The 144,179-nt window shown below is 44.3% G+C and overlaps 3 protein-coding genes across 3 annotated transcripts; 2 read left to right on the top strand and 1 right to left on the bottom strand.

The window, feature by feature from the left end:
* Positions 1-33,081: 33,081 nt before the first annotated feature.
* LOC141072651 (granzyme A-like) lies at positions 33,082-57,618 on the top strand. Its single transcript, XM_073559949.1, has 5 exons — positions 33,082-33,180; positions 42,412-42,565; positions 53,389-53,533; positions 55,024-55,284; positions 56,040-57,618. The coding sequence occupies exons 1-5, from the start codon at positions 33,126-33,128 to the stop codon at positions 56,196-56,198; spliced, it is 774 nt and encodes a 257-aa protein (XP_073416050.1). The 5' UTR covers positions 33,082-33,125; the 3' UTR covers positions 56,199-57,618.
* A 5,485-nt stretch (positions 57,619-63,103) lies between these two features.
* CDC20B (cell division cycle 20B) lies at positions 63,104-138,846 on the bottom strand. The gene is made up of 13 exons (XM_073559948.1): positions 138,784-138,846; positions 138,649-138,705; positions 133,956-133,970; positions 119,368-119,587; positions 110,929-111,059; positions 103,802-103,898; positions 99,314-99,418; positions 76,611-76,807; positions 66,342-66,436; positions 65,691-65,916; positions 64,916-65,041; positions 64,470-64,587; positions 63,104-63,413 (listed from the first exon to the last, which is right to left on the bottom strand). Exons 1-13 carry the CDS (start codon positions 138,844-138,846, stop codon positions 63,310-63,312), a joined length of 1,554 nt encoding a protein of 517 aa, XP_073416049.1. The 3' UTR covers positions 63,104-63,309.
* On the top strand, positions 123,108-130,682 carry GPX8 (glutathione peroxidase 8 (putative)). Its single transcript, XM_073559947.1, has 3 exons — positions 123,108-123,389; positions 123,679-123,940; positions 129,653-130,682. Exons 1-3 carry the CDS (start codon positions 123,183-123,185, stop codon positions 129,814-129,816), a joined length of 633 nt encoding a protein of 210 aa, XP_073416048.1. The 5' UTR covers positions 123,108-123,182; the 3' UTR covers positions 129,817-130,682.
* Positions 138,847-144,179: the final 5,333 nt, after the last annotated feature.

The following is a 144,179-nucleotide window of genomic DNA, read 5'->3' as shown; positions in this document are numbered from 1 at the left end:
TCGGCTGGTCTCCAAGTATTTTGGCATGCTCGGAGATTTAGTTTTCATTTGCTTCAGCTACATGATTTGCGACTGCTAGACAGCTTGAATACATGTGTGGAATGCCTGTTTGTTATGGAATCCCCTCATGTATTCAGGCTGTCTACAAGTCGCAAATCATACAGCTGAGACGAGGAAAACTAAATCTCCGAACACGCCAAAATACTCGGAGATCACCCAAGCATGTTCGGGGAGACCTGAGTAACGATGCTACTCGCCCATTACTATTGCTCACCCATAGACTATTCTGTGTTCTCGAGTACATTTCCTTAGCATATAACCAAACATGTATAGCCTTTATGAGTCTAGGAGTACCAATACATGACAACTTGAACAGAATGTTTATGAGGCCCTCCTTTATGTCTAATACAGGGTGTATCTGAGTCCCTTATTTTTGGCAGTTCTTGCTAAATTCAACTGAAACATATATATATATATATAGATATTTAAAATTCTTTTTAAATGTTGCCTTTATATACAAGTCATTATACAGGAAAAATGAATTTTTTTTCCTGTAAAATGCAGTTTCTCATCGGTTTGTAATGTGTTATTGTCAGTCCTTAAAGTGGAGTAAAAGTGTGGCAGCATTGTTCTCAGCAGCGTTCTGGGAGACGCTTCCAGTGGTCTTCTTCATGCTGTTCTCCTTCCATTCAGCACTTTTCTCATGCATCTCATAGAATCATAGAATCATAGAATCATAGAATCGTAGAGTTGGAAGGGACCTCCTGGGCCATCTGGTCCAACCCCCTGCTCAAAGCAGGATTCGCTAAATCATCCCAGTCAGATGTCTGTCCAGCCTCTGTTTGAAGACTTCCATTGCAGGAGAACTCACCACTTCTCGTGGCAGCCTGTTCCACTCATTGATCACTCTAACTGTCAAAAAGTTTTTTCTAATATCTAATCTGTGTCTCCTCCCATTCAGTTTCATCCCATTGCTTCTAGTCTTTCCTTGTGCAAATGAGAATAAAGTTGATCCTTCTACAATGTGACAGCCCTTTAGATATTTGTAGACAGCTATTAAGTCTCCTCTCAGTCTTCTCTTTTGCAAACTAAACATTCCCAAATCCTGCAACCTTTCCTCATAAGACAGGGTTTGCAGACCGGTCACCATTCTGGTCGCTCTTTTCTGAACTTGCTCCAGTTTGTTGATGTCTTTTTTAAAATGTGGTACCCAAAATCTGAACATTTTCACTGCCCCCCCAGACTTCTTTGTAGGGTCTGCCAGAAAATAACTTGGATTTCCATTAACTTCCATTTTCCTCCTTACTGGAAGCAAGCATGCGAGTATTAGGAATTGTTCAGTCCGAGCAATGAGCACATGAGCATTTTAGTACTCGCTCATAACTAGTCTGTATGATTGAAGTATATTGACCAATACCTCATATTTATTATTTATATATTTTGCACGCAATTTTTTATTTAGGGTGCAGCCAAACCTATTGATGTTGGCCTTGTAATCTAAGGTGTCTGTCCTCATGGAATTTCACTTAGATAGTGCTGGGCAGCCCACCAAATCTAATAGTGTGGATGTCACTAATAAGCTGTAATCCAGATACTGTGCATTACCTGTGTGTAATCAGCACCCTATGCAAGCCATTTTTGTGTGAAATTTTAATGCTAAGCAATTACCCCCTTCATGAATTGGTAGGTTGTGAGTGGTTGTCTAACCAGTATTTTACAACTGTGTTGCCACCATCTTTAGTACCGTATATGGGTTTGCTAGATTAGTTCTGAAATCTGGGCAGGTGAATACTGTTGCCCTCTTTACCATGTAAGTTTATGATTAGTGATAAGCGAGCACTAAAGTGCTCGGGTGCTCGTTGCTCGGGTCGAGCAAATTGGAATGCTCGGGTGCTTGACCCGACCATCGAGCCCAATGCAAGTCTATGGGAAAACCGAGTCTTTTTACAGCGATCCACCCCCGGGGGGTCCTTTTAGGGTCTAAAAACGTCTGAAAATGATGGAAACAGTGCTCAAATGACATGGGAACAGCATGGAAAAGACCCCTGGAAGAATTTTGTACTCCCAGGTCACAGCTGTGAACAATGTTGTTAGAGTCTTACGCCATTTTTACTGGCGCACAATAAAACATACAAAAACTAAACAAAAATGGATTTTCATGAGAAATATGTTAAGGAATGTCCTTTCTAGGGTAATGACTTTTATATAAGGCAAAATAAATAACATAAAACAAAAATATTCCTCCACCACTTGGGCTATGTTCACACATAGCGTTTTTGATACGTTTTTCAACTTTACCATTGCTTTCAACCAAGACAAATGCATTCACTGGAAAATGTAATTTTAACAGTTTACAACTTTATTTCGCCATGTGGTGTGCGACACATCATCAGGCACATCCTGTTTCATTTATGAAGGAGGGACTCTGAAAGTTACAAAGTCTATTTTTATAGGGCCAGCAGTCGGCCCTCACTATTCTTAGAGAGCCACTCATATTGCGCATGCAGTGAGTGGCAGGGCTGACCAAAATTTGGACGCACCCCAATAAGGCTACTTTCACACATCAGTTTTTTGCCGTCAGGCATGATCCGGCTTTTTTTAGAAAAAACGGATCCGGCATAAATTTTGGAGAACTGTAGAAACGGATCCGTTTTTTTGCTGGATCCGTCTCTGTTCCTGGCGGCTGGCCAATTGGATCTGAGCATGCGCAGACTTAAAAAAACCGGATCCGGTTGCTGGATCCGTCTTTTTCTGGATCCGGCGCATTCCGGCGCCCATAGACTTTCATTGTAGCAAAAAGCTGGAAGCGCCGGATCCGGCGCTTCCGGCTTTTTCGCCGGAGACAAAAAACGTTACAGTAGACGTTTTTTCAAGACGCCGGAATGAGACAAGTTGCCGGATCCGGCAAAAAACGGATGAAACGCAATGCCATCCGGCACGATCCGGCGCTAATGCAAGTCAATGGGGAAAAACCGGATCCGGCATTGCATTTTGCCGGATCCGTTTTATCCAAAAAAAGCCGGATCGTGCCTGAAGGCAAAAAACTGATGTGTGAAAGAGGCCTAACCCATTCATCAGGCGTCATGGATGACCACATGCAACCAACATCTTTATCAACGATTTAGATGAAGGAATTGAGGGTAAACTGATTAAATTTGCTGATGACACAAAGCTAGGAGGGATAGCTAATACTAGAGAAGAGAGAGAGAGGATTCAAAAAGATTTAAATAAACTGGAGAAGTGGGCAGTAACTAACAGAATGGTTTTTAACAGGGAGAAATGCAAAGTACTACATCTGGGCAATAAAAATGAAAAAAGCATATACAGAATGGGAGGAATAGGGCTAAGTGACAGCACATGTGAAAAAGACTTGGGTATACTAATAGATCACAGACTGAATATGAGTCAACAGTGTGATGCAGCAGCAAAAAAGGCAAATGCAGTTCTAGGATGTATTAACAGAAGCATACAGTCTAGATCACGTGAAGTCATTATTTCCCTCTACTCCTCTTTGGTCAGACCTCATCTGGAATATTGTGTCCAGTTTTGGGCCCCACATTTTAAAAAAGACATCAGCAAACTGGAGCAAGTTCAGAAAAGAGCGACCAGAATGGTGACCGGTCTGCAAACCCTGTCTTATGAGGAAAGGTTGCAGGATTTGGGAATGTTTAGTTTGCAAAAGAGAAGACTGAAAGGAGACTTAATAGCTGTCTACAAATATCTAAAGGGCTGTCACATTGTAGAAGGATCAACTTTATTCTCATTTGCACAAGGAAAGACTAGAAGCAATGGGATGAAACTGAATGGGAGGAGACACAGATTAGATATTAGAAAAAACTTTTTGACAGTGTGATCAATGAGTGGAACAGGCTGCCACGAGAAGTGGTGAGTTCTCCATCAATGGAAGTCTTCAAACAGAGGCTGGACAGACATCTGACTGGGATGATTTAGCGAATCCTGCTTTGAGCAGGGGGTTGGACCAGATGGCCCAGGAGGTCCCTTCCAACTCTACGATTCTATGATTCTATGATTCTATGATTCTATACCAGGAAAGATCTTTGAACAAATTATTAAACAACATGTATGTCAGTACCTGGACAAGAATGAAGTGATTAAACAGAGTCAGCATGGATTTGTAACTAATAAGTCATGTCAGACTAACTTAATTTCCTTCTATGACGGAATCACTGATTGGGTGGATCAAGGAAATGCTGTAGATATAGTATATCTTGACTTCAGCAATGCATTTGACAAAGTCTCTCATATAATCCTTATTGAAAAAATGACTAAGTATGGAATGGACAAGGCAACTGTTAGGTGGATTCATAACTGGCTTAGTGATCGGACCCAGAGTGGTCGTAAATGGCTGCCCATCCAGTTGGAAGAATGTCTCAAGTGGGGTACCACAGGGCTCTGTCCTGGGCACTGTATTGTTCAACATCTTTATCAACGATTTAGATGAAGGAATTGAGGGTAAACTGATTAAATTTGCTGATGACACAAAGCTAGGAGGGATAGCTAATACTAGAGAAGAGAGAGAGAGGATTCAAAAAGATATAAATAAACTGGAGAAGTGGGCAGCAACTAACAGAATGGTTTTTCACAGGGAGAAATGCAAAGTACTACATCTGGGCAATAAAAATAAAAAAAGCATATACAGAATGGGAGGAATAGGGCTAAGTGACAGCACATGTGAAAAAGACTTGGGTATACTAATAGATCACAGACTGAATATGAGTCAACAGTGTGATGCAGCAGCAAAAAAGGCAAATGCAATTCTAGGATGTATTAACAGAAGCATACAGTCTAGATCACGTGAAGTCATTATTTCCCTCTACTCCTCTTTGGTCAGACCTCATCTGGAATATTGTGTCCAGTTTTGGGCACCACATTTTAAAAAAGACATCAACAAACTGGAGCAAGTTCAGAAAAGAGCGACCAGAATGGTGACCAGTCTGCAAACCCTGTCTTATGAGGAAAGGTTGCAGGATTTGGGAATGTTTAGTTTGCAAAAGAGAAGACTGAGAGGAGACTTAATAGCTGTCTACAAATATCTAAAGGGCTGTCACATTGTAGAAGGATCAACTTTATTCTCATTTGCACAAGGAAAGACTAGATGCAATGGGATGAAACTGAATGGAAGGAGACACAGATTAGATATTAGAAAAAACTTTTTGACAGTTAGAGTGATCAATGAGTGGAACAGGCTGCCATGAGAAGTGGTGAGTTCTCCTTCAATGGAAGTCTTCAAACAGAGGCTGGACAGACATCTGACTGGGATGATTTAGCAAATCCTGCTTTGAGCAGGGGGTTGGACCAGATGGCCCAGGAGGTCCCTTCCAACTCTACGATTCTATGATTCTAAAACACTTCTTGTCTGCTTCAAAACAAATATATGTGGAGTGCGGCTCTGCAGGTGGAGGTAGGTGCCGGAAGGCTCCAATGTTCTCTACATGGAGTGCGGGTGGAGGTCGGTGCCAGACGCTCCAATGTTCCCTATGTGGAGTGTGGGTGGAGGTAGATGCCGGAGGCTCCATTATTCTCTATGTGGAGTGTGGGTGGAGGTAGGTGCCAGAGGCTCCATTATTCTCTATGTGGAGTGTGGGTGGAGTTAGGTGCCGGAGGCTCCAATGTTCTCTATGTGGAATGCGGGTGGAGGTCGGTTCCGGAGGCTCCAGTGTTCTCTATGTGGAGTGTGGGTGGAGGTAGGTGCCGGAGGCTCCATTATTCTCTATGTGGAGTGTGGGTGGAGGTCGGTGCTGGAGGCTCCATTATTCTCTATGTGGAGTGCGGGTGGAGGTCGGTGCTGGAGGCTCCATTATTCTCTTTGTGGAGTGTGGCTCTGCGGGTGGAGTTCAGTGCTGGAGGCTCCATTATTCTCTTTGTGGAGTGTGGCTCTGCGGGTGGAATTCGGTGCTGGAGGCACCATTATTCTCTATGTGGAGTGTGGGTGGAATTCGGTGCTGGAGGCCCCATTATTCTCTATGTGGAGTGGGGCTCTGCGGGTGGAATTCGGTGCTGGAGGCTCTATTATTCTCTATGTGGAGTGCGGGCGGAGGTCAGTGCTGGAGGCTCCATTATTCTCTATGTGGAGTGTGGCTCTGTGGGTGGAATTCGGTGCTGGAGGCCCCATTATTCTCTATGTGGAGCGAGGGTGGAGGTAGGTGCCGGAGGCCCCATTATTCTCTATGTGGAGCGCGGGTGGAGGTAGGTGCTGGAGGCTCCATTATTCTCTAAGTGGAGTGCGGCTCTGCAGGTGGAGGTAGGTGATGGAGGCTCCATTATTCTCTATGTGGAGTGCGGCTCTGCGGGTGGAGGTCGGTGCCGGAGGCTCCATTATTCTCTATGTGGAGTGCGGCTCTGCGGGTGGAGGTCCATGCTGGAAGCCTCATTATTCTCTATGTGGAGTGTGGCTCTGCGGGTGGAGGTCGGAGCTGGAGGCTCCATTATTCTCTTTGTGGAGTGTGGCTCTATGGGTGGAATTCAGTGCTGGAGGCCCCATTATTCTCTATGTGGAGTGGGGCTCTGCGGGTGGAATTCGGTGCTGGAGGCTTCATTATTCTCTATGTGGAGTGCGGGTGGAGGTCGGTGCTGGAGGCTCCATTATTCTCTATGTGGAGTGTGGCTCTGTGGGTGGAATTCGGTGCTGGAGGCCCCATCATTCTCTATGTGGAGCACGGGTGGAGGTAGGTGCTGGAGGCCCCATTATTCTCTATGTGGAGCGCGGGTGGAGGTAGGTGCTGGAGGCTCCATTATTCTCTAAGTGGAGTGCGGCTCTGCAGGTGGAGGAAGGTGATGGAGGCTCCATTATTCTCTATGTGGAGTGCGGCTCTGCGGGTGGAGGTCGGTGCCGGAGGCTCCATTATTCTCTATGTGGAGTGCGGCTCTGTGGGTGGAGGTCGGTGTTGGAGGCTCCATTATTCTCAATGTGGAGTGCGGCTCTGCGGGTGGAGGTCGGTGCTGGAGGCCCCATTATTCTCTATGTGGAGTGTGGCTCTGCGGGTGGAGGTCGGAGCTGGAGCCTCCATTATTCTCTTTGTGGAGTGTGGCTCTGCGGGTGGAGTTCGGTGCTGGAGGCTCCATTATTCTCTATGTGGAGTGTGGCTCTGCGGGTGGAATTCGGTGTTGGAGGCCCCATTATTCTCTATGTGGAGTGCGGGTGGAGGTCGGTGCTGGAGGCTCCATTATTCTCTATGTGGAGTGTGGCTCTGTGGGTGGAATTCGGTGCTGGAGGCCCCATTATTCTCTATGTGGAGCGCAGGTGGAGGTAGGTGCTGGAGGCTCCATTATTCTGTATGTGGAGTGCGGCTCTGCGGGTGGAGGTAGGTGCTGGAGGCTCCATTATTCTCTATGTGGAGTGCGCTCTGCGGGTGGAGGTCGGTGCCGGAGGCTCCATTATTATCTATGTGGAGTGCGGCTCTGTGGGTGGAGGTCTGTGCCGGAGGCTCCATTATTCTCTTTGTGGAGTGCGGCTCTTCGGGTGGAGGTCGGTGCTGGAGGCACCATTATTCTCTGTGTGGAGTGCGGGTGGAGGTCGGTGCTGGAGGCCCCATTATTCTCTTTGTGGAGTGCGGCTCTGCGGGTGGAGGTCGGTGCTGGAGGCTCCATTATTCTCTTTGTGGTGTGCGGCTCTGCGGGTGGAGGCCAGTGCTGGAGGCCCCATTATTCTCTATGTGGAGTGCGGCTCTGCGGGTGGAGGTCGGTGCTGGAGGCTCCATTTTTCTCTATGTGGAGTGCGGCTCTGCGGGTGGAGGTCGGTGCTGGAGGCTCCATTTTTCTCTATGTGGAGTGCGGCTCTGCGGGTGGAGGTCGGTGCTGGAGGCTCCATTATTCTCTATGTGGAGTGCGGGTGGAGGTCGGTGCTGGAGGCTCCATTATTCTCTATGTGGAGTGCGGCTCTGCAGGTGGAATTCGGTGCTGGAGGCCCCATTATTCTCTATGTGGAGTGCGGGTGGAGGTAGGTGCTGGAGGCCCCATTATTCTCTATGTGGAGCACGGGTGGAGGTAGGTGCTGGAGGCTCCATTATTCTCTATGTGGAGTGCGCTCTGCGGGTGGAGGTCGGTGCCGGAGGCTCCATTATTATCTATGTGGAGTGCGGCTCTGTGAGTGGAGGTCTGTGCCGGAGGCTCCATTATTCTCTTTGTGGAGTGCGGCTCTTCGGGTGGAGGTCGGTGCTGGAGGCACCATTATTCTCTGTGTGGAGTGCGGGTGGAGGTCGGTGCTGGAGGCCCCATTATTCTCTTTGTGGAGTGCGGCTCTGCGGGTGGAGGTCGGTGCTGGAGGCTCCATTATTCTCTTTGTGGTGTGCGGCTCTGCGGGTGGAGGCCAGTGCTGGAGGCCCCATTATTCTCTATGTGGAGTGCGGCTCTGCGGGTGGAGGTCGGTGCTGGAGGCTCCATTTTTCTCTATGTGGAGTGCGGCTCTGCGGGTGGAGGTCGGTGCTGGAGGCTCCATTTTTCTCTATGTGGAGTGCGGCTCTGCGGGTGGAGGTCGGTGCTGGAGGCTCCATTATTCTCTATGTGGAGTGCGGGTGGAGGTCGGTGCTGGAGGCTCCATTATTCTCTATGTGGAGTGCGGCTCTGCAGGTGGAATTCGGTGCTGGAGGCCCCATTATTCTCTATGTGGAGTGCGGGTGGAGGTAGGTGCTGGAGGCCCCATTATTCTCTATGTGGAGCACGGGTGGAGGTAGGTGCTGGGGGCTCCATTATTCTCTATATGGAGTGCGGCTCCGCTGGTGGAGGTAGGTGCTGGAGGCTCCATTATTCTCTAAGTGGAGTGCGGCTCAGCGGGTGGAGGTCAGTGCTGGAGGCCCCATTATTCTCTATGTGGAGTGCGGCTCTGCGGGTGGAGGTCAATGCCGGAGGCTCCATTATTCTCTATGTGGAGTGCGGCTCTGTGGGTGGAGGTCGGTGCTAGAGAATAATGGGGCCTCCAGCACCGACCTCCACCTGCAGAGCCCCGCTCCTCATAGAGAAAATGGAGCCTCCGACACGTAACTCCACCCGCAGAGCCCCACTCCACATAGAGAATAATGGAGCCTCCGGCACCGACCTCCACCCGCAGAACCGCACTCCACATAGAGAATAATGGGGCCTCCGACACGTACCTCCACCCGCAGAGCCGCACTCCACATAGAGAATAATGGGGCCTCCATGTGGAGTGTGGCTCTGCGGGTGGAGGTAGGTGCTGGAGATTCCCCATTACTGGGCACAGGGGGCAGTAACCTTTTCAGAGCTGAGACTATCTTGGTGCTTTTTTGTTGTCACTTTCTAAGAATCATAGCATTTTGTTCCTTTTCCTCTGAAAGATGCATATGACCCAAGTATGGAAAACAGGAAGTAACGAAACACATATTACAATGCCCCTTTCCTGTCCCCACACACAGTATAATGTTCCCACAGTATCACCATCCCCCACACGCAGTATAATGTTCCCCCAGTACCGCCTTCCCCCACACGCAGTATAATGTTCCCCACTACCGTCACCCCCCACACAGTATAATATTCCCACAGTACTGCCATCGCCCTCACAGTATAATGTTCCCCCAGTACCGCCATCCCCCATACACAGTATAATGTTCCCCCAGTACCGCCATCCCCCACACAGAGTATAATGTTTCCCCAGTACCGCCATCCCCCACACGTAGTATAATGCTCCCCACTACCGTCACCCCCCACACACAGTATAATGTTCCCCCAGTACCCAGTATCAGCCCTTGGTTTATGCTGTCTGTGTTGGTTCTCATCGTCCTGGATGAGGTGAAGTTTGTGTGTGGGGTCAGGGAGGGTTTACAGTGTGGATGCAGCAGAGCCGTGTGTGCGAGGTGTACAGAGCAGAGCCGTGTGTGTGTACGAGGTGTACGGAGCAGAGCCGCAAGTGTGTTAGTTGTACGGAGCAGAGCCGCAAGTGTAAGAGGTGTACGGAGCAGAGTCGCACGTGTGTATGGCGCGGCGCCACGTGTGTGTGAGGTGTATGGAGCGGAACCGCATGTGTACAAGGTTTACGGAGTGCAGCCATTTGTGTACAAGGTTTACAGAGCGTGGCCACGTGCCTATAAGGTGTATGGAGCAGAGCCGCATGTGTGTGAGGTTTACTGAGTGGAGTCATGTGTGTACTGAGTGGAGCCGTGTGTGTGCGAGGTGTACAGAATGGAGCCGTGTGTATGAGGCATAAAAAGCAGAACCGTGTGTGTATGATGTATGCGGAGCCATACATGTACAAGGTGTATGGTGGGGAGCATTCATACCTCCCAGCGGGACAGTCCCGATTTTGAGAGAAATACTGCCCCGGCTGGGAGCTTACTTTTCCCGCGGACACAGGAGTACACGGCGGAGCCCCGAGGAGTACTTTAAAATTCACAAGTGACGTTCCACCGGAAGTGACGTGCTAGAAGCTGACCAGAAATGAAGTAATTTCGGGAGGAGATTGTGACGGAACCATGGAGGCACTTCAGGGAATGCTTCAGATCCATCAACGTGTCCTCCTCCAACAGCGTGGATAGCAGGATCGCCTTGAACTCGGGGATGCCGGCCATGTGAGCGGATCATGATATGTCCTGCATCGGTAGGCTCAGGTGGGCACAACAGTGGGAGCCGGGCTGCTATAGTATCTTTATAGAATCTTTCTTTCTCTCTCTGTTTCTTTATCTCTCTAATCTTTCTTTTTTTCTTTCTCTCTCTCTGTTATTTCTTTCTTCTTTCTTTCTTTTTCTGTTCTTTCTTTTCTTTCTTTCTCTGTTCTTTCTTTCCCTGTTCTTTCTTTCTTTCTTTCTTTCCCCTCTTTCTTTCTCTCGCTCTCTGTTCTTTCTTTCTTTTCCTCAGTACCAGTCAGCGTGCCCACAGTACCAGGAGAATAAGGGGGGTAGGAAACTAGGTGGCACTGGTCACTTTGAGCCTCTCATACTTTTTATTGGTGTATAATCATATGCCCTGAGCACCCCCATAAAGAGGGCCAGCCACAGACAACAGGGTACAAACAAATCACTATTACTATCAGTCCAATTGGACAATTATATACGTAAAGGTAATGATGTCCCTGTGCCAAGCAGTGCAGAGGATCAGAATACACTGAGGAGACCAGAGCAGCGGGGTTTGGGGAGAAGAATTATATGGGGCCCATTATACTGTATGGAGCATTATATGGGGCCCATTACACTGTATGAAGTAATATATCGTGCCTAGAGTTGAGCGAAACGGGTCGAAAAAATTCAAAAGTCGCCGACTTTTGGCAAAGTCGGGTTTCATGAAACGAAACCCGACCCTAGGATGAGGTCGGCCACGAGGTCGGCGACTTACGCGCCAAAGTCCGCGTTTCAAAAGTTTGTTTTGCGCTCTTTTTCAGCCAATCAGGATCCACGGACACTGTGGGCAACGTGATGACATAGGCACGGGTCACCACCATCTTTCAGAAGGGCATGCAAGTGATTGGCTTGCTTTGGTGGGCGTCACAGGGGGTATAAAAGGGCGTGCACGCCGACCGCCATCTTACTTCTGCCGATCTTAGTATAGGGAGAGGTTGCTGCTGATTCTGTAGGGAGAGCGTTAGGCAGGGAAGAAGACAAAAAAACTGCTTCTGCTGCTAGTGATTTGGCCTGCACAACACACAAGTCACTGTGTGTGCAGTGCAAGGGGAGGCTATATTGTGGTGTATCAGTGGTGTTGGTTGTTGGGCTGCCTTCTAAGGCTTCCTGACACGCTGGCATTGCTGTTTACCCACTGCTCTGCAAACTGCTTTTTTAAAAGCAATCCAATCTCCATTATCCACTCGTCACTTTGGTCACAGGCAGCTGTGCCATCGAGCGTGTCACATAGCGCTCAGATATCAGTGGGCCACACACAATCCACAAGTGTCCAGTGTCCAAAAGTGTACGCAGAGATTCAAAATCTCCATTATCCTCTCGTCACTTTGGTCACAGGCAGCTGTGCCATCGAGCGTGTCACATAGCGCTCAGATATCAGTGGGCCGCACACAATCCACAAGTGTCCAGTGTCCAAAAGTGTACGCAGAGATTCAAAATCTCCATTATCCTCTCGTCACTTTGGTCACAGGCAGCTGTGCCATCGAGCGTGTCACATAGCGCTCAGATATCAGTGGGCCGCACACAATCCACAAGTGTCCAGTATCCAAAAGTGTACGCAGAGATTCAAAATCTCCATTATCCTCTCGTCACTTTGGTCACAGGCAGCTGTGCCATCGAGCATGTCACATAGCGCTCAGATATCAGTGGGCCGCACACAATCCACAAGTGTCCAGTGTCCAAAAGTGTACGCAGAGATTCAAAATCTCCATTATCCTCTCGTCACTTTGGTCACAGGCAGCTGTGCCATCGAGCGTGTCACATAGCGCTCAGATATCAGTGGGCCGCACACAATCCACAAGTGTCCACTGTCCAATAGTGTACGCAGAGATTCAAAATCTCCATTATCCTCTCGTCACTTTGGTCACAGGCAGCTGTGCCATCGAGCGTGTCACATAGCGCTCAGATATCAGTGGGCCGCACACAATCCACAAGTGTCCACTGTCCAATAGTGTACGCAGAGATTCAAAATCTCCATTATCCTCTCTCACTTTGGTCACAAGCAGCTGTGCCATCGAGCGTGTCACATAGCGCTCAGATATCAGTGGGCCGCACACAATCCACAAGTGTCCAGTGTCCAAAAGTGTACGCAGAGATTCAAAATCTCCATTATCCTCTCGTCACTTTGGTCACAGGCAGCTGTGCCATCGAGCGTGTCACATAGCGCTCAGATATCAGTGGGCCGCACACAATCCACAAGTGTCCAAAAGTGTACGCAGAGATTCAAAATCTCCATTATCCTCTCGTCACTTTGGTCACAGGCAGCTGTGCCATCGAGCGTGTCACATAGCGCTCAGATATCAGTGGGCCGCACACAATCCACAAGTGTCCACTGTCCAATAGTGTACGCAGAGATTCAAAATCTCCATTATCCTCTCGTCACTTTGGTCACAGGCAGCTGTGCCATCGAGCGTGTCACATAGCGCTCAGATATCAGTGGGCCGCACACAATCCACAAGTGTCCACTGTCCAATAGTGTACGCAGAGATTCAAAATCTCCATTATCCTCTCGTCACTTTGGTCACAAGCAGCTGTGCCATCGAGCGTGTCACATAGCGCTCAGATATCAGTGGGCCGCACACAATCCACAAGTGTCCAGTGTCCAAAAGTGTACGCAGAGATTCAAAATCTCCATTATCCTCTCGTCACTTTGGTCACAGGCAGCTGTGCCATCGAGCGTGTCACATAGCGCTCAGATATCAATGGGCCGCACACAATCCACAAGTGTCCACTGTCCAATAGTGTACGCAGAGATTCAAAATCTCCATTATCCTCTCGTCACTTTGGTCACAGGCAGCTGTGCCATCGAGCGTGTCACATAGCGCTCAGATATCAGTGGGCCGCACACAATCCACAAGTGTCAACTGTCCAATAGTGTACGCAGAGATTCAAAATCTCCATTATCCTCTCGTCACTTTGGTCACAGGCAGCTGTGCCATCGAGCGTGTCACATAGCGCTCAGATATCAGTGGGCCGTACACAATCCACAAGTGTCCACTGTCCAATAGTGTACGCAGAGATTCAAAATCTCCATTATCCTCTCGTCACTTTGGTCACAGGCAGCTGTGCCATCGAGCGTGTCACATAGCGCTCAGATATCAATGGGCCGCACACAATCCACAAGTGTCCACTGTCCAATAGTGTACGCAGAGATTCAAAATCTCCATTATCCTCTCGTCACTTTGGTCACAGGCAGCTGTGCCATCGAGCGTGTCACATAGCGCTCAGATATCAGTGGGCCGCACACAATCCACAAGTGTCAACTGTCCAATAGTGTACGCAGAGATTCAAAATCTCCATTATCCTCTCGTCACTTTGGTCACAGGCAGCTGTGCCATCGAGCGTGTCACATAGCGCTCAGATATCAGTGGGCCGTACACAATCCACAAGTGTCCACTGTCCAATAGTGTACGCAGAGATTCAAAATCTCCATTATCCTCTCGTCACTTTGGTCACAGGCAGCTGTGCCATCGAGCGTGTCACATAGCGCTCAGATATCAGTGGGCCGCACACAATCCACAAGTGTCCACTGTCCAATAGTGTACGCAGAGATTCAAAATCTCCATTATCCTCTCGTCACTTTGGTCACAGGCAGCTGTGCCATCGAGCGTGTCACATAGCGCTCAGATATCAGTGGGCCGCACACAATCCACAAGTGTCCACTGTCCACAAGTGTGTGCAGAAATTCTAAAACTCCCCTGTCCTATAGACACCTTGTACCTTGTTTTACATTACTACTATATAGTTTGTTGGATTTTGTCTACATTTCTACCAAAAATGAGGAAGGCTGGTGGAAGAGGCCGTGGAATTGGGCGGGGGTTGGCAGCTGGTAATGATGGTGTTGGTGGTGGATCTGATGGTAGTGGCAAGAGCAAAATAGGACCGAATGCAGGAGGTGTTGAGCCTGCGTCATCGTCTGGCTACATAAGGCCTCGAACGCTTAGTTTTCTAGGAGTTGGCAAACCGCTTTTAAAGCCAGAGCATCAGGAAAAAGTTTTGTCTTACATTGCTGACTCAGCCTCCAGCTCTATCGCCTCCTCTTCTTCAGTTGTAAAAAGTAAAAGCACTGAGTCGTCATTGGAGGCTCATGTTCATGAACCACACCTTTCCTTGTGTCCTTCACCCCAACCAAGATTGAAGGATGACGCAGGCCATACTACTGATTACTCCATGGAGCTGTTTTCACATACCATGCCTGGATTATCAAGTCAAATGGTGAATTACCCAGGCCAAGATGAATCTGACATGGAGTGCACTGATGCACAGCCGCTGATGGATGATTCTGCTGGTACATTCACTCAGAGCACTACATTGTCCTCGCAGTGTACAGAGCCAGATTTTGACCCTGATGAGACTCAGGTGCCCCTTCCCGCACACTATACCACCATACACGGTGACACAGAGAAAGGTGCACATGACATAGAAGAGGAGGTGATGGATGACCCAGTTGTTGACCCAGATTGGCATCCATTGGGGGAAGAGGGTGCTGCTTCCAATAGCTTAGATGAGGAGCATCCACAGCAGACATCGACATCGCAACAGCTGTTATCTGGCAGGCCCGGAGCACTCCAAAGACAGGTTCCAAACATCAAAAGAGTTGCTGGATAGCTTGTCCAGAGGGTCAAAAGATCACAGCGTGCTAGGCCGCAAAATGTCTGCCAAAGTAGGAAGAGTGCAGTGTGGCAGTTTTTTGACCAAAATCCTCATGATCAGGCCAAGGTTATCTGTAAGAAGTGCGCAAAGACCTTTAGCCGAGGGAAAAATCTGAAAAATTTGAATACCAGTTGCATGCTTAGACATTTAACCAGCATGCACTTGCAAGCGTGGACACAACACCAAACCTCAAGTGCCACATGTGCAACTGATCACAACGAAGGTAGTCAGCAACGCTACATTGTTTCCCCCACTGTAAGCCCACCGGTTAGCACAGCAGCAAATGTTGAGGTGTCGTTGCAAGGCCACAGCAGTCAGGGAATCCCACTGTTATATCAACGAAAGACTGATTCTAGGCCATCAGAAAGAACACCAACTCCATCACCATCATCAACCCTCTCTCAGTCCGCCCTGTCCACCGCTACTTCCACCATATGCAGCTCTCAAGTCCAGCTCACCCTCCCAGACACTATGAGTAGGTCAAGAAAGTACTCAGTCTCTCATCCGCGTACACTGGGTTTGAACGCCCACATTGCCAAACTAATCTCGTTTGAGATGATGCCCTTTCAGTTGGTGGAAAGCACAGCTTTCCGCGAACTCATGGCCTATGCAGTACCACGCTATGACCTACCCAGTCGCCACTTCTTCTCTCGCAAAGCCATCCCAGCCCTCCACCATCATGTGAAAGACCGCATTGTCCATGCACTCAAGCAGTCAGTGAGCGGAAAGGTGCACCTCACAACTGATGCATGGTCCAGTCGGCATGGCCAGGGCCGTTACGTGTCCATCACTGCGCACTGGGTTAATGTGGTGGATGCAGGGTCCACAGGGGACAGCGGTGGTGGGACAGTGCTGCCTAGCCCACGGTCTAGGAAACAGTTGGCTGTAGGCGTTCGACCCTCCTCCTCCTCCTCCTCCTCCAGAAGCGACAGCTCGTCCACAGAGCGCAGTCGTACGAGCACTCCATCTGCAGCTGCCACTGTTGCACACGATGTGTCCCCCTATTGAGCAGCTAGTGGAAAGCGTCAGCAGGCTGTGTTGCAGATGATGTGTTTGGGCGACAGACACACCGCCGAGGTGCTGGCCGAGTACTTGAAGCGACAAACTGAGTCATGGCTGGGCAGTGTACATCTTGAGGCAGGCAAGGTAGTTAGTGATAACGGCCGTAATTTTGTGGCAGCCATAGCCCTTTCAAAACTCAGCCACATACCTTGCTTGGCTCACACCTTGAACCTGGTGGTGCAGTGCTTCCTCAAAAATTATCCGGAGTTAACAGCCCTGCTCCAGAAGGTGCGAAGACTGTGCGCGCACATCCGCCGGTCGCCTGTACACTCCGTTCGTATGCAGAAGCTGCAGCGATTGCTCCACCTTCCCAACCACCGCCTCATTATCGACATTGCAACAAGGTGGAACTCCACCCTGCACATGGTGGAGCGGCTGTGCGAGCAGAGGCAGGCCATAATGCATTTGTGGGAGGATACACGGCCAGGCACTTTGAGAGCAGACATGGAGTTGACAGGCGTGCAGTGGTCGAAGCTGAAAGACCTTTGTAAAGTCCTTCAGTGTTTTGAGGAATGCACACGGCTGGTAAGCGCAGACGACGCCATCCTAAGCATGAGCATCCCACTTATGCGTCTGCTCATGCAAACTTTGACGCACCTTAAGGAGCAGGCGTCTGCAGCCAATGTTGATGAGGAGGAAGAGGAGGAGGGAATCCTTGATGACATTCAGCCATTGTCTGCTCAGGGACCTCTCCTGGACGAGGTGGAGGAAGAAGAGGAGGAGGAGGATGATGGGGATGATTACTTAGGGGAGGAGGATGCATCTCGTGGGGCAAGTGAAAATGTTGGCGTGGCAAGGTCTGGTACAGGGTTTGTGCGTGACTGGAGGGATGTGGATTTGCCAGAAAGTGCTCCTCCACCCAGCACTCGCAGTGCATCATTGACACCGGGAACATTGGCCCACATGTCAGATTATGCCTTGCGGATCCTAAAAAGGGACCCCCGCATTGCCAAAATGATGAATGATGACGACTACTGGTTGGCCAGCATCCTGGATCCACGCTATAAAGGCAAATTACAAAACATCATGCCACAGGAGAACCTTGACCTAATATTGGCTAATAAACAAGCACCTCTGGTAAATCGGTTGCTTGAGGCATTCCCAGCACACAGCAGCGGTGATGGTTCTCACACGAGCCGTACGGGCCGGGGGCAGCTTGGCAGAGGTGTTCGTGGTGCACACAGCAGAAGTGGCGTTGGAGACAGGGGTTTCATGACAATGTTGTGGACTGATTTTTCAAATACCGCTCACACAACTGGTAATACTGCATCGATGGAAAGTGACAGGAGACAGCAGTTGTCAACTATGGTTACAAACTACTTTTCCTCCCATATCGATGTTCTCCCACACAGGTCATTCCCCTTTGACTATTGGGCCGCTAAACTGGACACCTGGCCTGAATTGGCCCAATATGCCTTACAGGAGCTCGCTTGCCCAGCTGCAAGTGTGCTATCGGAAAGAGTCTTCAGTGCAGCTGGATCAATCCTGACAGAAAAAAGGACCCGTCTGTCAACCCAAAATGTGGATGATCTAACCTTCATTAAAATGAACCACGCATGGGTTTCCAAGGATTTTGTCCCACCTTCCCCTGATGACACATAGGGTGACAGAAAAATGGCTTGCTTTGGTCCACCTCTTCCTGGTACTTCACCTATTTCGCCTTTTGCATCAGTTGAATGTCCAACATCAACATATGCCACTTTCTAAAACTCCCTAACTGTGCTGCCTCCCCCCCCATGGCCGGGGTCACCACCTAGCGCACGACACCGTGCGAGTGCCGTTGCCCTGGACAGGTGGGTAGGCCGACTCTTGGGCGCGGGCACTGGCACAGGGTCCCTCATAGTGCAATCAAGTGTCTCTGACGGTGGTGGTGCACACCCGCCGTCAGACACACCGCTGTACTATGAGGGGCCCAGTGCCAGTACCGACGCCCACGAGTGGGCCCCTCTTGCTTGGCCAGGGCCCCAGCATTTGCAATCTTTACCTCTCCCTGCTCCTCCGCTGTGTAATCTGGGCCGTCAAATCCATACTGTGCCTGACACCGTCTGAGCCTGCCTCCTGATGTATAGACATATATTTTGAATGTGTACGCTATCCATACATGTTATCCGTGGATACGGTACCCCTTCTAACCTTTGTGCAATGACGTGCAATCCATACTGGGCCTAACACCGTCTGAGCCTGCCTCATGCTGTATAGACATATATTTTGAATGTGTACGCTATCCATACATGTTATCCGGGGATACGGTACCCCTTCTAACCTTTGTGCAATGACGTGCAATCCATACTGGGCCTAACACCGTCTGAGCCTGCCTCATGCTGTATAGACATATATTTTGAATGTGTACGCTATCCATACATGTTATCCGTGGATACGGTACCCCTTCTAACCTTTGTGCAATGACGTGCAATCCATACTGGGCCTAACACCGTCTGAGCCTGCCTCATGCTGTATAGACATATATTTTGAATGTGTACGCTATCCATACATGTTATCCAGGGATACGGTACCCTTTCTAACCTTTGTGCAATGACGTGCAATCCATACTGGGCCTAACACCGTCTGAGCCTGCCTCATGCTGTATAGACATATATTTTGAATGTGTATGCTATCCATACATGTTATCCGGGGATACGGTACCCCTTCTAACCTTTGTGCAATGACGTGCAATCCATACTGGGCCTAACACCGTCTGAGCCTGCCTCATGCTGTATAGACATATATTTTGAATGTGTACGCTATCCATACATGTTATCCGTGGATATGGTACCCCTTCTAACCTTTGTGCAATGACGTGCAATCCATACTGGGCCTAACACTGTCTGAGCCTGCCTCATGCTGTATAGACATATATTTTGAATGTGTACGCTATCCATACATGTTATCCGTGGATACGGTACCCCTTCTAACCTTTGTGCAATGACGTGCAATCCATACTGGGCCTAACACCGTCTGAGCCTGCCTCATGCTGTATAGACATATATTTTGAATGTGTACGCTATCCATACATGTTATCCGGGGATACGGTACCCCTTCTAACCTTTGTGCAATGACGTGCAATCCATACTGGGCCTAACACCGTCTGAGCCTGCCTCATGCTGTATAGACATATATTTTGAATGTGTACGCTATCCATACATGTTATCCAGGGATACGGTACCCTTTCTAACCTTTGTGCAATGACGTGCAATCCATACTGGGCCTAACACCGTCTGAGCCTGCCTCATGCTGTATAGACATATATTTTGAATGTGTACGCTATCCATACATGTTATCCGGGGATACGGTACCCCTTCTAACCTTTGTGCAATGACGTGCAATCCATACTGGGCCTAACACCGTCTGAGCCTGCCTCATGCTGTATAGACATATATTTTGAATGTGTACGCTATCCATACATGTTATCCGGGGATACGGTACCCCTTCTAACCTTTGTGCAATGACGTGCAATCCATACTGGGCCTAACACCGTCTGAGCCTGCCTCATGCTGTATAGACATATATTTTGAATGTGTGCGCTATCCATACATGTTATCCAGGGATACGGTACCCTTTCTAACCTTTGTGCAATGACGTGCAATCCATACTGGGCCTAACACCGTCTGAGCCTGCCTCATGCTGTATAGACATATATTTTGAATGTGTACGCTATCCATACATGTTATCCAGGGATACGGTACCCTTTCTAACCTTTGTGCAATGACGTGCAATCCATACTGGGCCTAACACCGTCTGAGCCTGCCTCATGCTGTATAGACATATATTTTGAATGTGTACGCTATCCATACATGTTATCCGGGGATACGGTACCCCTTCTAACCTTTGTGCAATGACGTGCAATCCATACTGGGCCTAACACCGTCTGAGCCTGCCTCATGCTGTATAGACATATATTTTGAATGTGTACGCTATCCATACATGTTATCCGTGGATACGGTACCCCTTCTAACCTTTGTGCAATGACGTGCAATCCATACTGGGCCTAACACCGTCTGAGCCTGCCTCATGCTGTATAGACATATATTTTGAATGTGTACGCTATCCATACATGTTATCCGGGGATACGGTACCCCTTCTAACCTTTGTGCAATGACGTGCAATCCATACTGGGCCTAACACCGTCTGAGCCTGCCTCATGCTGTATAGACATATATTTTGAATGTGTACGCTATCCATACATGTTATCCGGGGATACGGTACCCCTTCTAACCTTTGTGCAATGACGTGCAATCCATACTGGGCCTAACACCGTCTGAGCCTGCCTCATGCTGTATAGACATATATTTTGAATGTGTACGCTATCCATACATGTTATCCGGGGATACGGTACCCCTTCTAACCTTTGTGCAATGACGTGCAATCCATACTGGGCCTAACACCGTCTGAGCCTGCCTCATGCTGTATAGACATATATTTTGAATGTGTACGCTATCCATACATGTTATCCGGGGATACGGTACCCCTTCTAACCTTTGTGCAATGACGTGCAATCCATACTGGGCCTAACACCGTCTGAGCCTGCCTCATGCTGTATAGACATATATTTTGAATGTGTACGCTATCCATACATGTTATCCAGGGATACGGTACCCTTTCTAACCTTTGTGCAATGACGTGCAATCCATACTGGGCCTAACACCGTCTGAGCCTGCCTCATGCTGTATAGACATATATTATGAATGTGTACGCTATCCATACATGTTATCCGGGGATACGGTACCCCTTCTAACCTTTGTGCAATGACGTGCAATCCATACTGGGCCTAACACCGTCTGAGCCTGCCTCATGCTGTATAGACATATATTTTGAATGTGTACGCTATCCATACATGTTATCCAGGGATACGGTACCCTTTCTAACCTTTGTGCAATCACGTGCAATCCATACTGGGCGTGAGAACGGCTGGTGAGCTGTTAAGCAAGCTACAGCACCTGTCCAGACAAGTACAGGGATTCCCTAGCGAGGAGACTTATTTGATTGTTTTCTATGTTGGGACAGCAATTTTTGGGGAGCACTATACTCTGGAGAATGATAGATGGGGCCCACCATACACTGGAACATTCCAAAGGTGGACATCAGACACTGGAGCAGCATTTACAGGGCCCATTATACACTAGAGCATTAGAAATGGGGCCCATTATGTTTGGAGCATTATTTGGGCCCATAAGACAGTGGAGCTTCATCCATGGGGACCAACATATACTGTAGCATTATGTGGAGCTCATCATATACTGTTTCAAACATTATATGGGACCACTGATTTTGTATGGAGAAATAGATGGGCCTCGTCATGAGATGTAAAAAGTGTGGTATTTTTCATTGTACTATACCGCTATTTCTCTGCCGTATCGGAGCATGATGAGTTGTGGTATGTGTTAAAGGGGCGCTCTTTCGCCCAGGGCACATGAAAACCTGCAGCCAGCCCTCCCCCCCCCACAACTTTAGCCAAATAACCCCCATTTTTCAGTGCGTAACTTGTATTATGAAGTTAATTAAGGTTGACAAGCTTAAGTAAGAAGAATTGATGCTTTTGGCATTCAAATGGGCACTGTAGGTGTGTTTCCTGTCCTCCTCTCACTGCCGACTTTTATTCCCCATTGACTTACATTGGGTTTCGTGTTTCGGGACGACCCCGACTTTTCCCTATAATCGGACGATCTTGCTCGACCCGACTTTTGGAAAAGTCGGGTTTCACAAAACGAAACGCGACCCTAAAAAAGCAAAAGTCGCTCAACTCTAATCGTGCCCATTATGCTGTATGAAGTAGTATATGGTGCCCATTATACTGTATGCAGTAATATATGGGGCCCATAATACTGTATGGAGCATTATGTGGGGATAAGGGATGACTTTCTGTATGTTGTGGATCTGACCGCTGGGACCCCCATGATCCTAGGAAACGTAACTTTGAAGAGCACCATGTAAATGGAGCTGTGGTCAATCATACACTGTGGTGCCATTCACATGTAGCTCTTCAAATAACTCCTTAAAGAGAGTGATATGGGGACGACAAAGTATAGTAAAAATTCACTGATCGGGGTGAGGAGTGTTATAGTTTGTGGGCTGTGGGATTTGTGTGGCAGGGCTGCATTTTTGTCCCAGTCCGGCCCAGTGCCAGGCCTACCATTGCCATTAATGGCCCTTGTTCTGGATACTTCTGTGTTGTTCTTCTATGTGCGTGTGATGCTGCTGACATCCTTGTGTTTGGACACCTTTTTTTCTATTTATCTAAATCAAAATGTCCACTATTGAACTCAGTTTTACAGGGTAGATATGAAAATTTACTTTGTGTGTGAGGGGGGGGGCGTCATTTTGCTGTTCGCCTCAGGCAGCAGAGAGGCTAGGTTCACCCCTGCAAAACACCCTTAATACGCCGGAGAAGTGCTTCTTCTCGGCGGCAACGCAGGAGCCACAAGACGCTGCGGTTCTCTGGCTCTGTTCTGTCATGGTAACCCCGTGACAGTACCCCCCTTCTACGAGGGACCTCCAGAACCTCAGGGCCTGGTTTATCCAGATGTGCCACATGGAAGGCCCGAACCAGTCTGGCCGCATGGACGTCAGAAGCTGGAACCCACATCCTCTCCTCGGGATCATGCCCCCTCCAAAGTACCAGTATTGCAGAGACCGCCGAACAAAACGAGAGTCCAAGATCTTAGCTATCTGGAACTCCAGATTACCATCGACCATAACTGGAGAAGGTGGCAGGGGTGAAGGTCCAGCCGATGTCACGTATTTCTTGAGAAGTGAACGGTGAAAAAGATTATGAATTTTAGAAGTCGGTGGCAGAGCAAGGCGGAATGCTACCGGATTGATGACGGCTAAGATTTTATAGGGACCAATAAACCTGGGGCCCAATTTCCAAGATGGAACCTTCAACTTAATGTTCTTTGTGGACAACCACACCCATTCATCAACACACAGGTCCGGACACACCATACGTCTCCGATCGGCCACACTCTTATACTTGGAACCCATCTTTCGCAAATTATTCATCACCCCCTGCCATATGGTAGATATGGAAGAAGAAAACCGTTCTTCCTCCGGTAAACCAGAGGGATGATCACCATTAAATGAACTAAACTGTGGATGGAACCCATATGCCCCGAAAAACGGGGACTTACCGGTTGATTCTTGACAGCGATTATTAACTGCAAATTCAGTCAAGGGTAGGTAGGCCACCCAGTCCTCCTGATTCTCAGACACAAAACATCTAAGATATGTTTCCAAATTTTGATTAATCCGTTCAGTCTGCCCGTTGGACTGCGGGTGAAAAGCCGACGAGAGTGACAAATGGATCCCAAGACGGTTGCAAAACGCCCTCCAGAATTTGGAGACAAACTGCACCCCCCGATCTGAGACAATATCGGTAGGAACCCCATGCAGTCTGATTATCTCCCTGATGAAGATTTGCGCCAAAGTCTTGGCGTTAGGCAAGGCTGGTAACGCAATAAAATAAGACATTTTACTGAACCTATCCACCACCACCAAGATTACAGGTAAGTAATTAATAAAATCAACTGACAAGTGAGTCCAAGGTCTGTTGGGAATCTCCAATAGTTGGAGAGTCCCAGATGGTCGCGAATGCGAAGTCTTAGAACGCGCATAGACATTGCAGGCGGCCACATACTCCCGAACATCCTTATGAGCACCTGGCCACCAAAAACGCCTAGTAAGTAGATCTGCGGTGGCCTTATTCCCCGGATGTCCAGCCAGCACTGTATCATGGTGTTCACTGAGGACTCTTAAACGGAGATTGAGCGGCACAAATAGTTTACCCAGAGGACAGGTAGCAGGAGCGTCCCCCTGAGCATCAGCAACCTCTCTTTCCAGATCAGAGCATATTGATGCCATCACTACCCCTTTTTGTAGAATAGGTACCGGTTTGCACTTATCGCCTCCCCCCCGGAAAGCAACGGGACAAAGCATCTGCTTTAACATTCTTGCTTCCTGGCCTAAAAGTAACAAAAAAGTTAAACCTGGCAAAGAATAATGCCCATCTTTCCTGACGCGGTGTAAGACGTTTTGCCGACTCCAAGTAAACCAGATTCTTATGATCAGTGATCACCATCACAGGGTGAACCGCTCCCTCCAAAAAATGACGCCACTCCTCAAATGCCCATTTGATAGCCAAGAGTTCCCTATTACCAATATCATAGTTTCTCTCAGCTGGCGAAAGTTTCTTTGAGAAGTATGCACATGGTTGCCATTTACCAGGAGACGCACCCTGCGACAATACAGCCCCCACTCCCACCTCGGATGCATCCACCTCTACGATAAAAGACCGAGTGACATCAGGCTGAATAAGAATCGGCGCAGAAGCAAAACACCTCTTCAGTGTGTCAAACGCCTCCCTGGCAGGACTGGGCCACTTGGAGAAGTCTGTCCCCTTTTTAGTCATATCAGTGAGTGGTTTGGCTACTACCAAAAAGTTTTTTATAAATTTTCGGTAGTAGTTGGTGAAACCTAAAAACCTTTGTAAGGCCTTCAAATACTCAGGACGATCCCATTCTAATACCTTCGCTGGATCCATGCGAAAACCGGTGGAGGATAATACATATCCAAGAAAAGGGATCTCCTCAACCGAGAACATACACTTCTCCGGTTTGACATAAAACTTATTGTCACGTAGAATGTGGAGAACTTGCCTGACATGTTGCTGGTGTGATTCAAGGTCAGGTGACTATACAAGGATATCATCCAGGTAAATAACCACAAACCTGCCTATTAGGTGACTGAAGATGTCATTAATAAAGTGCTGAAATACGGCGGGCGCAGTTGTCAATCCAAAAGGCATCACTAGACACTTGTAGTGCCCCTCTGGCGTATTGAACGCAGTCTTCCACTCATCCCCCTCCTTAATGCGGATGAGGTTGTATGACCCCCTGAGGTCCATTTTAGCAAACCATTTTGCTCCCACAATTTGATTAAAGAGGTCAGGGATCAGAGGTAGCGAATATGGATCACGGATAGTGATAGCATTCAGTTCCCGGAAATCCAGGCAAGGATGTAACCCCCCATCCTTCTTCTTGACAAAAAAAAACCCTGCGGCAAGGGGAGAAGAGGATGGTCTGATATGACCCTTAGCCAGGCTTTCCCTAATATAGTCCTTCATGGCCTGCCTCTCTGAACCTGAGATGTTATAAAGTCTGCTCTTGGGCAGCTTGGCACCAGGGACCAGATTAATGGCACAGTCATAAGGACGATGAGGAGGAAGCTCTTGGCTCCCCTGCTCTGAAAACACATCCTCAAAATCTGACAGGTAATGGGGCATGGAATGAGTATACACCCTTGCCAACCGGATACCCAAGCAGTGTCCTTGACAGTAAGTACTCCATTTTATCACCTCCCGTGTCTGCCAATCAATTACCGGATTGTGCTCGGCGAGCCAAGGAAGTCCCAGTACTACAGGTGAGGGCAGGCCCTCAAGCACATAACAGCTTAACACCTCAGAATGTATGGCTCCCACCTGTAGTCGCAAGTCATGGACCACCTGTGTGAAATGCCCCTGCCTTAGAGGGCCGGAATCGATGGCTATAATGGGTATCGGTCTGGACAAGGTATGTGGGACAAGACCTTGGTCCCGGACGAACTTGGCGTCTATCAAATTAAACCCTGCCCTACTGTCCAAGAAGGCAGATACGTCCACCTTTTTTTTCCCCATATACAAAATGGCAGGAAGGAGAAACTGAGTCTTTCCCACCAAGGTTACGATTACACCCGAGTTGCCAACCTCCCCGCAACCCGGGCCCTCTAGTCTTCCGGCGGTTGTTTAAACAAATGATGGGTAGGAAATGTGTTAACAAAATGACCTCTTTTGCCACAACAGAAACACACTCCTCCCTTGCGCCGAACTACTGTACATTTGCTAGGTTGGGAAGCCGCACCCACCTGCATTGGTTCCACAGTGGGATCTGTACAGACCACGCTCAAACTTGGACCTCCTATCCCCAGAAGTGACTCCTTTTTTCTCTGGCGAAGACAGCGATCAACCCGAATCACCAGAGACATGGCCGCCTCTAGGGAGTCAGGAGTCTCATAGAGAGCTAAGGCATCTCTTACCCTCTCAGAGAGACACTCACAGAACTGGCTACGGAGGGCCGGGTCATTCCACCTAGTGTTGGTGGCCCACCGCTGGAACTCGGAGCAGTACTCCTCAGCTAAACGGTCTCTTTGCTGAAGTTGGCACAGAGATGACTCAGCCAAGGAGACGTGATCAGGGTCGTCATACACCAAGCCCAAAGCCTGAAAGAAACCCTCTACTGTCTGGAGTGAGTGTGAGTCAGATGGGAGAGAGAATACCCATGCTTGTGGGTCCCCCTGGAAGAGCGAGATAACAATCCCCACCCGTTGCTCCTCCGTACCGGAGGATACCGGACGCAGCCGGAAATAAAGTTTACAGGCCTCATGGAACACAACAAACTTGTCCCGCCCATCAGAGAACCTGTCTGGCAGCGCGACCTTGGGTTCAACAATGATTTGTCTGGATGACACAATCCCCACACCAGATGTAACAGGGGGCTGGGAAACCACCGTGCGTAAATCCGCCACCTCCAAACTGAGCTGCTGCAACTTCCCTGTCAGCGCTGTGATGGGATCCATCATGGATCAGAAAAAGGTTCTTGGTCTGAGATAATGTCACGAATGGGCTGGCGAGTAACCTGGGACCAGGGGCACCTTTCCTGGCCCTGACACTAGGGGGCACCCTAACTCGCACTTCTCCCCGGGATACCTCAAATGGCGAGGATGCCGGGGCCTCCGCCCTAGCCCTGTCTCCTAGCTTTAGCCCTGCGTCTGTCCCCCTCCCCCCTCCCAGGGAAGAGAGGCGCTACCGTGTACCAAAGTACACCAACCCGACAGACAGGGGAATGAGACAAGAGTGAAAGAAAATTCCACTCACAAATAATACTCTCACAAGCAACAGAGGTATACACCAGGGTGTGAAGGATGGGGGAAGAAAACAAAGCTGGAATGGATGAGGAATCTCCAAGCATACAAACCACACAGTAGTCGCACAATAAACTCCTCCAGCACTCCTAACACCAGCTCCTCTCTCTCTCTCCAGATCCTTGAAGCAAATGCTAACTCAGACAAAAGATCTGGCCAGTGGACCTAGTTTTTATAGGAGAGAGGAGTGGTTAACCGAAAGCAGGGATTTCCACAAGACCTATTAACCCCTGTCCTGCTGAAAGAAACACCCTTAATACGCCGGAGAAGTGCTTCTTCTTGGCGGCAACACAGGAGCCACAAGACGCTGCGGTTCTCTGGCTCTGTTCTGTCGCAGTAACCCCGTGACACCAATATAACAGGGGACAAAACAAACTGGCACAAGCAGTAACATATGGGCAGTGATTCAGCACAGCCCCAGCCGGAGCTGGCTGAACCACACAAAGCAGAGATAGACAAAACCACTTAACTGAACCATGCAGGGACAGAGCAGGAGACATCAGACCTCAGAAGGCACAGGAAGAAAATCACCAGCAGGGATAGAGGTAGTCAGCTGTCTTAAATCCCAATCTGAAACCCCAGATCTCCAATCGTCATTCACATTATCAGGTGGCCAGCCTCTGTCAATCAGATCAGCTCCACTACCTCCAGTAACCACCAGAGGGAGCCCCGAAAGAGAACTCGCAACCCCTCTGTCAATCTGACCAGCTCCAATACCTTCAGTAATAACCAGAGGGAGACCAGAAAGAGAATTCACAACCGCTGACTTTCTAAAATGGGCACACAGGTGGCGTAATTTGACAAGCAGATCCGGCAGCTCCGGGTCACTTTTGAGAAACCGTTGAACAATGAGGTTAAGCACATGGGCCAAGCATGGTAAGTGTGTGAACTCACCTCACCTCAGAGCTGCCACCAAGTTCCGGCCATTGTCACACACGACCATGCATGACTGTAGGTTCAGCATTGTCAGCCACACATCTGCCTGCTCTTTCAGAGCTGTCCACAACTCTTCAGCATTGTGCGGTTTGTCAGCTAAGCATATTAGCTTCAATACAGCCTGTTGACGCTTGGCTGAGGCAGTGCTGCAGTGCTTCCAGCTTGTGACTGATGTGGTCATTTCCGAGATGGAGGCTGAAGAGGAGGAAGATGAGGTGAAGGAGGTGTAGACTGTGGGGGCAACTCTGATTGACATAGGGCCCACAATCCTCAGATCGGGAGGACGTGTTCCATCCCAAGGTAACCTAATGTGCAGTCAGCAAGATGTAGCATCCCTACCCACAAGCACTTGTCCACGTGTCCGTGGTTAGGTGGACTTTCCCAGTAACAGCATTGTTCAGGGCACAGGTAATGTTGTGGGACATCAGCTTGTGTAATGCCGGGATGGCACACCGGGAGAAATAGTGGTGGCTGGGGACCAAGTACCTTGGGACGGCTGTCGCCATCAGGTTGTGGAGTGGGCAATGACAGGTGCAGTGCAGGAGGCATCTTCACATGCAATGTGGACAGGGGATTGGCTTGCATGCACAACAGTGGAAGAAGTAGTGTTTTCACCCACAGACACTGTTCCTGGAGCCTGGTGTTCAGCCAACAAAGTCGGGTGCTTTGCTGCCATGTGCCTGATCATGCTGGTGGTGGTCGAGCTGTTAGTTTTGCTACCCCTGCTGATGTGGGCATGGCAGGTGGTGCAAATGACCTGTTTGGGGTTATCGGCAGAGTCTTTAAAAAACAACCAGACTCAGGGAAGACCTAACAGTTGTACTGCCATCTTCCGTCGTGTTGGTGTTACGAGGAACGGTTGCCTGCCTTCTGTCTGCGGACACCACACTGCTTCTTCCTGCCTGTTGGGGTGATACACATCCCTCCCCCTGTGTGCTGCTAACCTTGCCCTCCATGTCCTCCTGCCAGATTGGGTCAGTTACTATATCATCCACCACCTCAGCTTCCACTTCCGCACCCTGGTCCTCCTCCTGATTTTCTGGCAATTGCGACAAGGTGATTATCTGGATTTGTTTTCTCATTTTGACTCTCATAGTTGTGTTCTACCAATGATGTCAATTACAGGCCTCTCTCATCTTTTTAAGTGGGAGAACTTGCACAATTGGTGGCTGACTAAATACTTTTTTTCCTCTCTGTAGAGCAGGCGTCTGATGGAGATACCACACTGTTCAATATGTGGACTGTATTTTTTTATTTTTTACCCCAAAATAGTGTATAGATTTAGGGTAACAGACAGCAAATACAGGGGATTGGAGGCCTGAAATGCCACAATTTGTAGCCCACGGATAGATGAGGTGTCTGACGGAGATACCACACTGTTCAATATGTGGACTGTATTTTTTTATTTTTTACCCCAAACTAGTGTACAGAACTAGGGTAACAGACAGTAAATACAGTGGAATGGAGGCCTGAAATGCAACATTTTGTAGCTCACAGATAGATGAGGTGTCTGACGGAGATACCACATTGTTCAATATGTGGACTGTATTTTTTTATTTTTTACCCCAAACTAGTGTACAGAACTAGGGTAACAGACAGTAAATACAGTGGAATGGAGGCCTGAAATGCCACAATTTGTAGCCCACGGATAGATGAGGTGTCTGACGGAGATACCACATTGTTCAATATGTGGTCTGTATTTTTTTATTTTTTACCCCAAAATAGTGTTTAGATTTAGGGTAAGAGACAACAAATACAGTGGATTGGAGGCCTGAAATGCAACAATTTGTAGCCCACAGATGATCAGGTGTCTGACAGAGATACCACACTATTCAATATGTGGCCTGTATTTTTTATTTTTTACCTCAAAATAGTGTATATAGCTAGGGTAGCAGACAGCAAATACAGTGGAATGGAGGCCTGAAATGCCACAATTTGTAGGCCACAGATAGATCAGGTGTCTGACGTAGATAACACACTGTTAAATATGTGGTCTGTATTTTTTTATTTTTTACCTCAAAATAGTGTATATAGCTAGGGTAGCAGACAGCAAATACAGTGGAATGGAGGCCTGAAATGCCACAATTTGTAGCCCACAGATAGATCAGGCGTCTGACGTAGATAACACACTGTTCAATATGTGGACTGTATTTTTTTATTATTTACCCCAAAATAGTGTATAGAACTAGGGTAACAGACAGCAAATACAGTGGAATGGAGGTCTGAAATGCAACAATTTGTGAAAGGGAGGGACAGGATTGTATTTGTGACCTGAATAACTGCAATATCTATGTTCAGTCCTTCCCCTACAGAAAACTGTACTCTTCTCTTCTGCATACCTGCATCTCCAGATTCAGCTTCCTCTGGGCACTTCCCAGGCGACGACGGTCCCTCTTCCAGGCAACCCCCAGCAATGAAGACACAGTCCAAGTTAACTTTAACACTTTCTTTTCTGAGTACTTTGCACGTTACATCCACAGTTGGTGCATCAAGACATTTACTGGTTTCCTCATCTTTCCCTTCTTGGCTGTCGATTCTGTGCAGTATACGCCCGGACCGAACTGTCCTAGACCGGTCCCCAGTTCCTTCCTGGCCTCAACTCGCCATGATGACAATTCCTTCTGCCTGTTACACCCCAGACTCAAAATCAACAGTCATCAAGTTTGGTGGCCTCTGGTAAAGCATCCGGCCCATCTGCACCAATCTCGTCGAAGCTCCAACTTCCTTCATCTCAGCTGTCCAACCGATTCCTGATCTAAAAGCATCTGCCCATACTTCCTTTCCTGCACTGGCCCACTGCTCTGACACACACAGTGGCCGTGGGTAACGTGGGTTGCAGCACTTAAACGTTACGGGACTGCCAAGTTGTCTGGGCCTATAGCCCATGTGGACACTAGGGCACCCTGGCCCCATCTGACCTAACTTCCTAACTTTCCTCTTACTACCCAGCAGCCCCTCCTACAATTAACCCTCTATAAACATCCTATCAGCTATACCTATCAGGCCCACTATTATGCCCCCATCTAGTGGCCCTCAACAGAAATACAGTTACCTGTAACTATAGGAACTATATACTAAAGTGCCCTCCTCTAATGAACCCAAAAGGATGCACTAACTTACCCTAACTGTACATGTACAACAGACACATTATATTATGCAATAATATAATACAATAATACAGTAACACAAGACAATATATCACAGCTTTCTACAAAATGGTAACACATACATGTGGCAATACCATTAAAGATGAGCGATAGTACATATTTCTAGTAGCAGTACCGCAGACATTTATCATAGTCATATATGTAAACATCAACAACCGAAAAGGAATCAGAGGAAGGGAAGCAAGAAAGACATTATATCTCATCCCCTTACATTTGAAGCCCACAGATAGATCAGGCGTCTGACAGAGATACCACACTGTTCAATATGTGGCCTGTATTTTTTTATTTTCTACCCCAAAATAGTTTATAGAACTAGTGTAACAGACAGTAAATACAGTGGAATGGAGGCCTGAGATGCAACAATTTGTAGCCCACAGATAGATGAGACGTCTGACGGAGATAGCCCACTTTCAAATATCTGGCCTGTATTTTTTATTTTTTTTTGCCCAGCTAAATTGTGTCAACAAGTAGGCTAAACTCAATAAAAAAAGTTCTATGGAGGTCTGAAATGGCACAATTTTGAGGACAATCATATGCGATCCGTGTGGCGGACAAAACCCAGTGTAAAATATCTGCACAATAGCTGAATATTCTTTTGGCAGCTAAGTATTTTTTGGCCAGCAAAATGATGTCAAGAAATTATATATCACGCCAAAAAAATTTAACAGTACCACAAAAATGTCAGAAATTTCAGCGCACTCAGATGTGATGGCTGGGATGGGCAAACCTGTTTAACATATCTGGATTTGCACGCTGTACTATGAAAAGGATCTGGCTGTATTCTGCAGTGTCAACAAGCAAATGGAGAAAAAAAGGGGGCTCCGGATTGCTTTGCAGCTTTGGAATAAAATAATCAGGATAGAAAAAATAATTTCTATCCATTGAGACCTGGGTCTACGTACTGTATATACGGTCAATATTTGTAATAGGCAGCAGCAGACAGTAATGGAATGGACTCTCTTGATGTATGCAATGAAGTATGCCACATACAATGCCTGCCTGCTACTGATATCTATATACCCACATACAGTGCCTGCATGCCTTGCACTGATATGTATATAAACACATACACTCCCTGCCTACCTAGCACTGCAATCTATATACTCTGTAATTAGTCCTTAGAAGGACTGTTGATTTAGCTGGATTTGTGTATTCTATTATGGTATACTGACACTAACTTATAAACCCCCAAATCTGAACCTATCTCGATAGCAGCTCTCCCTACACTGTCTGTGATGGACGTGACTGTGATGAGCACGCCAGCGCCAGGTCTCCTATACACCTGATGATGCTGTGCAGCCAGCCAATCACTGTAGTGCCACAACCAAGATGTCTGCGGCATTACAGTGCATGGCAGACAATCCCTGCATGTTGACTGGTGCTCTAAAGAGCGCCAAACATTAATGGCGGGGACCTGAGCTCCCGCCGAATAATCCCGGAAATGCTCGGTGCTCGCCGAGTACAGCGATGCTCGGGCGAGTACCGAGCATTACCGAGTATGCTCACTCATCACTATTTATGATTGAAGTATACTTTTAATATTTCAATCCATGAGAATTTTCACTGATCATAATGCAACATCCTCCTAATTGTGAAATGGCACAGACATCAACCATCAGATATATGCAATGTTTCCCGTTGAGTAACACTGATGATAATCATGATGGTAGCGATGGATCATACGTAAGGATAGGAAATGATACATTAAGAAGATAAGGTTAAACTGTAGCTATCACATGTGTTATATAAAGACCAACGGAACAAAATATTGAGTTCATCAACCATGAAGCATTTCCTCATCCTACTTCTCTCTTCAGCAAGTCTGCTGGTCTCTGAAGGTAGGGGGCAATAACTTTACTCAATTCCTCTAGTTCTTCAATTTCAATACTTCTTCACTGTTATTGAGGTGACTTGATGGAGTATGTGCCCGGGGACTGCGTGCTACAAGCAAAGGGTAGACACAGTTCAAAATGACTTGCAGGACCATGGGTCCATCATTATTCCGTGGCCACCAGACGGGCGTCCTTCAAATCTCCTCCGACCTGACAGCATCACTGGTTCTTTTGATTAGCTGGCCTTGTTCCATTTAATAATATGGGTGTGACACATATATGACGTCATGCCAAACCAGCTAATGAAAAGAAGGTCCACATATGCTGGTGAGGAAGAGGTGGGCTCCAATCCGGCAGCCACAGAATAGTAACATGGACACTGGACCGGGTCCTGCAAATCCATCTGAATTGCTCTCTAGTAGCAGGTGTTAAAAATCCACTTTGGATTTTTAAATGCAGTACAAGGGTACAAACAAAATTCTTTAGTCCAGGAGAAAGAAAGACTTCGGTCTCTTAAAGGAAACCTGTCACCATGAAAATGCAATCCAGTCCAGTCTGCAGGCACCGTGTTATAGAGCAGGAGGAGCTGAGCAGATTAATATATACCATACATACTCAAGTATATGCCGACCCGAGTATAAGCCAAGATACCTAATTTTATCTAAAAAAAAGTGGGAAACCTTATTGACTCGAGTATAAGCCTGGTATGCATTGTCCCCTCATCCCCATCCGGGTATGCACGGCCTCCTCATCCCCATACTGGCATGCACGGGCTCCGCATCCCTATCCTTGTATGCATGGCTCCTCATCCCTATCCTTGTATACAAGGCTCCTCATCCCTATTCTTGTATGCATGCCCCATCCCTATCCTTGTATGCATGGCTCCATCCCTATCATTGTATGCATGGTCCCAAATCTATCCTTGTATGCATGGCCCCATACCTATCCTTGTATGCATGGCTCCATCCCTATCCTTGTATGCATGGCTCCTCATCCCTATCCTTGTATGCATGGCTCCATCCCTATCATTGTATGCTTGTTTCCATCCCTATCCTTCTATGCATGGCCCCATCCCTAATCTTGTATGCATGGTTCCATCCCTATCCTTGTGGCTCCATCTCTATCCTTTTATGCATGGCTCCTCATCCCTATCCTTGTATGCATGGCTCCATCGATATCATTGTATGCTCGTTTCCATCCCTATCCTTGTATGCATGGCTTCATACCTATCCTTGTATACATGGCCCCATCCCTATCCTTGAATGCATGGCCCTATCCCTATCATTGTATGATTGGTTCCATTCCTATCCTTGTATGCATGGCCCCATACCTATCCTTGAATACATGGCCCCATCCCTATCCTTGTATGCTTGGCCCCATCCCTATCCCAGTATACATGGCTCTACCCTATCTGTGTGTGCATGACCCCATTCTTATCTCCCATCAAAAAATATAAAAAAATAAACCATTATACTTACCTTTCTTCGCTCCCTCACAGTGTCCTGTTCTGGTTCCAGCAGCCGATTTATGCTTGTAAGCAGCGAATGGCAGGGACACCATGCGCTGCTTACAAGCAGAGCACAGCTGCCGGAATACTCACCGCTTCCCACACCAGAACTATGTGTGTGGAGGGCAGTGAGTATTAAGTAGAGCGCACAGTGTCAGCCGCCGGGCAGTCACATGTGCTGCTACTTAAGAGAAATAAATATTCACCTCTCTTAACCCCTTCATCCCCAAGGGTGGTTTGCACGTTCATGACCGGGCCAATTTTTACAATTCTGACCACTGTCCCTTTATGAGGTCATAACTCTGAAACGCTTCCATGGATCCCGGTGATTCTGACATTGTTTTCTCGTGACATATTGTACTTCATGATAGTGGTAAAAATTCATTCAAATAACTTGCGTTTATTTGTGAGAAAAATGGAAATTTGGCAAAAATTTTGAAAATTTCACAATTTTCCAACTTTGAATTTTTATGCCCTTAAATCACAGAGATGTGGCACCCAAAAAACTTGATAACTAACATTTCCCACATGTTTACTTTACATCAGCACAATTTTGGAACCAAAATTTTTTTTTGTTAGGAAGTTATAAGGGTTAAAAGTTGACCAGCGATTTCTCATTTTTACAACACCATTTTATTTTTACGGACCACATCACATTTGAAGCCACTTTGAGGGGTCTATATGATAGAAAATACCCAAAAGTGACACCATTCTAAAAACTGCACCCCTTAAGCTGCTCAAAACCACATTCAAGAAGTTTATTAACCCTTTAGGTGCGTCACAGGAAATTTTTTGAATATTTAAAAAAAAATGAACATCTAACTTTTTTTCACAAAAAAAATACTTCAGGTTCAATTTTTTTTATTTTACCAAGGGTAACAGGAGAAATTGGACTGCAAAAGTTATTGTGCAATTTGTCCTGAGTACGCTGATACCTGATATGTGGGGGGGAACGACTGTTTCGGCGCATGGCAGAGCTCAGAATGGAAGGAGCGCCGTTTGACTTTTTCAATGCAAAATTGTCTGGAATTCAGATCGGACGCCATGTCACGTTTGGAGAGTCCCTGATGTACCTAAACAGTGGAAACCCCCTACAAGTGACCCCATTTTGGAAACTAGACCCCCCAAGGAACTTATCTAGATATGTGGTGAGAACTTTGAACCCACAAGGGCTTTACAGAAGTTTATAACGTACAGCGGTACAATTAAAAAATCATATTTTTTCCACAAAAATGATCTTTTCACCCCAATTTTTATTTTCCCAAGGGTAACAGGACCCTAAAAGTTATTGTGCAATTTGTCCTGAGTACGCTGATACCACACATGTTGGGGTAAACCCACTATTTGGGCGCATGGCAGAGCTCGGAAGGGAAGCAGCGCCATTTGACGTTTTTGGCTGGAATTGAGATCGGACATCATGTCGCGATTGGAAAACCCCTGATGTACCAAAACAGTGGAAACCCCCCACAAATGACACCATTTTGGAAACTAGACCCCCTAAGGAACTTATCTAGATGTGTGGTGAGAACTTTGAACCCCCAAGGGCTTCACAGAAGTTTATAACATAAAGCCGTACAATTAAAAAATCATATTTTTTCCACAAAAATGATCTTTTCACCCTCAATTTTTATTTTTTCAAGGGTAACAGGTCCCTAAAAGTTATTGTGCAATTTGTCCTGAGTACGCTGATACCCCACATGTGGGGGTAAACCACTATTTGGGTGCATGGCAGAGCTCGGAAGGGAAGCAGCGCCATTTGACGTTTTTGGCTGGAATTGAGATCGGACACCATGTCGCGATTGGAAAACCCCTGATGTACCTAAACAGTGGAAACCCCCCACAAATGACACCATTTTGTAAACTAGACCCCCCAAGGAACTTATCTAGATGTGTGGTGAGCACTTTGAACCCCCCAGTGCTTCACAGAAGTTTATAATGCCCAGGCGTGAAAATAAAAAATTCGTATTTTTTCCACAAACATGATCTTTTAGTGACCATTTTTTTATTTTCCCAAGGGTACCAGGAGAAATTGGACCGCAAAAGTTGTTGTCCAATTTGTCCTGAGTATGCTGATACCCATATGTGGGAGAAAACTACTGTATGGGCACACGTCGGGGCTCGGAAGGGAAGTAGTGACGTTTTGGAATGCAGACTTTGATGGAATGGTCTGCGGGTGTCATGTTGCCTTTGGAGAGCCACTAATGTACCTAAACAGTGGAAACCCCCCACAAATGACCCCATTTTGAAAACTAGACCCCCTAAGGAACTTATCTAGATGTGAGATGAGCACTTTGAACCCCCAAGTGCCTCACAGAAGTTTATAATGCCCGGGCATGAAAATAAAAAAATCGTATTTTCTCCACAAACATGATCAATTAGTCCCCAATTTTTTATTTTCCCAAGGGTAACAGGAGATATTTAACCGCAAAAGTTGTTGTCCAATTTGTCCTGAGTACGCTGACGCCCCATATGTGGGAGAAAACTACTGTATGGACACACATCAGGGCTCGGAAGGGAAGTAGTGACGTTTTGGAATGCAGACTTTGATGGAATGGTCTGCGGGTGTCATGTTGCCTTTGGAGAGCCCCTAATGTACCTAAACAGTGGAAACCCCCCACAAATGACCCCATTTTGAAGACTAGACCCCCTAAGGAACTTATCTAGATGTGACGTGAGCACTTTCAACCCCCAAGGGCTTCACAGAAGTTTATAATGCCCGGGCATGAAAATAAAAAAATCGTATTTTTTCCACAAACATGATCAATTAGTCCCCAATTTTTTTATTTTCCCAAGGGTAACAGGAGAAATTGAACCCCAAAAGTTGTTGTCCAATTTGTCCTGAGTACGCTGACGCCCCATATGTGGGAGAAAACTACTGTATGGACACACGTCAGGGTTCGGAAGGGAAGTAGTGACGTTTTGGAATGCAGACTTTGAAGGAATGTTCTGCGGGTGTCATGTTGCCTTTGGAGAGCCCCTAATGTACCTAAACAGTGGAAACCCCCCATAAATGACCCCATTTTGGAAACGAGACCCCCTAAGGAACTTATCTAGATGTGTGGTGAGCACTTTGAACCCCCAAGGGCTTCACAGAAGTTTATAATGCCCGGGCATGAAAATAGAAAAATCGTATTTTCTCCACAAACATAATCAATTAGTCCCCAATTTTTTCATTTTCCCAAGGGTAACAGGAGAAATTGGACCCCAAAAGTTGTTGTCCAATTTGTCATGAGTACGCTGACACCCCATATGTGGGAGAAAACTACTGTATGGACACACGACGGGGCTCGGAATGGAAGCAGTGACGTTTTGGAATACAGACTTTGATGGAATGGTCTGCAGGTGTCATGTGCGTTTGGAGAGCCCCTGATGTACCTAAACTATTCAAACTCCCCACAAGTGACCCCATTTTGGACACTAGACCCCCCACAGAACTTATCTAGATGTGTGGTGAGCACTTTGAACCCCCAAGTGCTTCACAGAAGTTTATAACGCTCGGACGTGAAAATAAAAAAATCATTTTTTTCCACAAAAATGATATTTTTGCCCCCAATTTTTTATTTTCCTAAGGGTAACAGGAGAAATTGGACCCCAAAAATTGTTTTGCAATTTGTCCTGATTAGGCTGATACCCTACATGTGGGGGTAAAACACTGTTTGGGCGCATGTCAGAGCTTGGAAGGGAAGGAACACCATTTGACTTTTTCAACTCAGAATTGGCCGGAATTGAAATCAGACGCCATGTTGCATTTGGAGAGCCCCTGATGTGCCCAAACAGTGGAAACCCCCAATTCTAACTCCAACCCGAACCCCAACACACCCCTAACCCTAATCTCAGCCCTAGCCCTAACCCTAGCCCTAACCCTAGCCCTAACCCTAGCCCTAGCCCTAACCCTAACCCTACCCTAACCCTAACCGTAATGGAAAAATGGAAATAAATACATTTTTTTTATTTTATTATTTTTCCCTAACTAAGGGGGTGATAATGGGGGGTTTGATTTACTATTTATGGCGGTTTTTATGTTTGGCGGCTGTCGCACGCTAAAAGACGCTTTTTATTGTAAAAATAGTTTTTGCATCACCACATATTGAGAGCTATAATTTTTCCGTATTTTGACCCACTGAGTCACGTGAGGTCTTATTTTTTGCGGGACGAGTTGACATTTTTTTTGGTACCATTTTCAGGCACGTGACATTTTTTGATCGCTTTTTATTCCGATTTTATGGGACAAAGAATGAACAAAAACCAGCGTTTCATGAATTTCTTTTGGGTGGGTGCCGTTCCGCGTGCGGTAAAATTGATAAAGCGGTTTTATTCTTCGGGTCAGTACGGTTACAGCGATACCTCATTTAGGTCGTTTTTTTATGTTTTCTCGGTTTTATGCAATGAAAACTATTTTATATAAAAAATAATTATTTTTGCATCGCTTTATTCTATAAATCGCTTTAACTTTATTATTTTTTCGCTGATGATGCTGTGTGGCGGCTCGTTTTTTGCAGGACAAGATGACGTTTTCAGCGGTACCATGGATATTTATATGCGTCTTTTTGATCGCGCGTTATTACACTTTTTGTTTGGCGGTATGATAATAAATCATTATTTTTTGCTTCGTTTTTTATTTTTATTTTTTAAGGGGTTCGCTAAAGGGGTTAACTAATGGGACAGTTTTATAGGGCGGGTCGTTACGGACGCGGCGATACCTAATATGTGTACTTTTATTGTTTTGGGGTTTTTTTATTTTCAAAAAATGGATTTATTTGGGGGAATATTTTTTTTTTTTTGTAATTTATTTGGCGATTTTTTTAAAATTATTTTTACACTTTTTTTTTATTTTTTTTTTACTTTATTAAATAGTCCCAGGTGGGACATCACTGTTCTGTGACAGATCGCTGATCTTTCACATCACAGATCACTGTGACAGATCAGCGATCTGTCACAGGCAGTGCACAAGGCTTCCTCATGCCTGCGCTTTGCAGGCACTGAGGAAGCCAGCTTCCTGCAGGCCCCTGAAGGCCCCCGTCGCCATCTTGGATTCGGGGGCCTGTGGGAAAGGAGCCCCCGGCAGCAGCTCTGCACATTGCGCTGCCGTGGGGGGCTCAGGGAAGCACGGAGGGAGCCCCCTCCCTGCCGATGCTTCCCTTTAACCCCCGGTACACCGCGATCATGTTTGATCGCGGTGTGCAAGGGGTTAACGTGTCGGGGGCAGTCTGTGACCGCCCCTGACACATTGTGCCGGGTGTCAGCTGTGATAATCAGCTGACACCCGGCCGCGATCAGCGGCGCTCACCACGTGGGCGCCGCTGATTGCGGTAGACGTACTATCCCGTCCATGGGCATAGGGGCCCGGGTCCCATGGACGGGATAGTACGTCTGATGTCAGGAAGGGGTTAAGTAGCGGCACAAGTGACCACCCGGCAGCTGCAGGAGCCAGCTGCTGTGGCTGACACTGTGCGTGCAATTACAGAGAAAGGAATATTCATTGCCAGTGCAGTGAATATTTATTTCTTTTTAGCAACAAACACAGATACTGCCGCAGCCGCCTGCTCCTGCCTCCTGTGACCCGGGAATTTGGGGACAAAATAACTTTTTGTGGGGAAAATGTTTTTGTTTATTTTCACTGCTCAAAAAATGTGCTGAAAAACTTGGCTTATACTCAAGTATATATGGTAGTTTTGTGAAAAAAAATTCAGTATAACCTGTGTTTTAACCCTTTCACCCACAGGATATTTTTCGTTTTAATTTTTTGCAAATCTTCTACTTCCCAAAGCCTTAACTTTTTATTTTTCAATATGGCCATGTGACGGCTTGTGTTTTGCTGGATGAGTTGCACTTTTGAACAACACCATTGCTTTTACTATATAATATAATATAAAACGGGAAAAAAAATCCAACTGTGGTGAAATTGCAAAAAAAAGTGCAATTCTGTAATTGTTTTTTGTTTGTTTTTTTACCATGTTCATTAAATACTAAAATTGACCTGAGAATATGATTCTCCAGGTCATTACGAGTTCGCAGATACCAAACATGTATATGTTCTTTTTTTATTTGTGCCTGAAAAATATTTCCCAATTACAAGTAGGGCATTGATGCACTGAGGAAAAAATGGACCTGTTTGTTGTAAAAAAATATTTCGCCCTTTGAAAAATTAAAAACTTAAGGCTAATACAACATTTTAGTGGTAAAAATGTAATTTATTCTTTCTTCATAGCTCATTGGTATAAAATTCTGTGAGGCACATGTGGTATCAATATGATCACTGCACCCCTAGATGAATTCATTGGGGAGTGTAGTTTGTAAAATGAGTTCACATGTTTCTGTTGTTCTGGCACCTCAGGGGCTCTGCCAATGTGACATGGCACCCTCAAACCATTCCAGCAAAATCTGAATTCCAATATGGCGCCTCTTCCCTTCTGAGCTTTGCACTGTGCCTCAAAAGTAGTATTCCCCTACATATGGGGTATCGGTGTTCTCAGAAGAAATTGCACAACAAATTGTATGATGCAATTTCTCCTGTTACCCTTATGAAAATGCAAAATTTGGGGCCAAAATAACTTTTTGTGGGGAAAATTATTTTTTTTATTTTCACTGTTCAACATTATAAACTTCTGTGAAGCACCTGGGGGTTCAAAGTGTTGACCACACATCTAAATACATTCCTTGAGGGGTCTAGTTTCCAAAATGGAGTCACTTTTGGGAGGTTTTCACTGTTTAGGCTCTTCAAACCAGACATGACATCTGCTAATGATTCCAGGAAATTTTACATTCAAAAATGCCAAATGACTTCCGAGCCCTGCTGTGCGCCCAAACAGTAGTTTTCTCCCTCATATGGGGTATCGGCCTACTTAGGAGAAATTGTACTACAAATTTTATAGTGCAATTTCTCCTGTTACCCTTATGAAAATGCAACATTTGCGGGTAAAAAGACATTTGTGGGGAAAATGTGATTTTTTTTTTTTTATTTTCACTGCTCAACGTTATAAACTTCTGTGAAGCGCCTGGAGGTTCAATGTGCTCACCACACATCTAGATCAGTTCCCTGAGGGGTCTAGCTTCCAAATGGTGTCACTTTTGGGGGGTTTCCACTGTTTAGGCACATCAGACCCTCTCCAAACGTGATATGGCGTCCGCCAATTGTTCCAGAAAATTTTGCGTTCAAAAAGTCAAATGGCGTTCCTTCCCTTCTGAGTCCTGCTGTGCACCCAAACAGTGGTTTGCCCCCACATATGGGGTATCACATATGGGGTATCGGCATGCACAGGAGAAATTACTCGACAAATTTTCAGGTCCATTTTCATCTGTTACCCTTGTCAAAAATAAAAAAAATTGGATATGAAATAATTTTTTTGTGACAAAAGTTAAATGTTCATTTTTTTTCCACATTCCAAAAATTCCCGTGAAGCACTGAAGGGTTCATAAACGTCTCGAATGTGGTTTTGAGCATCTTGAGGTGCAGTTTTTAGAATGGTGTCATTTTTGGGTATTTTTCTCACATATAGACCCCTCAAAGTGACTTCAAATGTGATGTGGTCCCTAAAAAAAGGTTTTGTAAATTTTGTTGGAAAAATTAAAAATCACTGGTCAACTTTTAACCCTTATAACTTCCTAGCAAACAAAATTTTGGGGTTCCAAATGGGTTAAAGATATGTGGCACAAAATAAACTTACCTTTTCTATAGCTGTAATGAATATTTCTATTTTTGTGACTTAATATTATTTTTCCATAATTCTTAGGTAAAAAAGTGAAAATCATCAATGGAAATGAAGCTATTCCTCACTCTCGACCTTACATGGCTCTGATATATTTTGAGACAGAGACAGAAGAAATGATTTGTGGAGGAAGTTTAATAAGACCAAACTGGGTATTGACTGCAGGGCATTGCCACAAGTAAGTACGGGTATATGCAAAGTCTCCCATTATATACACTGCATAGAGTCATGCCATGTTCAAAGTACAATTACCCTCACAGAACTTCTCCAGATGACTATTGTATTTCACGGTTATATCCTTTCTATTTTGTATGCAATAAAGGTGGTGTGAACAATGGAGGTCGAGCTCTTTAGACCCTCAACAATCACAAAAATGAGGGGCGCCTGATCTCAAGAAATGGCAAGAAGTAACCATTTAAGAGAAACTGTCCAGACTGTTTTGCAAATAAAACTAATTATATGGCTGTGTAGGTCCTAGTACAAGACTAAAAATGACACTTGTCTTTCGTAATCTGATTTGCCAGTTCTGAGAAATCAAGCTTTAAAACCACATGCAAATTACCCTAGAAGTGCTTTGGTGATTGGGCAATGGGAATCAACACGCCCCCAAGGAAAATTTATAAAGCTTGATTTCTCTGCCACAAAGCCCAATTTTTGCAGATTTTACTGCAGATTACCCATGTTTTGATTCATCAGTCCAGAATAAAGAGAAAAAAAACAGTAAAGCGAAAAAAATATAAAATGCTTCCTTTCTTCCCATTTGATCTCAACAACAGCCAATCAGAGGCTGCAGTGGTCACATTGGATGAAATGTGACCACAGGTGGTCGGGGTGCACTAAGACCGGCACTAAAACACTGCAAGTGAAGAAGATTCAGAAGAGGTGAGGATTTCTTGGGGGTTTGCTTGTAATTTACTTCTGGAAAATCAGCATCAAGATTGATGTGAATTTGCCACTGCAGATTTCCCAGCATATTCTTGCAGAATTGCTGAGAATATTTTCTGCAGCAAACCCAGTACCTTAGTCTTTTTGGAAACTGAGAATATGGAGAACCCTACAGAACTTCTAGAAAATTAGGAAGGGGAAAGGGAAATTTGTGCTCACCAAAATAGTCCTGTAAGCCAGTCGTGCCTAGGGATCAAATGGCTGACCACCATGTGTTGCAAACACGAAGAGAGAAGGAAGATCCGGCACTGGAGACTTGATAAAATCCACGATAAGTTTTATTCACATAATTTCATGATAAAACCATAAAGGGGAAAACAGACCCCCCACGCCTGACGCGTTTCGAACCTTACACCAGGTTCTTCCTCAGAGACATGAAACAGAACAGTTCACAAAATGATTATAAACATTCCTAATCAGCAGAGGGACTCCACACATGTGTATAATCAAAGAGGCAGACAACTAAGCCCTCAAATCACTGGTGGAGTCACTCCCTTGCAAGAAGAAAGAAAAAAAAAAAGGAAAAGACCTATACAACAATGGACAAGACATAGAATAAATAAAAACATGTGCAATACACACGTATAAATGCATAAATACATAGCAACTATCAAATGACAAGCAACAAAAAAAAAAAAAAACCCAAAAAAAAAAAAAAAAAAAACACCAAAAATCTCAGCACTCAATAGAAATACATAAGATCATTTCTATAATTTAGACCTTGCGGATATCGTGCATCAAGCGCAAGTATCCAGAAGGCTTCCCGACAGTGTAGTAAATGTTCCCAGTCACCCCCTCTGGGGGGTTTCAATACCCGTTCTATTCCCTTAACTTTAAGACTGCATAAATTACCCTTGTGTATTTCAAGGAAATGTTTGGACAAGCCAGACACATTCCTACGACTGGACATAGACTCTGGATTAGAAGCGGTGATGTGCTCACTTAGTCTCCTCTTCAGGCTGCGTGTAGTACAGCCAATGTAATATAAACTGCACAATGTGCACTCTGCCATATACACTAAGTGTGTGGTGTTACAATTCATGTAGGTTTTAATTTTGTAGGTTTGTTGTGTACTAAAATTAACAAATTTATCTGTAATATCCATATAGCGGCACAAACCACACAATTTTTCACCACACTTATAATTGCCCAAGTAATTTAACCACGTAGGTTTAGTGCAATCAGACAAATACAATGAGGGGGACAAAAAATGACTCAAATTTTTAGCTCTCTTTGGAACACACCTATGTCCACCAGCCAATATCTGCGATAAGACTGGATCTTGATGCAGTAAGGGAAGATGTTTATTTATGATTTTAATAACACCCTTGTAATCTGAACTGAAAGCGGTAGAAAAAGTGGGAATATTTTTATTTTGATTAGTGTGTACCATGTCATTCTGCAATAAACTACTCCTAGTTTTGTTATCCACTTTCTTAATAGCCCTATTTAACATCCAGTTCTTATAACCCCTTTTTGATAGCCTGGTGCAAATTTTACGACGCTCGGATTCATAAAGAGCGTCATTAGAGCATGATCTTTTGGCACGGATTAATTCACCCAACGGTAAATTTCGTATCACATGTGGCGGGTGACAACTATCCGCATGCAATATGGCATTACCACTGGTATCTTTTCTATATAGGGAAGTATATATATTCCCCGTTTTGACATCTCCCATAATTTTAACATCCAGATATGTGGCACAAATGCCATGTATTTCGTGGGTGAATTTAATATTCAAAGAATTAGTCCCAATATACTCAAGAAACTTAAGCATCCCAGGAGAGGGAGATACATCACAACGATCAAACCACAATAGGATCACGTCATCAATGTATCTCCCCCACCACAATACATTGTCTAAATAGGGATTATCCATAGTATATATATATTTGTTCTCCCAAAAGGACATATATAAGTTGGCCAGAGTAGGAGAGAATTTTAACCCCATCGGGCAGCCACACACCTGAAGATAGTACTTAGTGTCAAATTTGAAAAAATTGGTGTTCAAAAGATGTTGTAACGCCATAATGATAAATTTTTTAAGATCAGAACTGAAATTACTTTCTTCAGTCAAAATGGTGGAAACAGCAGATAATGCCAAATCATGAGGTATACATGAATATAGAGCAACAACATCACATGTTATCCATGTGTGGTGAGGCCCCATGCAACCTCCTGAAGTGCCTGCAGAAGCTGTTTGGTGTCTCTAATGTGACCTGGTGTTTTCAAAACCAAAGGTTGTAATTTTCTGTCTATCCACTCGGAGAGTTTTTCATTAACCCCTCCAATACCGGCCACTATGGGCCTGAAAGGTGGAGGAAACACGCCTTTATGAATTTTGGGTAAGGCGTGAAATACAGGACACACTGGTTTATCCACATATAAAAAATCAGCCATGCGCTTGTCCAATACTCCCAAAGCAAGACCCTCCTGCAAAATCACAGATAAACCCTGCTGAATACAGCTTGTAGGATCATTGTTGAGAGGATGATATGTATTAATATCAGATAACATGGATAAAATTTCATTGCGATATAGTAGTGAGTCTAGAATCACCACTGACCCCCCCTTGTCTGATTGGCGGACTACTATATGTTGGTTCTTACTTAGTAAATGAAGCGCATGCTGCTCAATTGCAGATAAATTCATACAAGACTGCACATCTGAATCCAACAGAGATTTAACATCACGTTCTATTGCCCTCTGGAAAGTATCCATAATGGGCACTCTAGATATCAGGGGATAAAAAGTGGGGTTAGATATCTGTACATTTGTGTCACATTGTACTGCTGTATGTTGATTTGTGTTCTCCAAACTAGACAACATGTCAAACAAAATTTGATCTCTAACAGGAGCAACAAGTGGCAACAAATCAACATTGTTTGAACTCAAGGATGATATATCAGAAAATTGATTACCAATACCAGAATCAGGAGTAAAGAAATGTCTCTTAACTGTTAATAATCGCACGAATCGATTGACATCACATAATGTTTGAAACAAATCCCCTCTACATGTAGGAACAAAGGAAAGTCCTCTCTTCAAAACGCTCAGCTGAGCTTCACTCAGTATGGTAGCTGAAATGTTAATAACTGTAAACTCATCAGACGCAGCAATGTTACCGTTTATTTCCTCCAATGATTCACATTCCGCAGACCATATTGATGCTTTCTTCTTACGTCGGCGTCCACCTCGCCTTGTTTTCTTTGATCGTTTTTTGCATGTGATGTTAAAGGTAACACCCGATTAGAGTCCATTGAACCCTCAGAAGTAGTAGGTGAATTAAAAGACTGTTCACATGAGGAAAAACTGATGTTGTTACTACGGAATGATTGATTCCTCTTGAGAATAGATCTAGGCTTATACGGAGTGAATTGTTTCCAAGCATAAACCATATTAGAGTCATAGTCCCAGCGATCACGCAGGAACTTATTTTTCTTGGACTTGGTAATGCCGCTTTCCAAATTATCAATATTAGCATGTAATCGTTCATAGCTCTTAGAAAATGTCATATGATCAGAAAATACATCCAACTTAGACTCCAAATCTTTGATGGAAGCTTCAATGTTGGTCAATTTGACAGATTCTTCCTCCACAATAAGAGACATTAGTTTCAAAGAGCATTCACTCAAAATATCATTCCACTTCTGTAGAAAGGTATCATTATAAATCACAGTCGGTACCTTTTTTAATCTCAAACCTCGCGGTATCATCTTATGACTAACGTATTTCTCAAGAGTCACTGAGTCCCACCAGGTTTTAAGGTGAGAAGTCATCTTTCTCTCCAACTCAGAGAAAAGTGAATGCATGTCCATACTAATCTTATCCTCATTATCAGAGGAAATGCCAAATAATTCATCAGCTTTTTTTCTTCTTAACAAGCAAGTTGCTGTAATATTTTTAGTCCCGGCTTGCATGTTAACAAATGTGCGGCTTGATGGGAGCACAGTTAGTCAGTATATTTAGAAAATTAGGAAGGGGAAAGGGAAATTTGTGCTCACCAAAATAGTCCTGTAAGCCGGTCGTGCCTAGGGATCAAATGGCTGACCACCATGTGTTGCAAACATGAAGAGAGAAGGAAGATCCGGCACTGGAGACTTGATAAAATCCACGATAAGTTTTATTCACATAATTTCATGATAAAACCATAAAGGGGAAAACAGTTTGTGCCGCTATATGGATATTACAGATAAATTTGTTAATTTTAGTACACAACAAACCTACAAAATTAAAACCTACATGAATTGTAACACCACACACTTAGTGTATATGGCAGAGTGCACATTGTGCAGTTTATATTACATTGGCTGTACTACACGCAGCCTGAAGAGGAGACTAAGTGAGCACATCACCGCTTCTAATCCAGAGTCTATGTCCAGTCGTAGGAATGTGTCTGGCTTGTCCAAACATTTCCTTGAAATACACAAGGGTAATTTATGCAGTCTTAAAGTTAAGGGAATAGAACGGGTATTGAAACCCCCCAGAGGGGGTGACTGGGAACATTTACTACACTGTCGGGAAGCCTTCTGGATACTTGCGCTTGATGCACGATATCCGCAAGGTCTAAATTATAGAAATGATCTTATGTATTTCTAAAAAATATTCAGGATTGAGAGTCCTCAGTAGTTGATACCTTTTAATGGCTAACTGAAAAGATGGTAATACATTGCAAGCTTTCGAGACTACTCAGGTCTCTTCATCAGGCTAGACTAATACAAAATCTGAAGAGTCACATATTTATGCACAATACAGCCTAGAAAAAATGCAATAGATAAGACAAGTGACGTGAAGCAGAACTATCAATATGGGAGAGGGAGAAACATAAATATAAACATTGGACCAGTTCATAGATAAGGAGTCTGGATGTTTTATGGTCCTCTGATTGGGGTCTAGTTCTGTGTTGCCCTGCAAGGTTTTAAAAGGAAATTCCTTAATTGATGTAAAAAGACATAAATCCATGCGACACATTCATTCCAGCACTGAGAGTGTCAAAGTTCGTCATAAATTTGTACTCCCAAACTCGTCTCTCTATCTGAGATGTGAAGTTACCTTTCAATACCAGTAATTTCATATCCATGCTGCTGTGATCAGGGATACAGAAATGTTTTGCCACAGGTAGATCCATTCTTTTTTCTCTTATTGTGTGACGATGAGCATTCATCCTTGTTCTAAGCTTTTGCCCTGTCTCCCCCACATACAGACCCCCAGTTGGACATTTAGTACAAATAATTAAGTACACCACATTAGATGTAATGCAGGTGAAAGTACCTGGGATCTTGTAGTCCTGATGTGAGTTGGGGATCTTTATCTTGTCCGTGGTCATTATAAATGGACAGGTTTTACATTTTTTCTGGTTGCAAGGAAAGGTTCCTGCAGCTGTTGGAGAGGACAGGGAGCTTCTGACAATGATGCTTCTTAAATTTGGGGGCTGCCTAAAACACAGCAGTGGGGGGTCTGGAAAAATTGATTTTAATCGGGCATCTTTTTGTAGTAAAGGTTGTAATTTCCGTGCAGCTCCCCTTAGCACCTCCAGATTTGGGTTGTAGGTGACTACTAGAGTATACTAGACTATGTATTTCTATTGAGTGCTGAGATTTTTGGTGTTTTTTATTTATTTTTTTTTTGGGGGGGTGGTTTTTTTTTTTTTTTTTTGCTTGTCATTTGATAGTTGCTATGTATTTATGCATTTATACGTGTGTATTGCACATGTTTTTATTTATTCTATGTCTTGTCCATTGTTGTATTGGTCTTTTCCTTTTTTTTTTTTTTTTCTTTCTTCTTGCAAGGGAGTGACTCCACCAGTGATTTGAGGGCTTAGTTGTCTGCCTCTTTGATTATACACATGTGTGGAGTCCCTCTGCTGATTAGGAATGTTTATAATCATTTTGTGAACTGTTCTACTACAGAACTTCTAGCCATCATTTGTAATGTAACATTAAAGGGGGTCTGTAACCCCAAATTTACAGATTAAACTAAGCGTATTGCTTTGTCAGAGTTATAGCCTCTATATAAACTGTAATTTTACACTTGTAATTTCCTTTTCCAATTAAATTTATTCTATAAGTTATTTATGGTGCTTGGTGCACAGATAACGTGGCCGAGTAAGTGCACCGATCCTCCGGCTGTAATTTACGTGAGGCTGGCACCTTCAGGGTGTGTGCACACGTTGCGGATTCTACTGCGGATCCACCACGGATTTAGCCCTCCAGGTCCGCAGCAGATTCTCCTGCATTGTACAGTACCATTGAAGTCAATGTAATTTGAAAAACGCTGTGCACATGCTGCAGAAAAATCCGCGCGGAAACGTTGCGGGTTCATTTCCGCAGCATGTCACTTCTTTGTGCGAATCTGCAGCGTTTCTGCACCCATTGACTTGCATTGATCTGCAGCAAAACCTCAGGTCTAAAAAGATCTGCGGTTTTGCTGCGAATGAAACGCTGCAGATCGGGAGGAGGAAGAGTGTGGGTGGAGTGTGGGCGGTGACTGTGTGCGTGTATGGTGTGTGGGCGGTGACTGTGTGCGTGTATGGGCCTATGTGTGTGTGGTGGGGGTTTCTGCGGGACTGTGCGGGGGTCATCGGGCTGTGCAGGGGGGTCTGCCCGGACTGTGCGGGGGTCTCCCGGGGCTGCGCGGTGGTCATCGAGCTGTGCGCAGGGCTGTGCAGGGGTCATCTGGTTGTGCAGGGGGTCTCCCGGGGCTGTGCAGGGGTCTCCCGGGGCTGTTCGGGGGCATCGTGCTGTGCGGGGGGGTCCGCCCGGGCTATGCGGGGGGGTCCACCCGGGCTGTGCGGTGGTCTCCCGGGGCTGTGCGGGGGGAGGAGGGGTCTGCGGGGCTGTGTGTGTGTGTGTATGTGTATGTAGGCATCGTCCGGTGGGACTACATGCCTGCAACCCTGACAGTGAGTGACACATTAGCCAATGATGGGACAGTAGTAGTCCCATCATCCGGCTAATGTGTTGAATGTAAAAAAAAACAAAACATATAACATACAGAACATACATATAACATACAGTTGTGGCCAAAAGTATTGACACCCCTGCAATTCTGTCAGATAATACTCAGTTTTTTTCCAGAAAATGATTGCAAACACAAATTCTTTGGTATGATTATCTTCATTTAATTTGTCTTAAATGAAAAAACACAAACGAGAATGAAGCAAAAAGCAAAACATTGATCATTTCACACAAAACTCCAAAAATGGGCCAGACAAAAGTATTGGCACCCTCAGCCTAATACTTGGTTGCACAACCTTTAGCCAAAATAACTGCGACCGGTAACCATCAATGAGTTTCTTACAATGCTCTGCTGGAATTTTAGACCATTCTTCTTTGGCAAACTGCTCCAGGTCCCTGATATTTGAAGGGTGCCTTCTCCAAACTGCCATTTTTAGATCTCTCCACAGGTGTTCTATGGGATTCAGGTCTGGACTCATTGCTGGCCACCTTAGAAGTCTCCAGTGCTTTCTCTCAAACCATTTTCTAGTGCTTTTTGAAGTGTGTTTTGGGTCATTGTCCTGCTGGAAGACCCATGACCTCTGAGGGAGACCCAGCTTTCTCACACTGGGTCCTACATTATGCTGCAAAATTTGATGGTAGTCTTCAGACTTCATAATGCCATGCACACGGTCAAGCAGTCCAGTGCCAGAGGCAGCAAAGCAACCCCAAAACATCAGGGAACCTCCGCCATGTTTGACTGTAGGGACCGTGTTCTTTTCTTTGAAAGCCTCTTTTTTTCTCCTGTAAACTCTATGTTGATGCCTTTGCCCAGAAAGCTCTACTTTTGTCTCATCTGACCAGAGAATATTCTTCCAAAACGTTTTAGGCTTTTTCAGGTAAGTTTTGGCAAACTCCAGCCTGGCTTTTCTTATGTCTCAGGGTAAGAAGTGGGGTCTTCCTGGGTCTCCTACCATACAGTCCCTTTTCATTCAGACGCCGACAGATAGTACGGGTTGACACTGTTGTACCCTCGGACTGCAGGGCAGCTTGAACTTGTTTGGATGTTAGTCGAGGTTCTTTATCCAACATCCGCACAATCTTGCGTTGAAATCTCTTGTCAATTTTTCTTTTCCAGCCACATCTAGGGAGGTTAGCCACAGTGCCATGGGCTTTAAACTTCTTGATGACACTGCGCACGGTAGACACAGAAACATTCAGGTCTTTGGAGATGGACTTGTAGCCTTGAGATTGCTCATGCTTCCTCACAATTTGATTTCTCAAGTCCTCAGACAGTTCTTTGGTCTTCTTTCTTTTTTCCATGCTCAATGTGGTAGACACAAGGACACAGGACAGAGGTTGAGTCAACTTTAATCCATGTCAACTGGCTGCAAGTGTGATTTAGTTATTGCCAACACCTGTTAGGTGCCACAGGTAAGTTACAGGTGCTGTTAATTACACAAATTAGAGAAGCATCACATGATTTTTCGAACAGTGCCAATACTTTTGTCCACCCTCTTTTTTATGTTTGGTGTGGAATTATATCCAATTTGGCTTTAGGACAATTCTTTTTGTGTTTTTTCATTTAAGACAAATTAAATGAAGATAATAATACCAAAGAATTTGTGTTTGCAATCATTTTCAGTATTATCTGACAGAATTGCTGGGGTGTCAATACTTTTGGCCACAACTGTACAACACATAACAGAGTACATACTCACCAATCACCTAATTCCCCGAAGCCCTCGATCACCTGTAATAAAAATAAAATAATAACCTATACTCACCTTTCCACCATAGTCCAATTAATAGCAAGTGTCCCACGACGATCTCCCGTGGAGAGCTGCCACATCAGCTGATGTGACCGCTCTCCAGGGGCTCCAGCAATGAAATGACAGGTGGAGGTAATACTCCGCTGTGTATCCCTCCACTGAAAGAGGTCCCGTAACCCTAACCCTAATTCTCACGCAGCATTGCTGTAAAATGAGACTCTGAACTCAGGTATCCTCAGTGATGGACTGCAGGAGCCATTGTCTCCTGTCACTTCATCACTGGGAGGCCCTATAGAGCAGTGACATCACCTGATGTCACTCTTCTATAGGGGAGATCGTCGTGGGACACTCGTTATTAATTGGACTGCGTCAGACAGGGAGTATACAGTTGGTTTATTATTTTACTTTTTATAATAGGAGACCGAGGGCGTCGCTTGGATCTGGGAGTACAATAAAAATATGAAAACCGTGTTGTGTTTTATTTCATTAAACTACTTTTTTCTTATGTGTGTGGTTTAACTGGTGTGAGTGCCTGTTCAAAGCAGTCAAAACTGGTTTGAATCACTGACTGGTAACCAACTTACGATTTTACTTAAAAAATGCTTTGTACCAATTAATTTGCACAGCACTGTAGCTTACAAAAGCGCATACAAATCCGCAGGCAAAACCAGACTGAAAAACCTCATCAAATCAACGGCAAAAACGCATCAAATCCACGGCAAAAAAACGCATCAAAAGGCATCTGCGTTTCCTGCCAAGAGCTGCGGTTTTTGTGCGGAAAAATCTGCGGCAGAATCCACAACGTGTGCACATACCCTACAAGACCACAGTTTCCCATGTTAAAGGGGTTGACTGGGTCTTTAACATTAATGGCCTACCCTTAGGATAGGTCATCAATGCCTGGATGGTGGTGGTGTGACACCTGGCATGCTGTTTGCTGTTCCCGGTGGGAGCGGCGATTGGAACTGCTTATTTGCGGAGCTACACAGTACATTTCCATCGGCTGAATAGAGACCATGGCCAGGTACAGCATATTCCTCCCCTATTGATTTGGATAAGGGGAGGACATGCAGTACCGGGCCGCAGCCACTACATAGATCAGTGTTGTGCAGCTCCATAACTGAACAGTTCCAGTAGCCACGGACACCGGGAACAGCTGGGCTGCAGGGTTGTCGCACCCCCACCAATCAGACATTGATGACCTATCCTGATGGACATTGAAAAGAGGAAAAAATTGCAACAGCAGGAACTGCTCCATATTCCTGAGAGGAAGAGACTGGAGGAGACACTATACCAATAACACTATATTTTATACTATAATAATGAGTAATCTTATCTATTTCTAGGTGGTGGAGTCAAACAACTGTTCGTCTTGGGGCTCATTCATTGGAAGGAAATGAAGCTGGAGTTCAAAAGTTTAGCGTTAAAAAATCTGTGCCACATCCAAAATATAACAGAAAAAATTTGAAAAATGACATTCGACTTATGAAAGTAAGAATTATTCAGCCTTGTATGTAATGTAATAGGCATGTGAGCAACATATATTGCATTTCACCATATATGATCAAATCAAAAGGACCTTTTACACGTTTGAGCATATTAATGGCTATAGAGCTGAGTAAAATTCAGTTTTCATATTTTAATTTCTCCACTCCATTGCATAGATATTAAATTTCAAAGATCTGTGTTTGTAATAATACATAGCTAAGCTCTGCTGTATCTCTATGCAATAGCTGTAGAGTTATGTATTATTACAAACACTTGCAGATCTCATTTCACAGGGAAGTTTGCTCTCACCCTCCCCAACACACTGACTGCCCTGAGATGAGATCTGGAAGTGTTATTATTGATACATAACTCTACAGCTACTGAATAGAGATAAAGTAGACACATGTGCTGACATACCATTTCAGTGTCTTGAACTTTTACATCTACAATCACAGCTGTCAGGTGACCAAAAACAGGAACTTTTTGCTTCTTTGCCGGCCAGACACCAACACAGTGGACTGTGCTGGAACCACTGGGTTATAAGGAATAAGTATTCATCTTTTTATTAATTTTGTACCCATCATTTCATTCTGAATTTTTTTTTTTAAGCCTGATAATACCTTTAAGAGAAACTACACTAGATAAAGTCCCAAAATTGTTTTCTTACACTTTGCTAAGATATCATACAGGGAGTTGTCTCCAAATCTTTAGAAGCTAGGGTTATGTTGAGAGCAGGAGGCTGAAGATGCGATGAGTCGGTGGCACAGGAAAAGGCGCCGAAGAGAGAGGCTGAAGTCATTGCACTGTGTGGTAGCATGCAACGTGTCACAGGTAGTGTACATACTACAGCCTACTAAAAAGAGGGATAGAGATAGATTGTTTGACTATAACCTTTTACAAGAATCAAACTGAAGAAAATTTAGTGAAAAACACAGACATAAGCAAATAGATTTGTTGTCTACTGCATTCTTGGATTGTTGCTATGTACCAGTGTACCAGCCAAGACTTGATGTTTGATTATTCAGGAACTTACAAGAGACCGCAAATACCTTCCTCATCACAGGTCACAATTGGCTTGAGAAGATGGTGTTTTCACCAGACTATTCAACAATGTCAAAAAGTGATGTGGGTGTGTTACCAAAGCACAACACACACCTTTTTTCATACCCACACCCTTATATGAGACATACCCCTTCTATTTTCATCGTATTTTCCACCCTCTGATTGCGTGTTTTAACATTGAGGCTCTTTCAAATGATGAAGCCTCTTAATGGCACGCACTGGAAACTTTCAGGAAGGTTCCTGAAGGCTTTTATGGTGCTCGGGAGATTCACCAACTCCTGGGAGTCCATGAAGTTGCCCAGTTTACTTGGCGGTACACAGAATCCTGGAGAGTTGAAAAATACGGTTTTCACTTGGAGTCATGCAATCCTCCAAAAAATATACTTGATATGTTCCATAGAATGTGTTATGTTATGTAATTTCTTTTCCAGTTACATGATTCAGCAAAACTTGGAAAAACTATTCAGCTGCTCCATTTGCCGAAAACATTTGAGGACACAGAAGCAGGAACAGTATGTGAAACAGCAGGATGGGGATGGACTGAAAAAAGAGATAATGCTGAGTTTCTGAGGGAAGTGAATATCAGTGTTCTGGACAGAAAGACATGTCAGAGACATTGGGGAAAAAAAACTGATATAACCAACAATTTAATATGCACCATTGTGGGACCAAAGGGACAAGACACCTGTACAGTAAGTGTCAGCTCTGTCTATATTACTCTTTGTTCTGTATTTCTTCATAGTATTGTTGTTATCATTTCTGCATGCTCAGATTAGACTCACGTCCCCCCACACATGTGACCTTGGTGCAAAATCTGACCATACAGATCAGACAGCGGTCACCAGCTATAACGCTCAATTCTCCAAATATATGAATACCCAGCATGGCTAATTATGCATGTGTTGTTTTTTAGGGTGCAGTGATGTTAACCAGCCATTTATTAATCTTCTGTGATTAGCTCTGAGTCCTCGTCTTGTATCTTACGATTAGCGCTCATGCACACAGCAATGTCATGTAAATAGACCCTGCATGCAGCAAAAGGAGCGCCAATAGGATCTATATCACTGAACTCCAGTTTACTCCACAAATTCTTCGGGCAATGCTTCTATGAAAAAATACTTCCATAACATGGGAAATAAATTTGTGTACCTCTATGCTAAAAGCACTTTAAGGCAGTATATGGGCACATAGCCATGCAGTCTGAATCTGAGTTATGACCATGACCACAAGGCATAACACTGGTTACTGTAGAGCTTTTAGCCCTAGAGATCCTGAGAATGTGACCACAAACGTGCCGTGAGCCACTGAATGTCTTTTCCACCTACTCCTTCAACTGTCCTTGTGTCCCAGACATCCTATTATCAAGATATTTTACACGTTAAGACATAAAATATTCCAGTGAATTTGCTACACAAAATGTAATTATTTCTACTCCTTTTTTGTACAGGGAGACTCAGGTGGTCCTTTAATTTGCAAAGGTATTTTTAGAGGAGTCATTTCTTTTGGGGAAAATGTGTGTGGACAACAAAACGATGCATCCATCTTCACCCGCCTGACTGAGGAATACGTTCATTGGATAAACAGCACAATCCTTAAGTACTCCTAGAGCTTCATGAAGATAAAGATAATGATTGACATAGATTATATTTTACTCTGATCCTTAATCTTCATTCACAAAAAAGTTTGATTTTCTAAAACAGAATACAGCGCAGTGATTAGGAGCAAACCATCCCATCCTAAAAGCAATCATATGTATTTTATATCCTGTACTATTTTCTATATTGTAACTTTTGCATGGGAAGACTTCGCATCTTCTTCATTTTTATTTCTCGAGCAATAAAAAGTGATTACAAAAAAAGTCACATGGCTGGAGAAAAGTAGTGCTTAGCAAAATGATTTAGAGGTCCACCGCACTAGTCTAGAACCCTGCAAATTTCCTCCTACCTTTGGCATCCCCAACACCCCTTCTAATTAGTTGATATTGAACTGGAACACCTTCTTCTCCTACCTTCAGAGGTCCAGGGCACTAGTCTAGAACCCTGCAAATTTCATCCTACCTTTGGCATCCCCGACACCCCTTCTAATTAGTTGATGTTGAACTGAACCACCACCACCTCCTATCTGTGGCATCCCCGACGCCCCTTCTAATTAGTTGATATTGAACTGGACCACCTCCTCCTCCCACCTGTGGCATCCCCGATGCCCCCTTCTGATTAGTTGATGTTGAACTTGACCTACTAATCAGAAGAGTTGCCAGGAATGCCGCAGGTAGGAGAAATTTCACAAGAAGCCATGGACTATTGAGGTGGATGGTGGACCACTGTCCTGCAATTCCTTTTTTATTCAAATCTAGACAAAAAAAATTCTGTAAGATTTATTTTTTTCATACTTTTACAATATCTAAAGGGGGCTAAATGTCATATTGTTATGTCTATTGACCATGGATGAGTCAGTCATAAATTGAAAACTATATTGTGTTGGTCTTCTTTGTGCCACCAAAACAGCTGCGACCCACCAAGGTAAGAACGCCACAGGACCTCTGAAAGTTTGTTGTGATATCTGGCACCAAGATGTTAAAAGCAGCTGTTCTTTTAAGTCCTGTAAAATGCAAGGTACGGTCTCCATGGATCTGACTTATTTTCCAGCATGTCACACCAAAATGAGCCCCGGTTGGTTGCCTTCCCTCTATTTTATTGAGAGCACAGCATATGAATCCAGGATACACAATATTATCAAACTAGAGCACAGATAATCAACCTAAGAACTGTGGGAGTAAAAAAAGCACCAAATCTTTCTGCCCCAAATGATTTGAGGTGTGGTGATGTTAACCAGCCATATTTTAATCTTCGGACTACCACAAATCAGCCTTTTTTTTTACATTATCTGCAAAAAGTAAAATGATGGGAATTGTTCAGCTGAGTCAGCTCACCTCATATACATTTACAGACTCTCAAGATATTCACAGATATCGGATCCTGGTTAGCGATGATGAAGATTATATATGTAGAAAAACAATAATTTCTGTATAGCACTAACTCTCTAAATAAAATTATATTAACCTTATTCCATTAAAAGGATTATATATCAAAAAACACAAGTTTAATACCAGGACATTCTAAAAAAACCTATGCGCTTAGAACCTGAAAAGATAACCGGTTCTTAATCAGGTTCCATGATTACAAACAAGTTATCATTTCAGGTTCAAACTTGTATGTTTTTTGATACATTATCCTTTTAATGGAATAATAAAGTTAATATATTTTTAGTTGGAGATTTAGTGCAGGACATGAACTATTGTTTTTCTACAGATATTACAATATTTAAAACATTTTGTGGGCACAATCATCATTCAGACATAATTCAAAACATCAGTTTTTAAAAAGAAATAAAAATAATCATGGGCCTTAATACAGTTTTTAAGCAAATTACAAAATCAAGTCAAAAACGGAAATAAATAATAGACACTAATAAAAAACATAAAATAAATTACGGTATCAATCATTTTTCAGTAAACTTTATGCATCAAAGCCTTGCAATAGCTATCAGTAATTCTTACTGCCCAAGGTTGGCTAGATATGTGAACCCAGGATAAGTGCATATATTATAGTTTAATCTTACAAATTTCCCTTTTTTTCTTACTGTTTTGTTTAGTTATACCAGTTTTTTGGGGGAAGAGGGAATTCTGGAAAACATTAAAACTGTTATATTAGTCTGTCCATCATTCCTCAGTACCAGCTTTTTCTAAGGTAGGTGTACGATTACACCTCTACCTGTCATGTTGCTAAACATGAGCATAATTTTAAAGAGTCTGGCAAAATGGGGTGAGTGAACAAGCAGAAGACAACAACTGTGATGATGATTTTGCTCTATCTTGTCACTCTTGCACCTCTGATACTGATACCTATCCATATTAATATATGTATAAGTGTCTCATCTTTACAAGCACTCAAGTTTAAGCCCTATCTCCTCAGGATGTTCAAACCATCGAGGAATTCACACTATTGCATGGGGTTAAGTGAAACCCTGTCCCTTTCTGCTCCTGGAAAATTGGGTGTGTTGGTAAGCATGGTGGTTGAGAAACCACCAGATACAGAGTTATATACAGGGTTGGACTTGTCCACCATGGTCATGGTCTAGGGTCTTCTCAGGTGAGCCCAGACTATGACAAAATATTGGGCCCAAAGTTCCACCAGAAGACAACTTCAGTTGAAGCTAATCACTTGTCACTGGAGTCTGATTTTTTTTTTTGGGGGGGGGGTGATTCAGAAGTAATTTATAAGAGAATCTTCATGATATCTTGATTCTCTTGATTCTAGCAATGTACAACAGCTTGCAAAATTATTCACACCCTTGACATTTTTAATGTTTTGCTACCTTTCAACATGGAATTTTGCTGTTTTTTTTTAAGGTTTGCATCAGTTCATTTAAAGAGCATGCCCACAACTGTGAACATTTGGTTTTATTTTTATTGAGAAGCAAACAACAAATTGGACAGAGTAACTGAAAACATCAGTGTGCATAACTTTTCACCCCCTAAAGTTGGTACTTTGTAGAGCCTCCTTTTGTGACAATTACATCTGCCAGTCTCTTTGGATAAGATAAGCTTTCCACATATTGCCACTGGGATTTTTACCCATTCTTCAAGGCAAAACTGTTCCACCTCCTTCAACTTAGATGATTTCCTCTTGCAAACAACAATCTTCAAGTCTGACCACAGATTCTCAATTTGATTAAGGTCTGGGCTTTGACTAGACCTCTCCAGAACATTCACATGTTTCCCCTTAAACCACTCAAGTATTGCTTTAGCAGTATGCTGTGGGTCATTGTCCTGTTGGAAGGTTAACTTCCGTCCCAGTTTCAAATCACTGACAGATTGAAACAGGTTTTGCTCAAGAATATCCCTATATTTCGCACCATCCATCTTCCCCTTGACTCACACCATTTTCTATGTCCTTGCTGCCGAAAAACATCCCCATAGCATGATGCTGCCACCACCATGTTTAACTGTGCAAGGTGGTGTTCTTGGGGTGATGAGTTGTGTTGGTTTGGCACTAGATATTGCGTTTACCTTGATGCAAAAAGTTCAATTTTGGTCTCATCTCACCACAGCACCTTCCTTCATACATTTTGGGAGTCTCCCATATATCTATTTGGTAGGCGGGCCTCTATTGGCAGGTTTGTTGTGGTACCATGTTCTTTCTATTTGTTGATAATGGATTTGATGGTGCTCTGGGGGATCATGACAGATTGGCTTATTTTTTTAACCCAAACCTGACTTGTGCTTCTCAATACCTTTGTCCCTGACTTGTCCCTGAGTTGTTTGAAGATCTCCTTGGTCTTCATGGTGGTGTTTGGTTAGTGGTGCCTCTTGCTTAATGGTGTTGCAGCCTCTGTGGCCTTTTAGGAAAACAGTGTGTTATATTGCACACAGGTGGACTTCCTTTCACTAAGCAGAAATGTGGAAATTTTTGCAAATTTATTAAAAAAGAAAAACTTAAATATCACATGGTCATAAGTATTCAGACCCTTTGCTCAGTATTGAGTAGAAGCATCCTTTTGAGCTAGTACACCCATGATTCTTCTTGGGAATGATGCAACAAGTTTTTCACACCTGGATTTGGGGATCCTCTGCCATTCTTCCTGGCAGATCCTCTCCAGTTCCGTCAGGTTGGATGATGAACGTTTGTAGACAGTCATTTTCAGGTCTCTCCAGAGATGTTCAATTGGGTTTAGGTCATGGTTCTGGCTGGGCCAGTCAAGAACAGTCATAGAGTTGTTCTGAAGCTAATCCTTTGTTTTTTTAGCTGGGTACTTAGGGTCATTGTCTTGTTGTAAGGTGAACCTAAAGACAAGTCTGAGGTCCAGAGCACTCTGGAAGAGGTTTTCATCCAGGATATCTCTGTACTTGGTCGTATTCATGTTTCCTTCAATTGCAACCAGTTGCCCTGTCCCTGCAGCTGAAAAACACCCCCATAGCATGTTGCTGCCTCCTCCATGTTTCACTGTTGGGATTGTATTGGGCAGGTGATGACCAATGCCTGGTTTTCTCCACACATACTGCTTAGAATTATCACCAAAAAGTTCTATCTTCGTCTCATCAGACCAAAGAATCTTATTTCTCATAGTCTGGGAGTCCTTCATGTGTTTTTTAGCAAACTCTATGCGGGCCTTCATATGTTTTGCACTGAGGAGAGGCTTCTGGATCACCCGCCAGGGCAGTGGGGATGCTCGGTACCGGGCCGGTATTTAAAGGGGATGTGTCGCTGCAGCGGTGACTCGGTCCATGGCCCTGAGCATCTAATTTAAGGGATAAAGTTTATAATAAAGTGTTCGTGAGGCCACCTGTGGTATTCGGTCAATAGGAGCGACGCTGCTATGCAGATCCTCTGGGATGATGATAGGGCAGCAGAGATGGTTTAGCTCTCCACAGGTAGAGCTGTATCCCAGGGCAGTTTGGGTGTAGATGTTAAAGGTGATGTTGGTAGATACAGTGCAGGGCAGGTGATGCAGGAATGATTAGAGGACACATGTGAGGTGCAGTTCCAAAGCTTTACTCACTGCTCTGGTGCAAAGATGCCCGCTTGGCGCTGTGTCCTCCAGGGGAGGGGTCCAACAAACTCCCAGGTAGATCAGGATACACCTTTCCAGGACTCCTTTCACTATATCCCTCTCCTGGCCATCTCACTGTGCTGGCTTTCCGCCTCTCCTACCCAACACCTCACAGTCAGTGTCCCAAGCCAGCAGCCGTGGACCTTGTCGGGTGATGTCCTCTCTGCGTCCCCTTGCTCCCTTATGGCTGCCTTTTCGGCGAAGAGATAACTGTGGCTTGCGGCTGAAGCACCTACAGGTGCCCCTGCCTCCAGCTTGCTTCCTGAGTCAGGTGATTTCTCCACTTGTCTTGGTGGCCAGTACCCCCTTGCAACCTGGTCCCTCCACTTGATGACGATCAGAGTGGATACAGGCCTCATGGGTGAACCTCTCACTACCTGTGCCCCAAGGACACCTTCTCTCTTCTGAGAGCTTCCTTCTGTCTCCCCCTTTCAGCTTTCTCTCTGCAGCTCCTCCTGACAGGGAGCTGCCTCACAGCATGTCTGCTTACTTTCACTTTCTCCTGACATCGCTCTCTCTGCACTGTTCTTTCCCGCTCTGTTAGCTCCTCCTCTCTCTTCGTACCTTCTCCACCCACTCCCCCAACACTCTTTACTAACCAGCCAGGGATGAGATCATCCTCCCCTAGGGTACGTCCAGGGTTCCCTGCTGCTATAGTCTGTGTTGGGTGCAGGTGTTAGAGTCCTGGATGGTGCTCCCTCCTTACCTGAGAGTGGGGTACCACACCTCTGGATGAAGTGCAGTACCTCTGTGGCGACTGTATCCTCAGGGGTGCCACACTTCCGTTGGGCCACTCTGCCATAAAGGCCAAAATGGAAGAGGACGGCAGTTGACTTTGTGGAACTTTCTCCCATCTCCCTACTGCATCTGTGGAGCTCAGCCACAGTGATCTTGGGGTTCTTCTTTACCTCTCTCATCAAGGCTCTTCTCCCATGGCTGTTCAGTTTGGCTGGAAGGCCAGGTCTAGGAAGACTTCTGGTCCCAAGCGTCTTCCATTTAAGAATTATGGAGGCTACTGTGCTCTTAGGAACCTTGGGTACTGCAGAAATTCTTTTGGTAACCTTGGTCAAATCTATGCCTTGCCACAATTCCGTCTCTGAGGTCTTTGGCCAGTTCCTTTGACCTCATGATTCTCATTTTGTCCTACATGCACTGTGAGCTGTGAGGTCTTATATAGACAGGTGTGTGCCTTTACATATCAAGCCCTGTTTAACTAAACACAGCTTGACTTCAATGAAGGAGTAGAACCATCTCAAGGAGGATCACAAGGAAATGGACAGCATGTGACAAATATGAGTGTCTGCGCAAAGGGTCTGAATGCTTATAACTATGTGATATTTCTGGTTTTTTTAAATACATTTTTGTCAGTCAAGATGGGTTGCAGGAAAAACATTAATGAGAAAAAAATGAACTTTTTTGAATTTACCAAATGGCTGCAATGAAACAAAGAGTGAAAAATTTAAAGGGGTCTGAATACTTTCCACACCCACTGTATTTTCTCTATGGAGCATTTCAGAGAACATATACCTGCAATTGTTTCACCAGTATCTGATTTATACTGCCCATAGTTTGGGCAGAAGGAATTAAGTGACAGGTTCCATTTGAAGTGAATGCGCATGGAGGGGTCATACAAATTTGTGCCTTTTTTTCAGGACAACATATCCAAAAGTCAGACGTGAAAATAAACAATGAGTAATAAACATTGTAAGTAATATAAATATGTCTATAGTTGGGGATTCTAATAAAAAACTGTAAAATTAGTGAAATGTAAATATTAAGCTAATTACAATTACAAGGATCTACAAAATGTTCTGTCAGCTTAAAGTAAAAGTCACTCACATATCAAATTTTTATATGCACTCTTCGTTAAGTAACAGACCTTTGGAAATCCACATTGGACCCTCAAAATCATTTCTTATGGTATGTAAGGAGTTGACATTGGTTAACGATGCATTCTGATGACAGGCCATTCTTGGTGTTTTGGTTATGAGACCTACAATAAGTTCCTTGACACCTCACATACAGTATATTGTTGCATTATGTAGAGTATGAGCTAAAAATAAAGATTGCTCTAGTAAAGTTATTATGTTATTTTTTTAGTAGAGTCTTTACTTGTTGTATTTCCATATAAAAGATGTTTCATTTGCTGATGCTGAAAAGATTCTCTTTTGATCTCGACTTAGAGCAAGATGCAGGACTCTTCCTCCATGCCCTGCAAATATACAACTATCATTAAATCATGTCAGAACCATAAATACACCCAATTCCATTTACACCCCATATGGTATATTATTTTCAGGTAGACATTTGAAGAAAGTATTTTATTTTAACATGTTTCTTAAAGCTTTACTGTCTTATTACATGAATGTGGGAATCAGAAAAACATCTAAAGAAATAAGCCGCAGACCATCTGGCTACTAACAAAACAGAATTATCTTCTCTTGCCTGCCATCCCAAAGTATATTTCTTCATATCAGAATTCAACTTCCACACGCTGGCATTGCCTATCGTAACCAGGCTGGAAGATCTATGTGAATAAACCTATACTTGCAATCTCTACTGCAATGTCTGGGAGGTTCCTGGAAATAGTGTAGACTTTAAGGACTTGTGGAAGAGTTGACAAGTCTTTCGGAAAAAAAAAAAGGGATTTCGTAAGGCTTCTTGCACATTATGCTGTTGGTGAGGGAGACATAGAGGGATCATGATTTGGAAAAATCAGGGGAGACTAGTCGCAAGGAAAGATTTCAAGGAGCACAACCAGTGATTTAGTGAATGTCAATCCTTGAAATTTGGCAAGTATGAATAAGTGATACCTCATTAGAGCAGCTGTTTGATCTGGCTTATTAGGTTGTCCGAGTACACCCTTCTCTTCACCACTCAGAAAACCAGGCTATATCATGAGTTTTAAAGTCAACCAAATTTAGAGTATATTTTAGGTAGTCATAAACTAGAGATGAAAATCATACAAACCTACCAATTGTTCAGGCTGGGCTGATGATCTTATATGTTATTGAGGGCTCCCAACTGTCCATTATGGCAAATATTGATGTGAATAGAGGGATTAGTCATGTTGGATTTCAACTGCCCTCCCACTTATAGTGGGTCTGGCAGCAGCCTATTGTCCTATCCCCATCAAAATCTACATGTCTGCTTGGCAAAATATGTATGTTTATTATGTAGTTAGCAGAAACTGATGTTAGCTGACAGTTACCGCTAGTGAATGGCTTGGCCTATGTTTATTAACGTGCTTAACATATGTTTTACTCACCATAAACATCAGTAACTTTCAGTAAAGATGGGTATTGCCAAACAGTCATTTGGTTTCTCGAAGATCCATGACCAGTGATAAGTTCTCTTGATTCTGGAAGCCAAAGGATTGAACAGATCTGATCCTGAAAAATATTGAACAATGCAAAAAGAATAGAACTTAATATAATAAAGAATCCTTAAACTTTAAGAATGGAACAGGCTCTTCACATACAGTACCTATATTAATACTAGACATACACTGCAAGTTCAGTGGCCGTCACTTATTAATTTTCAATAAAAATAAGTTAGATGGGTGCTGATGAAACATTTTTTTTTGGCTGGACAAGAACTTCTTTGCTTTTTGCATCATCCACCACATAATAGATTAAGGTATTCTATAAAGTAAGAACTTATGGATCTTCTTTTCAGGTAAAGGCGTACAACTCTTACGTGTGACTTATTTACCTGTGGGTTTGTGTTTGTGGAGTTTCTAATTTTTCCATTAGTCGTATCCCAAATACGTATGTGACCATCGCTCATTCCACCTCCTACAGCAAGAGTGTCTGAAAGCCATGGACACCAGTTCATTGCCTGAAGAAGATAAACCAGAACAAGGTGTAACAAAATTCTATACTAAATCTTACATATTTATTACTACTAGAGGTGAGCGGATCGAGATCAATACATTTGAGTCAAATTTCCTAAAATAAGAAGGTCCTTGTGAATGTGAACCCTTTGGGATACAATTTTTGTGGATTGCGCCACGAAAAAAAAACACCCGCCGACATTTCACACAATGGCTGAAGACTCGGAGAGTGAGCTAATGACGTCAGGCTTGGCCATTTGGAATTACCCATTACCCATTATGACCTACAGCTACCACATCACATGGTCTAGCACAGCCAATCGAGGGGTATCACAGCCAGTATAAAAGATGGAGGCCGGTCAAGGAATGCCATTTTATGCTTGCACAGTGTAAGGATAGGAGCGTACTACTTCAGTGCTGAAGCAGATTGAAAATGGGAGGACTAGCCTGTGAATACTAATTCAAAGATTCAAGTGATATATAGTGAACTAGCGGAGAGTAGGGTAGCGAAGAGTATCGGAGCATCAGCAGTTCGATAGGTAACACCTCTTTTTTTTCTTTTCTCTTTTCGATGGCCAGTTTTGAAAATGGAGTGCAGAACCGTTTGTAAAACAGAACAGAATCCTAATATTATTTCATACTGAAATGTCTCACCTTGACAGCTGTGGGGTGAATCATGCTCTGTAGCGGTGTGCTAATCTTGGAGGATCCTGGATCATATGGCCATATATTAAGCAGCCCATCACTTGATCCACTAGCCAAGTGCTTTTCTGATGGTGACCACTTGAGACTACAAATTCCTTGCTTGTGACATAAAGTCCCAGTGTGGTGTTCTTCCACGCGGACATCATGATGGTGTATATGACCAAGCCTGGACCCACTGGACGATATGAAAATTATCATTAGGATTTTATTGCAGCATGTACAGTTTGCTATTAATTCTGGCTTATGGGGAATCTTTAGGCTCATTTGGTCTTGAAATTAGTTGAATATGCAACAGCCCTTGATCCTCAAGGTCAGAAATATAGAGTCAACAGCAGAACTTCCATGGAAGCATGTCATCCTAATGGCATAGAAGTAGATATGAAGAGAGTGGAAATTTGGCACCAAGAGGGGACCATATTTTATCAAATATCTACAGCACACCAGAGGTCCTTCTGTGCTTTGTCATGCACATGCTCATTGATTATATTACACTCCTTTTCTATGGAATATTTATAAAAAGTTACCCAAGAAAAGCAGAAGTTGTCATGGAAAAACCTAAAAGACCCTTTTTTCTACAGTGAATTGTGTTCCTCTTCTTACCTGCTCACAATGTGTTGATTCCAACTTATAGCTCCCACCACAGACATGTGTCCCAGCATGTTCCTGAGTCTCTTCTGTGTTTCAATGTCCCAGAGCTAAAAAGATAAGAAATCTGTTATTTCATTATTCGATCAGATTATTTTTAATATTTACCCATAAATTTGGTCTAGTTATTTCACAATTAAAAAGGACCTTCCACCAGGTAGAAAGAGGCCAGTCTTTGCTCTTTTTTTTATTACTGCTGCTCTCCTGTGTATTACAATTTTTTTTATTGTTATCTTTTTATTGATTTTCTTATTGTATTTCTTTTTTTTAAATACACCATACAGTTCCAGAGGCATTTGTCTTTTTAGTTAATGCTAATTATTATGAGCAACACCCCCTTGGTAAACAATAAAAAGTAGCAATAAATAAAAGGGTAAAAAGGCCCATACCTTTGGAAAAGTAAGGCAAAAATAAAAAAATATGTAATACTCAAGTGAGCATAAAATGACCAATTCTGAAATGGTGACAGGTCATCTTTAATAGAAGAATTTACATAGCCATGTTCACAAGCAAATCTATATACATATGATCAAAGATTTCACAGTTTCATTTATGGGCCACATTCATAAGAGGTGTGTTGGTTATTCTTCAAAGTCAGGATCTCAGAAAATCTCATTTATGCAATACAAAAAAAATATCTGCAAGGAATTAAAGGGAACCTGACAGGATCCCCATGTCACCTGAATCCTCCTAATCCCCCATGTCTTTATTCCATCGTTTATATAAATTTCAACCGGTCCCTTTTGGAGGCTTCTTACCTTTTATGGTGGCTTCTTGCCTTTTTTGGTGGCTTCTTGCTTCGAAAACTTAACTAGAATAGTAATTATAATTAGGCCAGTGATATTCTAATCAGTGAAAGACTAGTCATGGGGGGTTGTGTTCCTCCAGATTCATGGTAACACTAATTATGTTATTATCCTCCTATGAGCATTAGTAACAAGATTTGCAATACTGGCATCATCTCTGGTTGCTTGCCAGTCTTTTCCTCCCTGGCAATGTGTGCAGATGAAGCCAGGGAGCGTACATCAGACTTAGGGTGGTTTCACATTAGCGTTTCATGGCGCAGCGACGGCCTGCGCACGGCCGCCGCTAAGCCCAACCCCCTGCCGCGCCTCCTCTGGTAGATCCGCCTACGGGCACATGACGCTGCATGCGTCCTGCATTCCCTATCTTTATCACTGGGGACGCAGGCCGTGCGCAGTATGCGTTTGGCGGCGCATGCGTCCTTTTGACGGTGCGCCGACCAGCGCCAAACGCAACCTGTTGCAATTTGGTTGCACTCAGCGCACCGTCAAAAGGATGAATGCGCCACCAAATGCATACTGCGCACGGCCTGCGTCCCCAGTGATAAAGATAGGGGACGCAGGATGCATGCAGCGTCATGCGCCCATAGACAGAGCTACCGGAGGAGGCACGGCAGGGGGCGGGGCTTAGTGGCGGCTGTGCGCAGGCAGTTGCTGAGCCCTGAAACGCTAATGTGAAACCATCCTTACTGCGCATTTTCAGGGAGGCGTAGATATGAAAAGAGTCAGTGGTTACCCCAGTCTTGTATAGGAGGGTGATAACATGATTAGTATGGGGGAGAAGAACGCCCTCATGAGTAGTCACACCCTGATTAGTATATACCTGGTAAAACTGTAAAAAAAAAACAGTTTTAGGGAAATTTACTAAGCAAGAAGTTATCAAAAGGAGCTTGTTTCAATCTATATAAATGATGGCATAAAGACTTAAAGGAGGTTTAGGGAACACGGGAAACTGACAGATTCCCTTTAAATCTATGCATTTTTTTCTTCATTGCATAAGTGAAGCCTTATGAGACCACGCCATTGCACAATACTTTGCAGAAAATCAATAACCAATAACAGATTTAAACGCAGCGCTTGGACTGGCCATCGGCTCTACCCACCATTGTGTGAAAGTTGCAAAGAAATACATGGAGCTGTCTCACTCATGAGAGCCACCGGCCAGTACGTGTACTGCATTCCGATCTATGTCCGATGAATATGTCAATATGTCCGTATGACTGTACCCTTAATGGATGGTGCACATGGTTCCCTGCATCATCTGAATATTAACCCCTTCATGACTGATAGCCTTTCCTTTTTGCTCTTTCATTTTCTTCAAAGAGCCATAACTTTTTTTTTTACTCTTTAACGAACATAGCCATATGTTGTTTTTTTGTGGGCTGACCTGTAGTTTACATGATACAATTCACTTTACCATATAAAGTATTGAAAAACAGTAAAAAAAAATCCAGATGTGGTTAAAAATTGTAATAGGGTGTGTTTCCTTGTTTTTGTTTTAATGACGTTCATTGTGAAGTAAAAAAATGATCTGGTAATGTGATTATTTAGGTCAGTACGATTACATCAATATCAAACTTGTTTAGTTTTTATATATAGTAGCAAATTAACAATTTCAGAATATTGTAAAAAAAATCCTTTTTTTGAGATGCATAACTTTTTTATTTTTTTATTATTTGGACCACACTGCAGGTTTGTTTCATTGTATAATGTGTAGTACTCGCAGGTACGGGGGATGCAGTGACGAGGCGTGAGACGGTTTGGGCTTTAAGGTGAAACTTTTATATCTATAGATGACTTTGGGGCTGTTTTGAGAAACCAAGAAACAAGCTAACAATAATTGTTCTCGCAGGGACCAATCACAAAAATACACTGATAATGCGAACACGACTAACCCGGCAAAGACAAGTCACTATAGGGCCGTGGTATGGTCGACTACGGGTCCTTAGTTCCAATGTGCCACTTATCTTTCTGATGTCCGGCGGAGTGCTGTTCGGCGATGCTCTGGTGTTGCAGTCGCTGGGCCCAGCCGGCGAGTATCGCCCAACTGGCGAGGATCTGGTGAAGTCTTTGGGCGTTCCTACACCCAGGCGAGGTGAGGGCGCAACAGGCCCTAGGCGAGTCCTTTGGCGGAGCAACCCCCCGTGAGGGCAGCGGGGTTCCGCCAGCTAGCGGGCAGGGGCAAGCCGCATTTATGCAGAGTGGAGGCTGGTAGGCCGCAGGCACAGCCTGGGGCTGTGCGGAGAGCCCCACTGAGGGCGAGGGGCAGGCCCCAGCTGCGGGCTGCACCAGGGCGGTGGCAGCTGCGGGCGGCAACGGATAGGCCGCAGCCACGGGCTGGAGTGGAGCGGTAGCGGCTGTGGGCAGCAGCAGCCAGGCCACAACCGTGGGCTGGAGTTGGGCGGCGGCCGCGGGCAGCAGCGGCCAGGCCGCACACCCGCGGGGTGGAGTTGGGCGGCGGTTGCCGTGCGCGGGAGTGGACGGGCCGCACCCACGGGGTGGGGTGGGGTTGGGCGGTGGCTGCCACAGGCGGGAGCGGACTGGCCACACCCATGGGGCGGAGCCGGGCGTTGTCTCTCTGTTGGACGGCTCGGTGCCGTCTCCCTGCAGTCCACCGTGAGTCTCCCTGCAGTCTCGCTGGTCGCTGCTCTCCCCGCTCTGCTCTGGCTCTGGCTTTTGCTCTGGCTCTCTGGTGCTTCTTGGCTTCCTTCCTCCTCTTCTCCCGTTCTGCTGACTCACTCCTCCTGGAGTCCTCAGTCCTTTTTATACTGGCCCATCCCCCAACCTCTCTGGAACTCTCTATGTCCCGTCCTCTAATTCTGTCCCCTGGAAACAGCTTCCCTAGGAACCTTGGTGACAGCCCCCTTGCTTCCGGCCCGGGCACACAGCGGGAATGGCTCCTCCTACAATCCCCCATCCTGTATGCTCGCCAGTCCTCGGGTGAGGGCTTCGGGAGGCCTGGGCTGGTTTTCTGCAGCGAAAGTTTCTTTTGCCACACGAACTGGTCCTGTTCGTAGCGTTTGGGGGGCTTTCCAGCTGTCGTTCGCTCGGAGCGCCGTGGTTCCGACTGTGGTGGAGTCTTCTGGGGTGGCGGAAAGTGGTGGGTCAACGGGCCTGGTGGGTCGACTGGGTCCGCCGGAGTATCACCTCCTGAAGTGTCCGTTTGTACTGTCTGGGGTACTTCTTCGTCGTCTTTATCCCAGATTGCTGGTGGGGGTCCTGGGACCTGAGGAGGGGCCTCAGGTCATGCAGGGTCTGCGGACATACAGGGTCGTAACATATTGCGATGTACGGTACAAGTGGGGAGGTCCTTGTCTTTTTCTGATTGTATCTCGTACACTGGCCCATCGGGGCTTATCCGGCGCAATACCCGATAGGGATCCTCTTCCCAGCGGGGTTCTAACTTGTGCTGAGGGCGCTGATCCCGCACGAGTACTAGATCTCTGGTCTGGAAGTCAATGAGTTGAGGCAGCGCCCCCCTGGGGTGTTCCAGGTCCTGAAGTTTGGTGTGTACAATTCGGTGCAAGGTTTGCAACCGATGCCGATGGTTCCGGACCCACGAGAAGACCCCTGTCCATGGTTGTTTCTCTTCCGGATTCAACTCTACCTCCGTAATTCCTTTGCCTTCCCGGCCGAATAGCAGCGAGTAGGGAGTGTACCCGGTGACTCGGTGCACCCAGTTGTTATAAACCCATACCAGTTCGTGGACGTATTCGGGCCAGTGGGCCTTACGGTCACTCTCCAGGGTGCGCAACATTTGAATCAATGTTCGATTAAGCTCGCAGGCCCCATTTCCTTCTGGGTGATACGGAGTGGTACAGGATTTGTCGATGCCATACAGTCGATGTAGTTCTTCCATGACTTTTCCCAGAAAGCACGCGCCTTGATCTGAAAGGATCCGTTGGGGGCAGCCGTAAACTTGGATAAAGTTTTTGCAAATCACATAGGCGGCTGATTCTGCGGTCTGATCTCGGGTAGGGGTCACCATGGCGAACTTGGTGAAATGGTCCACCATGACAAGACAGTGCTCATACCCTTGGTATGCCGGGCCAATGGTCACGTAGTCCACCATCAAGAGTTCGAGGGGCGCTGCTGTAACAATGGTCTGGACTGGAGTCCGCTGCGCAGGTGGTTTAGCTAGTTCACATAGGCGACAGGCACGGCAAACAGGGTGGTAGGCCTTTTGCTGCAGCCACTGAAATGTCTTTTGCACCCCAAAATGTGCCCCCTTCTCATGGGCCTCACAGGCAAGCCCACTGAGTTGGGCTCCCGGTACCAGGACCTGCCAAGTGATTGCTGATGATGTCCGTGATACTGTTTTCCGGTACAATAGTCCTTCTTTGATCACCAATTTTTCCCACTGTCGTAACATTAATAAGGTATCCTGGGTTAAAGTTTGCCGCTGAATGTCGTTAGGTAGTTGGCCTGTGGCCACCCACTGACGCAGGGGCCCAATTTCTTCATCTTCCTGCTGCTGGATCCATTTATACTGGGACTGTTCTAGCATGCCCCCAGCAGGCCATATGTGAGATTGTTCTTGGGTGAGGGCGGTGAGTTTGGGCCAGAGCGAACGGCGTCTCTTCTTCTAGTTCATCGTCCCGGCTTCACCCTGGAGTTGTACGTCGGATCCTGGAGAGCGCGTCAGCATGTACATTCTCCGCTCCTGTTTTGTAAATGATCTTGTATTTGAATTTGGCCATCCGGGCTACCCATCGTTGCTCCAGGGCCCCTAGTTTGGCATTTTCAAAATGGGCCAGCGGGTTGTTGTCGGTCCGTACTACCACCTCGGAGCCTGCCAGGTACTCTGCGAACCGCTCCGTCATGGCCCACACTACCGCGAGGAGCTCGAGCTTAAAGGAGCTGTAATTGTCAGGATTACGTTCGGAGTCGTGGAGTGATCGGCTGCCATAAGCAATCACTTTCTCCCAGCCGTCTTGGACTTGTGACAATACAGCTCCTAGCCCGTGAAGACTCCCGTCGGTGTGCAGTATGAACGGCTGCAAGAAATCCGCATAAGCTAACACCGGGGCATCTGAGAGTGCGGCCTTAAGATCTTGGAAGGCCTCTTCCTGCGGTTCTCGCCACTGAATCTTTCATCCATTCGCCCCAGCAGGGGCCCCCTTTAGCAGGTCTTGCAGGGCTCGGGCTCGACACGCAAAATTCTTTACAAAATGACGGTAGTACCCGGCCAACCCCAGGAAGGCTCATACATCTTTTACAGTCTCAGGAGTAGGCCACCCCTGGATCGCGGCGACCTTTTCCCGGGACGGTCTTACGCCTTCTGCAGAGACAGTATGCCCCAGATATTCAATGTCATCCAGGTATATCAGCATGGCCTCGAAGTTGAGATCTCCCAAACACCGCTCCATCAGCCGTTGAAAAGTTCCGGGGGCGTTGGCCAGCCCAAACGGCATACGATTGAATTCGAACAGTCCCATGGGAAGAATGAATGCAGTCTTGGCCGGGTCTTCTTCCAACATTGGCACTTGCCAGTACCCGCTGGCCAGATCTAAGGTCGAGAAATATGTCGCTTTTCCCAAGGCGGACAGCGATTCTTCAATGCGTGGCAGCGGGTACGAGTCTTTGATGGTACAGGCGTTCAACTTCCGATAATCCACGCAGAACCGCAAACTGCCATCTTTCTTGTGGACCGACATGATGGGGGCTGCCCAAGGGCTCTGGCTTTCCCAAATGACTCCTTTTCGCAGCATTTGTCCCAATAGAGTCTTTACCTCTTGCTAGAGCTGTGGGGGAATCTGCCGATATCGTTCTCTCATAGGAGCCGTTCCTGCAGTGGGAATACCATGCGTGATGGCCGTGGTACATCCGAAATCGTCCTCATGTTTGGCAAATACTTCCTGATGTTGGCCCAGAAGTGTTTTTACCTGGAGTACCTGGGCCGGGGTGAGGCCAGAGAGTTCTGCTCGCATTTTTTCCAGGATAATTTGACCCTTTTCTTTGGCCGAGCACACGGAGGTCTGAAGAGATCGGATGGATACTGTCCATGGGTTCCCCGTATGCACTTTTAGCTGGAACGACGGAGCCGGGAGCACTTTCTCCAGGGGTCTCACTAGTTTTGCCATTTCGGCCCACAGTTTCAGAACGATGTCTTGGTCTTCTAGGTTAACGCACCAGGACGGTCCCTTTCCGCACAGTGGCCAGGGTGCGGGCCACCAGGACTCCGGGGGCAGGCGCTCCGAGAGGCTCGGCTCTACCTGCATCTCCACTCCTTCCAGGCGTACAGGGGCCCAGATTCGTAAGGCCACCACCATCTGTCCTGGCGGCAGAATGAGCGGAGGGGCTGCCGGATCAATCAACTTCCCCAGCGCCTCGCCCTCCTGGCAGTCCTGTCGGACTCGCGCTCTCCTCTCCAACTGTTGGAAGACCTGCCCTTGGGGTGTGCGGGAGCCCCACTGGCTCAGTCTCTTGGTTGGGCTCGTTCAGGAGTACGCTGCCAAACTCTCGCAATATATTCATACCCAGGGTCACCGGGTGTTTATCGTTAGCTTCTCCCTGGGTCAGGATCACTCCTCGGCGGCCGAGTGGTTTGCCGCATAACGAAATCTGCATCCAGACTACTCCGACAACAGGAACTGGCAGCTGGTTGGTGGCTACCAGCTTTATCACGGACCCCCACTGGGGTCTTAGTGCCTTAGGAAAATGCCGCTGAAAATAAGTCTCTTGCATGGTCGTTACTTGCGACCCTGTATCGACTAGGCATCATACAGCACGGCCTTCAAGCTCTGCCCATACCACCGGACACCTCGATGCCAGATCCCCGGGACTTCCACCACCCCTCGTCATGGTTTCTGGCTCTGAGCGGCGTCCCCCCAAGTCAGATGGCCACCGGGGTGGGTATTCCACATGCCGCGGGTACTCTCGGGCGAGGTGGCCAAACTCTTCGTACTCATAACATTCCTGAGGCCACAGGGGCCAACTGCCCCTGGGATTGCGGGGGCCCCAGGGTCCCGGGCACGCCCCAGGCCGTTCACTCCTGGCCTCGGCCCTTCTCTTCACCTCGGCCAGTTCACCAATGATATCGTCTTCCACCCATTGTGGCTCTTCAATGGCATTCACGAAGACTTCCGTGCTCCGGACCTTTCCCAAGGGGACTGTCAACCCCTGTTCCTGTTCACGCGCATGCGCCTGACTCCCCACCTCAGAGAAAGCCATATGAGGGTTTACCCGGACCTGCTCCCGCATGGCCTGCTTAGTCAGAGGGTCTCGTCCAGTCACTAAAAGGTCGCGTAGGGTGAGGTCGATGGGTCCCACCCCTATGCCGTCCTTCCGCTCTATGGCCGTGTATAATTCCTGAAGAGCATTCATGTACTGGGTGACCGTCTCCCCTTCCCCTTGCATACGACTGAACAACCGGGTTCTCAGTTCTCCCACATTTGTCGGATCCCCATGTGTCTCCTCCAATATCTATAAGACCCTAAGAAAGGTGTTACGCTGTCCTGGGGGTCTCAACATTACGGAATCCCGGGCCTCCCCATCCAATGCCATAAGGGCTACCTCAGCTTCCAAGTCGAGGGTCATCGGATGCATTCTAAGCAACCCTCGCAGCTCCACAGCATGGTATTGGCACCGGAGTACCTAGGCAGGTTGCTCAGCATAGCCCCCAAGGAAAGGCTGGACTGGGGGCCAGCGTTGCCCCCCTTTGGACTGTGGCATCCCCGCTCACGCTCGGAGACTGCATCCTGCAGACTACGCCAAATGTAGTACTCGCAGGTACAGGGGATGCAGTGATGAGGCGTGAGACGGTTTGGGATTTAAGGTGAAACTTTTATATCTATAGATGCCTTTGGGGCTGTCTTGAGCAACCAAGAAACAAGCTAACAATAATTGTCCTCGCAGGGACCAATCACAAGAATACACTGATAATGCGAACACGACTAACCCGGCAAAGGCCGGTCACTATAGGGCCGCGGTATGGCCGACTATGGGTCCTTAGTTCCAATGTGTCACTTATCTTTCTGATGTCCGGCGGAGTGCTGTTCGGCGATGCTCTGGTGCGGCAGCCCCTGGGTCCAGCCGGCGAGGATCGCCCAACCGGCGAGGATCTGGTAAAGTCTTCGGGCATTCCTACACTGAGGCGAGGTGGGGGCGCAACAGGCCCTTGGCAAGTCCTTTGGCGGAGCAACCCCCCATGAGGGCAGCGGGGTTCCGCCTGCTAGCGGGATGAAGGGGTGGAGTCGGGCAGCGGCTGCCGCGGGCGGGAGTGGAAGGGATGGAGTCGGGCGGCGGCTGCCGCAGGCGGGAGCGGACGGGCCACACCCATGGGGCGGAGCCGGGCGTTGTCTCTCTGTTGGACGGCTCGGTGCCGTCTCCCTGCACTCCACCGTGAGTCTCCCTGCAGTTTCTCTGGTCGCTGCTCTCCCCACTCTGCTCTGGCTCTGGCTTTTGCTCTGGCTCTCTGATGCTTCTTGGCTTCCTTCCTCCTCCTCTCCCGTTCTGCTGATTCACTCCTCCTGGCGTCCTCAGTCCTTTTCATACTGGCCCCTCCCCCAACCTCTCTGGAACTCTATGTCCCGTCCTCTAATTCTGTCCCCTAGAAACAGTTTCCCTAGGAACCTTGGTGACAGCCCCCTTGGTTCCTGCCCGGGCACACAGCGGGGACGGCTCCTCCTACAAATGTGCTGAGTCTGACCTTGTTATCTGTAACATCTCAGGCTACATATGATTGCTTTTTTTAATATACAGTATTTTCTAGGCAAGTTGCTGTGATTGGAAAACAACAATTATGTTTTGCTTTTTGTTTCTTTTTGTTCATTTGGTGTTTTTCTTTAGAGAAATAACCATATGTAAAGTCAATTAAAGAAAAAGAGGTATGAAAAGCCTCACAGTGCCTTGTCGCTGCTTCATCCAAAGTTACTTCCTAAGTCTGGAAAGGGTTAAAGGGTTGGCTTTGGATAGACATTTTGATGGCCTATCACTAGGATATCCCACCTATGTCTGAATGATTGCTAGAAAAGGTACGAAACTTTTGTGCCATTTCATGTCTTGTTGGCTCCATTCAGCTATTTCTAAACATCCACATTACTACCATGGATTAAACATGGGGCATCTAAAGTAAAAGAAAAAAAGGCTTTCAGAGACTACACATTCTGTAGATTTAGGTCAGATACTGCCTTTTGAGATCTGGAGAACTTCTCTATGTTCCTAGGATGGAATGTGATCCAATCCATGGCTTTAAATTTACACAGGATGGAGTCGTAATAGAGTCATTTACATGACATATTCTTAAGCTCATCCAATATAAAATAAATCTATGAATGACTTATGGAAATTTGTCCTATTATTGGACCATTAGATGTCAGGAGTCAGGACATTTAGATTTACCACAAAAGCTCCATGGAATTAGAAAATGACTTAGACTTGTACATTCATTCCCAAACTTCAGTTCAGGAACAAAAGATACCTGGACTTCTCCATTGCTTGTGCCAACTGCCAAACATGATCCGGTACTTATCCACGATAAAGACGAAGCATACGTAGATGGAGAATGTAGAGGAATTGTTTGAGCTAATTTATTGTTTTCCGAATTCCAAATATACACAGCTGATTTAAGACCCAGGGCAACAAGATTTTCTGAATTCCAGTCCAACAGGTTTAGATCTGAAAACAATAAAAAGATATACTGAATGTTAATGGAGTCACAACAAGGTATACAGTGCCTTGAAAAAGAATTCATGAACTTTTCCAGATTTTTTACATTACACCCACAAATTTAAATGTACTTTATTGGAATTTTATCTTACCAACAGTAAGTGGCAAGTTTTTGTGAATTGTAAAGGAAATGATATATGTTTTCTAATTATTTAAAAAATATAAATCTGAAAATTGTGGCGTGTATTTGTAATCAGCCCCTTGCTTTTGATACCCCTAAATAAAATCCCGAATGACCAATTGCTTCCAAAAGTCACATAATTAGTAAATTGAGTCCACTAGTGTGTAATTTATTCTCAGCATAACTACAGCTGCTCTGTGAAGGCATGAGAGGTTTGTTTGAGAACATTAGGAATCAAACAGTATCATGACAACCAAGGAACACCACACAGGTCAGGGATAAAGTTGTGGAGAAGAGTAAAGTAGGGTAAGGTTATAAAAAATAGGACAAGCTCTGAACATCTCACGGAGCATCATTCAATAATGGAAGGCGTATCGCACAACTACAAACCTACCAAGACATGGCTGTCCACCTAAACTAACATCTCAAGCAAGGAGAGCACTAACTAGAGAAGCAGCTTAGAGGCCAATGGTCACTCTGGAGGAGCTCCAGAGAGCCACAGCTCAGGTGGGAGAATCTGTTCACATGACAACTATGAGTTGTATACTCCACAAATCTGGCCTTTATGGAAGTGTGGCATGAAAAAAGCAATTTTTGCAAGCAAGCCTTAAGAAGTTACGTTTTCAGTTTGCAAAAATGCCATGTTGGGGAAACAGCCAGCATGTGGAAGAAATTTTGGGGCTAAATGCTATGAGTGGTGAAAAACTAACACTGCACATCACCCTGAAAACACCATCCCCACAGTGAAACATAGTGGCGGCAGCATGCTATGGGGATGCTGTTCTTCACCAGGGACAGGGAAGCTGTTCAGAATTGATGGGAAGATGGATGAAGCTAATTCAGGGCAATTATGAGGGAAAACCTGTTGGAGGATCCAAAAAACTTGAAACAGGGGAGTAGGTTCACCTTCCAGCAGGACACCCACCGTAAATATATTGCCAGTGATACCATGGATAGTTTAGATCAAATCATGTTCATGAATGAATGGCAAAGTCCAGAACTAAATCCCATTAGGCATCTGAGAAATGACTTAAAAATTTGCTGATCACAGACGCCTTTGTGGCGCCCCCAGGAGTATGGTCGCCACAGTGGCATTACTTTCCTCCTAGGGAGTGTGATGTCATGCCTGGAAGCAATGAAGGGTCTCTCTAGTAGTTAATCAATACACACAACTCCAGGCCAGCAGAGGGAGCTCTGAACCAAAACTAGGGGGAACAGCTATTCTCTGGGGGCCGGGAAGGGGAATTTAGCCAGTTCTGTGAGGAGGGTGAAGTGTGTGGATGTGAGGAGAAGAGCGGGGAGATTGAGCAGAGAGTTGAGGCTCATTCCCAGCTAAAGCGCATAATCTGGAGCCTGGTCTCCAAGGTTGTATGGATACTGACGGTCCTGCAACAGAAACCAGAGGAATAGGAAGCTGTAAATGCTCTATTCCCATCTAAGACTCGGAGGCACCACAGCGACGTGTGAGCCAAAGGAGATAGAAGGCTACAGCTGTCTGCCATACGAGGTAGATCCAAAAGGAAAGAAGGAGGAATGTCAGTGTAACACAGTACTGCATGTACCTCAAGTAAGCGCTAGAAAGGAGACTACACAACCCATCTGATAGAGATATTCCTAAGTTGCTTCCAGGCTAATCATCTCCTGTGCCATCTGTAATCTGGACCCTGGACTGCACTTACAAAGTAAAGGTAAAGAAACTACATTCTGCTGTGTCCTTGCCTTCTTCCTGCAACTTCTTCGGCACTGCTACATCTCTGTGCCAGACACTGCACCCTCTTCCTCAACACCTATCCTCTTCATCTACTCTGCCCTGGGACTACAGCCCTACCTGAGCAGTGGCGTATCCGGGGGGGGCAGCCTGGGCAGTTGCCCCAGGCGCAGGCAGCAGGGGGGCGCAGTCGGGCCGCCCGGTCGCCTAATGCAGCGGTCGGCAGTGTTTCTCCCCCGGCGGCTGCGTTCTGCCGCCCCCCGTCCTGTGTGTCGGCGGTTCTCTGTGTCAGCTGTCAAGCTGACAGCCGACGCAGAGAAGGAGGCCGCGCCGACTCCCAGGCAGCAATTGTACTGGCGTCTATACAGACGCCAGTACAATTGAAGCTCTGACCGCCGGGTCAGAGCGACGTCAGCAGCGTGATCAGATCATGTGATCACGCTGCTGACGTCACTCCCCAGCGCCCAGAGCAAACGCTGGTGGTAAGTGTGCTCCACTGTGGAGCTGAAGAACCACCGGAGATGGGAGATGGGGGTTAATGGGTGGAGATGGGGGTGTTCATGAGTGGAGATGGGGGTTAATGAGTGGATATGGGGCTTAATGTGGGGATGGGGGTTAATGAGTGGAGATGGGGGTTAATGTGGGGATGGGGGTTAATGAGTGGAGATGGGGTTAATGAGTGGGGGGTTAATGGGTGGAGATGGGGGTTAATGAGTGGGGGGATAATGAGTGGAGATGGGGGTTAATGTGTGTGGGTTAATGAGTGGAGATGGGGGTTAATGAGTGGAGATGGGGTTAATGAGTGGGGGGTTAATGGGTGGAGATGGGGGTTAATGTGGGGATGGGGGTTAATGAGTGGGGGGATAATTAGGAGATGGGGGTTAATGTGTGGGGGTTAATGAGTGGAGATGGGGGTTAATGAGTGGAGATGGGATTAATGTGGGGATGGGGGTTAATGTGTGGAGATGGGATTAATGTGGGGATGGGGGTTAATGTGTGGAGATGGGATTAATGTGGGGATGGGGGTTAATGTGTGAAGATGGGATTAATGTGGGGATGGGGGTTAATGAGTGGGGGGATAATGAGTGGAGGTGGGGGTTAATGTGTGGGGGTTAATGAGTGGAGATGGGGGTTAATGAGTGGAGATGGGATTAATGTGGTGATGGGGGTTAATGTGGGGGGTTAATGAGTGGAGATGGGGGTTAATGTGGGGATGGGGGTTAATGATTGGGGGGTTAATAAGTGGAGATGGGGTTAATGACTGTGGGGGTTAATGAGTGGAGATGAGGGTTGGATGGGGTTAATGAGTGGGGGGATTAATGAGTGCGGATGGGGGTTAATGTGTGGGGGGATTTGGAGTGGGGGTACATAATGTGTGGGGAGATTTGGAGTGGGGGTACATAATGTGTGGGGGGATTTGGGAGTAGGGATGACGGGTTATTTAATGTGTGTGGGGGATTAGTGATGGGGGATTTGGAGTGGGGATGGTATTTAATGTGTGTGGGGAGATTTGAGGACACAAAATGAAGAGTATGAGGAAACAGTATGGGGGTTGGGTGCAGACAGTAAGGGGTGCGAACGGGTGAATGTATGTGGACACAGTATGGGGAGTCGGGGATATGTGTGAGCAGACAGTATAGAGAGTGAGGGGGTAAATATATGAGGAGACAGTATGAGGAGGGAGGGGAATAGTGTGAGGAGACAGTATATTGCAGATATTTGTATTCAGGAGCATTATAATGACACTTCTATCTTTAAGGGGATCGTGTGGAGATTTGCTGCAGAAGACCGGAGAAGATGGAAGTCTGCAGAGACGGCTGTGGATGAGAAAACTCATCATGGAGTCTGGACAAGATGAAGAAAAGGAGAACGACTGCAGAGACGACGTCATCTATAAGGTACCTGGATGGAAATGTTATTTGTGACACTGACTAAGTCTCATGTTTTTATTTGTTAGGAGAATTACAGGGGTTGTCCAGGTTTGCGCTGAGTCTGCAGACATTCTATGTGACTGCAGACTTCTGAATTCTCACAGTGCTCACTGAACGCTGTCAGGATTCTCTTGTGGCGGTAATTTACATACATGCGGTCACATGCTGACTAGACGTGTGTGGCCTCACTCAATGAAAATGAACGGAGCGAGGCCGGGCACGTCTAGTCGGAATGTGGCCAGAAGTATATAAATCACATACTTGTGCTGACATGACTGTACATCGGCAAGGGAGAATCCTAAAAGTGTGCAGTGCATTCGTTGTGAGAATTCAGAAGCTGCAATGTCAGGATTCAGCTCTGCAGGTTCCAGTAGTCATCACATGGACACTTCACTCATATGCGATTTTCATAGTTATGGTCCTGTGACAACGAGCTTCTCTTCCTGCTTTCAGTTTTTTACTGAACATTGAGAGCATTAGGGAGAGCAGCTCGTGGGTACATGGCTAAGTGTGCAAGTCGCATATGTACTTGGGGGGGGGGGGGGGGGCGCCGAACCATATTCTTGCCCCGGGTGCCAGAAAGCCTAGATACGCCTCTGTACCTGAGGATCTGTCTGCAGCGTCGGCTTAACACCTCCCACCACAGGTGGCGTCACGAATCACTCATAAACTTTATTCCATCACTCAACCCCTTTTACATGGGCGCCCAGGGCCACGGACCAGGTCACCGCTGCTGTGACACCTCCCTCTGAGAGACCGGCCCGGTACCGAGTACCCCACTGCCCTGGCGGGCGATCCACCTTCATACAATCTTCCTGAGCTAAAACCAGTGTGAAAAGAAAAATGGGGAAAATGTCAGCCTCTAGATGTTCAAAGCTAGTAGAGACATAGCCCAAAAGACATGCAGCAGTAATTACAGCAAAAGCCAGTCCTAGAATGTATTAACTAAGGGGAGATGAATATATATGCACAATTTTCAGATATATATTTTTAATATATTTAGAAATCCATTTATAATTTCCTTTACACTTCAACAAAACATTTAAATTTATGGATGTAATTTGAAAAAATGTGGAACATTTCATAGGGTATGAATACTTTTTCAAAAGTATTCAAAAGATAATTTTATTTTTAGGCAAAACTTTTTTCAAATTAAAGGGTTGTTTTTATCTTTGCTCAAGCTTAAAAAGACCGAACGTATACACAAGTCATTTTTGCACTGCTGTACATTTGTTAATTCTTTCTTATGCTTTTTTATGCTTTTTCCAGGCAGGTTAAAGGTGGAATAAGCATGAAAAGGAAATACCCATTGACTGCTGAGGTGGCCAGTATCTTTAGTGATGAGCTGTAAACTATAGAACTAAAAATCTTTTTGATAATGGAGAGCATTTTTAAAAGGAACCTGCCAGCAGGTTTTTAGACCTTAAAGCGAACCTGACAGCAGTTTTGGCCGATATAAGATACGGCCACTGCATTTCAGGACTTATCTGCAGCATTCTATAATGCTGTATATAAGCCCCCAGTCCAACCTGCAAGATAAGAAAAAAAAGTTTTATTATACTCACCTGGGGGGGGCGGTCCGGTCCGTTGGATGCCGCAGTCTTGGTCCGGCGCATCCCATCTTCTTGTGATGCCGCCCTCCTGCTTGCTTCATGCTCCCAGGCATCAAGCTCCTCTGCAGGCATACTTATCTGCCCTGTTGAGGGCAGAGGAAAGTACTGCAGTGCACAAGTGCAGGGAAAGGTCAGAGAGGCTCAGCGCCTGCGCACTGCCAGAATTTGCTTTGCCCTCAATAGGGCAGATAAGTACACCTGTGCAGGAGCGCAATGCCGGGGAGCCTGTGAAGCAAGCAGGAGGGCGACATCGCAAGAAGATGGGAGGCACAGGACCTGGACCTGTGACACCCATCGGAACTCACCGCCCAGCAGGTGAGTATAATAAGGCTGTGTGCACACGCTGTGGATTAGGTGCGGATTCATCCGCGCGGATTTTATAAAATCCGCAGGTGAAACCGCAGGTCAAAAGACCTGCAGTTTTACCTGCGGATTGCTCTGCGGTTTTGCCCTGCGGTTTTCCATCTCCTCAAATGGAGGAGATGGCAAACCGCAGGAGAATCCGCAGAAAGAATTGACATGTCAATTCTTTCTGCGGATTGAAAACCGCAGATAATCTGCGCGGAAAATTCCGCACCGTCTGCACTGCGGTTTTTGATTCCCATAGGGAATCATGGTACTGTACACCGCAGCAGAAACTGCTGCTGGTCCGCAGCGGCCAAAACCGCTGCGGAATCGCAGCAAAATCCGCAGCGTGTGCACACAGCCTAAGACTTATTTTTCTTATCTTTCTGGTTGGATCGGGGGCTTATCTACAGCATTACAGAATGCTATAGAGAAGCCCTGAAAGGCAGTGGCCGCATCTTATATCGATCAAAACTGCAGACAGGTTCCCTTTAAAGTAATGTTATCACAGTAAAGTACCTATAATGATGGTTACTGTCATGCCTTTTTATTATAGGTCAGTGTCTCAGTTGTTTAATAATCCATTGACAAATCTTGACGCAGATAAGCTGACAAGTGCAGGGGGCTTGGCACTGCACTTACAGCTCTCTGGCACTCTTTCTTCTACCAGCCACAGCCTCGTGCACTATTCTCTGTGACCTGGTCTCCCAGTCGAAATCTCACACAGACATTGTAATTCCCGGGGAGGGCACATGCGCAAAAGCATTCTGCCTGCACAAGCTCTAGGTTGGGCAAGCAAGTCACAGAGAATAGTGACTTGTCAAACACTGGCAAGAGGCCAGCGCCAGGAGGAGAAAGTGATGAAAAGCTCGGAGAACTGTAAGTGTAGGCACTCTGATGAACTACAATACAACAGAGACAAGGACCTATAATATAAATGTATGAAAGCTATCATCATAGAATCATAAAATGTTAGATTTGGAGCGGACCTCCTTGGTCACCTGGTCCAACCCCCTGCTCAATACAAGATTCTCTAAATCATCCCAGACAGATGTCTGTCCAGCCTCTAAAGACTTCCATTGAAGGAGAACTCACCACCTGTTGTGGCAGCCTGTTCCACTCTTTGATCACCCTCACTGTCAACACTATCAAAAAGTTTTTTCTAATATCTAATCTGTGTCTCCTCTCATTCAGTTTCATCCCATTGCTTCTAGTCTTTCCTTGTGCAAATGTAGGAGTTTGCATTTCTCCCTGTTAAAAACCATTCTGTTAGTTGCTGCCCACTGCTCCAGTTTGTTTAGATCTTTTTGAATCCCTTCTCTGGTCTCTAGTATTAACTATCCCTCCTAGCTTTGTGTCACCAGCAAATTTAATCAATTTACCCTCAATTCCTCCATCTTAATCATTGATAAAGATGTTGAACAATACAAGGCCCAGGACAGAGCCCTGTGGTACCCTATTTCAGACATTCTACCAACTGGATGTGCAGCCATTTATTACCACTCCTTGGGTCTGATTACTAAGCCATTTATGAATCCTCCTAACAGTTGCCTTGTCGACTCCATACTTGGTCATTTTTTCAATAAGGATGGTATGATGTACTTTGTTGCTGAAGTCCAGCTATACTATATCTACCGGGTTTCCCTGATCCACCCAGTCAGTGATTTTGTCATAGAAGGAAATTAAGTTAGTCTGACATGACTTATTAGTTACAACCCCATGCTGGCTCTGGTTACTCATTTCATTCTCATGCAGGTACTTACATACATGTTGTTTAATAATTTGTTCAAAACTCTTTCCTGGTATAGAAGTCAGGTTCACAGGTCTATAGTTGCCTGGGGCCACCTTCTTCCCCTTTTTGAAGATGGAGATAACATTTGCTCTATTCCAGTCTTCTGGGACTTCTCCTGTTCTCCAGGAATTTTCACAGATTATGGAGAGTGGTTCAATAATTTCCTCTGCTATCTCCTTCAGTACCCTAGGATGTAATTCATCTGTACCTGGAGACTTGAATTAATTTATGTTAGCTAAGAATTCCCTCACTATCTCTCTGTTTATAGACAGTGTGAACTCTTCTATTCCTTCAGTATCACAGTGAAAATCAACTGATGTTAGATTTACTTTCTGAGAGAAAACAGATGCAAAAGAGAAATGTAAAATTTCGGTCTTCTCAACTCTTTTACTTTTGACATACCCCAAAAATCCTTTTTTATTGTTTTTGAGGTCTCTCGCAAGCCTTAATTCATTATCAGCTTTCGATAATCTGTTGCATGCCCTGCAGGTTCTGCAAACAACACTATATTCTATTTTAGATATACCCCTTTTCCATTTGATAAACATTTCTTTCTTCTTTTTTAGCGTGTGTTTAAGTTCTGTGTTCATCCATCCTAGTTTCCTAACATGCTTCCTATTCTTCCCTCTTTTATGGATTGTTAACGATAGTACTTTGAAAATCTCATTTTTCAAAATCCTTCCTTAACCCCTTCACTACCAAGGGTGGTTTGCACGTTAACTCCCGGGCCAATTTTTACAATTCTGACCACTGTCCCTTTATGAGGTAATAACTCTGAAACGCTTCCATGGATCCCGGTGATTCTGACACTGTTTTCTCGTGACATATTGTACTTCATGTTAGTGGTAAAATTACATTCAAATAACTTGCGTTTATTTGTGAAAAAAATGGAAATTTGGCGAAAATTTTTAAAATTTCGCAATATTCCAAATTTGAATTTTTATGCCCTTAAATCACAGAGATATGGCACACAAAAAACTTGATAAGTAACATTTCCCACGTGTTTACTTTACATCAGCACAATTTTGGAACCAAAATTTTTTTTTGTTAGGAAGTTATAAGGGTTAAAATTTGACCAGCGATTTCTCATTTTTGCAACACCATTTTATTTTTACGGACCACATCACATTTGAAGCCACTTTGCGGGGTGTATATAATGGAAAATACCCAAAGTGACACCATTCTAAAAACTGCACCCCTTAAGGTGCTCAAAACCACATACAAGAAGTTTATTAACCCTTTAGGTGCGTCACAGGGATTTTTTGAATATTTAAAAAAAATTAACATTTAACTTTTTTTCACAAAAAAAATACTTCAGGTTCAATTTTTTTATTTTACCAAGGGTAACAGGAGAAATTGGACTGCAAAAGTTATTGTGCAATTTGTCTTGAGTACGCTGATACCCGATATGTGGGGGGGGAATCACTGTTTCGGCGCATGGCAGAGCTCAGAAGGGAAGGAGCGCCGTTTGACTTTTTCAATGCAAAAGTGGCTGGAATTCAGATCGGACGCCATGCCGCGTTTGGAGAGCCCCTGATGTGCCTAAACAGTGGAAACCCCCCACAAGTAACCCCATTTTGGAAATTAGACCCCCCAAGGAACTTATCTAGATATGTGGTGAGAACTTTGAACCCACAAGGGCTTCACAGAAGTTTATAACGTACAGCGGTACAATTAAAAAATCATATTTTTTCCACAAAAATAATCTTTTCACCCCCAATTTTCATTTTACCAAGGGTAACATGATCCTAAAAGTTATTGTGCAATTTGTCCTGAGTACGCTGATACTCCACATGTTGGGGTAAACCACTATTTGGGCGCAAGGCAGAGCTCGGAAGGGAAGGAGCGCCATTTGACGTTTTTGGCTGGAATTGAGATCGGACACCATGTCGCGATTGGAAAACCCCTGATGTACCAAAACAGTGGAAACCCCCACAAATGACACCATTTTGGAAACTAAACCCCCCAAGGAACTTATCTAGATGTGTGGTGAGAAATTTGAACCCCCCAGTGCTTCACAGAAGTTTATAATGCCTGGGCGTGAAAATAAAAAAATCGTATTTTTTCCACAAACATGATCTTTTAATCACCAACTTTTTTATTTTCCCAAGGGTACCAGGATAAAATGGACCCCAAAAGTTGTTGTCCAATTTGTCCTGAGTACGCTGACACCCCATATGTGGGAGAAAACTACTGTATGGGCACATGTCGGGGCTCGGAAGGGAAGTAGTGACGTTTTGGAATGCAGACTTTGATGGAATGGTCTGCGGGTGTCATGTTGCTTTTGGAGAGCCCCTGATGTACCTAAACAGTGGAAACTCCCCACAAGTGACCCCATTTTGGAAACTAGACCCCCTAAGGAACTTATTTAGATGTGTGGTGAGCACTTTGAACCCCCAAGGGCTTCACAGAAGTTTATAATGCCTGGGCATGAAAATAAAAAAATTGTATTTTTTCCACAAACATGATCAATTAGTCCCCAATTTTTTTATTTTCCCAAGGGTACCAGGAGAAACTGGACCCCAAAAGTTGTTGTCCAATTTGTCCTGAGTACGCTGATACCCCATATGTGGGAGAAAACTACTGTATGGGCACACGTCGGGGCTCGGAAGGGAAGTAGTGACGTTTTGGAATGCAGACTTTGATGGAATGGTCTGCGGGTGTTGTGTGCGTTTGGAGAGCCCCTGATGTACCTAAACTATTGAAACTCCCCACAAGTGACCCCATTTTGGAAACTAGACCCCCCATGGAACTTATCTAGATGTGTGGTGAGCACTTTGAACCCCCAAGTGCTTCACAGAAGTTTATAACGCCCGGGCGTGAAAATAAAAAAATCATTTTTTTCCACAAAAATGATATTTTTGCCCCCAATTTTTTATTTTCCTAAGGGTAACAGGAGAAATTGGACCCCAAAAGTTGCTTTGCAATTTGTCCTGAGTAGGCTGATACCCCATATGTGGGGGTAAAACACTGTTTGGGCGCATGGCAGAGTTTGGAAGGAGCACCATTTGACTTTTTCAACGCAGAATTGGCCGGAATTGAGATCAGACGCCATGTTGCATTTGGAGAGCACCTGATGTGCCCAAACAGTGGAAACCCCTAATTCTAACTCCAACCCTAACCCCAACACACCTCTAACCCTAATCGTAGCCTTAATCCTAACCCTAGCCCTAACCCTAGCCCTAACCCGAACCCTAACCCTACCCCTAACCCTAATGGGAAAATGGAAATAAATACATTTTCTTTTAATTTTATTATTTTTCCCTAACTAAGGGGGTGATAACGGGGGGTTTGATTTACTATTTATGGCGGTTTTTATGTTTGGCGGCTGTCGCACGCTAAAAGATACTTTTTATTGTAAAAATAGTTTTTGCATCACCACATATTGAGAGCTATAATTTTTCCATATTTTGACCCACCGAGTCATGTGAGGTCTTATTTTTTGCGGGACGAGTTGAAGTTTTTATTGGTACCATTTTCAGGCATGTGACATTTTTTGATCGCTTTTTATTTTGTTTTTTGGGACGCAGAATTTACAAAAACCAGCGCTTCATGAATTTCTTTTGAGTGGTGCGTTTACGCCGTTCTGGGTGCGGTAAAATTTATAAGGCGGTTTTATTCTTTGGGTCAGTACGGTTACAGTGATACCTCATTTAGGTTGTTTTTTTATGTTTTGGCGCTTTTATGCTATGAAAACAATTTTATATAAAAAATAATTATTTTTGCATCACTTTATTCTGCGAGCTATAACTTTTTTATTTTTTCGCTGATGATGCTGTGTGGCAGCTCGTTTTTTGCGGGACAAGATGACGTTTTCAGCAGTACCATGGATATTTGTATGTGTCTTTTTGATCGCGCGTTACTGCACTTTTTGTTTGGCGGTATGATAATAAATCATTATTTTTTGCTTCGTTTTTTATTTTTATTTTTTAAGGGGTTTGCTTAAGGGGTTAACTATTGGGACAGTTTTATAGGGCGGGTCGTTACGGACGCGGCGATACTAAATATGTGTACTTTTATTGTTTTGGGGTTTTTTTATTTCCAAAACATGAATTTAATGGGGAATATTTTTTTTTTTTTTTTTATTTATTTAGCGATTTTTTTAACCCCTTCACTACCAAGGGTGGTTTGCACGTTAACTACCGGGCCAATTTTTACAATTCTGACCACTGTACCTTTATGAGGTCATAACTCTGGAACGCTTTCATGGATCCTGGTGATTCTGACATTGTTTTCTCGTGACACATTGTACTTCATGTTAGTGGTAAAATTGCATTCAAATAACTTGCGTTTATTTGTGAAAAAAACGGAAATTTGGCGAAAATTTTGAAAATTTCGCAATTTTCCAACTTTGAATTTTTATGCCCTTAAATCACAGCGATACGGCACACAAAAAACTTAATACATAACATTTCCCACATGTTTACTTTACATCAGCACAATTTTGCAACCAAAATTTTTTTTTGCTAGGAAGTTATAAGGGTTAAAAATTGACCAGCGATTTCTCATTTTTGCAACACCATTTTATTTTTAGGGACCACTTCACATTTGAAGCCACTTTGAGGGGTCTATATGATAGAAAATACCCAAAAGTGACACCATTCTAAAAACTGCACCCCTCAAGGTGCTTAAAACCACATTCAAGAAGTTTATTAACCCTTTAGGTGCGTCACAGGAATTTTTTGAATATTAAAAAAAAAATGAACATTTAACTTTTTTTCACAAAAAAAATACTTCAGGTTCAATTTTCTTTATTTTACCAAGGGTAACAGGAGAAATTGGACTGCAAAAGTTATTGTGCAATTTGTCCTGACTACGCTGATACCTGATATGTGGGGGGGAACCACTGTTTCGGCGCATGGCAGAGCTCAGAATGGAAGGAGCGCCGTTTGACTTTTTCAATGCAAAATTGGCTGGAATTCAGATCGGACGCCATGTCACGTTTGGCGAGCCCCTGATGTACCTAAACAGTGGAAACCCCCCCAAGTGACCCCATTTTGGAAACTAGACCCCCCAAGGAACTTATCTAGATATGTGGTGAGAACTTTGAACCCACAAGGGCTTCACAGAAGTTTATAACGTACAGCGGTACAATTAAAAAATCATATTTTTTCCACAAAAATGATCTTTTCACCCACAATTTTTATTTTTCCAAGGGTAACAGGACCCTAAAAGTTATTGTGCAATTTGTCCTGAGTACGCTGATACCCCATATGTGGGTGTAAATGACTATTTGGGCGCATAGCAGAGCTCGGAAGGGAAGCAGCGCCATTTGACGTTTTTGGCTAGAATTGAGATCGGACACCATGTCGCGATTGGAAAACCCCTGATGTACCAAAACAGTGGAAACCCCCCACAAATGACACCATTTTGGAATCTAGACCCCCCAAGGAACTTATCTAGATGTGTGGTGAGAACTTTGAACCCCCAAGGGCTTCACAGAAGTTTATAACGTACAGCAGTACAATTAAAAAATCATATTTTTTCCACAAAAATGATCTTTTCACCCTCAATTCTTATTTTTCCAAAAGTAACAGGACCCTAAAAGATATTGTGCAATTTATCCTGAGTACGCTGATACCCCACATGTGGGTGTAAACCACTATTTGGGCGTATGGCAGAGCTCGGAAGGGAAGCAGCGCCATTTGACGTTTTTGGCTGGAATTGAGATCGGACACCATGTCGCATTAGGAAAGCCCCTGATGTACCAAAACAGTAGAAACCCCCCACAAATGACACCATTTTGGAAACTAGACCCCTCAAGGAACTTATCTAGATGTGTGGTGAGCACTTTGAACCCCCCAGTGCTTCACTGAAGTTTATAACGTCCGGGCGTGAAAATAAAAAAATCGTATTTTTTCCACAAACATGATCTTTTAGTCCTCATTTTTTTATTTTCCCAAGGGTAACAGGAGAAATTGGACCCCAAAAGTTGTTGTCCAATTTGTGCTGAGTACGCTGATACCTCATATGTGGGAGAAAACTACTGTATGGGCACACGTCAGGGCTCGGAAGGGAAGTAGTGACGTTTTGGAATGCAGACTTTGATGGAATGATCTGCGGGTGTCATGTTGCGTTTGGAGAGCCCCTGATGTACCTAAACAGTGGAAACCCCCCACAAGTGACCCCATTTTGGAAACTAGACCCCCTAATGAACTTATCTAGATGTGTGGTGAGCACTTTGAACCCCCCAGTGCTTCACAGAAGTTTATAACGACCGGGCGTGAAAATAAAAAAATCGTATTTTTTCCACAAACATGATCTTTTAGTCCCCATTTTTTTATTTTCCCAAGGGTAACAGGAGAAATTGGACCCCAAAAGTTGTTGTCCAATTTGTCCTGAGTACGCTGATACCTCATATGTGGGAGAAAACTACTGTATGGGCACACGTCGGGGCTCGGAAGGGAAGTAGTGACGTTTTGGAATGCAGACTTTGATGGAATGGTCTGCGGGTGTCATGTTGCGTTTGGAGAGCCCCTGATGTACCTAAACAGTGGAAACCCCCCACAAGTGACCCCATTTTGGAAACTAGACCCCCTAATGAACTTATCTAGATGTGTGGTGAGCACTTTGAACCCCCCAGTGCTTCACAGAAGTTTATAACGACCGGGCGTGAAAATAAAAATATCGTATTTTTTCAACAAACATCATCTTTTAGTCCCCATTTTTTTTATTTTCCCAAGGGTAACAGGAGAAATTGGACCCCAAAAGTTGTTGTCCAATTTGTCCTGAGTACGCTGATATCTCATATGTGGGAGAAAACTACTGTATGGGCACACGTCGGGGCTCGGAAGGGAAGTAGTGACGTTTTGGAATGCAGACTTTGATGGATTGGTATGCGGGTGTCATGTGCATTTGGAGAGCCCCTGATGTACCTAAACTATTGAAACTCCCCACAAGTGACCCCATTTTGGAAACTAGACCCCCCACGGAGCTTATCTAGATGTGTGGAGAGCACTTTGAACCCCCAAGTGCTTCACAGAAGTTTATAACGCCTGGGCGTGAAAATAAAAAAAACATTTTTTTCCGCAAAATTATATTTTTGCCCCCAATTTTTTATTTTCCTAAGGGTAACAGGAGAAATTGGACCCCAAAAGTTGTTTTGTAATTTGTCCTGAGTAGGCTGATACCCTACATGTGGGGGTAAAACACTGTTTGGGCACATGGCAGAGCTTGGAAGGGAAGGAGCACCATTTGACTTTTTCAACGCAGAATTGGCTGGAATTGAGATCAGACGCCATGTTGCCTTTGGAGAGCACCTGATGTGCCCAAACAGTGGAAACCCCCAATTATAACTCCAACCCTAACCTCAACACACCCCTAACCCTAATCTGAGCCCTAGCCCTAACCCTATCCCTAACCCTAACCCTAGCCCTAACCCTAGCCCTAACCCTAACCCTAGCCTTAACCCTAGCCCTAACCCTAGCCCTAACCCTAGCCCTAACCCTACCCTAACCCTAGCGGGAAAATGGAAATAAATACATTTTCTTTTAGTTTTATTATTTTTCCCTAACTAAGGGGGTGATAACGGGGGGTTTGATTTACTATTTATGGCGGTTTTTATGTTTGGCGGCTGTCGCACGCTAAAAGACACTTTTTATTGTAAAAATAGTTTTTGCATCACCACATATTGTGAGCTATAATTTTTCCGTATTTTGACCCACCGAGTCATGTGAGGTCTTATTTTTTGCGGGACGAGTTGTCGTTTTTATTGGTACCATTTTCGGGCACGTGACATTTTTTGATCGCTTTTTATTCCGATTTTTGGGATGCAGAATGAACAAAAACCAGCTTTTCATGAATTTCTTTTGGGGGGTGCGTTTACACCGTTCCGCGTGCGGTAAAATTGATAACGCGTTTTTATTCTTCGGGTCAGTACGGTTACAGCGATACCTCATTTAGGTCGTTTTTTTATGTTTTGTCGGTTTTTTGCAATGAAAACAATTTTATATAAAAAATAATTATTTTTGTATCGCTTTATTCTGCGAGCTATAACTTTTTTATTTTTTTGCGGATGATGCTGTATGGTGGCTCGTTTTTTGCGGGACAAGATGACGTTTTCAGCGGTACCATGGATATTTATATGCGTCTTTTTGATCGCGCGTTATTACACTTTTTGTTCGGTGGTATGATAATAAATCATTATTTTTTGCTTCGTTTTTTATTTTTATTTTTTAAGGGGTTCACTAAAGGGGTTAACTAATGGGACAGTTTTATAGGGCAGGTCATTACGGACGCGGCGATACCAAATATGTGTACTTTTATTGTTTTGTTTTTTTTTTATTTTCAAAAAATGGATTTATTGGGGAATATTTTTTTTTTTTTTAACTAATTTATTTAGCGATTTTTTTTAAATTATTTTTAACACTTTTTTTTTTTTTTTTTTTACTTTATTACCTTGTCCCAGGTGGGACATCACTGTCCTGTGACAGATCGCTGATCTGTCACATCACAGATCACTGTGACAGATCAGCGATCTGTCACAGGCACTGCTGCAGACTTCCTCATGCCTGCGCTTTGCAGGCACTGAGGAAGCCAGCTTCCTCAGGCCCCCGAAGGCCCCCGTCGCCATCTTGGATTCGGGGGCCTGGAGGAAGGGAGTCCCCCGCAGCAGCGCTGCACATTGCGCTGCCGTGGGGGGCTCAGGGAAGCAAGGAGGGAGCCCCCTCCCTGCCGATGCTTCCCTTTAACCCCCGGTACACCGCGATCGCGTTTGATCGCGGTGTGCAAGGGGTTAACGTGTCGGGGGCGGTCCGTGACCGCCCCTGACACATTGTGCCGGGTGTCAGCTATGATAATTAGCTGACACTCGGCCGCGATCAGCGGCGCTCACCACGTGGGCGCCGCTGATCGCGATGACGTAATATTCCGTCCATGGTAATTAGGTCCATGGTCACATGGACGGAATATTACGTCAATTGTAGGTAAGGGGTTAAAATTATTTTTACTTTTTTTTTTTTTTTTTTTTTTTTTACTTTATTACAATGTCCCAGGGGGGACATAATTGTCCTGTGACAGATCGCTGATCTGTCACATCACAGATCACTGTGACAGATCAGCGATCTGTCACAGGCAGTCCAGAAGGCTTCCTCATGCCTGCGCTTTGCAGGTACTGAGGAAGCCAGCTTACTGCAGGCCCCCGGAGGTCCCCGCCGCCATATTGGATCCGGGGACCTGCAGGAAAAGAGCCCCCCGCAGCAGCGCTGCACATTGCGCTGCCGTGGGGGGCTCAGGGAAGCACGGAGGGAGCCCTCTCCCTGCCGATTCTTCCCTTTAACCCCCGGTACACCGCGATCGTGTTTAATCGCGGTGTGCAAGGGGTTAACGTGTCGGGGGCGGTCCGTGACCGCCCCTGACACATTGTGCAGGGTGTCAGCTGTGATAATCAGCTGACACCCGGCCGCGATCAGCGGCGCTCAGCACGTGGGCGCCGCTGATCGCTGTGACGTAATATTCCGTCCATGGTAATTAGGTCCAGGGTCACATGGATGGAATATTACGTCCATTGTACGTAAGGGGTTAAGAACATCCAGCCACTGGATCCTCCTATTCTCTTTCTGAGAACCTTAAAATCTGCCTTCCTGAAATCCAACCTTAAAGTCTGAGTCTTCACAGGTCTTCCTACTCTAGTTATCCAAAATTCTATGATCACATGACCACTGCCTCCTAGGGTCCCAGCCACCCTTACCTCCTCCACCATTTCCTCCTTGTTTATAAGGACTAGATCCAAGGTAGCAGTTCCCCTTGTTTTCTCCCCTACCTTCTGGAAGATAAAGTTGTCAGCAAGAGAAGATAACAATTTGCCTGACCTGTTACTTTTGCCTGAGAGAGATTCCCAACAAATGTCTGGATAGTTGAAATCTCCCATGACCACTATGTCATATTTTTTTGAGAACTTGGGTACAGCTACTTTCCTAGAATGATGTTACTTTGTGGTCCAAATATTTGCTGAGAGGTTCTCTTTATTAATAATAAGTAAATTATAAAGTTGCTTGCTTCTTTTACAAACACTTTGACATTTTACCCATTTATGATCCGAAAACGCCTTTAAACTCATTTCTGGTTCTGAAGCCCTACGGAGATTTCATGTTACCATGAACTATGGTAATCTATTGAGACTTTTCTTTTTAATCAACTCCCATTAATAGGAGCATAAATATAGTACCCACACCCTATGGCACTGTGGAGAAAAATTATTAATATCACCCTCCTGTCGACCAGTAATCACAGAAAACACGGTGCACAGGAGCACTTGGGAGAATCAATCGCACACAGAAGATCTCAAGGTAGTAGGGGATCCAAAATACATGAATAGATAAAATCAATGTTTATTTCAAAATTATTAAAACCATCATTGTGGCGCCCCTGAGGCTTTAGTCGCCACAGAGGTACTGCACCTTCTCCTATGGTGTGGTACCCCACTATCCAGGTAGGGTGGGAACTCCCTTTCACATTCCAACACCTGCACCCCACACACAGGATAGTTCAGCAGGGACCCATCCATGCTTTATGCTGGAAAGGTCATAGGATGCCTTTTGTGGTCCCTGGCTTCGTAACACGAGAGGTGCTGGGGAGGCAGGTGGAGTTAGATATAAAAGAGAGGGAAGGTGTAGGATTTCAGGTCAGTCGGTCAGTCTGACAGAGGGTGAGAGAGAAAGGAAGTCACTCAGACAGGAGTGAGGATCCCTGGAAGAGGGATGGAGGAAGGAGTGCTGCAGCTGCCTCAGTGACCTGAGCCAGATGGCACAGGAAGGAAGAGAAGGAGAAAGAGATGTAGACTGGAGACTACAGATTCCATAAGAGAGATAGAACAGATCGGAACGAAGGAGAATAGAAGGACGGTGGGAAGCAGGTTGAGAAAGAGAGAGAACCCTTCCTGTCCAGAGCGCAAAGGCCGGGACCCGGTCCCTGAGGTTGATTGGATCTTTATGTTTGGCAACAGACACCGGAGGAGTAGTGAGCCACTAACGCCTTACTCCCATCATAGACTTGGGACACAACAGCAACTGGATAGTGAGCTGGGACGCAGAGAGGAGTCCCCGAAACAGGCTACAGCTGTCTGTCATACAAGTAGAGACTAGGAACACCTAGAGAGAGGCATTCCAGGGTAACTAAGTACTGGAGTGCTTCGTACCTAAAGGCGCATCGAAGGAGTCGTTCAGTAAGGTACATATTGGTGGAGTGTGGAGGGGAGAATCCTATCCTGCCTGGAGGTTGGCTGGGGCCCTGCCCTTTGGAACACAGTGTGGAGGCAGGCATTTGTGTGAACTGCAAACAGTGAGAAAAGCTTTGGAACCGCATACTCTGGTGTCCTCCAGTTATTCCAGCACCGCTACACCTGGGTACCAGCATCTATACCATTCTGTGCCTCTCCTCATCCATTGCACCTACACTGCCCTGGGACTACAGCTCCATCTGTGGGGACCTACACCATCTTTGCTGCACCACACCATCACTCCCAGTGGATCTGCATGCAGCGTTGGCTCAACATCTTACTTGCCAAACACCACGGGTGGCGTCACAAACTATCCAAATAAACTATTACACCATTAACATCACCGCCATTGATATTGGGCACCCAGGGAAATGGACCGGGTCACCGCTGCTGTGACACACATTCCCCCTGACACCGGCCCGGTACCGAGTACCCCACTGCACTGGGTGTGAGGGGCGACCCAATTTTGGCGTCACGAACAGGAAGACGAGACACGATGCCATCGTGTTCTGTGTGCCTTGGATTTACAACTTTTGAAAATGTGCAAAAGACCAAATTTAATAGACTGTGACATGAATCTCAAAAATGGTCGCTGGCGCGGAGAAGAAGGGCGTGAAGAGATGGGAGGTCCTAAGAAAAGACTGCGAAGAGTATTGGGCCTTCCCTGCCTGAATTACTATGTGACAGATGCATGGCCCACCCCCCGAGGGGTTCGTATACTGGCTTGGTATGGAGGTGCTGGAAGAAGACGCCGCCCCCGGAAGGAGGGGCAGAAGAAGCCAGTGGCGGGAAAGGGGCCAAGACAGGAAGAAGAACGAGAGAACGCCATTTTGGAGAGTGAGGAAAGGAGGCCTGCGGAACGCGGGGAAACGAATCTCCCTGGCGCCATGGCTGACGGCTCCGACCCGAACTCTGGAATGAACCGCCAGCAACTAGAAGAGGAGATTGCTGAACTGACCACCCGTCTGCGGCTGAGGCAGGAGGCCTTGGAGCAGCTGCGACGGCAGCGGGCCCGAGAGGGGCCTACACCGGCGGTACCTGCGACACCGGTACCACCCGCTGCCACCGGCCCGCTTCCACCGGCACCGGAGCAGAGATCACACCGCCAGGAGGCCCCAGGTACGTTTGATGTCCCAACACCTGGGAAGGCCCTGGGGTGCACCACGGTCGCAGCGGCTGGCCAGGTCGTCCTGGATCTGGTCTGGGACCGGGATACCAGCCCCTGGAGGGGAATAGCACTAGTATCCTAAACTTTCAAATCTCGTTACCCAGGAGGGTTTGATTGCACCAGTTGTGCTTTGTTGTTTTTGCTATCATGTTTTGTTTTTCTGGTAGCACTTTTGTTGCCTAGTTTTTGCAATGGCAGCGTTTTCACAATTTGAACTAGCGATCATGAACTTGGAGTGATCCAAAAACTCTTACTTGTAAATAGTTGCACCTCTTTAGGTGCCCTCTCTTGGTTTTACATTTAGAGACTCTTTGCGAAGATAATGTTTTTGAATGGACACTTTTCGAAGAATGATGTCTACCTCAAGGGACACTGCAAGAAATCCTGGCTGGGAGCAGTGTTCAGCACTTTGCAAGAATCTTTGAATGTTTTATGATGTCGTGTCTTATGAAAAGTAAATGTCTTTTATAGCATGTTTGACACAGAAAATTAGAAAAGTTTTGAGATAGAATGTGAGAATTGAATAAAGAATGAAGAATTGAAAGTGACAGATGACAGGCCAAGTACAGATGGTCAGTGTCTTGCATCCAGTAGAAAGAGAGAGAAAGAATAATTGCACTTTGAACTAGGAATTGCACTTAAAGAAATTTTTGATACTAAGATAGGAAGTTAGCCTGTTTGTAACGTTTAAGAAATGTGCCTCCTACATTAGGAAGATTAGATAAGTATTGTTAAACAGCATTTAAAATTTTTGTGTGTTCCTGTAAGGTACTTTTGTTGTCTTGCAGCCCGTGGACGTGCTGTGTTTAACGGGGGGTATGTGGCACCCCTGAGGCTTCAGTCGCCACAGAGGTACTGCACCTTCTCCTAAGGTGTGGTACCCCACCATCCAGGTAGGGTGGGAACTCCCTTTCACATTCCAACACCTGAACCCCACACACAGGATAGTTCAGCAGGGACCCATCCATGCTTTATGCTGGAAAGGTCATAGGATGCCTTTTGTGGTCCCTGGCTTCGTAACATGGGAGGTGCTGGGGAGGCGGGTGGAATTAGATATAAAAGAGAGGGAAGGTGTAGGATTTCAGGTCAGTCGGTCAGTCTGACAGAGGGTGAGAGAGAAAGGAAGTCACTCAGACAGGAGTGAGGATCCCTGGAAGAGGGATGGAGGAAGGAGTGCTGCAGCTGCCTCAGTGACCTGAGCCAGCTGGCACGGAAAGGAAGAGAAGGAGAAAGAGACGTAGACTGGAGACTACAGATTCCATAAGAGAGATAGAACAGATCAGAATGAAGGAGAATAGAAGGACGGTGGGAAGCAGGTTGAGAAAGAGAGAGAACCCTTCCTGTCCAGAGCGCAAAGGCCGGGGCCCAGTCCCTGAGGTTGATTGGATCTTTATGTTCGGCAACAGACACCGGAGGAGTAGTGAGCCACTAACGCCTTACTCCCATCATAGACTTGGGACACAACAGCAACTGGATAGTGAGCTGGGACGCAGAGAGGAGTCCCCGAAGCAGGCTACAGCTGTCTGTCATACAAGTAGAGACTAGGAACACCTAGAAAGAGGCATTCCAGGGTAACTAAGTACTGGAGTGCTTCGCACCTAAAGGCGCATTGGAGGAGTCGTTCAGTAAGGTACATATTGGCGGAGTGTGGAGGGGAGAATCCTATCCTGCCTGGAGGTTAGCTGGGGCCCTGACCTGAAGAACACAGCGTGGAGGCAGGCATTTGTGTGAGCTACAAACAGTGAGTAAAGCTTTGGAACCGCATACTCTGGTGTCCTCCAGTTATTCCAGCACCGCTACACCTGGGTACCAGCATCTATACTATTCTGCGCCTCTCCTCATCCATTGCACCTACATTGCCCTGGGACTACAGCTCCACCTGTGGGGAGCTACACCATCTTTGCTGCACCACACCATCAGTCCCAGTGGATCTGCATGCAGCGTTGGCTCAACATCTTACTTGCCAAACACCACGGGTGGCGTCACGAACTATCCAAATAAACTATTACACCATTAACAACACCGCCATTGATATTGGGTGCCCAGGGCCACGGACCGGGTCACCGCTGCTTGAACACACACTCCCCCTGACACAGGCCTGGTAACGAGTACCCCACTGCCCTGGGTGGGAGGGGCGACCCATCATCATCAGTGTATATCCCATTAAAAGATTAGGCAAAAGGTCTATAAGACTCTGAGCTATCATGTTGTGAGTCAAATATGACTAAGAACCAGACAGTTCAAGGGTTCAAAACGCTTAATAATTCCCATATTTTACACCTTTTGCCTAATCATTTTATGGAATATACATTAATGAAGATGATTTTAACAATTTTGAAATAAACATAGATTTTTTTTTCTATTCATATGTGCTGAATCACCTACTACATTGGAACTTTACGCCACTGTGCATAATGGACGAAATATGAAATACTCTATGACCATTTTAATGCATCATAAATCATTATCAGTTTTCTACATCCTTACGTTCCAGTGACTTTACAAGTGTTGATCATTATGTAATAATGATAAAGTAATAAAGTATGACTTACAGGAACTTACAGTAATCATTCCGAAGCCCGGGCACATGGATTTTCACTTCGGGTTGTAATGAGCTAACATTATAGGAGTTTTCATGCGAGACATTAGTCTTGCTTTGTTGACAACCTACAGAAACACATTACACTGCAGGTTTATTCCAAAAGAACACAAAGGGGACATTTCTGTATTGACCACGTGAATCCTTAACAATAATGCATTTTTGGCTAAAAATGGCCTTGATGCCTTGACCATAGAAGCTTATGAGTAAAATATTGTCTTCTCCAAAATAATTCTCAGATTGATCCTCATCGTCCAGGAAGAATTAGAGGACACGACTGACCTTATCAAATATTCAATCATTCGGACTGAGTAGGAAAGGGCACATAATTACCAATATTCTTCAGCAATTTTTTTTTTTAGGAATGGTTAAAATGGCCATGCGCATTATATACAGTGGCATATACAGTTTGAGCACCCCTGGTCAAAATTACTGTTATTGTGAACAATACAATGTGAGCAAGTTGAAGATAGATGAAATGATTTCTAAAAGGAATAAAGTTAAAGATGACACATTTCCTATGTATTTTCGGCACAAAACAAAAACAAAAAAATATAAATACAGTGGGTACGGAAAGCATTCGGACTCCTTTAAATTTTTCACTCTTTGTTTCATTGCAGCCATTTGGTAAATTTCAAAAAGTTAAATTTTTTACTCATCAATGTACACTCTGCACCTCATCTTAACTGAAAAAAAACAGAAATTTAGAAAAGAAAAAATGAAATATCACAAGGTCATAAGTATTCAGACCCTTTGCTCAGACACTCATAATTAAGTCACATGCTGTCCATTTCCTTGTGATCCTCCTTGAGGTGGTTCTACTCCATCATTGGAGTCCAGCTGTGTTTAATTGGACTGATAGGACTTGATTTGTAAAGGCACAAACCTGTCTATAGAAGACCTCACAGCTCACAGTGCATGTCAGACCAAATGAGAATCATGAGGTCAAAGGAACTGGCCAAGGAGCTCAGGGACAGAATTGTGGCAAGGCACAGATCTGGCCAAGGTTACAAAAGAATTTCTGCAGTACTCAAGGTTCCTAAGAGCACAGTGGTCTCCATAATCCTTAAATAGAAGAAGTTTGGGACCACCAGATGTCTTCCTAGACCTGGCCATCCAACCAAACTGAACAATCGTGGGGCAAGAGCCTTGGTGAGAGAGGTAAAGAAGAACCCCAAGATCACTGTGCCTGAGCTCCAGAGATGCAGTAGGGAGATGGGAGAAAGTTCCACAAAGTAAACTATCACTGCAGCCCTCCACCAATCGGGCCTTTATGGCAGAGTGACCCGACGGAAGCCTCTGCTCAGTGCCAGACATATGAAAGCTCGCATAGAGTTTTCTAAAAAACGCATGAAGGAAGCCCAGACTATGAGAAATAAGATTCTCTGGTCTGATGAGACAAAGATAGAACTATTTGGTGCTAATTCTAAGGGGTATGTGTGGAGAAAACCAGGCACTGCTCATCACCTGCCCAAGACAATCCCAACAGTGAAACATGGTGGTGGCAGCATCATGCTATGGGGGTGTTTTTCAGCTGCAGGGACAGGACAACTGGTTGCAATTGAGGAAACATGAGTGCGGCCAAGTACAGAGATATCCTGGATGAAAACCTCTTCCAGAGTGCTCTGGATCTCAGACTTGGCCGAAGGTTCACCCGAGAAAGGGGACTGTATAGCATCTGCATGTTGTACTAAGGCCAATGACAAAGGTTGAATGCATAAAACCGTCCATTTAAAACAAATTTCTCATGGTTAAAACAACTATTGTTTTATGCCAATTGATTTGAGAGGAGTGACCCAGGGTCCAACGATGAGCCCATCTCTTTTACTAGTTTTTTAAAGTATAGAGTAAACAAAAACGCATTTGTAATTCTGCAACAAAGGAAGAAATGATAACCAGCCATAAGAGAACAAAGAAGATAAGGACAGATCTGATTAACAGCGGAAACGATTCTTGATATGTGCACATATTTTCTGAATTTCAACATTGATATCAGCCTGGTACCAACACAACCCAACCCTGATATTACATGGGTTTGCCTTTGAGACCTTTTTGGCGTATATATACTATCAATGGTCTCAACTCTGGGTCACCATACAAGCCAGGAAGCCAAAATGGCCAAGGACAGGAGGAGACTGAATGAAAAGATGACCATGCATTTCTGCAGCTCCCTCCAATTAAGTGTTTGTGAGTTATGGAGAGGTCTAAGCAACATTGCCAATGCCGAGCCTTGTAAAATTACCCCTGCTCCTACGAATCAGTAGGAATCCTTAGCAATCAGACAGCTATGGCAGATCCTTCAAATGTGCATTAAATGTCTACAGCTGATGAAGTTCTTCAATATATTTACAAGCTAGGAAGGATTAAACCATGTCCCAGGGCTGTGGGGTATTTGGTACCAGGCCGGTATCAGCTGGATGTGTCACAGCAGCGGGGACCCGGTCCGTGGCCCTGGGCGCCCAAGTAATGGGGGAAATGTAATGATTTGAATGAATAGTTCGTGACGCCACCTGTGGTGTTCAGCAAGTGAGATGTTAGGCCGAAGCTGCATGCAGATCCTCTGGGGCTGGTGGTGTGTTGCAGCCAAGATGGTGAAGCTTCCCACAGGTGGAGATGTAGCCCCAGGGCAGTGTAGATGTGGAGGAAGAGGAGAGGCACAAGCGGTGAAGAAGCTGGTACCCAGATGTAGCGGGGCTGGATGCGTTGGCGCAAGAATGAATGGAGGACACCAGGGCTTGCAGTTCCAAAGCTTTACTCACAGTCTGTAGTACACACAGGTACCTGCCTCCGTGCCGTGTCCTCCGGTGTCAGGGACTCAGTCAACCTCCAGGCAAGATGGAATGCTCCCTTCCAACGCTTCGCCAACATGTGCCTTTCTGAACGTCTCCTCTATAGCGCCTTTAAGTGTGAAGTACTCCCAGTACTGAGTTACACTGGAGTGCCTCCTGACCAATGTTCCCAAGAACTCTACTTGTACAGCAGACAGCTGTAGCCTGCTTTGGGGACTCTCTACTCCTGAGTCCCGGCTCACTATCCAAGTTGCTGTTGTGCCCCCAAGTCTTAGATGGGAGTAGTGCATTTACAGCCCACTACTCCACCGGTGTCTGCTGCAGAACCATTAGTGTCCAAACAACCTCGGGGACCGGGCCCCGGCCTTGCGTTTAGACCTGCTAGGCAGGGTTCTTCCTCTAACCCACGTCCTCTCTGTTCCCTTTTACTCCTTCGTTCCGTTCTAATCTCTCTCTCTTATGGAAGATCAGGTTTCAGTTCAATGTCTTTCTCCTTCTTTCCTTTCCCGTGCCAGCAGACCCAGTTCACTCAGGTCTGCTGCAGCACCTCCTTCCTCCATCCCTCCCTCAGGGATCTTCCTTCCTCACTCCTCTCTGAGTGGCTTCCTCTCCTAGACTGACCTGTAATTCTAAACCTTCCCGCTCTTTTATGTATTCTCAACTCCACCCGCCTCCCAGCACGTTTCGTGTTCCAAGCAGGGAACCACCAAAGGTGCTCTGCGAATCTCCAAGCAAGGAGCCGCATTGTGGCTTTGCTGAACTACTCTGTTGTGTGGGGTGCGAGTGTTGGAGCGTGGTCAGGAGCCTCCAACTTACCTGGATGGTGGGGCACCACACCCCAGGAGGAGGTGCAGTACCTCTGTGGCGACTGAGCCTCAGGGCACCACACTTACATTCGATACAAAGCATAACAGCTCTTCAAAACAGTTGGGTCCAAAAATCCTTAAAAAGGATATCATATGTGTTTAGAGAGTCTTTCTGGACAAAATGAAGGAAGAGAGCGCAGAAGTAGTTGTAAAACAAGTAGATGGGAAAGTGCTCTGAATTGGTTGGACATGTCAAGACTGCACCGAGCACCTGTGCTTGGTTTGAACAGTCATTTTCTGCTGATAGACTCTTTTTAACTTGCTTCGCAGGAAACATTTTTAAGATACAATTAAAAAGTATGAAAGAAGTTAAGACAGATAGTAGGATTGGGGAATGGGCACCTCCTCTTTGTTATCCCCATATGTCCTAACAGGGTACAAGGTATATGTGTGCGAAAGGGGAAAGTCCGTGAAATTAATGAATTAATCAGTAAGGTATAGAAATGAATGAACCGATTTGCAGGACTCCAGTCCAGCGGTTGCATCAGAATCCCATGGCGGACAAATGTGAGCCCTGTGTACTGCCTCCTACCTGCTGAAATCAAAAAGTTCTCTTTATCCAGCCTGTTGGAATGTCATATGTGTATCTCACTACAACAATAACATAGCTAATGAAAAGAGGACTGCCATGGAATACTGATGTGGCCGCTGGACCATTGTCCTCCAAATAAATTCCCTCATCTCTAACAAGGTGGCATTTTATAGGAGAATCAACTCATATTTTCTTGTATAAAAGTAAATATCCTGCAACTTTCCAAGAAAGTAAAATAAGCTCCATATTCTATATTTTTCATACCTCTAAATCTACATGAGTCTTTCTCACATATCTGCATGGTAGTGTTATGTTGCTTCGATGTCCCAATCCTATGCTCTTCCACAGAGGTAAGAAATATCTGCAAATTATGAAGAGAAAATTGAATTAGACTTGGTAGACATTGTAATTACATTGACCTGGGTGATTCATTGAACCTGAACAGGCCCCTTCTTCTTGTTTGCACAGCGCAGTTTTGATCCAAACAAGAGTAGTATGAAGGTATGGTCACATATGGAAGATCTTTTTGCAGAAGTTTCTGCAAACAAAAATTCATGCCTTATGTGTGAATAGGATTCAGTGTCAGAAAGCAGAACGTAAGATGGGTAGTAGATATGTGTCGGTAATGTAAGCTGTATCAGTAATACTAGGTTACTAAGGGAGTTTAATGTGACTGGATTTTGAGCCAGGTTGTTTGAGTAATCAAAAGAACCTTGCTGGGAAAGGTCATCATATGATCCAGTCTCAAGATTATAGCTATTAACATCAGCAGGTTTAGATTAGCAGTGTGGAGTGTGTTGAGAGTGGAGAAAAGGTAGAGCTGCTGGTTAGTCTGCTCTGCAAAGAGAGGTGTCCTGGAACCAAAGACGTGTTTGCTTGGTGAACACGTTTAAGGCCTCTTTCACACATCAGTTTTTTGCCTTCAGGCGCGATCCGGCTTTTTTTTGTAAAACCGGATCCGGCAAAATGCAATGCCGGATCCGGTTTTTCCCCATTGACTTGCATTAGCGCCGGATCGTGCCGGATGGCATTGCGTTTCATCCGTTTTTTGCCGGATCCGGCAACTTGTCTCATTCCGGCGTCTGGAAAAAACGGCTACTGTAACGTTTTTTGTCTCCGGCGAAAAAGCCGGAAGCGCCAGGTCCGGCGCTTCCAGCTTTTTGCTACAATGAAAGTCTATGGGCGCCGGAATGCGCCGGATCCAGAAAAAGACGGATCCAGCCACCGGATCCGGTTTTTTTAAGTCTGCGCATGCTCAGATCCAATTGGCCAGCCGCCAGGAACAGAGACGGATCCAGCAAAAAAACGGATCCGTTTCTACAGTTCTCCAAAATTTATGCCGGATCCGTTTTTTCTAAAAAAAGCCGGATCCTGCCTGACGGCAAAAAACTGATGTGTGAAAGTAGCCTAATACAAGTGTGAGCTGCTGCTGAGAATACTGAGGTTGGTGAGGCTTCTACATTTATGTTGTTTCATTCTGCCTGAAGAAAAGAACTGTATATGTTATCCAGTGATTCTGAAGAAAGGTTGTTTTCGATTTGGAGCTGTAAACTTTTTGATTGACAATAAAATACATAATTTTTTTTATATAAAACCCTTTGTTACATGTATCCAAGTAGCTACCCAAAAGCGTGAACCCCTACATCAGATACATGGGACATTTGACGATATTACTACTACACATCTGCCGGATATAAAGTATTTCCTTTATTCTACTAGACTCCGTTGAGATCAGCATTTTTAATTCTATCATAGCAGTAGGACAAGTATATTAATGGCAGTGCCAGACCCCTTACATGTCAGACACCAGAAGTTCCTGACAGACCTCACTGATGTAATGATTCCACCTTTCTCTGTGTCTGAATGCAGTGAATTACTGTCTAACGTCCAATCTAGAGCTGGGGCGTGCGGAGCTTTAAGTGTCTTGATTGACAGATTCACCGTAAAATTTGAGTTTGGGGGTTACTTGAGCTTTGTTCATGTGTCTCCAGTTCAGGAACTTACCTGGCTATTTAGCCAGCTTTCTGCCCCAGACTGGTGCCAATTGTAGCTTTTTGCTGACTGCTGTAGGCTTGCCTTGTTGCTCTGTACTCTGATCTACTGCTGCCTGACCTTGGACCTTGTTCTGACCATCTGTTTGCTTTGACCCTTTGCTTGATCTTCTGTCTCCCTGGTACTTAGACCCCTAGACTGTGACCTGACTAGACTTTTGTCTCATCCGTCTGTCTATGATGTACTCTCCTGGCATCTGACCTCGGACCTTTTGATTACCTAGCCTCTTTATTTGTCAGTAGTGACTAGTGTCACTTTACAATTGGCTCCATTGCCAATTCCAGAAAGACCACAGACTCATTTGTCCATGGATTTCATTACAAGTTTGCCTTTGTGGGGAGGGAAGACTGTTATTTGGGTGGAGGTTGACTGATTCAGTAAACAGACACATTTTGCTCCTTTTTCAGGGTTGCCCAATGCTGAAACACTTTCCAGGTTGTCTATCAATCATGCAGTAAGACTGCATGGAATTCCTTTGAACACCGTATCTGATAGGGGGTGTAGTTTGTCTCCAAATTCTGGAGAGCTTTTTGTAAGAAATTGGCAATATATTTGTCATTTTCATCTGCTTACCATCAGTCAGACAGAGAGGACAAATCAATCATTGGAACAAATTATTAGGTGTTTTGTTGTGGCTCAGCAGGAGGACCGGTCCTCCCTTTTGCCCCTTGCTGAGTTCGCGTTTAACAGTTCGGTTAACCAGTCTACTGGAAGCTAGCCTTTTTTTTGTAATTTTGGTTTTCATCTCCATTTTGGTGAATTCTCTAGGATGAGGTCTGGGTGTAGTAGAGGTTGCCATACAGAAATTTGTGGATGTCTGGAGGGAGGTTCAGAAAAATATTGGGGTGGTTCAGCTTTGCCAGAAACTGAAAGCCGATAGGAAACTTTTGGCTGGTACCATATTCAAAATAGGTGATAAGGTTAGTTGTCAACCAAAAATATTAAGTTTAAGTTTAATAGTGCATATTAAATTTTGGAGATTGATAATCCGGTGGCTTTTAGATTAACCCCTTCATGACATGTGCCACGCATGTCGTGTCTCTCCCTTTTATTTTGCCTCCGGCGCTGAGCCCACATCTTTCCCGACACATGTCAGCTGTTTTGAACAGCTCATTTTAACCCCTTAGTGACAGAGCCAGTTTGCAGCTTAATGACCAGCAAATCCCACATCTCACATAGTAGGAAAAAAAAGAGATCCCACAATAAATATAATAAACAAGGTATACACTTTATTGAAAAAATCACTAAAACCAGCGTGATATAGCAGCAAGATTGCCATGAGGAGGACACATCACAAAGGCCTTTATCAGGACTATATATGAATGCAGCGTGGTATGTAAACATACAATAAACATATGGTTACATGAAAAAACTATATATATAAAGTATGCAGTGCTTTTATAGTAAATGCCTAAATACGAGCTCTATAATAGAGTAATCCCAAGACACAATGGCTGAAGCAAACACCATAAAAAGCCCATACTGCAAAGAGAGATATACCATACCATTGTTAATGAAGTCCTAATAATGCCCAAAATCCGCTCCATGATAGCCATATAATGAAACCGGTATATAATGAACCGGGTAGGGTAAAGGAGCAGAGTAAATAGATATATCTACCTGTGGCAGAGCGGTGTCCCCACAGAGAAAGAGAAATTAAATGCAAAATCGCGGCTTTTTTTGTGATCGCCATTATAGGGTTAATAACGGCGATCGCAAAAGCAGGGTCGGTAAAAACCGACCCGATTCATGTTCTCTAGGGTCTCTGCTACCCCCGGCAGCCGAGACCCTGGAAAAAATCCGAACTGGGGCGCTATGTGACTGCAAACTTGAAAATCCTCACAAAGTGCACAGCGCACGCAGTCAGGATTTTCCAGTGCCGGGAGCGGGAATGACTGAAAGTATGCCGTTTGCATACATGTGGTCACATGCCAACCAGAGTTTTGGGGTGTCACTTAATAACAAGTATAATGTGAACAAAGGTTACCTATAACTGACCAACTGAAAAAAACCCTATTAAAATATAACTTTTATTAAGTACAAAAATAACAATATAAAATTGCACAGATGTCCCCTATTATAAAGCCTAGTAAAAAACGGGCTATTGTATTGCTGGAAAAGAGATAAGGTATAGCAGTCAAACCAAATCTAACCAGCTGAATCTGTCAATCCAATGATGTGGTCAGAAAAACCTGAATCATATCAGTTAAAAACTGCACATTACTATTATAGCCCAAAAACCTCAAAAAAACGGAAAAAAGGGGAAATGGACATAAAGAAAATGTATAAAAATTGATAATACGTGCTACCATCTGATAACAATTTCACTCCGCCGATGTGAAGAAAAGAGTGACCTGGCCCTATACAAAATGACTATCTGAACACTTACCTAGGTGCGGAGGTTGGCACCCTAAGAAATACGAGATTGGCGCCCCCGTTCGTGCGATGGCTATCCCTAATCTCCTATATCCTTCTATAAGACGACAGATTAGAAACAGAGGGCCAGATGGCCTGTATCCATTTGCTTAGAATATCTTCATGAATGCAGTAAAGTAGATTTATACAATCATATATGCATGTGAGGAAAGGTAGAAAGTCCAGACAGTCTGAATAGATGCATAACACTCACACACAGTAGAACCAGTTACATAAAAATTTGTAGCAAATTATGCCCTTTCCCAAAACCACTATGTTATGTATATGAAGTATATATAAAAATTGTCACATCAAGTACCCAGATAAAAAACTGCCCATTAGACACAATGATGAATCAATGGTAGGTAAACAGGAATGGCTTATCTGATAACAAATTGTCAGAAATCATGAAAGCAAACAAAGACACCACTGAATGTACCAGATTTTCAAGTCTCAGTATAAATTAGTAGGGGTGCTACAGCCACTCCAGATATCAGATATATATCGTACCCCTAGTTTAAATCACCAGATACTGACAACAATAATCCCATTCATGGGGAAAAAAAGCAAAAAAAACAAAACAGTACTTATCTGCGAATATATACTCCTTCATAATGATATCCATAAGGTCCATGATAACATCATTCCTCAGATATAGTCCGCACACTCTCAACACGTTTCCCCCTACTGCGGGTTCATCAGGAGAGATGCATATTGGTCAGAGCGGTCTGGCAGTGGAGACTAATGCCCCCGTTACACACTGCGATATCGCTAGCAATATCGCTGTAAAGTCACCGATTTTGTGACGTTGCAGCGATATTGCTAGCGATATCGCTGCATTTGATACTTACCTCCGACCCGCTCCCCCGCTGGTTATCGCTGATCGCGCGAGAAGCGAGAATTTACACTGAGACTTGAAAATCTGGTACATTCAGTGGTGTCTTTGTTTGCTTTCATGATTTCTGACAATTTGTTATCAGATAAGCCATTCCTGTTTACCTACCATTGATTCATCATTGTGTCTAACAGGCAGTTTTTTATCTGGGTACTTGATTTGACAATTTTTATATATACTTCATATACATAACATAGTGGTTTTGGGAAAGGGTATAATTTGCTACAAATTTATATGTAACTGGTTCTACTGTGTGTGAGTGTTATGCATCTATTCAGACTGTCTGGACTTTCTACCTTTCCTCACATGCATATATGATTGTATAAATCTACTTTACTGCATTCATGAAGATATTCTAAGCAAATGGATACAGGCCATCTGGCCCTCTGTTTCTAATCTGTCGTCTTATAGGATGATATAGGAGATTAGGGATAGCCATTGCACGAGCGGGGGCGCCATTCTCGTATTTCTTAGGGTGCCAACCTCCGCACCTAGGTAGGTGTTCAGATAGTCATTTTGTATAGGGCCAGGTCACTCTTTTCTTCACATCGGCTGAGTGAAATTGTTATCAGATGGTAGCACGTATTATCAATTTTTATACATCTTCTTTATGTCCATTTCCCTTTTTTTTCCGTTTTTGAGGATTTTGGGCTATAATAGTATTGTGCAGTTTTTAACTGCTATGATTCAGGTTTTTCTGACCACATGATTGGATTGGCAGATTCAGCTGGTTAGATTTGGTTTGACTGCTATACCTTATCTCTTTCCAGCAATACATTAGCCCGTTTTTTACTAGGCTTTATAATAGGGGACATCTGTGCAATTTTATATTGTTATTTTTGTACTTAATAAAAGTTATATTTTAATAGGGTTTTTTTCAGTTAGTCGGGTGTCACTTAATACATGTTTATTGAGGGATGCCGGACACGTCTAGTCGGAATGTGGCAGGGAGTATGCAAATTGTATACTTGCAGTCACATGAATGTCAATGGTCAGTTCTGGCACCAGAGAATACTGACAGCGTGCGCTGTGCGTGCTGTGAGGATTCTCAAATTTGCAATAGAGTGACTGTAGACTTGAAATCTATTTAATGTACTTGCTTGGCAAGTTGTTATAGTAACATAGCTGGACATTCATTTCTACTGAAGCATCTGTGCTACAAAGCAAACAATCAGCACAACCAAACTAATGTTACTGACTCACAAAATGTTCATTTAAAGTTTGCTACATCTGTGTATGAGCAGTTTTAAAACATAAACCTAAGTAGTAAGAAACAGTACTACATGGAAATATATGAAACTTTGTAATTAATGTTATACTACTTTGTAATATGGAAAGCGACATGTGGGAATATAAAAAGTGACATCTTCCTCACTTTTCAACAGCTGGTAGTAACACTTTTTCTGTCCACAGAATTTCTCTTTAACTCAAGGGTGCACAACTCCAGTCCGCAAGGGCCACCAACCGTGCATGTTTTCAGGATTTCCTTAGTATTGCCCAGGCGATAATTTAATCTCCGGCACATGTGATGATTTCAACATCTTGTGCAATGCTACGGCGATCCTGAACACATCACCTGTTGTGGGTCTTGAGGACTGGAGTTGTGCACCCCATGTTTAAATGCTTAGAAAACCCAGTTTGGCATTTTTTAATTATAATACATGTATATTGTTTCATCCAAAATAATCAGTGAATTTTAAGTTTTAAAGTTAAGCAGAAAGATTTGCAGGACTCTGATCTAGGGACAACTTCGATAGTTCATGGCTGCCATAACAGAGCCTTGCGAACCTCTTATAACCTGCTGGATTTACCACTGCCTCTACTGCTTGGTAGGAGTCACTAAATCATTACATGATGGAGAACACATAGATTATGTCATGTCTCCTTCCAATCAGAAGAGTTGGGGTTTCCAGCAGATCATACAAGGCCTGCAGCGGTGGCCACGGACTACCGACGTGACCGAAGAACCAGGGTCCTGCCAACCTTTTTGTTCAACTCTACTAGTTAAGAAATTATTCTGAAAACTTACTTGAGGTTGGAGGAATGATATTTTTTTCTGATTCAAACACCTTCTGATGGATTTCCTAGAGATGATCTGTAGAACATTGTCTTCTGATGGTTTGGGAGTCAAGTCAGGAATATTGGATACATTCGTCAGGTCTATAAAATAGTGGTAGACTGTTAACATATCTGTACTGATTGACCAAAAGGATGCAATCAGTTATGGCCTTACAAAGTCCAAATAATCTTTTTTGCAAGATAAGTTGTACTTCGTTCATTGTACAAGAGTATTACATTTATATTAATTTATAATATAGGGAAAATGCAAAACAAAATGTTACTTAGTTTTTATTCTATGAGTGCCATTTACTAAAGAGATTTATGATTTTGGTGCATTTGGTATCTACGCTTGGTATCTCTGTATTCTATGAAATTACTTTATAATAGGTTTATATGTAAAGCTGTAAAAATAGCATCTGTTGACAAGTATATGCTGTAGGAATAAAAGACAGCTCCAATTGACCCTGGACTCGCGAAGTATACAGTATCTTACATGGCCAAAGATCATCACTACCTCAGTCGGATTTTCCGTCCCATGTCACACTAAAAATTCAGCAACAGATGACCCATTTAGAGCCAATCATTTGTCACTAGGGATGGGATAATTAATGAATAGCTTATTTTAAAAGAAGCCTAGCAGAGGTTTTGGCCTCCATTCATTAAGAATGATGTTTTACAAATCAGTTTTAAAGGGAATCCATCAGCGTTTTTTTCTATGTAATCTGACAGCAGCATGAAACAGGGACTGAGACCTTGATTCCAGCGATGTGTCACTTACTGAATGCAGCAGTTGTGATACACTTACAGTTTTATTTGCTGCAGATTTAGCAGTTCTCTGAATGCTGAGCTGAGTATAACCCAGACCACACCACTGATCGGAAGCTTTCTGTGCACATAGTATATTGACAGAAAGCTGCTAATCAGGTTGTGATTGGACCAGGAGGCACAAGACATCAAGTCCTCTAGTAATAATCTCCTGCTGGTAAAACAGTGATTTTATCAAAACAGCAAAACACGGCCTAGTAAATGACACATAACTGGATTCAGGGTCTCAGCCCCTATATCGTGCTGCTCTCGTATTACATACAAACATACTGCTGACGGATTCCCTTTAATGATGGACATGCAGGAATAAGATGTGCCCAATTCATTAGGAAGCCAACGCCATTTAATGAATCTAGTGCATCTATCAGTGCTGCACCTCGCAAGGGAGTAATATGGAGAAACATTTCTGTCATAAGGAACATGACCACTTTTAATGAATTTGTTGGGCAAGCGTTGCCAAGGACCAACCTGTCCCAACTCTTACCTTTTTGGCAAAGATGCGCAAAACTAGTGTGAAAAAGCCGAAGTATGCAATATTTTTGAGCAGATGCAAGTTGTGCAATAATTCTGCAACATTTGAAGGCGTTTACACTAAAATTCTGCCATAAAAACCATGATGAATGAGTTTTTGTGTTCATAGAAGTGAAAAGTTGTTCAAAGTAAAACAAACTGGACACAAATTTACTTAAAAGGTTTTACGCTTTTAACATTTTATTATCCATAGGCTAGCAAAGAGTTATTGTAAGAACTGTCGGGTATCCCGGTGTTGTGAGTTCATTTTCACCTTCACCATTGAGGTCTGATGAACTCCCTCTTCTGGTGAAGGAAGGTAGTGAGGCTGATTACCAAGCACCTGAGCAGGATGATGATGACTGGGTGACTGAAATTGCTGACTGGATATAAGGCAGCCGAAGCCCTTCTGCCTTGCTGGTGATTTCCCTGAGGAATTCTAGGAGACCAGTCTGATTCCTGCGCCTCAAAAGCTAAGTTTTCTGCTCTGCTTTTTGCATTTGTGTTTTGGTTTTGTTTTGCCTTGTTTTTCTGGATTTCTGCCATTCCCTGCTGGGGTGAGCTGAATTCCTTTTTGCTCTGTCTTCAGAAAATACCTGAGTACTGATATAGTCTTTTTGAAGCCTAGCGTCTTCAGGGCTTTTTTCCCTATCAGTCTGTTGGCTCTTGTTTTGATAGGGTTTTGGCGGATTGCAGACAGCAGCTTTTCTATCCTGTCCTATTTAGTTAGCTTTGGCCCCATCATTTGCTCAGCCTATCTTTCTATCTGTGTGAGTGTTTTTACATCTTGCTTCACCATCATTACAGTATATGTTGGGGGCTGCCTATTGCTTTGGGGTCTGCTCTGGGGCTGTTTAGATTTCCCTTTCTGTCTTTAGGCTATTTAGTTCTCCGGCTGTGATTGAGGGGTCTAGGGCACCGTAGGAACCCCCCACGGCTACTGCTAGTTGTTGTTTATAGGTTCAGGGGTCTGCAATCCGATAGCTGCCAACTTCTCTGGTTTTCTGGACTTAGCTAGTATTTCTGTTTTTGCCTCCTACGGTGACTCATTCATAACAGAATCACCAGCCATACCGCAGATCCTAGGGTACTCAATAGCAGGAAAGAATTGTAAAAAAAAAAAAAGTGTGCATATTTTTTCCTCTATATCTCTGAGGCCGTAGGGGGAATTTTTTTTTCTCGCAATGGAGATAAAGCAATTGTCTGATCGTGTGGAGCAGCTCGCTGCGGAAGTGCGGGGAATTTCCGCCTACCTTGCTCATTCACATGCTGCTGAACCAAAGATCCCTACTCCTGATGTGTTTTTTGGGGATCGGTCTAAATTTTTGAATTTCAAAAATAATTGTAAATTATTTTTTTGCCTTGAAGCCTAACTCGTCAGGGAGCTCCGTGCAGCAGGTTAAAATTGTCATCTCTTTGCTGCGTGGCGATCCCCAGGATTGGGCGTTTTCTTTGAAACCAGATGATCCTATTCTGACTAATGTGAACGCATTTTTTCAAGCCTTGGGGTTGTTGTATGACGAACCTAATGCTATTGATCAGGCTGAAAAGACCCTGTTGGCATTGAGCCAGGGTCGAGATTCTGCAGAATTGTACTGTCAAAAATTCCAAAAGTGGGCGGTCCTTACTACCTGGAATGATAATGCCTTGGCAGCTCTCTTTCGGAAGGGTTTGTCAGAAGCCGTAAAAGATACTATGGTGGGATTTCCTGTTCCCTCTGGTCTTGACGATTCTATGTCATTAGCTATTCAGGTTGATCGGCGTTTACGTGAACGCAGGACTGCACGAGAGGTGTTGCCACCTGTTGAACAAGTGTCTGAACCTATGCAATGTGATAGAGTTTTGTCCAGGGAGCAACGTCAGGAGTTCAGAAGGCGTAATAAGCTGTGTTTTTTTTGTGGAGATGCCTCGCATATTATTTCTGTCTGTCCTAAACGAGAGAAACGTTTTGCACACAAGTTTTCTGTGGGTGGTGTTCAACCTAAGTTTCTTCTGGCAATTACTCTGATCTGCTCCCTGTCCACATTTTCCGCCAAGGCTTTTGTGGATTTGGGAGCAGCCCTGAACCTAATGGACTTGGATTTTGCTAAACGTTGTGGATTTCCGATGACACCTCTGCAGACGCCTATCCCTTTGAGGGGGATTGATGCTACTCCTTTGGTGAAAAATAAACCTCAGTTTTGGACCCAGGTGGTAATGCGGGTCGCCCCAGACCATCAAGAAAATTGCAGATTTTTGGTGTTGCATAATTTGCATGATACCATTGTTCTGGGGTTTCCCTGGTTGCAAATTCATAATCCAGTTTTGGATTGGAAATCTGTGTCTGTGGTGAGTTGGGGTTGTCGGTGTGCCCTTAGTGAGGCTCCAGTTTTTTCCACCTCTCCTCAGTCACATGATGTTCCTGACTATTTGGCGGACTTTTATTATGTATTTAGTGAGAATGAGTCTGCATCTTTGCCTCCTCATAGGAGTTATGACTGTGCAATTGAACTGAACCCGGGGTGTAAATTTCCCAAGGGTCGGCTCTTCAATTTATCTGTACCCGAGCACGAGGCTATGCGATCCTATATTAAGGAGGCGTTGGAGAAGGGTCATATTAGACCATCCTCTTCACCCTTAGGTGCCGGGTTTTTTTTCGTGGCCAAAAAGGATGGTTCATTAAGGCCTTGTATTGATTATCGTGCCCTCAACAAAATTACTATTAAATATCAGTATCCGTTACCCCTGATTTCGTATCTATTCTCCAGAGTTAAAGGTGCTTGCTGGTTTACCAAGCTTGACCTCAGGGGGCGTATAATCTTATCCGCATTAAGCATGGGGATGAATGGAAGACGGCGTTTAATACTCCGGAGGGACATTTTGAGTACCTGGTGATGCCTTTTGGGCTCACTAATGCCCCTTCTGTCTTCCAGTGCTTCATGAACGACATTTTCCGAGACTTTGTGGATAAATTTTTGATTATCTATCTGGATGATATTTTGATCTTCTCCAAGGATTGGGATTCTCATGTGGAACATGTTCGGACTGTGTTCCGGATCTTGAGGGAGAATTCCATGTATGTCAAAGGATCGAAATGCCTTTTTGGGGTACAGAGGATTTCATTTTTGGGATTTATTTTGTCTCCGTCAACTATTGAAATGGACCCGGCCAAGGTACAGGCCATTTATGATTGGGTTCACCCCACTACTTTGAAGGCCCTCCAGAAGTTTTTGGGTTTTGCTAATTTTTATTGGAAATTTATAGCAAAATTTTCTAGTATTGCCAAGCCATTGACTGATCTGACTAAGAAGGGTTCTGATGTGTTGAATTGGTCTCCGGAGGCTGTTTCTTCTTTTCAGGAGCTGAAGCGAAGATTCACTTCTGCCCCGGTTTTGCGGCAACCTGTTGTCTCACTCCCGTTCCAGGTAGAGGTGGACGCTTCTGAGATTGGTGCAGGAGCTGTTTTGTCCCAAAAGGATCCTGTAACATATCTAAAATGAATCCCTGTGCTTTCTTTTCCCGAAAGTTCTCTCCATCTGAACGTAACTATGATGTGGGGAATCGGGAACTGTTAGCCATGAAATGGGCATTTGAGGAGTGGAGACATTGGTTGGAAGGAGCTAAACATCAAGTCGTGGTCCTCACTGACCACAAGAATTTGATTTACCTGGAGTCGGCCAAATGCTTGAACCCTAGACAGGTTAGGTGGGACTTGTTTTTTACACGTTTTGATTTTGTGGTCTCTTTTCTTCCTGGAACTAAGAATGTCAAGGCTGACGCTCTCTCTAGGAGCTTCTTTGCTGATTCTCCTGTGGTGACCAAGCCTGCTACCATCTTAGGCGAAGGGGTAGTTCTTTCTGCCATCTCGCCCGATTTGAGACGTGCTCTGGAAGAGTTCCAGGAGGACAAACCTGAGCGTTGTCCCAGTGGAAAGTTGTATGTTCCTGACCAGTGGAAGAAGAGAGTGATGTCTGAAGTTCATTGCTCTGCATTGGCTGGTCATCCAGGTATTTTTGGTACTAGAGATCTGGTGAGTCGGTCTTTTTGGTGGCCCGCCTGTCTCGTGATGTCAGGAATTTTGTGCAGTCCTGTGGGACTTGCTCCCGGTCTAAACCTTGTTCTCGCTCTAGTGGGTTGTTGATGCCTTTGCCTGTCCCCAGGAGGCCATGGACCCATATTTCAATGGATTTCATCTCTGATATGCCTGTCTCTCAGAGAATGACTGTTATTTGGGTGATTTGTGATAGGTTCTCTAAGATGGTTCATCTTGTACCACTCCCCAAGTTGCCATCTTCCTCTGAGTTGGTGCCCCTGTTTTTGCAACAGGTGGTTCGCTTGCACGGGATTCCGGAGAACATTGTATCTGACAGAGGAGTTCAGTTTGTGTCTAGATTTTGGAGGACTTTCTGTTCCAAGCTGGGAATTCAGTTGTCCTTCTCCTCTGCGTTTCACCCTCAGACCAATGGGCAGACGGAGAGAACAAACCAGACCTTGGAGTCGTATTTGAGATGTTTTATTTCCGCTGATCAGGATGATTGGGTTTCATTTTTGCCCTTGGCCGAATTTGCTTTAAATAATAGAGCTAGTTCTGCCACTTTGATGTCACCTTTTTTTTGTAACTTTGGGTTTCATCCTCGATTTTCTTCAGGGCAGGTGGAGTCTTCTGCCTGCCCAGGTGTTGACACTGTGGTGGAGAGAATGCACCAGATCTGGGACCAAGTGGTGGATAAGTTATCTCTCTCCCAGGAAAAGGCCCAGTGGTTTTCCAACCGACATAGGACCAGTGGTCCCCAGTTTAAGGTTGGTGATATGGTTTGGTTATCATCAAAAAATATCATTATGAAGGTGGCTTCTCCTAAGAATAAGCCTAGATTTATTGGACCTTACAAGATTTTGGAGATTATTAATCCGGTCTCTTTTCGTTTGGCTCTTCCTGTCACATTTAAAATCCATAATGTGTTTCATAAGCCCTTGTTGAAGAGGTTTGTTGAACCAGTTGTTCCTGGGGTGGCACCTCCGGACCCTGTATTGGTTGAAGGTAACATGGAATATGAGGTAGAGAAGATACTGGATTCCCGTCTGGCTAGACGGAGACTCCAGTATTTGGTTAAGTGAAGGGGTTATGGTCAGGAGGATAACTCCTGGGTCTCTGCCTCTGATATTCATGCCAAAAGATTGGTGCGTGCCTTTCATCGGTCTTACCCTGATCGCCCTGGTGGCATGGATGAGGGTTTGGTGACCCCTCCTCAAGGGGGAGGTACTGTTGTGAGTTCATTTTCCCCTTCACCATTGAGGTCTGATGAACTCCCTCTTCTGGTGAAGGAAGGTAGTGAGGCTGATTAACAAGCACCTGAGCAGGATGATGATGACTGGGTGACTGGAATTGCTGACTGGATATAAGGCAGCCGACGCCCTTCTGCCTTGCTGGTGATTTCCCTGAGGGATTCTAGGAGACCAGTCTGATTCCTGCTCCTCAAAAGCTAAGTTTTCTGCTCTGCTTTTTGCATTTGTGTTTTGGTTTTGTTTTGCCTTGTTTTTCTGGATTTCTGCCATTCCCTGCTGGGGTGAGCTGAATTCCTTTTTGCTCTGTCTTCAGAAAATACCTGAGTACTGATATAGTCTTTTTGAAGCCTAGCGTCTTCAGGGCTTTTTTTCCCTATCAGTCTGTTGGCTCTTGTTTTGATAGGGTTTTGGCGGATTGCAGACAGCAGCTTTTCTATCCTGTCCTATTTAGTTAGCTTTGGCCCCATCATTTGCTCAGCCTATCTTTCTATCTGTGTGAGTGTTTTTACATCTTGCTTCACCATCATTATATGTGGGGGCCGCCTATTGCTTTGGGGTCTGCTCTGGGGCAGTTTAGATTTCCCTTTCTGTTTTTAGGCTATTTAGTTCTCCGGCTGTGATTGAGGGGTCTAGGGCACCGTAGGAACCCCCCACGGCTACTGCTAGTTGTTGTTGATAGGTTCAGGGGTCTGCAATCCGATAGCTGCCAACTTCTCTGGTTGTCTGGACTTAGCTAGTATTTCTGTTTTTGCCTCCTACGGTGACTCTTTCATAACATCCCGGGACCAGGAGCTCTTTTCCTGTTCCTAACGCTAGGCGACACCCTAGCTTGCCCTGTTCACCGGATTACTTCTGATGGTGAAGATGCCGGGGCCACGTACCTTGCCTTAGCTACTGAATCCACCCTCAGTATGTACCATTGCTCCACCCAGGGAAAAGGGGAGTAGTAGTGTGCCATAATACAGCAACCAGACTAACAAGGTCATGCAAAGAGGGATAAAGGGAAAAAACAATCATACAAATATACTCACACAAACAACAGAGGTAAATACCGGGGAGTGCAGGATGGGGAAAAAATAAAGTAGGTGAAGAAGGTGATTAGCACACACCCAAAACTTCACAACAGTCTCAGATAAATCCACCAAATGCCAAACAACTATTACAAACCAACATCGCCTAACCATGCATCATGAAGCTAGTTCTGGCCATGAGTGCTTGCCAGGTCCCAGATTATGTAGGAGATGGGAGAGGCTAACAGTGAACGGATGAGAACATTAATGCAGGAACGCTTCCAAGAGCTCTCAGCTGAGCAGATTAACCCCTGCACTGCTAAAAGAAACCTGCACCGTTTAATTTGAAGGTGAAGTGCTTCTTATCAGTGCAGGAATAAAATAAATCAGATGCTGGGGTCTTTTGGCTCCTCTCTGTCGCGGTAAACCCATGACAGTTATAACAAGACACTTAGGTATCCTTTACACATCCATGTTTAAACACGCACATGAAAAAATGGTACCTGTGTTATCGGTGTTGTGCCTCAGTGTGTCATCTGTTCGTTTTACCAACAGTCATCAGTGCTTTTCATGGATGGCTAATGAAATAAATTGCAAAGCTTCTCCTATATTTTGCAATGTTAGACACGGAAGGCACATGTATGATACACAGTTGCCATCCGTGTGCTGTACATGTGTTTTACAGACCATAGACTTGTATTGGTCCTTGTCATCCGTGCTGCCGGTAAACACACAGCTATGTCCCTTATTTAATAATGTAATGTTCCTTTATGGAAGTATAAGTACTTAGTGACACTTACATGGTAATAGTGCCAACTTTTCTGGCGTTCGCCAATATTCATCAGATGAACTCGAGGACAGTTCAGATGACGGATTACTAAAGGTATGCTCTTGCTGTTGCCCTTGATAACACTGCCATCTTGTGGAAATTGGACTGCTAGATATATCAATCTGTCTTTCCCGTCTTCTTAAAATGCTCCTCTTGAATCTTGAATATGAAATCTTTCCAATTTCTGGAGTCTAAAGTACGATGAAAGACAGCAAATCACATTTATATTAAACTTAAGTGATATAGAATTCCAAAGAGGAGAAAATGATAGAAAGGTAATTAAAAGGGGTTTATCACAATTAACTTTAATGGCATGTTAATTAAAAAAAGAATGTCTAAAAGTGTGATCTATGGATCCCAATTAGACCATGCCATACAGGCTTTCATTGATTCACTATGCAAGTTGTTCGGGGTAAAACATCTTTAAAGCAGAGGTGAGTATAGGAAAGAAGGATTAGATCTGCCATTCTGTGGTACTAGTGGTTAAAACTAAAAGAGAAAGAGCGCAATAGGGTCTTACCCAAGTATAAATAGATATAATTCAAGATGTTATACTCACCTTGTGTAGGAGAGTTTCAGACACAAAGGAACAAAGGTCAGCCTGCTGCACATCCAAATGGCCACTCCGTGACCATAAATCATCAGATTTAGGGAAAAGAATTTTTGGATTAAACGTGCGCTGCTAGACAAATGACTCCTTCCAGATTGCGTACTTTAAACTTTTAATTCCCAACGCGTTTCGAAGTTAACACTTCTTCCTCAGGGGATGATATGTACATATCAGGTGGTACATATCATCCCCTGAGGAAGAAGTGTTAACTTCGAAACGCGTTGGGAATTAAAAGTTTAAAGTACGCAATCTGGAAGGAGTCATTTGTCTAGCAGCGCACGTTTAATCCAAAAATTCTTTTCCCTAAATCTCATTCTGTGGTACTAGTTATAAATAACAAACTACAACATTCTACTTCTTGCTTACATTAAAGGGGTTGTCCAGGCTTGGAGCTTAGTCTGCAGTCATGTGCCTGCAGACTGTTACGCACTTGGTCATAGAATCTCTGTGCCACGGTCTGGGGAGAGCCTGGAGGGGCGTAACTAAGCGACCACCTGGTTCTTCACTAGATCCCCTGATCGTGTGGTTAGACTTGAACTCAGGTGGACGCCAGGTGCTATTCCAGGAAAGACCCCAGAGCCGCAGCAGCTGATTCCCAAAGGAGCAGGAAATCAGGACCAGCCAGAAACTGGTTAGCAGGAGGGACACGGCTGGTAGACAGATGCGGAATAAGGCACAGGCAGGACAGGTACAAGAACACGAGACGGCCACAAGTACGGGATCACAGGTACCGATTCACAAGTGTTGGTTCAGACGGATCAGGAACAGGACTAGGCATAGGCAAGATGGGTTCGGATATAGGTACAGCAAGATTGACTGAAACTGGTGCAGGCAGGGTCAGGTAAATGTGATGGACAGATTCAGAGCACACAGGTACAGGATCTTACAACTAGGTAACAGAAAACACATTGATACTAACGTTGCTAACGCACATCCCATTTTGGAAAGGTGCTTTAAATACCTAATGTCTCCCAGCTAGTTGGGACATTTTCAGTAGCACGCTTGGGGCCCCTTTAAGAAGCAGGGAGGTCGCATCCTAAGCATTCTCCCAGGAAACCTGTGGACTGGCCTTGAGAGGAGACAGAGACAGCAGGGACCAGAGCAGCTGAGAGGGGGAAGGGGGACGCATGCAGGGGTGTCAGCCTTGTCCTAACACAGATTTGTGAATCCTCACAGCACACAATGTGCGCACTGTCAGGATTCCCCAATGCCGAGAGTGGGTGGGAGCGTGACCGCAAATATGAAATTTGAATACATTTGATCACGTTCAGACAAGACGTGTGCGGCCTCACTCAATGAAAGTGAGTTGAGCAATGCGAGACATGTATAGTCAGAATGTGGCCGGAAATATGCAAATAGTGACTGCTCCCTCGTGTCACCAGAAAAGGCTGAGAGTGCGCACCGATTTCACTGTCAAGATTCCCAAGGTTGCATGCAGACTTTAGCCCCAACCCCTGACAACCTCTTTAAAGCAAATCTGTGCCAATGCAACCCATCTGAAGGTGTTTTAATGAAATGGGGCTAAGAGCCGGACATCTAGCTATGGAACATTAACGTCACGCAACCACTCTCAAAGGCTATCATGGTGTAGAGCAAGATGGCAGTGAAGGGTGGAATGGAGGTCTCTTCTCTTCAGCCCTGTTATCTTGGATGAAATGATAGTTGGAGATTTGTCTGAACACCGCATGGGCAATACCACGAATAGGCCTTCATGAGGGAATGTCACTCCAATCCGCCTCCTGGGATTTTGGTGTGGGGTGGTTATATTTCCATGAATTTTCATTCTTGCTGTTGCATTTTCAACGTTTAAGAGTGTATTATGCTTTTAAGACATTTATAAGAGTTTGTCCACTATCTTAACATATATGGCATTTTCTTAGCATAGGTCATCAATGTCTGATTGGTGGGGGTGCAACACCCTGCACCCCCACGATCAGCTGTACTCGGTGTCTGCAGCGGCTGGAGCTGCACAATTACGGAGCATCACAGCTCCATCAACTGTATAGTGGCTGCTGCTGAGTACTGCACACCTGCCCCCTATCCAAATGAATGTGCAGTGCCACTGTACAGCAGACGGAACTGTGCTGTGTAGCTCCATAATTGTGCAGTTCCAGACGCCAACAAGAACAGCTGATTGGTGGGGGTGCCAGATGTTGCCACCCCCCCTGATCAAACATTGACCTAAGGATAGACCATCACTGTTAGGCCGGGGTCACACTTGCGAGTGCAATGCGAGAAACTCGCGCGAGTCTCGATTCAATACCCTGCACTGCCGCCGGCACTCGGGACCGGAGTGTGCAGCTGCATGTATTTCTATGCTCCGGTCCTGAGTGCCGGCAGCAGTGCCAGGTATTGAATCGAGAGACTCTCGCGAGTTTCTCACATTGCACTCGCAAGTGTGACCCCGGTGGACAACCTCTTTAAAAATGTCTTAAACGCATAATAGCAGTGGATAACCTCTTTAAGTCTCTCTATAACTACATCCATAAGAGGAGTCAGAAAATGTACAAAATTATTATCTAAGTAATGAATCGTTTGGTCCAAAATTTTGGAGTGAATGTGACATAAGAAAGGGAATGTTTACCAATATCCATCATATTCATTATTCTGCTTGCACCATTTGGTTCATTTCATGTGTTTAGAATCAATTTTACCAATGTGTAATTGACATATTCTTACAGCAGTATGGACTGCAAACCTCCAGATGGAAGAAGTATTAAAGTGTGTGATCCCCAGTTATCCGGAAATTGTTGCTTATTGCTATAATACCATTTTAAGCGATATTTTTAGATGATTTTTTAATCAAATACTTGCAAAATGTGTTTTCTATTTTTGCATTGTTCCCATGTGGACTTGTTATTATGTTGTGATAGATTATGTGATTTTGACAAATGCCTCATCTGTTCTATCCATTACTCTCAGATAATAACATAGCGCTCTATGACCAACTTCTCTTAAAGGCAACAGTATCTTTATCTTTCATGCACTACTACAAAACCTAAGGTGCTTTACCAGTGATTACTGACACATGCCCCCTAGTGGATTTCTCCCCACAGTTTCAGACCCTCCTCTGTATCTTCCAGTGGGCTGAGAGATCATCTGGTTTCCAGTTACAGACGGCGCTCCTCCTTACATTCCAGGGACTTGCTGAAAACTTCCCTGCAAAAATCTCCAAAATGGAGACTCTGCCTCCTCCTTACCCCTTAAAATGTTCTTCCCCAAAAGCTAAAGTGTTCCTCGTCTTCTTCTCTATGGTGCTATGCTCGGCGGCCCTATTTATTTTACAGTTAAAATTCTTCAAACCCAGAGGGAAAGATTTCTATTCCTACGACGTGATCGATTCCAAGGGGAAGACGGTGTCGCTGAGCAAATACAGAGGCAAAGTGAGTACCAGGTCACAGACCCCATATTATATAGTATTAGTTATGTATCCACTCTTCTTATGCAATGTTACATTTACTTTTTTGCAACTATGTTATTTCTTTATTTGTCATTTTATTGTTCCCGGTTACTGTTAACCCTTAGCTGGATCTGTATATGTGGCCTGTCAGTCAGAGGGTTGTTGGTTCTGTAAAATGTATGGAATAGTCACCTCCTGCTATGGGGATATGGGCATGAGGTCTGTATACAGATCCGGTCATTACAGTGAATTTTTGCTCTTTTCTCCTGCAGGCGTCCCTGGTTGTAAACGTGGCGAGCGGCTGTCAGCACACAGATGCAAACTACAGAGGGCTACAGGAATTACAGAGGGAGTTTGGGCCGTTTCATTTTAATGTCCTCGCGTTCCCCTGCAATCAATTTGGGGATTCTGAGCCAAATTCGAACAAAGCGATAGACGCCTTCGCTAGGGGAAACTACGGGGTGACGTTCCCAATATTCAACAAAATAAAGATTCTGGGCTCAGAAGCAGAACCTGCGTTCAGGTTCCTTGTCGGTAAGTTTGGGTCGGTGGTTTTGGGATTTTCTTTATTGATTATAGGACTTTGTTATTCTTTTGGTAATTGGGGAGAATACAGACTTGTAAAAATGGAAATGATGACACACGGCAGTGCTTACGAACATGAACCCTGTAACAAATCGTGTTTCCATTAGGGATGGTATACCCTATAGGGTATTAATAATTTTTATTTCTACAGCGCCAGCATATTCCACAGCACTTTACATTTTAGGATCAATGTGTTTAGCAGAGAACACCTGTATAATATGACATGTAGTGATATGAAGTCCATAGAAACCTCTCTTCCATATAGAATGTGAGGCACAAGGATGCACAATATAGGATCACAGTATTCAAAAACTTAAGTGGGGTATTCCTATCTACAAGATCCTATCCCAATATGGAGTAGGTGTAATAATATATTAGCAAATACCTCCAATTAAAAATGTAGTATAGTTCTTCTGATTAACTATTTTGCTTACCCCATGTAGGGCATTACAGTAGCTTAGGTATCCATGGTTACAACCTCTCATATAGTAACAGTTACTGTACTTAGCTGTTAGTGCCATAACCATGGATACCTAAGCTACTGCAATGCCCTGCACATTTGGTAATTGATATAGGTTATCAGGAGAACTATACTACATTTCTATTTGGAGGAATTTGCTAATATAATTATTATTAAACCTACTACATATTGGTATAAGATCTTGGAGATGGGAATATCCTTTTGTATACCAAGCCTGGAATCCAGTGCTGGGGTTGTTCCATATTTTACTGTACTACTATAAGAAACCAGGATTACAACATGTCTATGCCATTTATTTTTACAAAAACTAAAACAAAAAAAAAATGAGGCATCTACGTGATAGCTTGTGTTCTCTTTCATGGATCTGTCAAAAAAGATAGATGGTTCCGTATAGTTGGCAAAAGTAAGCCATTTGGCATATGCCTACCAATGACAAACCTCAATATTTACTTTTTTTTCTATGCTAAAAAAGTATGCCTAATGTTGGGCACAGAAGCGCCACACTTTGGCAACGGTGCCCCTTCTAAAAGCAATAAGATGATTATCTTACTTTTAAAAATTATTTTAGAGAAAAAAATATTCCAAAACTATACAAAAGATTAGAAGTAAGGGGCCTTTGCATTGGGTGCATGGAAAGTGGAGACTTTTTGTAATGCGACATTAATTTTTTAATCTACAATTACAAACCTAAGAATTGCAGGTAACTACTGTCGACTACACTAATACTTGGAAAGCCGCATGGCAAAGAATCTGCACTTAGCTTCACCCTAAGGGTATGTGCACACGTTGCGGATACGTGTGCGGATTTTTCCACGCGGAATCTGCAGAATCTTCTGGTCAAAATGCCTGCGTTAACTTTTACTGCAGATTTCTAGCGGATTTCGCCTGCATTTTTGCACCTGCGGATTCCTATAATGGAATAGGTGTAAAAATGCTGCAGAATTCGCACAAAGAATAGACATGATGCAGAAAATAAACCGCTGCGTTTCCGCGCTGAATTTTCCGCAGCGTGTGCACAGCAGTTTTTGTTTTCCATAGGATAACATGGTACTGTACATCACTTGGAAAACTGCTGTGGATCCGCAGGGCCAAATCCGCTGTGGATCCGCAGACAAATCCGCAACGTGTGCACATACCCTAAGAAAAAAATAAAGGCTATTCTGTCAGCACTGCAGAATGTCCCTCTGTGATGCATCTTCATAGGATATGATGGGATGTTAGAAAAATGTGGCATTGTACTGTACTGTACGTCTTCTTCGGGTCTAGTAAAGGATAATTACTAGTGATGAGTGAGCATGCACGCCGTTGCTCGATACTCGATAAAGCATCGGGGTACTCGGGTAGACTCGTTACTCGATTGAGTATTGCGGGTGCTCGAGCGCCATGCTTGAGTCCCCTCCCTCATGTTTCACAGCTGTTAGACAGCCAAAAGACATGCGGAGCCTGCCATACACAGTAATGCTGTAGTCATGTTGGCTTCTGGCATTACTGTGATTTTCCAGCCACATCGTATCATTGAGTCTTATAATGATGCGTTAAATCCGCAGTTAAATTAAAAAAAAAGCACATGCGTTGTAAGTTTTTAGCCTGGGTTTAATAATTTTAAAAATGACATGGAGTTCATCCTATTTTTGATAACTAGCCAAGGTAAAGCAGACAGCTGGGGGATGAAATTATCAGGCTGGGAAGGTCCCTGGTTATTGGGCCCTTCGTATCATAAAAATACAAGCCCGTAGCCACCCCATAAATGGTGCATCACATTAGATGTGCCAATTTTGGTGCTTTGCCTTGCTCTTCCACATTGCCCTGGTGCGGTGGCAGATGGGGTAATTGTAGTTGGGGTTGCTGACAGCTGTGATTTGTCAAAAAGCACAGCTGACATCAACATCTGGGGTTAATAATGGAAAGGTTTCTATCAGACTCCCCAATTACTAACCCTATAAAAAAAACACTTTATTTGAATAAAGACTCCCCTACACTATCCCTCGTTCACCATTTTATTTAAAAAAAAAAATACCATGCACGTTCGAAGTAATCCAACGAATCCTAAGTAGTCCAGAAAAGGATAGACAGAAAAAGACAGAAATAAAGACAATAGACACTCCCTCATTCACCAATTTATTACACAAAATGATGCCAAGCTGGTCCGCCATACTCCACATTGCCCGATTCTGTCTCCGGCATCTGTGAATAGCAGTAAAGTTCCTCGCTCAGAGAAACCCAGTGACAATGATGAGCGTTGAAGTCACTACCCAGCCCCTGTGAATATCTGGAACTTAACTGCTATTCGCAGACACCGGAGACAGAATCGGGGAACGTGGACTACATATAAATATTTTGGGTAATAAATTGGTGAACAAGGGAGTGTCTATTTTCTTTATTTCTGTCTTTTTATTCCTTCGGGTATCCTTTTCTGGACTACTTCGGATTTCTTGGATTACTTCAAACCTTCTTTTTATTTTTTTTTTAATAAATTGGTGAACGAGCGATAGTGTAGGGGAGTCTTTATTCAAATAAAGAGTTTTTCCTATGTATGTGTGTTTAACTGATTACTGGGTTAGTAATTGAGTGCCATTACTAACCCCAGGACTTTATGCCAATTGTGATTTGTGACAAATCATAGCTGTCATCAAACCACATTACCACATAATTGCCAACGTCCAGGGCAATAGGGAAGAGCAGGGCAAAGTGCTAGAATTGGTGCATCTAATGAGATGCTCCACTTCTGGGGTGGCTATGGGCTGGGATGGACCAAATAACCATGGACCTTCCCAGCCTGATAATATAAGCTCGCAGCTGTCTACTTTACCTTGGCTAGTTATCAAAAATAGGGGGGGACCCCACGTCATTTTTTAATTTATTTGGGTAATCCATATACAGTATACGACACAACCATGGCACTTTTTATATATCTCATGGCTTTCTCTCTAGCTACCTATGTACCCCATATTTAACTAACTAACTAACCCATATCTATCTATAGCTTCGCACATCTAATACTATACCAAATAACATACCAAAAATGCAAGGAAAAACGCAAGTGAGCTGAGGTGCGGGATTCATGTGGAAAATCAGCTGTGTGAAAGCCTGGACAAACACTGATCATAGGAGCATACCCTAAAAGTGTAGTAATACTTTGACAACATTGTCCCCAAAGTTGAGACCTGGGAGTCAGAGATGCATTCAGTCTTCCCCATACTGGTCCCATTCCATTTGAGCACTGTTTCCATCCACTTCAGCTATTTTCTTGTCCCCCCAGCCCTCCTGTTTGGGTCTTCTGGAAAAATGCTTGAGTTTCCCATTGACTTCATTTTACTTGGCACTCGAGTTGAGCCAGTCTAAGCATCTGACCTGCTTGATTCGAGTACCAAGTACTCGAGCATTTTAATGCCCGATCATCACTAATTATTAGACTTTTGGATAAATCTTTGTGACCTGTCACTTTTTTCTGCTTGTTCTTTAGTTCAGGTTGACCACCAATGTGTGACAACTGAGGCTGCATATAAGGAATCAGAATAACTCCTATTAATGATTGTGCTGGACTTTGCATTGTGGGGGGACGAATCCATAACCAAATGGAATTACCTTACCACACTACCCTCATGTATGTGGCCAGCAGAACCTAATTCTCAGCTTCTCCTCATAGTCAACAATGTCAGCCAATCACACTTGCAATTTGCTTTTTAAAAGGCTTTCAGTTAACTTGCAGGTCACTGGGGGTCCCACTGCTGAGAACCCCCAGATCCAGAATATGGGGCTGTAGATAGATGAGCCCAATATTCATTGCCCAAATGTCTGACAGTCTCAGACGTAGAATGGAGCGATGGTATACATGAACAGAGATGGGTAAGAACTTGCTTTTTGGGACCATCCTACTGTTGAAAGTTAAGATGTGCATTGCCTAAAATACTCATTAGGCTGGGTGCACATGATCCGGAAGTAGCAACGCTTTGGACCCAGGTGAATACGTATGTGTTCACTGAACCATGTGGATTCACCGCATCCAATACATTCTATTGGTGAAAATTCTTTTGTGGAGACTAGCACCTCCGCAAGAGAAATTGACATGCTGCGGTCTGGAGAGACGTGCCGCATGACTGTCTTGCGGGCGTCTGTGGACGCATAGTAAACATGATATTTCTTGACATCCTATCCACTGTGCTGTAACACGTGGCCGCTGCAGGTTGGATATTACACAAGTACGCAACATCAAACTCGCAACGTTTACTGATCGCGTGCACATACCCTATGGTGTCCCATCATCCCCTTTGCAGACAACAGTGACTCACCTGTTTCACCAATTTCCAGCTGTTGCATGCTCTACTGAGTTTCCCTTTAAATCTATGGGAGTAAGACCAGTAAGACCATTCGGATGTTCATTTTTCATGTATGAGTTCTGTCCCAAGAGCCCACACAAAAAATAAAAATGCAGACACGTATGTTTTTTATTGGAGTTAAGGATTAATCTCTTCAATGCAAGTGTATGGGTTGATGAAATCCTTGGACAACACACTAATGGCATCCTAGTTGCACCCTAGTGCTGCACAATTTTCATTGACAGTTTGCTAGGAGAAGCTTCAGAAACCTCCACCAGTTCTGATTTTTTTGCTTTCAAACGAGAAAAACTTATGAAACACTGATGGGAAAAAAAATGACTCGCGGACCAAACACTGACAAGAATTGGTCTGTATTTTTCATGTACAAGGAATAAAAATATCTGAATGAGGCCTTAAAGTAGGACCCCAAAAAATGGTGTTCTTCAATTTTCAGAATTGTTCTCCCCTCCCCAGGATCGTCACATGGCAATAGGATGACCAGACTCCATTGTGGGTATTTTATCCTTCACTAACTATTGTTAGAAGATGTTCAATAAATCTGATAAAAGCATAATAGTTATCCCAAACAGACCACCGAAGTTGTGTAGTTACGCAATGATGCTTTGAGCAGGGGGTTGGACCAGAAGACCCAGGAGGTCCCTTCCAACTCCACCATTCTGTGAACCTATGATGTATCGCTGCATACATTGGAACAATAGGTGTGGAGTTCGCAAAGGCAGAAATATCTATCATAAATAATTAGGTTTATTATTTTGGTCAGTAGCATACCATAGAATCACTACTAATTTGAAACGAAAAATAACACATTTCTATAAATAATAGATGATGTTTATTTCAATTTAGATTCAACTAAGAAGGAGCCCAGATGGAACTTTTGGAAATATTTGGTCAACCCTGAAGGTCAAGTTCTGAAAACCTGGAGACCTGAGGATCCAGTGGAAAATATAAGAGATGATGTGGCTTCTATGATAAGAGAAATCATTAAGAGGAAAAAGGAAGATCTTTGAAGCTACCTCAGACCGGACTAATTAGCAAGAATCCTTAATGGGGCTTAATTTTAGATATTTGAGTTTTTGTTTTTCATTGTTTTTTAATTTCTTTGGATTTCATATTTTGCATCCCTTAGAAAAATGACAATTTATATTTTTAAAAATACATCCCATGCTATTTTTTTTAGGAAATGGGATATGCCACTTTTGGGGTATGGGATTTGATACTGCACTATGATGACCTTTAACACCACTTGTATGGACTTTGCCTGTGCAGAAATTTTAAATATTGGTTGCGAGAAAATTATGATGAGATTATGTGGACATGAAGTTTTTTTGTACATTTTTATGTGAAAGAATATCTGGGGGGCTTAAAGGGGACTTTTTCTGGAATTTTTTTTATTTAAAATGAGAACCTCTTCAAATTGCCTCTGCTCCACTGATTCTGTAACAGGTTTTCCTTTTTTCTATGCCCCTCCATTAAAAAGTTATGCCCTCCAGTAATAAACATTAAAATTTTCCTGTCAGCTGGGCATGTGCTATAAAACTTCCCTGTGGGTGCAACTGTGTTTTCATTGGCCAGCATCAGAGGAGAAAAAAGCTGACGCCCACAGAGAAGAACAGTGGCATACACTCAGTTAGTGGAAGGGAAAATGTGCATCTTTATTACTGGAGAGCATAACTTTGGAATGGAGGGGCACAGTAGAAAAAGAAAAAATGTTCCAGAATCAGTGCAGCAACGGCAATTGGAGGAGGTACCAGGGTTGCCTACCCTCCAAACATTTGAACAGTCCGTAAAAATAGGGCACTTTTTTTACCTATCCGTAAAAAAAAATTAAGGCATCTGTGATTTTTTTTTAAACTGAATAAACTTGTACAGATTATTTTGACTGTAATTATCATCATTTTACAATGAATGCAGCTGATGTATTCATATCAGAATTATGGGCTGCAGACAAGAATAATTTATACTTGTAATGATTTATTATGGTTTTCCAATTTGTCCCTAAAAATATCGTCTGTCCATGATTTTTTGATAAGCTGTCCAGAAAAAATAAAAAGTCAAGATGGGAAACCTGGGAGGTACTTGGGTTAAATTTAAAAAAAAATCCAGGGAAAATTCCACTTCAAAAGGGTTATTCATGATCAATAATAAAAAGGCACCGGTGGTGAAATGCCATAAAATAAACAACGTATTATATATGTTAAATTCCCCGCCGTTCCAGCACCTGCTCTCCAATTATTCCTGCCAGTCTTTGCCAATAATGATGTTGCGTTGACAAATGGTCTGCTGCAGCCAACCCCTTGCCTTAGCAGGGTGATTGGCTGCAGTGGTCACTTGTCCATCCATTAGTTTCAAAAAACATGCAGCAACCCCAGATATATGTGCAGGGAGCTCCCCACTACCCGATCTTTCTACAAGGCCTCATGTACAGATATGATGTCTATGCACACAGTCCGCATACAGCATTAATGCAAGTAAACGTTTTTACCATCTGTCCCTCTTAAAAAAAAAAAAAGGCAGCATTCACTATTTTGATCCACTTTTAAAATTGGATCCGCCTCATTAAGGTCAATAAGTGGTACAAAAAAGGATGCCAAACGGGCATGAGTGTGGCGCTAATTTAAATGGATCCATTGGGAAGACTGCGTAGGAAACTGTATTACCTGTTCTTTTAATGGTGACGTATAAAACAGTGGTCATACAGAACACCATAGAAGAAGATTCATTCATTTTTTTTTTGGATCGAAAATCATCCATTTTCTTCTGGATGAACAACAGGTAATTTTTCATCTGCCCGGCTGGGTTTAGAGGAGGGTATGAAAAATCATCAACTTAAGGACCTGATTCATTATGAAAGGTCATTCACCTAAGGCCAGGTTCATGTAAGCATAAAACAAAATATCAGTACGGTGCTCTGTATGCCTTTTTTTGACATCCATTGACCTCTGTGTGACAAAGTCACTGGTAAGGTACTGGAGGGGAGATATGTGTCCTTATGCTTAATGGCGTCCGTGATGTGAAACCCAGAGTATTTTCCTCCAGCACACAAAGTGTTGTGAGGATTCAGCTAAGTTGCATAAATGGGTTGGCTTTTTTTGGACATCCATAGAGTGGACGGGAGGATGTCCACCCTATCGCCAACCTGCAGAGTCGGCACCTCCGTGTGCTGGCAGGACATGTGTGGTGTCACAGACATGTGATCAGTCACATGGCGGAGGAGTCACGTGGTCTGGGGCATAAATAGCTGGGCTCCAGAGGCAGTCTTTGTTCAGCAGGACTTGAAGGGAGGAACTCCAGTGGTTTGTGTCCTGAGGAGTAAAAATTGGACCAGTGTTGCTGCAGAGCGGGCAGCTACCGGCAAACATATAGACTCTGTTACAGCATTTTGTTTTCTTTGTTGTTTTCCTGTTTTTGGGTTAAAGGCTGTGTTTACTTTCCCCTTCTTGTTGGTTTATGCCGAAGCCAACCGAAGATTTAAAGAGACAGTGTTCCTGTTTTCTACCTCCATGTACCGCCAAGTGAGTTGAACTAAAAACATCTGTTTAATGCATCACCAATTTAAAAAAAATAATCAAAGGCCAAATACAGGTTCCTATATAATCACTGGAATGGATCCATTAAAAATGAATGCTATATGGCAGGGGTCTATATGGCATTGTTTTTCTTTATGCCCGTTGAGTTTTATAGGGTATACGCTTTCATTGGCATCATTGGCAGTGGTTTGTTTGCTGTTCATGTATGGTACATTTGGTGTATATGTAAGGTGGCGCAGTAGCCGTGGGCGAAGTACTCGTCTCTTATGCCCCGACACGTTACATGAAGGTGGGGGTCCTGGCTAGGTGTGTGGACTTGTGGTGTGAAGGCACTACGCCTGTGCAGTCTGCATATAACTGATGTTGCTGGTTGGCCAGGACCAGATGTTTAACAATACAATGAGGGACCATCAGGTTAAAATAAACTTTTTACTGAACCTAACTTGGTGAGGGTCATATACAGTAGATAGCGGGTACACAACTTTATGAATGTTTCTTTTATAATGCGTAACTAGTGATGGGTGAACCCATGGATGTCGATTCTGGCAGGTAAGGCCGAACATTTTAAAAAGCTTGGTTCGGGTACCAGAACGGTACCCAAACTCGAACCCAAACCCAGATCCCATTCAAATGATTGGGGGACCCGAACATCCGGTGTTTCCCACGCTGTCATCTGTGTGACAGTACAAGAAATACTGTCTCTGATTGGTGGGAAGTTCGTTACTGCCAATTAGAGCGCTGTGATTCCCACGGTGTCACACATATGACAGAGTGTGAGCCAGTAGCTGTGACCGGCGGTAAAAAGGTTACCACCAGTCACAGGCATCAGCTGATAAGAGTGCTACTCTCAGCAGCAAGAACAGGAGTATGATGAGAGTATTCATCAGCCAGCGCCTGTGCAATAAGTAAAAATTTAAAAATGGCATGGGGTCACCTCTATTTTTGCTAACCAGAGCAGGCAAAACTGACAGCTGTGGGCTGCAGCCCTCAGCTGTCAGCATTATCTTGGCTGGTTATCAAATTGGAGGGGTCTCCATGTCGTTTTTTAAAAGTATTTTTAACCTTCACATACTCCTTTATTCTACACATCCGTTGACAATGACATGTGCTGATGTGGTAGTGTACGTAGTAGCTGATATTCACACCACAGCTAACTAACAATACACTGCCTAATCACCACACATACAATTTACACCCTTTATTCTGCGTTTCCCAGGTTGTCTGCGGACTGAACTTCCACAGGCACAACACACGTGAAGCGCAAACTAAAGGCGTTATTTCTAAGACTATTCTTAAAATCTAAAATCCAATAGTAACATTTTTTATAGGATTCATAATAGGATTTATAGTTTATAATTACCAATAATAACAAAGATAATAATCCATAAGGAAAATCCTATGTGGTCTGATCCTGCAATCATACTCGCCTCTATCTGTGCCCTGGAATAGATGGAAGGAGCATGACTACAGGAACAGACAATGCATGTTTCATCAAGAAGATCCATAGGTCTACCTTGGACCTGAAGACACAAAGCAAGGATATCATGAAACAAAACTGTATGCAAGGTTGGACATACCCTATTAGAAAAAGGATCCACCACTTAAAGGGTTTTTCTAGCTTTGGAAAACCTCTGCTCCCCGGCTGGAGTTTTGTTTGAACAAAACAGACACTGGGACACTCAGCCCCGGACCTGGGGAAGGTGAGTAAAGATTTTTTTAATTTATTTTTTTTTTTTTCTAAACAAACCGCAGCCGCTGGGCAGGAGTTTTCCAAAACCAGAAAACCCCTTTAAAACAAAATACTGGAACCTCTTTGTGTTACCTGTTGAGAGAGAACCAGAGTCATTAGTCCTGATGTTTAAAACATTAACGTAGTATACTCTAATCAAAAATTAGCATCTTGTGTGCACAAAGAATTAAATAATTTTTTATTATACCATATGGGAGAACATGTCTCCTTGTGATTTTATATTTTATTTTTGGCCAAATTGTGACACTTTTTGGCTGTAAATGCCTGCACAAAGATTATCAATGTTTTACCCCATTTATTATACCATTTTAGTACCTGTGAGAAAACTTAAAAATGATGAGAAAACGAGGCATGTTTAATGTTTTGCTTTTAAAAAGTGCGACATATTTAAGAATGCATTTCTACATAAAAACTGCAAAAAAGTAGCAGATTCTAGATGGGTCATAGCTGTCTTAAATAAACGTATGAAAAAACATACCCATGTTTACCTTCATAAAAGGTTGAAATTTGAGAAAACTTTAACATTAAAGGGGTTGTTTCCTACTCGGACAACCCCTACTGAATCCCCATGTCCCCCCCAGTACAATAATAACACATAGGCTGGAGTCACACACAATGATTAAAAAAAATCGGTCCGATTTTTACGGTGCAAAATCGCACAAAGGTTTCTTGTTCAGGGATCCGTCTGTCATCCGAATTTCTGTCGATGAACAGATTTTATTCGCATCTAAGCATCCAATTGACATCCAGTGTCAAAGCCTGATGCTCTTTCCTGTTGACCTGGAGAAGTCTTGCGATTTTATCGCAAGTCACACTTGTGGTCCGTTTGTATTCCGATTTTTAATCGCACCCATAGACTTGCATTGGCGAGTCCAATCCGAAAATCGGTGACAATCACAGCATGCTGTGATTGTCTCGGTCCGAGGAAACGTTCCGAAAAAAAATCGGATGATGGGAGCTGCCCCATGGAATAACATTGGGATGAATGCAATGCGATTTTTTATCGCATTGCATTTGTCCGATTTTTTCGCTAGTGTGACTCCAGCCTTATACTCACCTCCTGGGCCGGTGCCATTCCAGCAGTGTCAGCACTCGCTCACCCGGGGCTTGCGTGACATTATTATATGATGCAATCCCTGTTGCCAATCAGTGATGGCTTCATGCTCCGCTCCCACAGACATAATTGACATCTGTAGGAAGTGAGAGCTGCGGCTGCTCGCTTGCTTCCTCTAGATGTCTTCTTTGTCAAAGGAGAGTGAAGCCACCACTGATTGGCAGCAGGGTTTGCATTACATTGTGTTACGCGATCCCTGGGAGAGACAGTGATGACACTGCTGGAGCGGCGCCGGCACCGGAGGTGAATGTAGATGTTATTATTTTACTAGAACAAACATGCGGATTCAGAAGGGGTTGTCCAAATAGTGGTATGCTTCAAAAGCTGCAGGTAATTTGTGCCAAATTTATCATAAAGTTGATACATTTAATGAATACATAGGGGCAGAGCTGAACTGAGAGCACTAAAGACTTGGTGCAAATTAGACCAGATTTGATGATTGTCGGCCATAATGTTCTCTAGGTGAACTGGCATGCAGAAAGGGGGCAGATGCAAGTTAACCGGTGCATATAGCATCAGACCAGCTAACATTACACTGCCTCCCCTCCACACTCAATGTATACACCCAACGCACTGAGCAATGGAAGCAACTTATTTTCCCTGTTGCTGGTGGCAGGGCATTAGCGACTGCAGAATACTATGACAAGCAGCCAGCTAAAAAATACACTGCCAACCCGAAACAGGTGTATTGATCGGACCCACTGATATTGATTTCATCAGTGACATTTTAATACTTGTCTCCAGGGATGAGAAAAGAGTATTCATGTAGTTACAAAATATTCCACAAGATGGCGAACTTGGCCTTTTCAAGGAGATTCTCAGACACACCAGTGTGGAGGGCATCTAGCAGCTGCGTTATCAGATCACAACAGCCAGCTAGCAATGCACTGCCTCACTGGCCCATCTCATCCACCGAACTGCACAAATCACCGGAGGAGGCTGGATATATTCCCATTCAAACAGACGCATCGAGGGAGGACATATCATATGTGCTGATGGCTGGCATGCTGGTGATTGATTCTAGAGCGCCATGATGAATGAGCAAATTAACTGATGATCTGCAAACCTAAAATGTAATATTGTACCCAGATACTACGGATGCCATGTTACATTAGCCCCAACCACAGCGCAAAGTGTACAGACTAAGCAATGCAGGCAATAAAAGGAACACTGTCACTTTAAAAAAAAAGGTCTGACATGTCATAGTAATATGAACAGCATCCGGTCTGGGTGAAAAATTGTATCAAAAATTTATTCTGCCAGTACAAAATACAACGTTTCGGCCATATTGTGGCCTTTAAGGCCACAATATGGCTGAAACGTTGTATTTTGTACTGGCAGAATAAATTTTTGATACAATTTTTCACCCAGACCGGATGCTGTCCCTCTTCCTTATTTGGACTATTGTTTATTTGGGTCCATGAACCTTTGAACTGGCATCCACCCCTCCGTTGTGCTGTCAGCTGCTCTTTCCTGTATGTCATAGTAATATGTCAATAGTCCTTATAGATGAGGTTCCGGCTAAGCCCCTTAACTGTCTTTTCTGAGAATGTCAAGTCAGTTGCATGATGGCTATATCCCCCATTTTTACAGCCAATATATAGATTTCATTTACATCCAAAAGTACAATAACCCATTACCCATCCTGCACTGATCCCGCGCTGCTGCCATGTTGCATACTTCAGAGCAGCATTCACAATTCTGTCCTTTGCTATCGGAGCAATTGTCAAGAAACAGCTAAGACTGGGTTCACTTCTCTGTTGGAGGCTCCTCCATTGTAGATTTAAGCATATTTACTTGTTAAAAGACATTATTTTATTGCAGTATGTTGATGGATATCGCGACATAAAAAAAAAAAAGAAAAAACGGACCATATTACAGTCACTGGGGTCTGTGAAAGGCGGTTATTGGCCATCATATGACTGAAAATAAAAACTGCAAACGCAGATGTGAACAGAGCCTTAGGCAAGCTAGTATTTCCAGCAGTGTGTCCGATTGATGTACGGCTGCGATTAACTGCAAATGTTTGTTTTTTCTTTTCCACTGTGTCACTCTAGGGTCTGTTTTCCCCTGTAACTGGGGCAGCTACGGTTGCCCGAGTTACAGTGGAAAAAAAAGGAACATCAGGCTATGTGCACACGTAGGCAGAAAATTCCTGACTGAAAACTGGACTCTTTCCCAGAAAACGCGCGTTTTCTGCACGGTTTTTATGCGTTTTTTCCGGAGTGTTCCCAGTCTCATAGAAAATAGCTAGAAATGCGGATTTTTATGCAAAATTAATGAGCATGCTGCGTTTTTTACCGCGATGTGTTTTTTTCCCAGAAAAAAAACACATCAATATGCACAAAAAGTGCGGAATCCATTAAAATGAATGGGATGCTTCTTTTAAGTGTTTTTTAAGTGTTTTATTTGGTAAAAACACTTAAAAAACATGAATAAACACTTACGTGTGCACATACCCTCAAGGGAAAAAAACCACATGCACTTCGTAACATATATGTATATATGCATAAAATAAAGTAAAAAAAAAAAGAAAAGCACTCCCAGAAAAAAAAATATATATATATTAATTCTTATAAAAAAAAACATTCTAATACATACATATAACAGAAAAAATAACAACCTGGAGTAAAAGATTCAAACATTACTTGGTGTGAAATGGGAACAGTAAATATATATATCGAGTGCCCATATACCCATCACACATCCTTCATCTCATAGTCCCATGCCCATATACCCATCACACATCCTTCATCTCATAGTCCCATGCCCATATACCCATCACACATCCTCCATCCCATAGTCCCGTGCCCATATACCCATCATACATATCCTCCATCCTATACTCGAGTGCCCATATACCCATCACACATCCTCCATCTCATAGTCCAATTCCCATATACCCATCATACATATCCTCCATCCTATAGTCGAGTGCCCTTATACCCAACATACCTATCCTCCATCCCATAGTCCCATGCCCATATACCCAACATACCTATCCTCCATTCCATAGTGCCATGCCCATATACCCAACATACCTATCCTCCATTCCATAGTGCCATGCCCATATACCCAACATACCTATCCTCCATCCCATAGTCGAGTGCCCAAATAGCCATCACACATCCTCCATCCCATAGACAACCATTATGACATCATAATGAGCGGCGGGGCTTGCAACCTATGATGACATCAGCGTTGCCATGACAACCATTATGACATCATAGTGAGGGGCGGGGCTTGATACACACACTTTTTCCCCAATATATAGATAGGGAACATACATACACACACTTGAGCTTTATATATATATATATATATATATATATATATATATATAAAGAAAAACACTAAACAAAAAACAGTTTTATTAAATTAACATCCCAAAAAAAAGATAGAGTAGCTATGAATTAGCGAGCGATTCCCATGCAGCCTGTGCACTCACCTGATGTCTTTTCTTGCCCCTTCTGAAGCTTTTCCCGAGAGTCTTCATGATACTTTCCTAAGAAACCACAAACATCATGGATGTATCTTATCCCAAACCTGCAGATCCCCCCGATCACAGAGCTCCAGCCCTTACCCACATCACATGCTCGTCTGTCCTTATTCTGGGGGATGACAGCCTCTCCAGCTTCCACTCCATCCTTCCCCTGTCCTCGGTGCCTCTGCAGCCCGTGCTGCTCCCCTGGGGACCATTCTGCTATATAAAGGTGGAACCCGGGCGGCGGATGGAGCGGGAATCACCTGTGCTGCTCTCTGATTGGTGGAGCCGGGAGAGGAAACGGTCTATCGGTGACGTCACGGGAGGGGAATCCCTCTAGCCTGAACGTTCTAGGGAGGTGTGAAGCGCAGCTTCATTCATCTGATTGGTGGAGTTGTGTGACGTCACAGCACGGGATTCCCTCCAGTCACCGCTGCCCCCCGGCGCCGCTCAGTGTCACTGCCGCGGCTAGTAGAGCGCCAGTCTGCGGCTGATAACCGAGCGGCACCCGCCAACAGGAGCGGGCAGCAGGTGCCATAGTTACCCAAACATGCCGGGGGCAACCGTGTCCGTGAGATTAGCCACATGATAACGGTTATTATAGGATGGAGGCCACTGCTGACTCCATGTAGTGCGGCACTGTGCCCGGTGCTGTATCTGTGTACTATATCCATTACTATTATTATTATTATGATTATTATTACTATTTGTAGATATTATTATTTATATTATATGATATAATTTATATCTGATTCTCACAGTAACGTTATTATATGTCTCGCAAACACATGGAAGTCAGGAAATAAGTTTTACATTATTATTTTTTAGCATCATTATTAATATTACGATCATTATTATTAACCCCTTTCTGTCCTGGCAGATTTTCATTTTAGGGAGAGCGATTTAAACGTCGTATTTTCGGTCTTCCTTTTACGTTGCACATTGCAAAAAAAATGACTTTAACTCCTTCAGGATTAGATCAATTATTGTTTGAGCGTTCGTTTTTTGTTTGTTTTTTTGCTTTAGGTTTTCTTCCCCTCCTTTTATGACTCTTTTTCTTTTTCTGTCAATGGATCCTTTTTAGGGCTTGTCTTTTCTGCAGGGCAAGCTGGATATTTCACAGCGCTTTTACACTGCATCTTGGCACTTTTTCGTTGGTCCCGTCGGGACTTCCGTCCAAAGACCCCCGCCGCAAACCGGGATTCGGGCGTATGCTGTGACGGGGTTATAGACTATAATGGTGCCGACAAAGCGAACGTGCGTTCTGCCATGTGTCAATGTCGAGTGTACAGTATATGCCTACTGGAGGCGGACACCCTGACACAGTCTACTACATCTGAGTGTCAACCCGAAAATGATGCACTTCAGAGCGCATGTTCACACTACATTAACTGAACTTGTCTGCTCCCCAAAAAAGAATCTCCAAAAGCAGGTGTGAATTTATTTTACTCATTTATATAGTGCCATTAATTCCACAGCGCTTTACAGACATCATCACTACTGTCCCCGATGGGGCTCACAATCTAAATTCCCTATCTGTATGTCTTTGGAGTGTGGGAAGAAACCGGAGAACCCAGAGGAAACCCACGCAAACACGGGGAGAACATACAAACTCCTTGCAGATGTTGTTCTTGGTGGCATTTGAACCCAGGGTCCCAGCGCTGCAAGGCTGGAGTGCTAACCACTGAGCCACCGTGCCACCCATGTAGTCTTATTGTAAATTTTGCAATCTCCTATGAAGCCTTGCAGCATCCCCGCCTGCCCTGACCACCCATTGGCACCGTGAGATCGGTCTGCTGGGAATGATTAGGGATGGGGTAAGAGGGGGCTCACCTCCTGTGTCTAACCAGACATTCTGTGGTCACAAAGGTCTACAGTATCAACTCTAATGATTGGCGCTATCTCCAATGGCTGCAGTTACAGGAGGGTGCCGGCTGTAACATTTCTCAGCCCATTCCATAAAACCATACAATGTAAATTCCAGTATATCACATGAAAGTCGATAGGACGATCCAGAGCTAATATTTTCCAACACATGGTTTATATGAAGTGGGAGCGGAACATACAACATTGATAAGCTGAAATGTAAATGGGGCTACAAAACATGTATACAGCCGCAGCATGACATAAATGCCACAAGCTGCAATTTCTGTCTTTTTTATGGGGACTGATTTTCAGTGCACACTCGAAACCACAAAATATCTGCACTAAGGCTAGGTTCACGTTTGCATATGGAGGAGCTGCGGAGGGCTGCGTAGTTCCTCCGTGAAGCTCCACCCACTGCCGAGCCTCCTTACTATTTAGTGGAAGAAGGGACCCCAACGCACGTTTCGCTATTTAGCTTCCTCGGGGAAAATAGTAAGTCTGGGTCTTGGCTTATCTTTTCTGGACATATTTACTTTTCCACTTGTCTGACTCTGGCTCTATTACAACTGGTAGCCTTATTTTTTATTATTGGCATATGATTAAGTCCTTTGTTTTCAGATGTCTATATGGCAGATCTGTTTTTAGGATCGCTTTATTTTTATTTGTAGACCTATGGATATATTAGGACAAACTGTCTTTATGCACTATTGCACTTTAATCTCCTATTGGAGATAAAAACCATTTTTCTTATATACATATACTCGTATATCTGCTAAAATTTGCAACTCTGCATTATCATATATTCCATTATATATGTGCATATACTATATGTAGCCAATTCTTGTGCAATTGTCTCTATATTTGCTAACTAGATACCCCCTCTTACTTATATGTGGATTCTACAGTTGTGGCCAAAAGTATTGACACCCCTGCAATTTTGTCAGATAATACTCAGTTTCTTCCTGAAAATGATTGCAAACACAAATTCTTTGTTATTATTATCGTCATTTAATTTGTCTTAAATGAAAAAACACAAAAAGAATTGTCCTAAAGCCAAATTGGATATAATTCCACACCAAACATAAAAAAGAGGGTGGACAAAAGTATTGGCACTGTTCGAAAAATCATGTGATGCTTCTCTAATTTGTGTAATTAACAGCACCTGTAACTTACCTGTGGCACCTAACAGGTGTTGGCAATAACTAAATCACACTTGCAGCCAGTTGACATGGATTAAAGTTGACTCAACCTCTGTCCTGTGTCCTTGTGTGTACCACATTGAGCATTGAGAAAAGAAAGAAGACCAAAGAACTGTCTGAGGACTTGAGAAACCAAATTGTGAGGAAGCATGAGCAATCTCAAGGCTACAAGTCCATCTCCAAAGACCTGAATGTTCCTGTGTCTACCGTGCGCAGTGTCATCAAGAAGTTTAAAGCCCATGGCACTGTGGCTAACCTCTCTAGATGTGGACGGAAAAGAAAAATTGACAAGAGATTTCAACGCAAGATTGTGCGGATGTTGGATAAAGAACCTTGACTAACATCCAAACAAGTTCAAGCTGCCCTGCAGTCCGAGGGTACAACAGTGTCAACCCATACTATCCGTCGGCGTCTGAATGAAAAGGGACTGTATGGTAGGAGATCCAGGAAGACCCCACTTCTTACCCCGAGACATAAAAAAGCCAGGCTGGAGTTTGCCAAAACTTACCTGAAAAAGCCTAAAACGTTTTGGAAGAATGTTCTCTGGTCAGATGAGACAAAAGTAGAGCTTTTTGGGCAAAGGCATCAACATAGAGTTTACAGGAGAAAAAAAAAGAGGCATTCAAAGAAAAAACACGTTCCCTTCAGTCAAACATGGCGGAGGTTCCCTGATGTTTTGGGGTTGCTTTGCTGCCTCTGGCACTGGGCTGCTTGACCATGTGCATGGCATTATGAAGTCTGAAGGCTACCAACAAATTTTGCAGCATAATGTAGGGCCCAGTGTGAGAAACCTGGGTCTCCCTCAGAGGTCATGGGTCTTCCAGCAGGACAATTACCCAAAACACACTTCAAAAAGCACTAGAAAATGGTTTGAGAGAAAGCACTGGAGACTTCTAAGGTGGCCAGCAATGAGTCCAGACCTGAATCCCATAGAACACCTGTGGAGAGATCTAAAAATGGCAGTTTGGAGAAGGCACCCTTCAAATATCAGGGACCTGGAGAAGTTTGCCAAAGAAGAATGGTCTAAAATTCCAGCAGAGCATTGTAAGAAACTCATTGATAGTTACCGGAAGCGGTTGGTCGCAGTTATTTTGGCTAAAGGTTGTGCAACCAAGTATTAGGCTGAGGGTGCCAATACTTTTGTCTGGCCCATTTTTGGAGTTTTGTGTGAAATGATCAATGTTTTGCTTTTTGCTTCATTCTCTTTTGTGTTTTTTCATTTAAGACAAATTAAATGAAGATAATAATACCAAAGAATTTGTGTTTGCTATCATTTTCAGGAAGAAACTGAGTATTATCTGACAAAATTGCAGGGGTGTCAATACTTTTGGCCACAACTGTAAGTGTCGCTGACTCCCTTATACATTGTAATATTTGATTGATTCATTATTTGTATTTTATTATTCATTTTGGAAGAAAATAATACAATTATACAATTATATATATTTTACTCTGTTGCTCCTTATTCCATTTTTCTTTTGGGTATTATGTCTCGTTGTGATGGATGAGCTTTGATATATTAGCCTTTTTTGGTTTGCATGTGTATGAAGCAGGAGCTGAGCCCACTCCATACAAGACAGCTGTATTAGGCCATGTGCACACGATGCAGATATCCAGCGGATCCGCAGCGGATTTTACCGCGCAGAAACGCTGCATATCCGCATTGTGATGTACAGTACCATGTTAGTCAATAAAAAAAAAAAAAAAAAGCTGTGCAGATGCTGCAGATTTTTCTGCGCGGTTTTCTTGTGGTTCAAACTATGCAGCATGTCACTTTTTTTGTGCGGTTTTCCACCTGCTCCATTCTCCAAATCTGCAGGGGAAAACCGCACAAAAACCGCAAGAAAACCGCAAAAAAAAAGGAAGAAATCCGCAGGAAAAATGCAGGTCATTTGACCTGCGGATTTCTTCAATTCTGTGTGGAAAAATCCGCAGAGCTAAAAAGTACGTCTGCACTTAGCCTTACACAGCCGGAATCTGCCTATAACAGCAGCGACCAGAGTTAGCGCCAGTCACGACTGTTAACCCATTTATGTTCCGCTGTCAATCGCTGACAGAGCTGCAGTACATAGTACAAGCCATCATACGATTGCAGGTTGAAAGGCAACACGTCATGTAAAAAAAAACCCTTTTAAACTGCAGCAACAGTTCAGAATGATATTAACCTGCAGATTAACCCTATATCTGCAGGCTAATAACTTTTTTAACATGACAGATCCCCTAGGAGAGCTAAAAAAATGAGAGTGAAAAAAACAAAAAAAGTCATATTTAGTATTGCCACGTCTCGTGTATCTAAACATCAAATTACTTAACGCATGTAAGTGTTGTTAAAAAAAAAAAAAAATTGAAACACCAGGATTGCTGCTTTTTTTGTAACGTCCAAAAAATGCAATCCAAACATAGTATGTACCAAAATGTATTAAGTGCCAA

This window comes from Dendrobates tinctorius, unplaced genomic scaffold (genome assembly GCF_039654945.1).
Source record: "Dendrobates tinctorius isolate UK_male_01 unplaced genomic scaffold, ASM3965494v1 ptg000285l, whole genome shotgun sequence".
NCBI classification, from domain to species: domain Eukaryota; kingdom Metazoa; phylum Chordata; class Amphibia; order Anura; family Dendrobatidae; genus Dendrobates; species Dendrobates tinctorius.
This window is presented reverse-complemented; position numbering and strand designations above follow the sequence as displayed.

Coding starts and splice junctions, on each gene's coding strand:
- LOC141072651 (XM_073559949.1), top strand. CDS start 33,126: ATGAAGCATTTCCTCATCCTACTTCTCTCTTCAGCAAGTCTGCTGGTC. Junction 33,181..42,411: donor AAGTCTGCTGGTCTCTGAAG/GTAGGGGGCAAT, acceptor CATAATTCTTAG/GTAAAAAAGTGAAAATCATC. Junction 53,534..55,023: donor ATGACATTCGACTTATGAAA/GTAAGAATTATT, acceptor TTTCTTTTCCAG/TTACATGATTCAGCAAAACT.
- GPX8 (XM_073559947.1), top strand. CDS start 123,183: ATGGAGACTCTGCCTCCTCCTTACCCCTTAAAATGTTCTTCCCCAAAA. Junction 123,390..123,678: donor TGAGCAAATACAGAGGCAAA/GTGAGTACCAGG, acceptor TTTCTCCTGCAG/GCGTCCCTGGTTGTAAACGT. Junction 123,941..129,652: donor TGCGTTCAGGTTCCTTGTCG/GTAAGTTTGGGT, acceptor ATTTCAATTTAG/ATTCAACTAAGAAGGAGCCC.
- CDC20B (XM_073559948.1), bottom strand. CDS start 138,846: ATGGAGTGGAAGCTGGAGAGGCTGTCATCCCCCAGAATAAGGACAGAC. Junction 103,899..110,928: donor TATCATTCCTCCAACCTCAA/GTAAGTTTTCAG, acceptor CATAATTTGCAG/ATATTTCTTACCTCTGTGGA. Junction 99,419..103,801: donor AGACTCATGTAGATTTAGAG/GTATGAAAAATA, acceptor GTGTTTCTGTAG/GTTGTCAACAAAGCAAGACT.